The sequence below is a fragment of the Saccostrea echinata genome, unplaced genomic scaffold (assembly GCF_033153115.1).
Source record: "Saccostrea echinata isolate AGI-Se365-2 ecotype Australia unplaced genomic scaffold, CSIRO_AGI_Sech_v1 ptg000080l, whole genome shotgun sequence".
In the NCBI taxonomy this organism is placed as follows: domain Eukaryota; kingdom Metazoa; phylum Mollusca; class Bivalvia; order Ostreida; family Ostreidae; genus Saccostrea; species Saccostrea echinata.
The window spans coordinates 1-112,019 of record NW_026889829.1 but is presented as its reverse complement, the minus strand read 5'-3'; the positions used below and the strand labels follow the sequence as shown (position 1 = coordinate 112,019).

General features: G+C 33.7%; 4 protein-coding genes and 2 long non-coding RNA genes across 7 annotated transcripts; 1 reads left to right on the top strand and 5 right to left on the bottom strand.

The window, feature by feature from the left end:
- Positions 1-462: 462 nt before the first annotated feature.
- On the bottom strand, positions 463-3,988 carry LOC133176656 (interferon-induced protein 44-like; the record flags this gene model as incomplete). Its single annotated transcript, XM_061311754.1, has 7 exons — positions 3,981-3,988; positions 2,308-2,942; positions 2,072-2,151; positions 1,723-1,920; positions 1,359-1,505; positions 1,066-1,237; positions 463-839 (listed from the first exon to the last, which is right to left on the bottom strand). Coding segments are annotated over exons 1-7 (1,617 nt in total), but the record flags the coding sequence as incomplete, so codon positions are not given.
- A 2,024-nt stretch (positions 3,989-6,012) lies between these two features.
- LOC133176655 (uncharacterized) lies at positions 6,013-6,708 on the top strand. The gene has a single exon (XM_061311753.1). It carries the CDS (start codon positions 6,013-6,015, stop codon positions 6,706-6,708), a length of 696 nt encoding a protein of 231 aa, XP_061167737.1.
- A 21,159-nt stretch (positions 6,709-27,867) lies between these two features.
- On the bottom strand, positions 27,868-31,491 carry LOC133176654 (interferon-induced protein 44-like). Its single transcript, XM_061311751.1, has 5 exons — positions 31,459-31,491; positions 30,490-30,687; positions 30,096-30,242; positions 28,847-29,018; positions 27,868-28,576 (listed from the first exon to the last, which is right to left on the bottom strand). Exons 1-5 carry the CDS (start codon positions 31,489-31,491, stop codon positions 28,248-28,250), a joined length of 879 nt encoding a protein of 292 aa, XP_061167735.1. The 3' UTR covers positions 27,868-28,247.
- A 6,475-nt stretch (positions 31,492-37,966) lies between these two features.
- On the bottom strand, positions 37,967-100,777 carry LOC133176650 (interferon-induced protein 44-like). The gene is made up of 6 exons (XM_061311750.1): positions 100,235-100,777; positions 100,043-100,104; positions 70,748-70,945; positions 70,266-70,412; positions 67,606-67,777; positions 37,967-38,532 (listed from the first exon to the last, which is right to left on the bottom strand). Exons 1-6 carry the CDS (start codon positions 100,758-100,760, stop codon positions 38,225-38,227), a joined length of 1,413 nt encoding a protein of 470 aa, XP_061167734.1. The 5' UTR covers positions 100,761-100,777; the 3' UTR covers positions 37,967-38,224.
- LOC133176653 (uncharacterized) lies at positions 49,423-60,809 on the bottom strand. Of its 2 annotated transcripts, none has more exons than XR_009719509.1 (4): positions 60,672-60,809; positions 55,780-55,929; positions 52,312-52,477; positions 49,423-49,859 (listed from the first exon to the last, which is right to left on the bottom strand). It is a non-coding gene; the product is annotated as an uncharacterized LOC133176653 (long non-coding RNA). The 2 variants fall into 2 exon arrangements; XR_009719510.1 differs by lacking the exon at positions 60,672-60,809 and adding an exon at positions 56,919-56,991.
- On the bottom strand, positions 74,692-90,897 carry LOC133176651 (uncharacterized). Its single transcript, XR_009719508.1, has 8 exons — positions 90,830-90,897; positions 84,903-85,011; positions 83,362-83,427; positions 82,880-82,971; positions 81,881-81,934; positions 80,009-80,110; positions 78,654-78,826; positions 74,692-74,799 (listed from the first exon to the last, which is right to left on the bottom strand). It is a non-coding gene; the product is annotated as an uncharacterized LOC133176651 (long non-coding RNA).
- Positions 100,778-112,019: the final 11,242 nt, after the last annotated feature.

The following is a 112,019-nucleotide window of genomic DNA, read 5'->3' as shown; positions in this document are numbered from 1 at the left end:
TTTCGGCATCAATTAGACTGCACGAGACAAAAATTTCATGTTTGTATCGAATTAACGTCTTGTAAATTTTGTCGTATGATTTTCCTGAGAAGAAAAACTATAAATAAATTTACATATTGTTGTGGATAGATGGTTCACTGGATACACTTTTCCCCTTTTATACATTTATGATGAAAATTTCTTCCAAAGATATTAATAGTCCTACAAGTCAATTGAAATATGTTAAAACACTATATAACTGTTTCAAGATAGTAACTGTTTCTACTGATATTAGTGGGTCAAAAGTTTTCATACATTCCAGTGCTGTATGGTGGCTTCAGACTGTACACGTCATTCATAAATTGATTTTGTTGTAACACGTAGATACTGTCGTACGTATAAACACCAAGGCTACAGCCGGTAAATACATTGGAAAAAAATAATTTTTACAATATAAATTCTAAAGAGTTTTTGGTTTTGTTTTGTTTTCAAAGTAGGAAACGTAAGGTAATTCACCAGAAAATCATATACAGAGTCACTGTATTCTTTTTTCTTCAAATTTATCAGCTGGACTTGTTCTTCTGTTTGAGAGATTTCATACTGGTCCTCTAAGTAATCATCTGCATAAATAAGAGTCTGTCTTAGCGCTGTCAGAACTAGGATATTAATAGGAGTGTACAGTTGAGTCTCCTTTTCGTAATTCTTTACCGGAAACACGTGACCCCTTGGAAGGCCAATGAGTTCCGCAGTTTTCTCGAGTGCTTTTTTGCAGGCCTCGCTATAGAAGAGCATACGTACATCTTTATCAGCCAGAGGACAGATTTTGTCCAATTTGGTCAGATACACGACCTGTGGAATGCCTGGCCAATAAAAAAAAGGTTGTATTAGAGCTACTTGCAAATAATGGAACTAGTGTCTTAATATAAATCTTACCCTTTAATATTCTCATCGTTTATTCCATCATCTCTTTTATTCTTTCAACTCAATGCCATATCCCATATGCATTCTCAATAATGAAAAGGCGTGGAAAGCAAATATTTTAAATATTCAAATTAACTTAGTGATATAGAGCATCTCATTATTTACCCCTTTCTACCATCAGAGATTGAAATTCCAACAATTTTCGAGGGACGCTTCCTTGCAGAACATCAACAGAACTTCCGTCTATAATGAAAGCCGCGCAGTGAATTTTGTCCTTAAATGAAGGTCTGGAATTAAACCCTGGATCCCTTTGGCAGGCATTTGCCATAGGATTAAACTGCAAAAATTGACTATCAAACATTAATTTGCACTTCCTTAATTTGTTTTCATATGTACAAACTGAATACAGATTGTTTGGCGAAGTACAATTACAAAGTAGCTGCTGATAGAATGCCGACCTTGTACTGATCAGAAAGATACCCGTCTAGTAAAAGTCCCATGTCTTGGGTTTTGATGGACATTTCTTCTTCTATTCCACGGGTGTCACAAAGCCGGAAATTAAGATAGCCACCCGTCTCTTGGTTCCTGATTCTGTATTTACGTAGCTTTAAAGGGTATAGGCATTTATTTTACATGACCTTTTTAAATGATTATCAAATTTAAAACTTCCAATCTTAAGAGATGTGTGTATTTTTTTTTTTTTTTTTTTTTTTTTTTTTTGACGATAGATGGGCGTTAGGAGTGCATAATTATCAATAATTACTTTTTTATATTTAAACTATTTCCAGATGTAGTTATTAAATTAATTTCATTCTGACTTACATTCGTAGTCACACTGTGTGGAGAATTTCCAGCACAAGCACGTGCAGTAATTTCACCACGAAAAATGGAGTTGACTGTATTGAAGAAACTTGATTTCCCAGAGCCTATCTGTCCTACTAGTAAAATATTAACATCCGGAATGTTCATGTCTTTCAGTGGTTTGTAATTGGAGACAAAGTGCTTCAAAGTTTGGAAATTCTGAAGAAAAGAAACCATCATTGTAAGTGTACGAAATTGCAATAAACATAATTTACCATCAATCCATCATTGTCACGTATTTTAAATTCAATGTTTTTGCCTTTCAAAAAATGTACATTTCATAGAGAGAAAAAGAAAATTAAATCTCAACTTTTTCATCCCAGAGTGGTGGTTCCCTCCATGTCTTTGTCGGCAATTGTGGCTGTGGAGGAACAACGGCGGGTCTCCTAGCTTAATGAAAATGAAATAAATTCTACATTGACTGACTTAGCTCACACACTTAAATAACTTAAAATGAATAGGATTCGTTTATTGGTTTGAATTGGTTTTGTTAAAAACACTAACAAAAAAGGGGCCAAAGAAAAACTTGTTTTAAAAAATCCCTACCTTGCACTGAATAAACTTCTAAATCAAATACACACATGTGACCATTATTTATAGCATGCATATTCTCAGATGGTCTTTGGAATGCTGATCCAAATTCAGCCCGACCATTGAGCGTGAAGAATCGCGTCTGACTCCCACGTTCAATAGACATATTGACGTCATCATGAAATGTCATCATATCAGATGCCCTACTCCTGCTGATTGTGGTTGAAAATCCAGCTCGGTTTACTCCTTTCATTGCATATATTTGATTGTTTGGATTTATCACAGACATGTCCGCTTCACCAAAAGTTGGTCCTAACTTTTGATGTGCATAGGCAGCTTTATTTGTATTGGTAACGGCAAATTTCCTCGGTCTTTTGACACCGTTAAAGTATAATGTAAACAGAAACGCATGCTCATCTTTGATGTAACCACCAGAGGAGTTCCAATGTTTCAGGAGGAAGCCTCCATATGCACTGTTGTCAGTGTTATATAGAACTGTCACTGTTGGACCTTTATCATCACAGAGTTGATGAAATTTAGATGCTGAACACCCGTCACGACTGATTTTGTAAAGCAGCTCAAAATGGCACGCCTTACCAATCCACTGCGACAGCTGGTCCCTATCATCCGCCGTTAGTAGTTCTGTTGATCTAATAATGATATATATATTTTTTCAAATACCGTACTGCATAACGCACAATGAATTAATCATTGAATTAATCCCTTCTAATTACATACTTTGTAATAAATACAGTTTTTTTGTTTTTTTGTTTTTTTCGCATAAGCGATATGCCTGACGTCACAGGGCTGATACGGATCCTGCAGGACTGATACGGAATTATATCACACCCCTATATTAAATTAGATTTAACCTTAAAAGACAGTACTTTTGATAATACATCTGTTTTTCTTTCACATTCTCTTAATTTTCTCTTATCTTACTGTTCTTTGATATAATGAGCTATACATGTCAGTAATCGGAGCATGATTATTTTTTTGGTATTTTCTGAAGTTGATGTGTGCTGTCTTTTATTACTAAGTTTGTAATAAACATACTTTTTCCACATCACATCGGCCCTCTGGCTGCCATTTGTGTCCCGGGCTGATTCAGGATAAGATATGTAAAAAGGTACATATTATTTTCTATTTATAGGCTTAAAGACAAGAGGAAACATACCTACATCGATATCGTGCTCGTATTTCACAGGCAAAGTATTCATTGCCTTGGAGTTTCATAAAGACAGCCAGCTGATATCTAATGAACTACTTTGTAAAGCACATACATTTACCGTTGCATTGTTGATCCCATATTTCAATTTGATATTTCACTTTTCCACCAAAAGGAAAGAGGTTAAAACATGGAAATATACATATCATGTATATGAACGAACATTTGTTTTCATGGGGGAATGAACTAGATCTACATTATAAAAATCCTCATTGAAAGTTGGCCTCTAGTTATCACTGCTCCAATATTCTTTGTTACATCAATATCAGACATTTATACTTTGGAAAAATAGTAACATATAAATAAAAAGGGAAAGAATGTAAAAATGATTATTTGATTTAATTTGATTAACTCTCATTTTGTGTGCAAATTCTCAAACGCTTTCATCATATACGTAATTATTAATATACTTAATTTAATATAAGGAATATGTAAATCTAAATTTTTATAATTTTCTTACCTGTCCATCTTGTATGTTGTTTTGGTATTTCTTTTCTGGAACGGCCTAATTGTTTTAAAGCCACCTTATCATATGATATTTTCAGAAAATCAATGTTTACATGACTTTTTAAAAATCGTTTGATTTGATCGCGCTGTTGACAAAAGATTTAAATGGCATCTGATATGGCATCTCATATATGCCAGTAAACACTAACCTATTTTAGGGCAATAATATATATATATATATATATATATATATATATATATATATATATATATATATATATATATATATATATATATATATATATATATATATATATATATATATATATATATATATATAAAATATATAATATACAGTTATGGAATGGGTATGAGGGAAATAGCAAATTTATGGTTCCCCGAGGGAAATAGTTTCCTGCCGAGGGGAACCATAAATTTGATATTTCCCGAGTACCCATTCCATAACTGTTTTATTATACCGAAACAAACAAAGGAGATTTATTAACGTAGATATTTAGACATTTTTATAACAATATACCGGCATTTATATAAATAATCAAAAATGCATGTGATTCCAATTTTGTTAAATATATAATGCATCAATACGGAAAAAAATAAAATTATTTTAAAAAAAATAATTTCACTAACATTTCGAAGGATTACCGTTGTCCTCTGTTTGCTTAGAAATTCAAGTATGATTTTGACATCGCATGTTGAAATGTTTTGACGTCATAGTTACATTGCTTATAACATTACGTCACGGACTCGAGATTCCTTGAACGCTCCGCCCACTGTTCATTTTAATTGGTTAGAATTAATAATAAATATTCATGAGGGAGTAGTCCCAGGGAGTAGCTCTGATTTTTCAGGGAGTAGTCCTCAGATGGGGGGAATAGTATATTCTCGGGAAAATATACAGTTTTATGGTATTGATTTTATATAGAGTAATAAGAGTAGAGGTATAATAAATATATATATATATATATATATATATATATATATATATATATATATATATATATATATATATATATATATATATATAAAACGGGAACCAGTTATTGTACCTTTACATAGTTAGTGGGCTTGGTCTGTTCCTTTAGTATTACTTAGTAGAGTTTAAAGATAATTTTGCATACTTTGGGGCAGATTGAGTACACTTTGCGGCCATAGCCAAACTGGTTCCCGTTACATTTTTGGTGCCGTGACCAGGATTCCTAGATAAAAACCATGACTTCACCTTTATTTAGCTTCCATACATCAACCCCTAAAGAAAGTGGTGCTAGACCTAAGGTCTTGAGTCAGGGTGCTAGAAATAAAGATCTAGATGATAGCTTTGATAATGATTTTGTAGCCCTTGAGAAAGAGCATGAAAGTATGTGTCTGGAAGATGCAGAGAAAGAGTTTGAAGAGCTCAAAGCTCGTTTCAATAGGTGTAAGCAAGATCTGGAAGAGAGTAGAGCCTCGGGTGAGAGTGAAAAAGTAGAATCTACTGATAAAAAGCAAGATAAGAAGGTCTCTTTTGAATTACCTACACAGGATGCTCACTTTTTAGAGAGTAGGGAGATGCAGTTAGAAAGGGATGCTTTGCTAAAGAGAATACAGGAGTTAGAACAAGTAGAACTAGAATTATCTGCACAGTTAAACTGTCACAATAGAATGCACTTTGTTCCACCACAGACAGATAGGTTTGCATTTGTACCAGAGACACCACATGCAAATAGAGCTACATCTACACTGGGTACACCACATGTAGACAGGGTTAACTTTGTACCAGAAACACCACATGCCTACAGAGCTACATCTACACAGAGTACACCACAGACAGGCCTACACCTAGACACAATTTTTCACGATCTGATAGGTTTACACCTGTAGATAGATCTTTTGTCAGTAGTTCATTTCAAGGTCACCCTATTAGGAAAGAGAAAGAACCTGATAAGTTTGATGGGAGAACAGTTGAATGGAAAGATTTTATAGTACACTTTGAACAGGTTTCAGATTGGAATAAGTGGACTTATCATGAGAAGTCTCAACAGTTGGTTATGTGCTTTAGGGGTGAAGCTCAGAAACTATTGGGCGACCTCACAGTTGAATTAAGATCAGATTATAATAAGCTTAGGTCTATCTTGACAAAGCGGTTCAATCCACAAGAATTGGTCATAGCTCATAGGTGTGAATTCAGATCACGTAGACGAAAACAAGGTGAAAGTCCTTCAGATTATGGGTATGCTCTCAGAAGGTTAGGTTGTCTAGCATTTCCTGATATGACTTATGATGACAGGGAAATTAACATTCTAGAACAGTTCATCAATGGCATAGGCAATTCGGCAATTCATGATCATGTTATTTTTCACCATCCTAAAACCTTAGAGGCTGCCATTTCATTAGCTATTGAATTTGAGTCTGTTAAGGGTCCACAATTGTCTATTGTCAAACCAGTTCATTTTGGTGACATTGTGAATACAGTTCAGTCAAAGGGTGAAAGTGAATCTAAGAAACAAGAAACCCTTAAAGAAATGTCAGAGTTAATGAAGTTAATGCAGGCTTGTGTAGATAAACTTTCAAAACTCAGACCACCAAGAGGGGGTAAGAGACACTCAGGGAACATGACATATACAGAATGTTACAATTGTCATAATTTTGGGCACCTAGCCAGACACTGTCCAAACAAGAACAGTTCCACACCCACACAGAGAAACACTCAACAAACAGACAAACCTACAAAACAGGAAAACTAGTTGGGGTTGCTCTTGACGCCCATAGTGCAGCCCAGAGTTGTAATGAAAATAAGGGCAAAAGTATCAAAATCAATGTTTTAAGAAGGTCTTGTCTTATTGCACATTGTCTGTTAGGGAATGATGTACATAAGTTTTTAGTTGACACTGGCTCAATGGCAAGTATTTTATCAAAGGATGTATATTTACAGTTGGATAATAGACCTAGGTTAGAAACAACTGATGTTATTCTCACTGCAGCAGATGGAAGTAACTTGAGAATTCTAGGGAAAGTTGACCTTCAGTTTAGTCTTGGTGAAATAAGTTTTTGTCATGAATTCATTGTTGCTGAGATAGATGACCTTCAGGGTATCTTTGGAATGGATTTTCTAGAGCAAAATGATGCGTCAATTCAGATTGGCAAAGGCTTATTAAAAATAGCCGGTCAACAAATTTAGTTAGACAGAGAACAAATTTCAGTTTGCACTAGAGTCAAGTTATCTAAAAAGATAGTTGTACCTCCTGATAGTGAAATTGTTGTTTCAGGTTATGCTCTTGGTTTGAAGGACAAATCTGTACATAATTTAGTTGAGCCTTTTACATTTTTACAGCAAAAAGGTCTATTGGTTGCTAGGACTTTGGTAAATCCAGAAAACATTTTATTTTCAGTTGTAAATATTATATATAGGCCTGTTAGAATTGACAAGAATGCCACAGTTGCTTCATTACAGCCTGTAGATATTGTTGAGTCAAGTACTGAGTCAGTTGATGTGTCATCTGAGTTGCCAGAACATTTACAAGTTTTGTTTGAGAAATCATCTGTTGGTTTGACTGAAGAACAAAAATCAAAATTGTTCGAGTTGTTAGTTTCTTACAAAGACATATTTGTGGGACCTGATGGGAAATTTGGTAGGACAAAGTTAGTCAAACACAGTATTGATACTGGGGATAGCAAACCAATTAAAATTCCCCCTCGTAGGTTGCCATATGCACAAAAAGAAATTGTAGAAAAAGAAATCCAGAAAATGCTTGATAATAATATCATTGAACCAAGTGAAAGTTCCTGGTCTGCTCCTTTGTTATTGGTTGAAAAGAAAGATAAAACCTGGAGGTTTTGTGTAGATTAAGGCTACCAGAAAGGATGCATATCCTTTACCCCGAATTGACGAATCCCTTGATTCTTTAGCAGGTGCTTCATGGTTTAGTACCCTTGATCTTGTGTCAGGATATTGGCAGTGTGAAATGGAAGAAAAAGACTAGCCCAAAACTGCATTTTCTACACATATAGGTCTTTTTCAATTTCAAGTGTTACCCTTTGGAATATCAAATGCCCCAAGTTGTTACGAAAGACTTATGGAATTGGTTTTAAGAGGTCTTAGATGGGAAAAATGTCTTTGCTACCTGGACGACATTATTGTATTTGGTTCTAGTTTTGAACAAGCTGTTCAGAATCTGAAGTTGGTTTTTGATAGGCTCAGATCTGCCAATTTGACTTTAAAACCTTCGAAATGTGTGTTATGTCAGCAGAAAGTCAATTTTTTAGGTCATGTTGTGTCTAGCAAAGGGATACAATGTGATCCCGGCAAGATTGAAAATATTCAGACTTGGCCTGTACCTAGCAATGCTACTGAAGTTCGTAGTTTCTTGGGTCTTGCAGGTTATCATAGGAGGTTCATACCCAATTTTTCCACAATTGCAAGTCCCCTTACATATCTCACTAGAAAAAGGGCAAAATTTTGTTGGACCCCTGAACATCAAACTGCATTTAACAAACTTAAGGAATTACTAACTACAGATCCCATTTTGGCTTATCCAGATAACAATTCAGAATTCATTCTTGATACTAATGCCATTATGACTGGACTTGGCGCTGTATTGTCACAGGTTCAAAATGGTGAGGAAAAAGTGGTCGCATATGCTAGTCGCACATTGAACAAACACCAAGCCAAATACTGCACAACATACAAAGAATTGTTAGCTGTCATTACTTTCATAAGACAATTCAGACACTTCCTCTGGGGTAGACACTTCACTGTCAGAACAGATCATGCTTCATTAATCTGGTTAAAGAATTTCAAGAACCCAGAAGGGATGTTAGCCAGATGGCTCTCTATCCTGGAAACATATGACTTTAGCATCATACATAGACCTGGGAGGTTACACAACAATGCAGACAGTTTATCTCGTAGGCCAGCAAACTACTGTAAGCGTCTAGATTGTCCAGATTGCCATTCTGAGAATCACAGTTGTCTTAAGTCTCCAAAGGAGTTGCCTAGAACAAAAGATTTCTCAAAATCTGTCATAAGTAGAGTAGCTCCTTTAAGGACTATAGATAATGAGTCCGAATTAGGAGACCAATCCAGTACATCAACAGATTCTCTTAGTGGTAATCTTGAGGCAAACTGGTTACAAACTTGGTCACATGAAGAGTTATCTAACTTGCAACAGAATGAACATGCATTAAAACAAATTATTAGTCTGAAAGAAAAGTTCATTACAAAACCACCCCGTCATGTTGTATTAGATGCATCTCCAGAATTAAAAACACTTTGGGGATTATGGGAGTCATTAATAGTTGTTGACAATATCCTCTATTATAGATGAAAAAATTCAGATGATAGTGAAAAATTATTGTTAGTTGCTCCTAAGGAAATCAGATCTACAAAATTTTGCCAACTACATGAATCTAGAACTGCAGGACATTTAGGCAGAGAACGCACCATTAAGTCCATCAAACTTAGGGTTTATTGGCCAGGCATGTCTTCTGACATTAAACGTTGGTGTAAACAGTGTGATATGTGTGCAAGAGCTAAAAGTGGTCCAGGATTAGGTAGATCAGCACTTTGTCAGTCAGTTACTGGTGCACCTTTAGATAGGGTTGGTATAGACATTGTAGGGCCTCTTCCTATTACAGGTGATGGAAATGAATATCTTGTAGTTCTTTGCGATTATTTCACAAAATGGGTTGAAGCTTATGCAGTTCCCAATCATACTGCATTGACTGTAGGTGATAAAGTTGTCAATGAGTTTATTTGTAGATTTGGTGTTCCCAAGCAGATCCATTCTGATCAGGGTCGTGAGTTTGAGTCAGAATTATTCTCAGTTTTATGTGAAAAACTTGGTATAGAGAAAACAAGGACTACACCTTATAGGCCACAGTCCGATGGGTTAGTAGAAAGATATAATAGGACGCTGCAACAAATGTTAGCCAGTTATGCAAATAAGAATAGGAACAATTGGGATGAGAATTTGCCTTTTCTTCTTATGGCGTATAGGTCTACAGTTCAAGAGAGTACTGGTTGTTCACCTAACTTGCTCATGTTTGGTCATGAAATTTCTAGTCCTATTGATCTTATATTAGGTAACCCCCAAGATACCCCAAATCCCACTTGCCCAGTTGAATATGTGGAATGGTTGAGAAATGTTCTTTCTGAAACTCATGATTTTGTTAATGAAAATCTGAAGCGAGCCGCTGTAAAACAAAAGAAGTATTATGATCGAGGGCTTAAACCTAGACATTTTTCACAGGGTGATTATGTGTGGAGATGGTATCCTCCTACAGCAGGAGCTAAGTTAGCTTTAGGTTGGATAGGACCCTACAAAGTAATTAACAAACTTACAGAAGTGACCTACAAAATACAGAAAACACCTGAAATTTCTTGTATTATAGTCTATGTAGACCATCTAAAACCTTATGAAGGTATTTCTCCCCCACCTAGTTGGATACCAGTAGTTACTCCCCTTGAAGAATCAATTTCTCAAGAAATTACCCCTGACCCTGTAGATAATGAACTCTTGAGTGAAGAGGAGTCATTTTTAGCTGATTTTATTCCAGAACCCAGTCCTGAATATAAAAGGTCAAGAATTGGCCGTCAAATTAAACCAAGGGATATCTATTCTCCTTGAACCAATAAACCCCTTGTATATAGATATTTTTAAAATGACATAATGTCATTTTTGTATTGATAACACTTAATGAATATGTTTCCATTTTTTTTTTATTTTTAAATCTAAAACAACAGTATAAAAGTTTAAGTGTTTTCTAAGTCTCCATTCTGAAATTCTTCATATTATTGCTGTTTTGACTTTATTAGATACAGTCAATGAGAGATGTTTTATTTTGGAAATGAAACGCCGTACGTAGTTGATTCATTTTATTAGTTATCTAGAAGTCAGACGGTTCTTAACAGTTATTTTTCACATCATTTTAGACTTATCCAATATCAGTAAAATAGATAATGATTCATTGAGAGAAATTGTGATTATTTTATTACAATTCCGTAGATGAACATGTTTGAGTTATCTCCCTTTATTGTGTTGGAATTCAAAACCATTAAGTCAGACTTGTAATTGCCAGGAGTAATAGTAGTAGAGGCCTCTACATACAAACAAGTGCGTGTTTGAGAAGTGCATTGAGATTGCACGATAGTAATTATTGATATGTCTGACTTATTCCATATAACAGACTTTAGATATTACAATCTTTCATTAAGATGTAATTTTCAAAATTTGATTTCAGATTATGGAGTCACTGAGAAACTTAGAATATGAATTAACTTAGATAAAAATTAATATATAGTGATTTTATAATAACTTTAATGATATACTTAATATTTTAGTTATGGAAGATATTTTGGATATACATCCGAATGATGATGAAGTTATGGCATTTGAAGAAGAGGAGATGGGCGAGGAGTGGCCGGAGGGGGGCATGATGTGTCCAGTTGCTGGCTGCCCCTCAGGGAGCCATTTCTTCAGGAGATTGGGCTCCTATTGGTGCCATTTCCACCGCTTTCATAGGCGATATGTTACGCTCTATTATTGCCCTATGTGCCGCCTTAAGGACATTAAGATGTCCGAGGTTCGAAGGCACCTGCGGAAAGTGCATAACTCTACCTCACAAGATATAAGAAGAGAGACTGTCCTTAATGACAAGTTTATCAATCCAGGGGATTTCAGGAGACCGCGTCCGAGGGTGCGACACGAGGAACGGGAGAGGGCAAAGGAGGAGAGACGGAGGACCACATCCGCTCCACTGTTCTCCCTGACGGAGGACCACAACCCCCGAGACGAAAAGTGCCCCGTTTGAGGCATTAGAAAATGAACTTTCATATATTTGATAATTTTCTTATTATGTAACAAAAATTATAATTTTTGTTTTAAGGGGGGAAGAGTGTGGCGGTTTTGGTTTCTATTGAATATTTAATTTGTCTTTATTAGCATATTTAGTGCCTTAAATTACCTTTATACATTTTCCGATAGTTATCCCTGATGTTCAAAGTCCCGTATTTGTAACTTTGTAATTTTATTTGTTTTTACATGTGCTCAAGTTAAATTTACCTCCATATTGGCTGTCATTCCGAACTTATTTTGGTTCCTGACTTTTCATTGGTTGACTGATAGTACTTTGAACATATCAGAACTCATTTTAGATATTCACATTACTATTTCAAAGCTAGTTAGTTAGAATGATTTTCATTGGTCAGAGTTTATATATAAACGGTGACAGCGGCATTTTCAAGTCACTCTAGGCTAAAGAACCCAAAGGTTCAAGCTTTCTCTTCTTCTCTCTTAAGGTTTAATCCCGGACTGCTCGTGCAGTCATATTTTTTTTTGTTTAGGACACGATCTAAATTCTGTAAAAATGTAACTGAGTCCTTAGCTAGAGTCACATTGGTTCAAGGATGAATTAGATATCCCTAGGCCTTTATAGTGTTATTTATAATAAATAAATTGCCTTGTCCCTTGTGTAATAAATAGGGCTTTAGGAATTTTTTCAGTCTACTTGCATAGTGTCTCACTAGGCCTATTATTTTTAGGGTGTTGTATGGAATCATAAAATCTCTTAAGGTGTATGGAAGCTCACTCCTATCTATTTTGGTAGATTTTTCTTAGGGTACTATATATCACACTCATTTTTCTCAATTATATTTTTGTTATCAAATTATATTTACTTTGTTATTATTTATTCAGTTATTAATTTATTTTTCTACCTCATTTTTTTTTGTTTACATTTTGAGATTATTTTGGAAACTTATTTGTTATTTGTTGTCAACTACAAATTATTCAGAATTATCACCATAATAAATTAATTGTCAAAATTCAAACTTTCTTCTTATTTCAAGGTGTTGATCATAATCTAGGAATCTCAGAACCTGGGTTGAATAAAACAGGACCAGTTATTGTACCTTTACATAGTTAGTGGGCTTGGTCTGTTCCTTTAGTATAACTTAGTAGAGTTTAAAGATAATTTTGCATACTTTGGGGCAGATTGAGTACACTTTGCGGCCATAGACAAACTGGTTCCCGTTACACACACACACACACATACACACCCTCACACACACACACACACCCTCACACACTCACACACACACACACACACACACACACACACACACACACACACACACATATATATATATATATATATATATATATATATATATATATATATATATATATATATATATATATATATATATAGGATGTCCCATAATATATGATACCATTTCAAGATTCTGTAAAACCTAATGTAATGAATATTGAATTACATCAAATGCATTATAAACATTGCATATACTGTCCAATCTTGTTCACATAATTTGACAGTCATTAAAAAGAAAACAATAAAATGAGTTCACTTTGAAAAAATACTATACTTTTTGAATGATGCCCTCTAAATGACGTTCTATCTTGTAATGATAATGTCTAGACATTGCACAAAATTCTTTAACTTGAGTCAACAGTGCCTGTCTCGGTAGTTACCTTTGAATTTTCATCAGAGGTAAACCTTTTATATATGTTAAGGATTCTGGTTTGGGTTTAGCAGCAGTAACCTAAGACTAGGATTGATAATAACAGTTTCAAAATTAGGGTAGCTAGCTCATGATAATTCATTTTGATTGAAATTGCAGTATTTTGCAAAAGTTTGATGTAAATTTGTTACGTTGCAATTTTATGAGTGTGAGATTTTTTTTTTTTTTTTTTTTTTTTTTTTTTTTTTTGAATATTGTGTTGCTAGAAAATTGTACTTATTCGAATATTCTTAGAGACATATATCGAAGAAATTGGCCAAGGGATGAGTTTGTGGCAGGTATTTCAAATGGTATCCTATATTTTGGGACATATATGACCTATTTGCCCCCCCCCCCCCTTTCCTTCTAATCACTTAAGTTTTAATTTGAAACACTTGTCGTTCAATTCTTTTTTTTTATATAACAGAAACTAAATTTTTAACGCAAAACATGGAATCTTCTTTTTGCATCATCAAAACAAAATTGAATGGGAACTGTATATAAAACACCCGGCTTTGCATTACGTCGTTTTTGTATAAATGTTAAACAGTCTTTCACGTCAAATTAACTTTTAATGAAAAAGGGTAAAGATAACGAACAGTGATCGATCTCATAAAAACTTCAAACATTACAAATCTGTGAGCAAGGCATAAACACGGATCCCTGAAACTTCCAGAGGAGGGATCAGGTGCCTAGAAAAAATTTATCATTATATAAGATAATATATTTGATAATTCCATGCGACATCTCTATTTCGCAGACAAACACGAACTCTACGCAAATGCTCTATATGACTTGAATTGTTAGGTTTATAAGGATTTGGTTTATATAGAATCATTTTTAAATCATATATTTAGTTTACTAACCAAAAAGAATTCATGTTTGACATAATTGAATACTTAAATGTATTTGGTGAACAATTCAATGCTTACATGTAGTTAACATGGTTGTGATTTTTTAAATATAAAAATACATCAATTTTGAAGAAAAGGTCATTTTCAAAATACATAATGTAATATTTGTGATCTGCCAAAGTTCCAATAGGGATCAAATTTACCAGCATTAACTGTAAAAAAACAATTTTCATAAAATCTTCCTTAAAAGTAATTGTACATGTATTTATGTATTTGATTTATCATCGATACCATGTTTTTGTTATATATTATCAGCTGTTTCAACTTTGCACCGGTCACTATCCCTTCGTTCGTCGCGCTGCATCAAACCTATGACTAAACAAAAGTTATGACTGTTACTTACCAATCGCCCGACATTAGAGGTGAAAGTCAATGGTCTTTCGGATGAGACCTTACGAAATTAGTTCCCCTGTCACGGTAAGCGTTGGGACGATAAAGAACCCTCATTGCTAAATTGCTCTAAGTCCCGAGTATAGGTCTAAATTTGAAGCTCTTTACCTGTATATGTTGACGTCTCATTTAAGTGAAAAATTCACTCAAGGGACGTAAACCAGCAAACAATCAATCAATCAATACTTTGCATAGGATTTCTTTCGTACAAAATGTATACAGCACTTTATTTATATGGTTGAGAGTTTGAAGTTTTTGAGATGGGTTGGGACCCTCTTTTATTACTTCAAATCGTATTAGTTTATATCCTTTTTCAATACATGGATACATCTATAACAATGTGTGCAGTCCCGAATCCAACTGTATACAGAGCGTAAATCAAAATAAAGACACTGTCTAGCTCTTATGATATGTTTAATGTTCTCCATACATATGTGGGATGTATTTGTCCTTCTCTGGTTTAGTACTATATTTTCCCATGCAAAGTTTTTTTTAAAAAGGCGAACGACACTCTATCAATAAAACTCTCCTTAGGCCACTGCAAGTTTTCATTGGATTACATGAACTTTTGTTCCATGTTAATGCAAATTTGATTTACAATTGTTTTTATAAATGCCTTGGGAACAGTTTTATTATATATCGCACGTGGCCAAAATGTGACTTCATTGCAATATCACAAGGTAAATCATGTCGTACTACCACCCTTCGTTTGTAGATGTTCAAGACTGAGACAATTAACTAAGCACCTGTTATCAACCCCTAAAAAGAATGTTTGCAAAAATAAGATATTAACAAACTACATGCAGGAGAATATAAGTGTTATTAAATTGGCAGCTACATGCATGTTTCACAGTATTAACTTGTGCGAAACAAATATTTCTTTTTTAATTTAACTAAAATTATTGTTTTATTACAATTGACACTGTTGAAAATAATGTCGTATTATGTTTGACTTCGAATTATGTTTGCAGTTATTGGAAGTTATCTATTTAAACGTACATTACTTTTTATATATGAAATTCAATGCTTTCAGCTGATATATATTTACTTGTACCATCTACTTATCTTCTTTACTTGTTTAAGAAATTGTTCGTAACTATATAGAATTTGCCACATGTACTGAATCAACTGAGAGACATAATTCTGATGGTATCGTGGCCGGAGATCCCTACTGTTCTATAATCAAAATTTTGATTTTGTGAAATACATTATTTTGTATGTATACAGCTGCATAAATAAGATAGGTCGACAATAGAAAACCTGAAGTCATCACGTTTATCATAAAATTTAGTTGATAGTTTGCCTTAAATGTTTTTTTTTTCACCATCACGGTAGCTCAGTCGGTAGAACGCTCGCTCCGTGATCGGAAGGTCGTGTGTTCAAATCACGGCCGCGACTGACCTAAGTCGATAAAAAAGGTAGCAACTGTTCCTTCCCCAAGCGCTCGGCACTTTTAAGTGAGAGTTGAATTGAACATATTTTATTGTAATATACCATGGGATTGGGCATAAGTTCTTAAAACTTATTTTGCCCTCTCCCTACATGAGAAGTCTATTTCCCTAGATGAGAAGTCTATTAATAGTTGCGGGTTGAAATGAAAGTTGCGGGTCATTCGGATGAGACCTTAAACACCGAGGCCCCGTGTCGCGGTAGGCGTTGACACGATAAAGAACCATCTTGCTCAATGGCCATGAGTGCCGAGTAAAGGTCTAAATTTGAAGCCCTTCACCGGTGTATCGTGACGTCTCTATATGAGTAAAAAATTCTCGAACGAGACGTAAACCAACATACAATCAATCAATGTCTTTTCTACTGTAAGATATCAAAATATGAAACAGATGTTTCAGGCTCCGTGGTGTACTCTTACTAATTTGAGTTCAACTTGATATATAGAAGGAATCAACGTATAAATGAAATTCAGCTCATTTTATTCTAATAAGAAAGACAAATACACAGCTATATGTAATTCACAAATGAATGATCAGGGTAATCAGTTTGAAAAATACATTGATGAACGGAGCCAGCTCAGTTGAATTTTAGGACTAAATCCAGGACTGAAAACAGAAGTAGAAGACAAATCCAGTCCGCTTCAATATTTGGGTCTTTTTTCACATTGAAGACTGATCATGAATTTCTGGCACTTCAAAGTAATACGTATGCAGAGCAACATCTAGCAACTCGGAATCTGAAACCTTACAGTCGCTTTAATTTCTCAAATGGCATGCCACAAATCAAAATGAAATTACCATTGGACTGGTTCGTCAATTGGATGTGAAGGATTTCTGGTTAACTGATCCTCTTATTTCAACGCCCATTTTTGTCAGTGTTTTTTCCAATATCAAAAATGGTGATTTTTATCATAGGGTTCGACTCTGTATTCCAGCCACATTAGAACTTACGTATTGATGAGAGCATGGTCCCATGGAGAGGCAATTTGCATTTTAGAATTTATAGTCCAGGCAAACCAGATGAGAACAGTTTAAAGGCATACATTCTCTGTGATGCAGAGAATTGCTATTACCTTAAGCTGAGGCTATACACGGGTAAACCTCCTCCACCACCTAGTATCAGAGGAGCAACTTATGATTTAGTTATGTCCTTCCTTAGGAACCATTTTTAGGGTCATATCCTGTATTGAAAACAATTACTATGCCAGCCCCCAGATCTTCATGGATTTTTGGTGACTTCTAGTCGTGGCAACTGGCACAGTCAGGTCTTATCGCCAAGAAATACCACATACGATCAAAGAGGTTATTGAAAATACTAGTAAAATGTTATTTCATATTTGTCTAATTTAAAATACACAAAACAATGTATATGACTGGACTGGGAATCAAACCCAGGGTCCTCTGTTACTAGATGCTCTACCAACATATCCGTCAAAATTAATGGCTGTAGAATAAATCATGATTAGAGTGAAGTCTCAGGAATGAAAAAATTGATTCATTTTAAAGTTTGTTATATCCATTAAGTCCATAATATGTTTTAAACTACAGAGAATAAAAATTGTATCACTGTAAGCTTGGATTCATTATAAGCATGTTCGCAGTAACTGTACTTTACTATATCGACATCCCATATAAATACCAACTTTATATACATTTCCTCCTTGAATAATAATTGTAAAGCTAACACGTTTGATAAAATTTATAGATTCAACTTGAGAACAGAGGTGATGTTGCAGTTGTTTTGAATTTGTTTCTAATGGTCCTCTATCCATCAACAAGCACCAGGATACATGCCCATGTCCATAAGCTTGTTTATCAAGTACTTAAGGTGTCTTGGTAGCTTTAACACTCAACTATTGTTTTAATTTTGAAATACAGTCAAACCACGCTATCTCGAAACTCGAAGGGACCAAAAAGACTAAGAGATATCCAAGGGTTAGAGATATTGAGGGTAAAGTACATCAAGGAAAAGCGGTTGGTACTTCCGAATGACTTTGAAATATCCATGGTATTCGAGATATATTTGTTCGAGACACCGAACTACAACTGTAATTATAAAATGCTTAAGTTGAAACAAATTAGGGATTTGGTTGCATATTTTTTTTCTCCAGAGTTTCATGCACATGTATCAGGAAGGCCTAGGGGAAAGATTTTTGGAAAGGCTTTCTGGGAGCCATTCCATTAGTAAGATCTCCGCCAATGGAGGGCCAGTATGCAGACAGTGTGTGGTTTACTCAATGGCTGCCTCCAAATGAACAAGCCCATGGCCAAGGAAGGAAAAGGCCGGGGAGACAAAGCTCATATCATTGTGTTCAGTGCCAAGTGGCTTTATGTGTTGCGCCTTTTTGAGCTCTTCCATACAAAGTACGATTACATTCTAGCATTCAAAAGAATGTCCAAAATTTCAAGGACTGATTGTCAAACTTACAGCATTTTCTTTCTCTGGGACTCTTTCAGGGCTACATATCTTTAAAATGTAAGGTTATCATGACAGGAGGATTGCTCTTATTAATGAAAAACGGGAAAGAACTCGACCCACAATATGCCTTATTCGGCCTAGTAAATATGAAAAAAAAATAAGTGGGCTTTAGAATATATGTTTTTGATAATTCTCACCCTAGAACATTAACACATTTCACATGTGCAACATTTCCGTCAAAACCGGATGTTTGTTATGACAAACTAAATTCTAAACCTCACCGTGGTTCGAGGTTTTCCGGGAAAATGCCAAAATTTTGCCACTATAATGTAAATAACGTGTTAAATGTGTATATGTTAACTACTTGTGTATGAATTGTTTTTGTCACGTTTTCTTGACCAGCACCTCCCTTGTACAAATAATTGTACACTGATAAAAAAAAAATTAAGCACAATATACATATACCCGTAAACGAAAGAGAGGGGGCATTTCTACTAGAAAAGACTTTCATTCCAGTACGTGCCAGTTTCCGGCTTTCGTGATTGAACCACTCAAGAAAATTTAAAAAAAATATAAGAGTCAATGATGGATCCGTAAATACCAACGCCAATAAAATCTAACCTCACCTGTTTTATTGACAAGGAAAATAAACCAGTTCGAACACGAAAAACCTAATCGGTGGATTTTGGTTGGACACTTCTCATCGACAAGCAGTTTTCTTTCATATATATACGACTCTTCTTACCAACTCCAGTAAACTTCTGTATCCTTGGGGGTGGTGGTGGGGAAAAAGGGGGGTCTATTTCTTCCTTTACATTTAATATGATTCTGAATTTCGCTGGAACCGCTACTGAGATTAGTTGTTTCCTACTTCACGATGAGAAGGGTGTGAGGTTTGTTTTGACATAAATTATAAGAACATTACATGCAATTATATCAACATTAATTTGAAGTTTAGGAATTATCTAAAACTAGGATTCATGACTATAAAATCTACTGGAAACAGGGAGAAAGGGTGTTTGTCAATAGTACTATATGCTTAAATGTCAATGTCCTATAGAATATGTATAAAACAACCTTGGAAATATTTTCTGGAACGCATGTCAAACTATTTTTGCCACACTGAAATAGAATTTGTATGTGCCCCCCCCCCCCCCCCATTTCTGCCACTGCTTACTACTGTCACAGCAATATTCTCTATTTCAAAAATAATAGAGAGCATTTTACCCTTTCCTCTTATTTTGTCTGTCGTAGGGCCTTATTAGCAAGTACTTGTTCGTATAATATCAATCTTACTCTGAGTATATGCAAAATATTAATGCCTGTGTCTATGTAACTCGCTTACTATCTTGACGTGTATTTACGAGTATTACATACGCAATACTGCTCTATTTATTCACATGAAAATCATAATGTGAATATGAAATTGATCGTAGTGAATGTTAAGCAATACATCAGTAAAAACATACTAAATTTATTACATTTATAGGTCAATAGATAATGATAAGTTTTGAGAAGAAAAAACAGAAACATTATTCATTTATCTCCACTTTACAACACGACAGGAATCTCTGTCTTGCATACACTTATTATTTTCTGGAATAAAATATGGCCTAGCGATTGGCTGGTCCGCGAAGATAAATATCCACGAGCTTGGGTTGCATGCAATTCTCGCGAATATATTTCTCGTATGCGTATTCATGAAAGTCGTTGAACAGTATGGATGTAAGATTTTATCTTGATGTTACATGTACTCTCTTTGTTAATATACATTCAAATTTATCATCAAGTATATACACAAATTTCTACTTTTATTTATTTCTTGCATTAAATATATACATGTATTTTGAACAACAAATCAGCTAATACCTATATTTATATTTCAGTTGATATATACTCTGTTTATTCTTTGAATGTGGGGAATTCTCGTGAATTCAACTACGTCAATAGCATAGATCTTCAATTTTTAAGCAGATTTAATATATTTGTTTTTAGGTGAGTTTCTTTTAAATATAATTCAATTTTTTCCACAAAATTTTGCATTAGAAATAACAAGTTTTGAATGAGTTCCGTATTTTACAAAACTCCTTTCAGTTTCTCTTTTACATGAACGAAAACGATGAGACGTTCAACACACTGCTCAACGCGTTATCGGCAATTCGGTTGTTATCGGGCATTCGGTGCAAGAAAAGCAATGTTTACAAAACGTAGGTGATTTTAAATTTCTTAATTCAACGATAATTGCGTACTCCAGCAAAAAAAGTTCGTGATCTTTGGCAGATATATGATTATACTTTCAGCAGCAAAAAATACAAACCAAATCACTCTCTTTCAAAAGACCTACAACTCTTTCAAATGATATTTTATAAAAATTTCGGAATATTTCATCACATTTTAGCTTTTGTAGAAGTCATTTTCATTTTTTTTTTTTTGTATTAAACAAAATAGTTTATATATTCAATAGACAATCATATACCTGTAGATAAGCAGACTGAGATCAAAAATCCAAATTAAGGGTTAGTTAACAGGCATCTAAAATGTCTCGGTAGGTCAAAACATGTTATCGTCAACAAGGTTGATGTTGCCGGATAATTCGGTTTTTACGGGTGTAAGTTATCGGAAACTCAGGTTAAAAAGTTTCCTTCAGCTTTATTAGAAATAGATTGGAAAAAAGTCCATTATAATCTGTCAATCCTTGAAAATTACAAACGTAATGCTTTTTAAGTGATTTTTGAAAATTTTCTAGCTGTCCATTGTTAGTTTTTTGATATACATGTAAATAATTATAATTATGATTTTATAATAGAACTACTTATCTGTTCAATCATTTTTTCTGTTTTCCTTTAAAGATAGCCACTATTGGCTTCCATCGGTTTCAGACGTAAATGTGCATGTATACAACAAATCTATAGTTTCTTTAGTTAGGCAGGTCTTACGATCTATTATGTCATTTTTGCAAAAACTTCGTCACTTCAAGTGCCCCAATGAGCTAAAAGTTTGTTTTGTCCAATACAGACCGATAGCATTGTTTGTATCAAATCATCATCAACAAAGGAATTGACGCGGTTAATATAAGTAATATTCTTAATCACAAAAGGGTCCAGTCTTGTATTCCACCATATTTCAAGTTAAAGTCTTCACCTTGTATTTCCTACAAATATACATCGACTATTGCTTCCAAACTTTTTAATTACAAGAAAACTTTACAGGGCCTGGATATCGAATATCTGAAACATAATCCTCCATTGTGTTCATGTTCTTCGCCCTATAACTATAGTCCTGCTGGACACGTTATTACTGGTGACGTTAATATAGTTAATGATGAGGACCTTAGATCACTAATTTATTTTAAAAGGTCCTAAATTTAGGGAACCCCGATCCTTCAACTGGCGTCGGAATTTCATAAATATTATGGATTCTGTAGAGGACTACGCCAGGCGATGGGCCAGACATGAAAAAGAAGACCTTGACACTTTGTCAGAATGGATTAAATGTATCAGATGTATGTTAAAATCACGCATTAAAAGCTTGAGGGGCAATGTGAGAACCATCTATCCTTCTGTATTCAATAATCCAGAAGTGAAAAAAGAATTAGATAGATTACATGATCAGTACGTACTGGTCCCTGCTGACAAAGCAGGTAACAACATTGTCTTTGTTTGTAAGGCTCATTATATTAAATGTATTTTAGAGGAACTTGGATTTAATTCTACAAGTGGTAATCCAACTTATACTCGTAGTTCCCTTTCTAAGGAAGAAATTCTTCAAAATCATATGTCAGTTTTGAATATTTTTAATATTCCAAACAACCAAAATGAATTTGAATTACCATATTTATATTGGATTCCGAAACTTCATAAAATTCCTTACAAACAGAGATACATAGCGGGTTCCAGTAAATGTTCAACCAAGCCTCTTTCTTTACTCCTCACTAAGATATTAACAGTGGTGAAGGAGAAACTTCAAGAGTACTGTGCAACAATATATTTGAGAAGTGGTGTAAATCAGATGTGGATACTTAAAAATTCCAAGGAACTTTTGGAAAATTTGAAATCGCAAGATTTTACGAAAATCAACAGCTTAAAAACTTACGACTTTTCTACTTTCTACACAACATTCCCCACGATAAGTTAAAGTCCAGGCTTTTTGATATAATTGACAGCTGCTTTTTCAATAAAAATAGAATCGCAAATATACTTACCTTGTCATTGGTCATTTGCAAAATTATTTTGTTAAAAAACATTCTGATTGTACACACAAGTAATCTGAAGTTGACATTAAAAAGATGCTTGAGTTTCTGATTGACAATATCTATGTGGTTTTTGGAGACCAGGTCTTCCAGCAATCTATTGGAATTTCTATGGGTACCAATTGCGCCCCGTTATTAGCAGACCTTTTTTTGTATTCATATGAAGCAGAATTTGTCCAAAATCTTGTACGTGAAAAGAAGAAAACACTTGCTGTGGCCTTCAACTCGACATTTAGATATATCGACGATGTATTGTCAATTAACAATGGCTATTTTCATTCTTATGTCGATACGATATATCCTGGTGAGCTTGAGATAAAAGATACCACAGAGTCCGACACATCTGTTTCATATTTGGATATTTTACTTGAAAAAGACGTTAATGGTAATCTAACAACCAAGCTTTATGATAAACGTGATGACTTTAACTTTTCAATCGTCAACTTCCCTTACTTATGCAGCAATATACCTTCATCACCTGCATACGGGGTATATATCTCTCAGTTGATTCGATACGCAAGAGCATGCTCTACGTATGAACAATTTCTTCAACGAGGTAAATTATTGACAAACAAGTTGATGAAACAAGAATATCAGCTGTCTCGTTTAAAGTCATCATTTCGAAAGTTCTATGGTCGATACAATGACCTTGTCAGCAAATACAATTTATCATTGAGTCAAATGCTGAATGACGTTTTTCATACTAATTGTTAGGCCATTATTTACACACTGAATTGTCGACGGATTTTTCCGTTATTTCCCGATCATGACAAGGAGCACACGGCGGGTGTGACCGGTCGACAGGGGATGCTTACTCCTCCATGGCACCTGATCCCACCTCTGATGTTTAGAGGTCCGTGTTTGCTCTGCTCCTATTTTGTATTGTTTAATGGACTTTTGAGCTTGAATACTGTTCGTTATCTCCATATATTTCATTTAAGGTTTGAAATAGAGGAAATCGAATTAGGTGCAAATATACCGCAAAGAAATATTTCTTTCTTGTTATAATTGGGTATGTATTAGATTAAGGAGACTATCCTTGTACAAAAACATTGTTCAGTAAAAATAAATAAAATTGATTTAAAAAAAACGTTGAACTCATTTCCCAAATGTTAAAAATACCTATTGGGGGGGGGGGGGTTGCTGGTCAATTCACTTCAATTCTTCACATGTTTAACCTTTTCTACAATCATTGATCCGCATTTTCAATGGGGAAGGGGGTATGCCAAGATTTTTTTTCTTTTTTATTTGCTTCACTATAAATATTCAATATAACTGTAAATTCCAGGTGAGGTCCGAACCTCCCCGACACCCCTATCGTAAATCCGAATATGAGCTCCACCTACACATTGAATTGTCTACGGTTTTTCTATTCGGACGATAATGACAAAGAGCACACCGCGGGTGTGATCGGTCGACAGGGGATGCTTATCCCTTCTTTGCCCCTGAAACAACATCTGATGTTGTTAGAGTTCCGTTATTACTCTGCTCCAAATGTATACTGTTTCAATAATTTTTGAACTTGAATAAGTTATCTTTATATTTCATTAAAAATAGTTTCTTTCCGTCAGTAACGCTTTTTTGTAAACTAGTAAAGTCATTTTATTTTCTCTAAAGTTGAAATTCTTGGTCATATTTTGTCTAACCCCCTTTTGGAAAATTCATTTAACCACCCTTGAGTTTATATTCTTGAATTGCTTTATACCAAACTAATACATGTATGTACTTAGTTCTAACAAAAGGAACAGCGACAGTTAAGAGGAGATCAAAAATGCAAAGTCAAGGAATAAAAACGAAGCAAGTAAAAGAGACACAAGCGAAGAACAGTGCGTAACTGGAAGGCAACACACAAACAACTAAGAGTGAATGACTGTGAATATTCAGCAATTATTGCGATGCTATTATATTGCGCATAATGCAACGTAAGGATCTCAATAAATAAATTTGGCATTAAATTTTGTACTTTGGTTACAACAGAGATTTATAATTCAGAGAGTTAACTAATACGATATTTTCGAACAGGTCAAGATCATACACATTTCAGTGATTATGAGAAATGCTAAAACATTCATGATCAAAAAACACTCCTTTTCTTAAAGTTACATATTCTAAAAAGAGACAAATGATATCCAAAAATTAGAATTGTGTTTTTACCACTTTAAATATTTAGATTTAATTAAGATTTCTGTTGTTTCTTTAGATTTTTCCTAACCTATGACAACCTTTGTTTCCGATAACTAAAACCGAAATTTCCGATAACAAAGTGAACCATTCAACCGCATTTCCAATAATATCCTGAAAATTAAAAAAAATGGCTATTTTTACCCTTTAATCACATCTTTGCGAGATTCTGACAATGTCATATTGTGGACAATAATTAATGTGAGGTAAATATAAGGATTTTGAAGAAAGGGGCTATATGCAGCAATGCCAATCGGCCAAAAACTTGCAAAATATAACAAATTTAACTTTTAAAGTCTTCTCAAGACTTACAAATACTATAATAGGATATATTGGGGCTTTATTTTGTATCTGTATTCATCCTTGTTCACAAAAAGCACAATCAACAGTCTCTGTTTCTATTTTTATAGTGTTTATTTGCAACAATTTGATAACCTGTCAAAAGTTGTTAGCCACCGAATGCCCGATCATCTCAGATGATTTATTTAGATAGAGATTTTTAAAAGTTTCAAATTTTTACTATTTCATGGATCTAAAAATACATTTTCATAAGTCATTTTCCACAGATTTTTTATTTAATTCTATCCAGTCAGAATTGACCGGTATATTAAATGAGCACCTTCATCTGCTATTTTTAATTATGATTGTAAATTAAATGATGTTGATTAAATAAATAACTATCGCCAATTATTCAATTTCAAGTCTTATATTCGTATATGGGTACATTGTAATCACAAACTTTTAGTCATTTCTATCGCTCTTTGACGCGACGTTACATTACAAAAACGTTCCTATTACATTTTTCAATCAAAACACTGTCATATTGCAATATCTATTTTTCAAAATGTATAATAGATATTGAAAAAAGGAAAACGATTATGAAAAGCTAAACATCTACATTATCTATAATAAACATTACATTAATTTTTGAGAAGAGGCCATTTTTTATGGTTCGTGGACTTAGCTCTTTGTATTGTTTAATTTTACAAATGTTGAGATTAAATAATTTAATTCTGCTTGTGACATGCTATTTCACTGGAAAGAAAAAAATATCATATGAACTGTGTTGCCAACACCACATTGATACAAAAAAAATAATATCATTGTTTATAAAGGGTATACTGTCCAAACACACCAGGATATACCGTATAAATTTGGTAGCTATAATTCATATCATAAACCAGAAATTTCTGATAAGGCTGAAGCACTACTGGTGTGTACTTGGTAAATTGCACTACAGTGTACTGTACGTATGTACCAAGTCTTACTGAAAACTGGACCAAAACTGAAGGAGTAATTAGCATTTTGAAAGAATTTCACAGAATTTTTTATAATCAGTTACCATGGCAACACCGTTTGTCGAAATCAAAAACCAGTAAATAAAAACGTGTATCTAAGTACAGTGTACCTACATGTATTTTTGAAATTGTAGGAGAAGTGGCATTTTGAAAAAAAAATGTTTATAGATAAGTGGACAGTCAGGAAGGCAGACATATGGATGGAACACGGACAACTGACTGTTTCACAAGTTTTTCAGGTCTCTGACCAGTATCGCTAAAAGTTCATTCAGATCTAATGCAGTATTTTTAACAACAATTCACCATATATAGGTTGATTGATTGTTTGCCGTTTAACGTCCCATTCGAGAATTTTTTACTCATATAGAGACGTCACCATATATCGGTGAACGGCTTCAAATTTAAATTTATTTCTTTATCGTACCGTGACACGAGACCTCGAATTTTTAAGGTCTTATCCAGTAATCGAAAGACCCGTGACTTTCACTTCTGATGCCGTGCGCTTGGCGAAGAAACAGTCACTACCTCAGTTAAGTCTAAGGTTTGACGCAGAGCCAGGAACGCGAATCGAACCCATCACCTCTAGGCTATCGTGACCACACCATATATAAAACTTCCATAGTTTTACACAGTTTAACATCGGAAATGTGCTGTTTTTATGCAAATTTGTGTTGCTATGAAAACAAAAAGGGGTCTATTTTTAAAAAAAATACTCAAGTAAAGTATTTGTAAGTTCTGTTTCAAATTTAAACTTAATTGGGCAACAGTAAGTAGAAAGATTTATGATTAACCTAACTGAACTGGTTTAGCCTGAATTTTCCCAATCAACTCAGTACTGTGAGTACTTGTCTGCAATAAGCAAGTCAGCACACAATGTTAAGATGCACTCCATCTGAAGACAGAAATTGCCCCCTTTTTTAAAACCAAATCTGGGTGTTTTAGGTATGCAACCACCGTTCCCATTTTTATAAACTTAAAGAGAAGCACTTCATTTTTTTAAAAGATATCTTGTAATTATGGCTGTGCGTCACAAATTCATGTTTATGAATATTCAATACTTTTATTACAGTTTTTGGACTATAGAAAAATACCACTGGAAGTTTATTTATTGATATGTGTAAGCACATGAGGAAATACTGACAAGTATATGTACATATGGTGTGTAAAACCTATTCAGTGGTAAGCATTAATTTTCTTTCATCTCAAAGGAATTCAATGTTACAAAACCCATTCTGAACAAGGCATTGTTTGTGAGGTATGATGTTTAATATTCGAATAAAGAGCTTCCATTTAATCTTGAGTAAAATTTTCAATCAATTTTGTATTAGACAACGATGGCATTCAAACATGATAAATGTTCGACCCTTTAGAATATCAGAGTTTGTTAATGCGTGAGAGTGACCGGGTTCAGGCTGGATTTAACAAAATCTATTATGGCTACAGAACCAGAATATATATGAACACTAAAATGCGTTTATAAGTGTAATCATTATAAACACACATTGTTCTCGCATCGAATCTTCATGCTACACAATGGTTTCCCTAAAAAAAAACAAGATGACATTCCCAAATATTTGCCTAAGCAGCCATTTTATGAATATTGTTAGGGTTACTTTGTTGGCAACATTTTTTCCTATTGTTAAAAAAGACCAGTAATCATTTATAAGAACACAGTTCAGGTGGTTGTGATTTGAACATAAAGCACTGTCAATTTCCTCTCAATAGCATTCAAATGCTGATTATAAAAAAAATCTGAATGATTCCGTGAGCCATCTTCTCATGAGGTTAATACGACCTCCTCCAAAATAGAATTTGTGTACTACAGACCAGGTCTATATAAGTAGTAGTTTTTATGACAAATTTAAACCTAAGACAAAGTACACATGTATCCAATCTTTTCTCTTGTCTTTTTTCCCTCGGAATCCATCTTGTCAAGCTGTCCATCCATGAAATCATCTGCGAAGTCCAGACACTGTTGTAGAGCGTCCATCAGGAGAAAGCCCACACCTAGAGTCAGCTTCGTCTCCTTTTCGAAGTTTTTTATCGGAAAAACATGACCACGTGGAAGACCCATCATTTCTCCCACTTTCTTTACAGCGTTAGCAATGGCTGTACTCGAGAACGTGTTTGAGATATCTTCCTCCACATCGGGACATATTTTGTCTAGTTTGGTCATTAGTACTACTTGTGGCAGGTCTAATATGATAACAAAAAATAAAATGTCATTTGGAATATTCACAATAATTGGTAATGTTTAAGGGTTTTAAATAAAGTTTTACCCTTTGATATAAATAATTAGAGAACATGTAAAATAAATGTTTCGATTTTTTTTTTTGAATTTTTTTTTTAATGTAAGCAACAGCTATTCATAAAAGTTCAGAATGATATACTATTTCGCCGTGCAAATTTATTGTTTTCATATAATCATGAAATTATGTGTATCTACATGTTTTAAATATTTCGTACTTCTCTGGTTTAATATGACTTGTAGATCTTTTATCTGCTTACGAACTTTGTCAGGCATGACGTCAATAGTGCTACCATCCACAACGAAAGCCACGCAGTGAATTTTATCAGTTAGATCCGGGCCTCTAATAAACCTAGGGCTATCTGGTGTAATTGGTACCATTGGATTGAACTACAAATGCGATGATTAAAGTAATTTTGAAATCTGCAAACAACGTCCGAGTTTTCAACACTTTGCACAATCATTCCCCACAATATATTAAAGACTAGGCTTTTTTGACACTACAGACACCTGCAGTTTTTTTTTAATTCAAATAATATGAAACACTCGTAAATAATTAAACTTGGTCATCTTTAAACTCATTTTGTTAAAGAAAACAGTTTTAATTCTACCTACAATTCTCCGTCGTTGATCTCAAAATAGATATTTGAGTTTCTTATAATAATAAAGAATATAAATTTTACTATTGGGTGTTGCATTTTTTTTTTTTTTTTTTTTTTTTTTGTAAAGAAACTTATTAAAGTATCAATACTTCAATGAAAACTTCTTGGGAACATTATATTACAATATGTAATATTTTCATGGAAGGTGTCACTTGACCATTTAATCAAAATTACATGAATGTTTTAATCTTGCAATTTTGCATTGATCATTTAAGATATAAAATAATAAGTAATTTTCTTAAATATGCATTCTAACATTTACATCTTATAACTTGACATATGATCATGACAATAAAATTTAGGATTTTATCTTTAAAACAAACTAGCTTATATCAAACCTTTTACAGAAAGCTTACACACAGCAGCAGGTCTTACAATCATTGTATGTTGCGAACAGTATCCATGTGAGTCTTTACATAAGATGAGTATAGAATTTAGAAAATTGTGAATTTTTGACATTCCTTTTTAATAAATCCTGCTTAAAATAAAAAAAAAAGAATATGAATACAGAAGATTCCTGCATTTCTCGACTAACTTGAAGTGCATGTCATCAATTGCGCACATATTTTTGGAACTAATAATTAACTACTCTTAAAATACAAAGAACAGAAGAAAAACTATAATATCAAATATATATATATATATATATATATATATATATATATATATATATATATATATATATATATATATATATATATATATATATATATATATATATATATATATATATATATTTATATATATATAAACGTTTGAATTTAACTTTTTTGAAATTTTGAAAGAAGCCTATATCAAAGCAAACCTGGTACTGATCCGGGACATTCCCATCCAAGATATAAGTTATTTCTTGTATATCCATTGCAAGTTCGTCCTCAAAGCCTCTTGTATCACACAAGCGAAGGTTAAGGAATTTTCCTGACGTGAAATCTTTGATTTTGTATTTTCTGAACTAAAATAACAGGATGATGATTATTATTGATTAAGTTTAAAAAAAAAATGAAGTAAAGATAAGTATTCAATTGCCTTTCTATCCTTTACATGTATTGCTTGTTTATCTCTATAGAGAATCTTTATTTTATAAATTTACATTTGCATTTAAGTGTTGTTTTTAAAAAAAGTAAAAGTTTTCCGTTTAACCATTTTGATTAAGTAATATTCTAATTTCAAGGTGAGTAAAAGCTGTGTTGGAAACATACTGCTGTTGTCACACTGTGCTCAAAGCTCCCACTGGAGGCTTTACTGGTGATTTTCCCCCGAAAAACCGAGTTGACAGAGTTGAAAAAGCTGGACTTTCCCGCGCCAATTTGTCCAACAAGAAGAATGTTTGCTGCAGATACATTTGTTTCTCTCACTGGTTTGTAATCGACGAGCAATTTCTTCAGATTCAAAAAGGTCTTAAACAAGATGTTCATAAATGCATAAACACTGCTGATATTATTTATTCATATTGTATATATTTACACAGTTCATGTATTTTTCTTATAAACTGTTTGGAAAGCTAATATGGACAGGGAAGTTAAAAAGTTTAAATATGATTTTTACATTGTTATGTCTGATACGATAAAGGCCATGCAAGTGCAATGTCAAAAGAGAAAATCATAATTAACGCTCACATTGAAGAGCTTTATGGTATCAGCTATTGGAATGGCTCTTCCATTAATTGTAACTTACCCAAAGGATAAAACAGAGATTTTAAAACATGTTTGCAGAAAGGTAAGTTAAAAATGTAAATGTAAGCAAATTGAATTTTTATTTTTTTAAAGATGTAATTCTGCAACGATGTGTGCAAGCAAATTTTAATAACGCGCTAAGGCGCCTTACTCAATCATTTAAACAGTTTGCCAAATACATGTCTATCAGTAAACATAAATATTTTTGATTTGAATATATTTCGATTCTCAAAATATGTAAAAGGAGCCTTGATACAGTTACACTGCCGTTTGTTGGCAACTTAAATTTCTCCCTTCATTCCAAAAAATTTCTTCAGTTTAATGACTAGAATCTACATAAAAAATTTTAAAATTCAATGACTTCAATTATCTTCATAGCATCACATCAAACACCTCCGTTTGTAAACATGGGCACGAGCACTTCATTGTTAAAGTTTACGCTTTACCTGGTGTGTTCAATTTGCTAGCTGCACGCATCACTGAACATGAACTTACAAATACTGGTTCACTGATATTGCTTTCTCCCATTTCTATTCTAAGTTTCTATTTCTAAGCTTAAATAATATATCGGTCTGAAATGCTCTAGAAACATGCTTTTTTTCCCCCTCCTTTTTTTAATACTAAGGATAATGTTTTACATCGTGGATATTCAAGGATGTTTGTCAATCAAACGCGTCCACAAACTCGCAGTTTAATATTTATTTTCAGATTAAAGAAGTTTCTAAGCAAGCTTAAATAATATATAGGTCTGAAATACTCTAGAAACATGTGCGTCATGATATTATACCAAAACTTTTAGAAAATATTAAATTCAAAACAGTGCCCAAGCCTCTCTAATGTTAGAAGGGGAATGAATCCATCATTAAGATGTCCATTCAACAAGTTTTACCTCATTACTCCCTTCAGGTGGTTCTCTCCAAAATTTGTCAGAATGCATTCGTCTTGTTTCCTCTAAAATAAACATTTAAGATGTAAGATTCCTATCAACTTATTTTTTTTTTACATATTCGGGTTGTATTTTGTTCTTTTTTTTATTTGCTTGCAAGATTCTAAACAAGCACAAAGTAAAAACTTGTTTTGAAACTTGAAACTTTTATTTTCACTAAAGCCCACACATGGGGTATGTTAGTACAATAAGATTTTAACAATGCGTTCTATTTCCACTATGGAATAGTTATACTTCTTAGTGCGCTCTTTTGTGAAAAAGTCGGAAAATGTACAAATCTCGCGGGATTTCTGGGACAAACGTAACATAAACATGTAAACAATATGTTGAATGTCAATGAACAGTTCCTAAGAAAATGCAAATGAAATATTTTATTGTTGTGGACTTTATAAACACCAAGAGTAGGTATGACAACGATATCAATTTATATCTATTGTTGATCGTATGTTTCTATTTATCGTATGGTACATCTAAATACAATACACATGCCTCGGAAATGTCGTATTTTTTATTAATGGATTATCAATTTAGGGTTCTCGCTCTCTTACATATGTCTTTTAGTTCTTCTATTCTTTAATTGGAATGACAAATACATTAACTTTTAAAATTGGATTGAGATTGGCATGTTTGTATTATCCGCCACGCCATGCTGTCCCAGTCAGACGACTAAACGCGCCTCTAATTTTGAAGAGTTCACTAACGGAAATAGAACGTATTAACGTTTACGATACATAGGACAAGGTTGACCGGTAACTCTCAGATTACTGTTTGTCGTTCTACATTGTTAGGTATAACAGTACTGAGAGGCCAGCGGTTGACACCCTGTTTGAACGATATTAAAACGGGAATAATCTTATGTAAAGATATCTAAATTGTCTGAATTATTTCCTGATCAAATTAAGGAAACTATTATTAACTTATAAAACATAAAAGTCTCCCTTGTTAAGTTCGTACATGTATCTGGGGATAATATATATTAAGCTTACCTGACATGTTTTCATTTCTTGATTCTTGGAAAATGACTTCTCTAAAAATGTTGAATTTTTTTTTTTTAAATATCACCTTCTTTCGATTTTGCGTTGCATTCTATGGCCTACCATTGTGATCATAATTCTGTATTTTTACCTATTTTAAGTTTAGTTTGCATTTATTGATAAATTTTCATCTATTTAAAGATACTTCAGTGTAATTAGAATCTTTGAAAGTCTTATTTTGCAACAAATAAATTATTTTGTCTGCGGGCTGAAAAGGGGGGGGGGGGGTTACGTAATTAACATCATAAATATTACTGAATTAATTCTTTTTAATCACTATTTTATGAAGAGTTTTGGGATATATAACAATTTAAGGTCTATTTCATAACTAACATAAGTCATTAATTTGGCACAGATGCACTTAAATATATAGTTAAATAATTTTGAAAAAAATAGAATAAGAATCACTGCATGGTGTCTCCGTCGTGTTTTATAGCTTAAACCTAAATATCCAACCATTTAATTTGTCAAGTCATCATTTATAAAATCTACATATATTTGTTAATACGGTATGTGTGGAAGTAACAGAAGTCTTCTAATTTATTAAATATTTTCTTATTTCTTTTTGTATATACACTCTGTAGTATATTTATATATTTGAAATAATCCTATCATTTTTTATAAAAAATATATTTAAAAAAGATCTTCTTAAAACTTATAAACTTATTGTGGCCCAGTCCTCGCCCTGCAAAATATGTTTTGATTTTCACTTCCTAGAGATTTTTCTAAGTTAGTAAGGCTAATTGTAGCCAATAGCTATGTACTCAAGGAGAATGTTTTCCCTAAATAAGGACAAATGTATTCAAATGTCAAAATTTATCCCCCTCTCTTGCCCGATCCCGACCATAATTTTAACATCGTTGGTTCTTCAATTCATTAAAATATTCTTATATCAATAATATCTTTAAATAAAAATTTTGGATTTAAAAATGATTTCCTCTAACAGTTTACAACAGGAGGCTAAATGCTTCGAAGTTTGACAATACCTTAGATGAAAATAAAATAAATCTGGATGTTGTTATTTCCGAAATCTTATCTATTACGATAAAAAAAATTTAGTGAATTTATAAGAATTCAGTTGCTATTTACTCCGAAGTGTTGTACATATAATCCGACCAATTTATTTAGACCGGTGGTATTCGGATTAGACAAATGAATTTTTACTGTACCATTCCATAATCAGAATAATTAAACTTAATAGAATACCTTGATAAATACAGTTTAGGAGTAACTTCATACTGGTAATTTTCAACGTGTAAAATTTCATCTTTATAGAGAAAATACACTCAGAACAGAAAGAAGAGATAATAAACAAGATAATCTCACCTTCCTCTCTGACATCAGTTGACGAAATTAGTGAATTCATGTCTTATAGCTTAACAAAAATGAAGCAAAATCAACGTTCGCTTTGATTCATTCAAATATTTTCTGGTTAACACAATTTCAGAATCAAAATAAAAATAATGCATTTGAATTTGTGCAAATTTTTAGACACTTTACCTGGTGCTCTTTGAATTCTAGGGTTGAATTTATATAAGATTTTGAGCATTTTGTTCTTTGTGTAAAATTAGGCAGTAACGTAAATCCCAGTTATCTATTTACACAATAGCGAGTTATATATTTTTCTAAAAGCATCTAACAAAATAGATTATACAGTTGTAAAACTCTTTATATTTTTATGTTATTGAAAATAGCTACAATGTACCTGAAAGTTCTTTCAAATGACGAATAGCACTATAAATGTGATCAGAAATGCAATTTGATCAACTTCCCTTATTTGTGTATTAATATCCAAACATCACATACATATTGTATGTACGAGTTCTTACTGATTCGATACGCAATAGCAAGGTCTAAGTACAATCAATTTTTAAACCGAGGTAAGCTCTTGACAAATGCGTTGATGTTATAAGGATTTCAACAACCCTGTTTAAAGTCAGCTTTACGCAAATTTTACGGACGTTAAAATGAACTTTGTTTGTAAATACAATTTATAGGTCGTCTGAAATTTTGTCTGAAATGTTTCCGATTAATTGTTAGGTCATTGCTTTTGTACCCAGTTTGACCGCGGTTTACTACGTATATCTGATCAATACATAGTGCTCACGATCGACAGGGTATGCTTACTCCTAGACACCTGATCCAACTTCTGGTGTTTTCAGTGGTCCTTGTTTTTGCCCTTTTCACGATTAGTTTTATTTACTGGATTGATGAAATTCATCATTGTTCCTTTTTTCACCTTTAATTTGTTCACGAACAGTAATCAAGCTCGAAAATCCATTGGAACAATACAACTTGGAAGGAGAGCAAATATGGACCTCTAAACCTTGATAGCTAGGATCAGGAGTTATGCAGTAGTACGCATCTCCTGTCGACCGGTCACACCCGCCCTGTGCTTTTTTGATGATCGGGTATACCGAAAACCAATGGAGTATTCATTGTGAAATAAATGACCTCACTCGACTTAACGATAGCTTGTACTTGCTAATAAGGTCATTACATCGACCATAGAATTTCAAAGATTGAATTTAAGCAAGATTTTGGATATCTTTGTATTATCAACTTATTTATTATAGCATGCCTCGTTCTAGAAATTGTTCGTATGTAGACCATGATCTTCCGTTTCGATAAACTCCACATGTACGTGATAATGGTATATTGCTACATAAATAAAGGAAGTTGGCGAAAGAATTTTGAAAACACCACTTTCATTCTGACGATTAATTGTTAGTATGCTATTTGTGGGTTTCGTAAGCAAAATATCCAAATATGAAACAGATGCGTTACACTGTGTGGTGTTTGTTTGTTTGTTGTTTTTTTTTTTTTGAATTTCAAGTTGAATGAGATAAATAAATATTATTTATAAGATACAGGCAATATATGAGCAAATAGGACTAGCTTTTGGGTTCACTAGTTTAAAAACCTTTTTATTCCATCGCGATATGTAGTAAACACTTCTCAAAAACTTAAAAAATAGAGAAAAAAAGCATTCACTTTCCTTGTGTTTTGTGGTGTTGCTTTTGATATTATTTATTGAAAAAACTAAATTTCGAATGGATTTAAAAAAAATAAAGAACGATTGCCACATGACTCCTCACATAACCTTAAAAAAATCATGATAGCGAGATAAAAAAAATAAATTATAATAAATTTCTTCAACGTTTTCACAGAAATAAATGCATATGTATATGAATTATATTCGTCTAACCTTCATTCTGCTAGAATGACCAATGCTGCATATCAATCACTGGACCGACTTAAATAGCACTTTTACTTATAATATAAGCTCATTTAAATTTGCTTATCCCCCCCCCCCCTCTTATTTACACACTATGGTGCTTGTGTTGTCCAGTTTTGCTGTTATATTGGAGCACCAAATGTTGAAGATGCAAATCTTTGAACAGTTCTAGTGAATGATCAAAACATAAAAACTTTAATCACGAAACTATGTAAACCCTAATAAGGAATGTATAAATATGACATCAGGGGCGTCGGATAGGGGGCGGCAGGGGTGGCGGTCTCCGCCCCAATAATTTTGAAAAAAAAAAAATAGAAAAATTAATTTTTAATGAAAAATACAGAATAACAAAATTAGTAATGGCGATATTTGTGGTCAATGGAGCGGCAAGAATAACGGCAATCTGTGGTCAATGGAGGGGCAAAGTGAGAAAGCTATTGTTTGTTTACAAAGACGCAAATTGGGATGTACGTATATATATACCTAAAATAGATACCTGGCATGTGTAAACAATAAGCATGGTATCCATCGCTACTTGCAAGTTTCCCACAAATTCTTCTTCAGGCCCATAACTAGCAACGTTTTTTGGAAGTTCTATGTTTTGGGGGAGGGGTGCGGGTTCTCTATTTTTTTTTTCTTTTCAAATGCTGGAATTTGTCCGAGATCGACCTAACAGCAAGAAAAAGTGTGTATGAAAGGGGGGGGGGGGCAAGCGGCGTCTAAATGAATGAATTATTACATAATCAAAACTTAAGCAAAAAGACTATTCTCAAAAAACAAGTGGTGAAAGTGGGAAAAAAATTGGAGCCCCCCCCCCCCCCCCCCCCCACTTCCTGACACCTTCACCCGCGTATAACAGGCCTGTTCATTGTCTAACCAATCGGTAGATCAGTGTTAGGAAATCTTTGATGAGTGAAAGTTGTAAGCTATTAAATTAATGCAAAATACTGGGTAAAATTACTATTTAAACAACTTCAGTTGATGTTTATAATGTCATACGTATTTCTGCATTTCAAAAATGGAGGTATTATGAGGAACTATCCCCCTGTTCATCTTAAATTTCATAATTATACATTCTTTCGGCAGGTAACAATAAATATTATACAATAATAGAAAATTATATGTATTTAATCTTTACCTTGTCATAAACCCTTCCAAGTTCTTTCTATGCCGTTTCGGAAAAAAATTAAAACAAACTCTCTCCTTGCTATTTAAAATTGACCCAGTTTTGTTTTATTATATGTAACTTAAAACACATTTTTTTTTGGTTGTTGTTGCATATTTAATTGTTCTTTTTTTAATCAGCATAATTATACCTGTCCTCCATAAGCTATTGACTTAAAGGGAAAATTATCAAGATTTTGGCAGAAATTTTAATACTTTAGTTTTTGTCACAGAAAGTTAGTTAGGACCCCCCTCCCCCACCTTTTCGATCCTGTTCGCCTCCCCAATGTGAAATATTTGCCGACGCCCCTGGACATATGATTCATTGCATTTGACATTTTACCGTCCGACTTCGCTTTGGAATTAGGAATATATTCTACATAATTTGTATTTCCAGCTTATTGATCAATAAATTGTCTTTTTTTACAAGTAGTTCGTTTTCCAACTTGACATTGTAATGATTAAAATTTAAGGCTAAATCATTTCATATTATTTTTCTTTAATTGTTTTCTACATAAAATCCATGGTACATGTATTTAATGGCATGTCTTAATCTTTTTCAGAAAGGACCATAATGATAACGAAGGCATCAGAAGACAAAATATATTTATTATTACTTTCTAAAAATGTACATTTGATTCTTATAAAAGCTGACGCATTTTCAACAGTCATGCTCTTACTAGTATCTAAAATACATTCAAAAATACCTTTATAAGAGTTTTACAATACAGCTTTAGGAACATCTTGCATCTTCCCATTGTTCCAAAACTGTTCACTGTAAAATATTTTGCTTCAAATAAAATATGCACAGTACATTAAAGTAAATTGTAGCTTTAATAAAAAATGAATAAATGCAATTCACAAAGATTGTACGGGATTTCAATCTTTTTCTCTCGTCTTCTTTCCCTCAGAGGCTATTTTGTCTAATTGTTCATCCATGAAATCATCTGCAAAATCCAGACACTGTTGGAGAGCATCCATCACTAAAATATCCACCCCTGTTTTCAGCTTGGTCTCACTTTCGTAGTTTTTCACGGGAAGGACGTGACCACGGGGAAGACCCATCATTTCCGCCACTCTCTCCACGGCGTCAGAAATGGCAGAACTCGAAAATGTGTTTTTGATATCTTCATCCACATCTGGACATATTTTGTCTAGTTTGGTCAAGAGAACAACTTGTGGCAAGTCTGCATTGAAGAAAATACTTAAAAACTTCATCACAGATGTCATTAATTACCTTTTTATTAAGTTTGTATATTATGTTTGGAAAAAAATATTAGATCTATCAACTATAATATAAGCTTTCGAGTTTTATTCTGGCTGAGGATTGACAAATATTAAATTAAAACTTGATTCGTTCACATGATGATTAATTAATTTATTGTAAAATAGCTCTAAGCAAGCACCAATGTATTGATATGTATAATTATACATGTATAGGATATCAGAAAAAATTAGAGAAGGATCTTACTTTGTGCACACACACACACACACACACACACCCTCACATGCATCACCGACCATTCGAGGACTATGACACCCCACATTCCTCCGAGGACTATACTTTCTAATTGAGATATTTTTTCAAGATTTGGTATATTTATAAGGTTTGGCACTAGATACACGATGGGGGGTTGCATTATGTTGTATTTTGAAAATTAAAGCATGATTTATTCACTATGCTTTAGAGGACGTTGTGTTAACGTGAGAGGACGTTGTGTTAACGTGAGAGGACGGTGTGTTAACCTTGCGAGGACGATGTGTTAGCCGTGAGAGGACGGTGTGTTAACCTTGCGAGGACGGTGTGTTGGCCGTGAGAGGACGGTGTGTTAACCTTGCGAGGACGGTGTGTTAACCGTGAGAGGACGGTGTGTTAAGCTTGAGAGGACGCTGTGTTAACCTTGCGAGGACGATGTGTTATCCGACAGAGGACGTTTTGCTTATGCCCCACAAAAGAGATGTAAACAAAGTTAGGAAACACATCTTCTGTTTTCAATCATTTTTACGGTGCGCTGTAAGAACGTGCGCTATGTGTGTTGACAATAAGGGTCATCATTCGTCATACACAGGCGGGGGGGGGGGGGGGGGGGGCTTGGTGATAGCGTCGTGAATCTTAATTTACATAGTTTTAATCAAAACCTTCTTCGACCCTTCAAACACATAAAATATTCATGTAGACCTCAACATTGTTCCAACCAGCAAAAGTACCGACTTTGTACTGTAGACCCCCAGACCCCCCCCCCCCCTCAAGTATTTCCCGGGAAAATGGTTTTAGAGGGGGAGTCCCCAGGAAAAACTGGATCTAGAGAAGGATTTCTACTAAAGAAAGCCAATATTTTCGAGAGATCATACAGAGCTTAAAAGCTATAAAGTGTGACTACCCCTCAAGCCAATTTGCTCTCCACCTAAAATTTAGTTTTCGGCTTGTTTTATATTTTTCGTAATTTTTGCCGATTAAGGAAAATAATAAAAGAACTTCAACACCCTTTTTTATCAATGCCGTTCCTTGATAGTACTACTTTAATAATAAGTGAACTTACAAAGGCTGATGATTTTAATGGCATTTGGCCAAACAAAAAGCATTATAGAACAGATATAAAGAGCTAGGTTTCCATAGTGTTCTTTTTCTTCCTTTATTTACATTCATGAAAATAGATATTATTAGATATTATAATTCATTACATGCATTTTATAATACAAAAGCAAATCTTTGAAAAGAAAATATAAATCTTTTATGGACATGCACTGCCATGTTTATCCTCGCAACAAAAGTCCATACACAACCCCCCATGGCAGTACATTTTGTCATTACAAAAAGTACTGTATAACAATAACATAGGTTTCCATAGTTGAATGTATTTACAATGTAGAATTGTCATATAATTTAATGCGTTATATTTTCTCCTTTTCTATATAGATTACAAACCTCTCTACGCATAATTACGAGAAATCATGTAAAACTGATTCATTATTTACTGGTTATCAAGTGAAATGGATTGATTTTTTACTCAAACTACAAGTATACTTTGGCCCCATGTTTTTTGAGAATTTTTGTTCCATCTTTTAAGTTAGGATGAACTTTCCCTCAAAATGAATAAATTATAGTTAAATGAATTAAAAAAAACACCAAGGAAAGAAATAAATAAAAATTAACCCCCACCCCACCCCAAAAAAGTCTTTCTTAATATTACATTATAGAAATTGATAATGTGAAATATTGATGATACGAAGCGATGCGTAATAAACTTGTAATAGGCGTCGGAACCGGAGGGAGGGCTAGAGAGGGCAGCCTCCCAAACTTATTTTTTCAAAGATAGACATAATATAGACTTTGAAAATTGGGGCATAGTCCCCAAACGTTTTTTGGGGGTGGGGGTTGGTTTAGTCCCCCTTTCAAATTAGCCCCCCTTTTCAATTTTTCAGTAAATATACTATTATTCTAATCTTAGTTTATTTTTCAAAAGAACGTTCTTCATTGAAAAAAAAGAACAAGGTTTCAGTAAATATATTCTGAAATTAATATATGTATATATAATTTAGTAGACAAATGAATATAGAAAGCTGTATATCACAGTACAGAACTATACATGTACATAAATATGGGGGTAATGTGGGCGTCAATATCCAAAATTACGTTCATTCATGCAGTTGCTACATGTAAGAGATATTTCCATGCGGGTGCTAGATGCTAATTCCATTCAGGTGCTATGTGCTATTCTGAGTGCATATGCTACACTAACTTTTAAAAAATTCCAAAGATAAACAAATAAACCATGTGAATAAGTGCAAGCAAGGATGCATATTTATAAAATATGCCAAAGAAGGTGAAAAAAAAATAGATACATACTTTTGGAAGAAAGCCCTACATGTAGGTGTGAAATCATGTACCCCATAAAATTAGACAGACCGCCTCTTTCAAGGAAACTGAAATTTTAGCTTAAACTCAAAAAAATTCATGTGACTGTATATTGAGTGTATATATGAAGAAAGAATAAGGAAAAATGACAAATGGTTAACAGAAATTAAGAATGCATTTGATCAACCTTGTTTAATTTTTTTTTTCAAAACTCCTATAGATTATGCTATAATCAAGCAAAGATTTTTTTTTAATGTGTACAGTCTAAACTCTTTAATAGTATCAAGCAAAAATGTTTCTGGCAGATTGAATTCTAAGAGAAATGTTATCCACCGGTCGTCACATACATGTACAGTATTCCTGGCTCGAAACTAAAACAAACAGAATCTGATGAAAGAGGAGGGAGGAAGAGTAAAGAAGTAGCCAAAGGCGGATCCAGCACATACTGGCGCGCGTCGGGCATCCCCCCCCCCCAACTTTGAGTTGTTTTTTTTTTCTTTTTGGCTTTCGTAAATTGTGTTTGCTTAACTTGTATACACTTTTAATTTATCCACACGTAACGACCAGGCACATAGTTTCAGGACTAATGATGAGCTAGTATCCCTAACCCAGGAAATACGATTTTAGAGTTTGGACAATTTTTTCTTTTCTTTATTTTGTCAAAGAAAACCATCCGTGAACTGCTCTCCTCCTCCTTCCTTTCTAAAATTTTGGATCCGCCGCTGTTCACTTCTATCCTAAATTCATCTAAAATTTTGAGTAAATACGTAACAGCGCTGTCATGTAATTTGAGTGATTCATACAGCTTTCCATCATCGCTAAAATTAAACACTTCTGTATTGTTAATATTTTGTAGTTATTGTACAGTTTCTGCTCATTTACAAATTGAAACGACCACGAAGTGTTTGTATCGCAGTTATTGTATGTGACTAATTCCCTGGAAATCGTTATGAATGGACTAATCCCCGTGCGTTAGTCAAATGAGCTAATCCCTCCTTCGAAAGCTAATTCCCGGTTATCCGAAATGATTTTACTTTTACATTGGTATGATATGTGAATGGACTTATCTCCGTGTGTTAGTTCAGTGAGCTAATCCCTGCTTTGAAATCACGCCATCCGAATCCTCTAAATTTTACGTTTGTTTCGGTATAATAAAACAGTTAAAAGTATATCATTGAGGGAGTTAGCAAGATCCAGTTCCCCTCGACCAGGACTATTTCCCTCGGCTTCGCCTCGGGAAATAGTCCTGGCCTTGGGGAACTGGAATCTTGCTAACTCCCTCAATGATGTACTTTAACAGGAATTTAACAACCGTGACAGCATACTAATACTTATAGATTCAGTACTCACTAGGAAAAGGTGATTGGTGCATGCGGTGCATGTTACATTGCATTGGTTAGCAAAAATTACAAGATGTTGCGCTTAACAACCCAAATCTTAATATAAATCAAACTATTCTTAAATACATTGATTTGATATAAACTGGGATAAGGACTGAGATATGAGCGCACCAATTTGAAAAATCTCCAAATTTAGTATTTAGAATTTCCTTATTTACTACGAAATATTAATTGCCGGCAGAACTTTAACATTTTTATTAATGTTCTGAACTAGATGTTTTTTTTTTCCAATATCAAGCGGTGCATGCAGTGCACATGTAATAAAAAAGGAAACATCATACAAGACTTTGTAAGGGACTAGAGGATATTATACATGCATCTAAAAAGAATTGGGCATAAATCAAATGAATGATACAAAATTAACTAGAAAGGGGTTACACTGACAGACCCCTTTCCTTCTTGTAAATGCATGTACATTTTATGAATTCCGAAAGCTCTGCGTTTCCTCTCCGTAGGGGGTTGGGGGGAAGGTTATTTGACTCTATAAAGTTTAAGACTGAAAATCCCAGGGGTAGGTGTACGGATTCCCTCATCAGCTCTAAATCCTAACTGACTATTGATCAACTAACTGATAACTAATTACAATGTAATTCTGAAACCAAAAGTAGATATAGTTGAACAGGAAGAAAAGAATTAATTTAGGTACGTGAAGATGAGTCAAAAATGAGATACTTAGCCCCCTCCATTTCCCGGATTTCATACAGGTATAAACTTTCATGTAATTTAATTTAGTCATTGAATATTTTTCAAGAATTAGATGAATTGTATGCTGTTAAGGGGTTGAGATGATGGAAACCTCAGTGCATGTATGACGTAATGAACATTCGAAATTTGCAACTCACATAATTATATTGAGTGCAAAAATTAAAATTTTAGATTCTCTTTCGCATTCCCCAAAATCATTTAACAACCACTATTATAATGACGTATATTATTATCACATTTTATTCCATGCCTTTATATAATAAATACAGCATAGTTAATAAATCAAAACTGCACTATGTGAATACTTGGCTTATATAGTTCCAGACTCACATCCCTAATCTCCTCCCTTCCTCCAAACATTTTGAATCTGTCATAAAGCAGAGAGAGATCTAGAAGGAGAGAGATGTTGGTCAATTGGTGACAAATGATGGAGAAAAAAAAAAACTCCTAAAAAATTTTAAAAATGCCACCTACAAATGATTTCGCTTTAGAAGTTCAATATTTTTTTCTAATTTTGTTTTTGATCAATCAGAGAGTTTAATTATTTTAGTCACTATATCTTCGAAGTTCTAATAGCTATCAAATGAATTTATCACACTTCATTTATGAAATCAATGTTATTGTAACATGATATCGACATATATACAATAATGTTGATAACAATAATTGATTTATTGTCTTTCCTAGAGTTTTTTTTTTATTTTAAATAAGTAAATGGGTTCCTATTACATGTAACTGAATGCCTGTAGGAACCTTCCTCTATTTGCAATTAACAATAGAATTTTAAAATAGATATATATTCATATTTTTTTCCTTGCACTTGGCGTCATAAATTTCTCTCTCTCTCTATCTCTCTTTGTCAAAGAATGGTATGTTTTTCTAGAGTTGCAGGCATGCTTTTGAAGCTTTCCTGGGACGAGCTTACGGCATATCATAGGGAGGAGAGAGGGGGGGGGGGGCAACGAAGCTATCCTATCTTAGGAGACTTCCTTTATCTTTGCCCTAACTTCAAGACGACGATGTGCTTATCCTAAGACATATCTAAATGATATCAGAAGCGCTGGTGCCAGGAAAACAACTAGAATATATTGAATTTACAGAGCTTATATAATTTAATCCAATAGTTTTTGTAAAAATATTAATTTCTTTTATGAATTAAATCAATTAAGTAGACACTGTGCCGTGTCACTGTATATGTATGCATTTAACCGTACAAATAGAAAAGAGAAAGTGATAAATGAATACATTTATTAATTGATGAATGAAACATGTAGCAGGTTAAAACGTTCATAAGCGTGACTACGGCGCGGATGCAGACGGGCACTACCTCCAACCTTTCTACAGGGGGGGGGGGGGCTGTTACATCTGGGGACGAACAACCATAAGAAGTGGCATTTTGAAAATAAATCTTATTACTTATCTCAATTGTTCCTTATATGTGAATTATAAATATATCACAATGTTATAATGTTAATTTTTATTGTTATTCAAAAAGGGAATGCTTCAATTTTTTTTTTCAAATTGACTTATCCATTAACATAAATATGTTTCAAAAAATTGCATATAGATTTTCTTTTCTGTTTTTTTTTTTTTTTATTTCTCTATTATATCTATTACAGCTCAATGCATGAAAACGGGATAAGAATGGACAAACCTGATTAAAAATTTGAAATGAAAATCGAGGAATAGCGATTATTTATAAAATTTCTGAGACATTTTATTATTACCAATACATATCAAGCGCGGATACAGGCATTTTCCGGAGGGGGAAGGAGGGTACAGAGCCGCGCACTCAAAAAAAAAAAAAAAAAGAAGACTCAGACATTATTGTCAAGCAAGGATAAAAAACCATAAACTTATCCATACCTTATATAGCTATTTCGTTTTGGAGGGAGAGGGGGTGTTAAATCGCTTTGCCTTTATAGATATACAGAAGATGTATAAATGTATGTGACTTTCTATGCCATTGTAACAGGGGTCCGTGTTTTCTAGAGGGATTGGGTTTACTATTAATATCATTTCAACAACTCTAAAAATCCCAAGGGGACCGGATCCCATGACCACGCCCCCCTCCCCAATTACGACATCTTAACTAAAGATATTCCTAAGATGCTTTTGTTTTACATCCAAAGACGTATCTTAAGATAGTCCTAAAATATGTACAAAGTATGCTGCTGGTTCTGAGTTGGTTGGGGAAAAGCCGCATATGATTTGGTGATAGAAAGCGAATTCGTGTCGGACGTCTGAGAAAAATTGATTGAAATTCTAGCTTGAAGTTAATTTTCAATCCAAATTTGCTTTTCTCATACGCTTGATGCAGAAGACAAATAATAATTTCAATTTCCGAATAGTTTGAATTTAATTCAGATTAGAAACTTCCATCCAATCTATTCTTTTAAAGAAATCATCAATATCTTTTAGGGCACGAGAATTTTCATTCTATTGGGGGGGGGGGGGGTAATTAAGAGGGGGACGCTGGCAGATTTTGGAAATAAAGAATCTGTTCTTGAAAATACATGTATAAAAAATCTCTCCTCCAGTGACCGAAATCAGTGGTATTAAGCCGATATCCGTGCCAGTAGGTACGCATACATGTATCCTCAGATGTCGAAAAGCTCCACAGCTTCGAGAGTTTACATCTATAGATATACTTATATATCCCTTCAATCTGTTGGTGAATTAAAATGATTTGAAGATATATACATATAGTCTTTAAACCTATAAAGCAGAGAGAAATTTGCAACATATACCTTTATACAATACATTAAATCAAAGGAAATGATTCAAGCGCTCAAAATCTGAATAATCACCAAAGAAAACCCAACATTTCAAGAAAAAAAAATATGGGTCACAATGTAATTAAATATTGGGACTTTATCAAAGATTTAAGCATACATTCGATATTGTGGTAGGCGAAATAATGTACGGTCGAATCTCCAAATATGTTACGGCTCCTCGAATATATCTGTTTTTGCATCTCTTCGTAGCATACAAAAATGTATATAATTATTATTTTTGCCTCATTTCGAAACTGTTTTTACAATGTATGGATTATTTCCGTACTGTATAAGGTGGAGACCGGTCCTTAGGATAAAACCGTATAAACCGAAGTCCCTTGTCGCAGTAGATGCTGGCACGAAAAAGATCTCTCTCTGCTCAAAAGCCGCAGGTGTCGAGTACAGGTCTAAATTTGCAGCCCCCCGCCAGCAAGTGTTGGCGTCTCAATATGATTGAAACATTCTCGAAGGGACGTTAAACAACTAAGCAAACAAACAAACAAACATTTTTATACATTGTATTTACCGGTACATGTAAAAGTATGTGTATTCTTTCTCTACATAAGATTTGGATTTGGATTCATCTGTCTTTTGCAGATACACCTGTATGCATGGTATTATTTAATCTGACACCCCCCCCCCCCCAAACACACACTTTCCACACTTTTCTGTGGTAGCGTTGAACCGCTTCATCGTATTGTACAGAATATATTTCGTGCAGAAAAGAAAATGAGAGTATTACACCACCCCCTCCCCCTCCTTTCTCAGTTTTAAGAATTTAAGTTTTGTAAAATAGTCAACAGCCTATTTCCCTTTATTGCTTGTAAACATTTTGCTTTTTTAACATTTAAAAAAATCCTGAATGTTTTCCTGTGGCTCAACCCCTCTCCACCTTAAAAAACATTGTTACAGACTTGAAACTACAAACTTTATTTTTCACGATTGAAAAGATTCATTGTCGACGGATTTTTCCGTATTTCACGATCATGACAAGGAGCACACGGCGGGTATGACCGGTCGGCAGGGGATGCTCGCTCCTCCATGGCATCTGATCCCACCTCTGACATTTTAGAGGTCCGTGTTTGCTCTGCTCCAGATTTGTATTGTTTAATGGACATTTGAGCTTGAATACCGTTCGTTATCTACATATATTTCATTCACTGAAAGGGCAGCTCCCCCTTTTTTGTTTCAGTATAGTCAATTCGGGGTAATGTATTAATAAAATTTGGTACTGAAAGATGGAACACCTACTCTCCCCCCTTACACCTCCCACGAAATAGGATTTTCGAGTATGTTGAATTTTTTTCTCTCGCTGCCCCAACCCCCCCCCCCTTTTTTTTTTTAAAAAACGATGCTACGTTCCTGTGAAATATTTGACAGATACATTTATGCGCAAATTGTTAAAATGCAAAGAATTAGAAAAAATAAAACTAGCAGGTACCGATATCATTTACACATGGTTTTTATGTCCAAAACATCAAGGTACGCTTATCACCTTCATACGAGATATATAATTTATTTGTCACTTCACATATTTTATGAGATATTTATATTATGCATTCATTAAAATCAAATTTTTAACTATAAAGCATCTTATTTGCAAATAAAACATTTTTTTTTCATTTTCTATGAAAAATTGGAGAAAATTCTTATAAAATAATTAAGAGCTAGGCCTTTCAATGCTGAATCCATGACTTAAGGAAGCTCTAAACACTGCACACTAAAGAGTTCTATTTGTAGGGCAGTTTTATTGGGTGATTTGCCCTTAGAAGAAAAATAGTATAAATGGGAATCTACAGTTAATGACACAATTTCTTATGAATTAAAGTATTCTTAATGTTATGTTAGACCCAGATTAAGTAATTGAATACATTATTTCCATTAATTTTCCTGATGCAAGTAAAAAACAGTGATTTCTGTTCACAAATAGTTCATTGTCTTTGAACATTTTTTCTGCAGAAATAAGGCAGGTACCCTATGTTGAAAATGAACTTGATACACTGAATATGTGCACCTTTATATGATATATTTTTCTCAAAGCCCAAAAAGCATTTTTCATTAGTGTTTAGAGCTTCCTTAACATGGATGTCTTAAGACCAATGGAATTAAATTTTGGTGTGGCATTCCTCCTTAAGGAAGTAATTATGGGTCCAGTTCCTAATGAATAGAAAGCCTCATTTGCGGTTTGTATAAACAAGAGCATAAATTATTGATATAAAATTTTATTCAGAAGAGAAATCACAAATAAATACCTCACCTTTAATATCATCAATGTTCATTTTTGCATACTTAAACATGCATCAATAACAAGATGTGTTTGTGAAACACTGATGCCCCCGTATGGCAGCTTATGGCGTAGGTTAAAGTTTCTCAAATGCAAGTCAAAATCCAGGCCAAAAGATAAAAAATGTTAAATTTGAAAGCCCTAGCTGCAACTGTTCAAAAGTTATGGCGAAGGTTAAAGTTTTTTAATAGTCAGTAAAACATTAAGGTCAAGGTCAAAGTTGTTGTTATCCAAAGGAAGGTCTTGTCACAAGGATTACATATGTGAAGTATGAAAGCCCTAGCTGCAACCATTCAAAAGTTATGGCCAAGGTTAAAATTTTTCGAAAGTTGGTCAAACTCCTATGTCAAGGTCAAAGGGTCAAAGTGGTTGGTATCCAAAGGAAGGTCTTGTCACAAGGATTACATATGTGAAGTATGAAAGCCCTAGCACCAACCATTCAAAAATTATGGCCAAGGTTAAAGTTTTTCAAAAGTAGGTCAAACTCCTATGTCAAGGTCAAAGGGTCAAAGTGGTTGGTATTCAAAGGAAGGTGATGTCACAAGGATTACATATGTGAAGTATGAAAGCCCTAGCATTAACCATTCAAAAGTTATGGCCAAGGTTAAAGTTTTTTGAAAGTAGGTCAAACTCCTAGGGCAGGGTCAAAGTGGTTGGTATCCAAAGGAAGGTATTGTCACAAGGATTATATATGTAAAGTATGAAAGCCCTAGCTCTAACCGTTCAAAAGTTATAGCCAAGGTTAAAGTTTTTCAAAAGTAAATCAAACTCCAAGGTCAAGGTCAAAGTTGTTGGTATCCAAAGGAAGGCCTTGTCACAAAGAATACACATGTGAAGTTTGAAACCCCAAGCACCAACTGTTCAGAAGTTATGGCCAAGGTTAAAGTCTCATAAAATTTTGCAAAATTGGGGCAAACTCCAAGGTCAAGGTCAAAAGGTCAAATATGATGGTACCCAAAGAAAGGTCTTGTCACAAGAAATACACATGTGAAATATGAAAGTCATAGCTCCAACCAATCAAAAATTATGGGCAAGGTTAAAGTTGACAACAGACAGACAGACAAACAGACAAACAGATAAACAGACAAACAGACAGACAGGACAAAAACAATATACCCCTGGGATCTTTTGATCCGGGGGCATAAAAAGAATTATTATTACTTTAAAAATATGTAACTATAAAAATCAATACTAAAAAAGTCTAACATTTCCAATGTTTTACTGAGCGTTCATAAAAAAAATGATGTTTGACTGCAGAGTGAGATATTGGACATTGGACCGCTTATGTCACAATGTTGGCAGGATCAGCTTAATCTTATTTTCATCTGTTGGTGTTCGACAGTAACAGAATTGACCAAGTTTAACGCAGTGCAGGTAAAGGAAATTAACATCATAGAAGCCAGCACGAGTACAGTCATAACTGACGTACAATATGTAGTAGGCCTCTTGGAGTAAATAGAGAACAAGTATCAGCTGTCAACATGCAGTAGACCTGAAACAAAGTGAGAAAAATTATTACATCACTTATGTCAGCTAAAGGTGCTGTGAGCGAGCTAACAAAATAATAAGGTTATAACCCTGCTGCAATTCTTTTATTCAGAATGTGTAAATGTGACCTTGAACTTACCAAAATGACTTTGGTAAAAAAAGGACAGATCTTTGGACATGATTAATCTAAGAGTGAAATATGGACATCCAATTTTTCTCCATTAATACAAAATAATAGACTTACATTTTTTCTGCCAGAGACCTTGAACTTGTAACAATGACCCTCAGGTCAGAAAAAAATTTTTGTAGCAAATTAAAGCTCAGTTACAAAGTTATTGACTGGACAAGAATGTTATCTCTTATCTGCCAGTGACCTTGAACTTGCCAGAATGACCTTGGTCAAGGTCAAGACAAACTTCCAGGTCATAAACAATCTTTGTAGCAAGTAAGAGCTTCCAATGATTCTCCATTACAAAGTTACAGCCTACACAAGTGTTTTATACCTTTTAAGCCAGTGACCTTGAACTTGCCAGAATTGCCATGGGCCAAGGTCATGACACACTCTCAGGTCTTCAATAATCTTTGTACCAAGAATGAGCTTCAATGATTCTCCATTGCAAACTGATATCCTGGACAAGAAGTTTATATCATTTCTGTCAGTGACCTTGAATTTTGACAGACTGTTTGATGGGATCCCGCCAATCAAGTCGGGTTCATCAGGACATTTGAGCAATATAAGCCTTAAAGATTCAACAAACTTTCATAAAATAATTATCGTTAATATTAATAAATTAGTTTAAAACTATACTAAACATAACTATTTACATCATATTGAAACATTGTACTGAACAAAAGTAGTTTTGCCCTCGACTTGTTAATAACAGCTGTGGCTTAAAATAGTGATTGGGTCATGTGGGGATTTTTTCTTTACAGAGCAATGACCATTTACAATGTAACATATAAGAAAGGATAAGATAGGCTAAGATCCCTTTTTGGCCCCTGGTTTGGAGTGTCTTTTAGAATGTTGCAACAGTTTTTCAGTTAAAAACCTGCTGTCACCCCTGCCATAAATTGAGTATTGTTTCTAAGTTATGGGATACACAGAGGCCACAGGAAGGTCAGGAAAAAATGTCAGTTTCCAAATTTTCTCATTTTATGCAAATTTTCATTGGTTTTACAGCACATTTTGGTTCAGAAAACATAGAGCACAAGCTTGCCTATCAACCAAATTTATATATTTCATACAATAATATCAGATGCATCTTATGTATAAAAATCTCAGATAGGCAGCCTTGTGCTCTATATTTCCCAAAGTGAAAAGTATCTCAAATCAGGGGTTTAAATTTTCCTGGAAAACCCACTAGCCCAGGGGCTATTGACCTGTAAAAAATTACTAGCCCAAACCTCAAACTAACTAGCCCAACAACTTTTTCATGCGAAATGAAAACATAACAAGTACATGTAAAAGTTTTAAAGGCTGTGGTGAGAGAAACAAATTAAACTACAATGTACATCTCAGTCTAATGAAACCACTCGACATAGAAAAGTGAAAGTGAACTGTTGAGATTTTTTCCCCATTCTGCTAGTCCGATGGACTATCATTACATCTGAATTAGCTAGCCCGAGTCTTAAATTGACTAGCCCCGGGCATCGGGCTACCATATATTTAAACCCCTGCAAATTTGATGAAATTCAACCAGAATTGAGGAAATTCTGGAAAATAACCTACTTCTACACCCTCTTGTGGCCTCCATGTAAGCTTTGAATCAAAATTAGTGCTGGTTTTAAAACAAGCATTATTTTTAATTCTTACCTACAAACTATCACAGTTTTAACTGTGTTCTGATTTTTACATCAAACAAGGGACCAGATTCGGGCATTACCATACCTTGTCCTTTCTTTAAAAGTTTTTAGATTATTTATTTGAAGGACTGAAATGGAGGTTCAACAGTTATTTTATCAATACGACCAATTGGTCTTTTACACGACTGGACCACTCATTTACTAGACTGGGTCAAACATGCCTTAGTGTCAAACCCTGTTGAACTAGCCGGAATGACCTTGGGTCAAAATCTTGACACACCAACAGGTCATAAACATTCTTTGTACCAAGTTTGAGCTTCCAATGACCAACAAGTTGGCACCGATAGACTGACAAGTTGATTCTTATATATTCCCCCAACCTTTATTGTGGGGGTAGAAGACCAGCATGATGAATATAAGACAGAACATTCAGGATCTAAATGAAAAATGGGGACTCCTGATACACGTATCAGAGTGGAAGGAGATGCTCAATACAAAAATGCCACCTTCAGTGCCATTGGGAAAACCCAATTCTAAGCTGCTACCCAAGTGACATATACTGTGTTCTTAGAGGAAGAAAATTGTAGCAGTGTTCTATGGAAATAAATTTTGTAAGAAAGGTGAAAGCTGAGAAATAAAGGAAAGGAAGTTACCTGCCCAGCCATGAGGACTGCACTGCAACCATTCCTCCAAAGACAATGATTGTGAATGAGAAGAGATGGGCTGCAGAAAGTGAAAGTGAGCTGCAAAGTGATGACCATCCACTAGTCATCTTCTATTTCACCAGTGGTGGTTAAGGTGCCACTCTATACAGATTATCTGAAAAACAAGGAAATTTCATTGAAAACCTAAAAGACTTCCTGCAATTCTTTGATTCTCAAAGAAAACAGACAGCTATGGCTCAATTAGCAGCCACACATTTCTGAGAAGAATAAAAGAATCCACACAAAGAAAATTTGCCTTTGACCTGTTACTAAGATATTGCGGGTTCTAAGATCAATTGCGGTGGGTTTTTTAATTGACACTTGCTAGCTGGATGTATACTGTCTCCATGGTCACGGTATACCTGAGAATATACATGTACTCCCCCTACATTCGATGCACCTTAAGTTACATGTACCTGGTCTGGGCACGTTATCAATAAGAAATTTAATTATCTTTTTTTTAATTGAATTTGGAAACGTCACAGTTCTTTGGTACGTTGCATGAAGAGTACATGTTCATGTAATTTGCTGTCACCTGAATGCTAAAAGTCAGTAAAATAGCTTTACGAGAGAGAGAGAGAGAGAACACTGTATATTATTTGAAATTAAAATCGCTACAACCGGCCCATAGAAAACAATTCGAGTACGGAGAGGGGTGGGAGGATCATCGAAATAAAACAATAATAATAAAAAAAAAACAAACATCGGGCGTTATTATCTTAATTTCATCTACTTAATCATGCGAGTTTACAGTTATTGAATTCTTGTTTTGTTTGTTTTCTTTCTTGTTTTTATTTATTTATAAACATTTAGAATTTTGTTTGTTAACATGCCGCTTCAGTATGTACATGTATGTAGTGGGGCGCGGGGGGGGGGGGGGGGGGGGGGGGGGGAGGGTATGGGGTCATAAACCAGTAAAGAACTCAAACTATTCAAATGATCATTTACATGTATTTGAAAACAACTTAAAAAAATAATTTATTCTTATCAGTAGACCAAATATTAGTTTTTGTTTGATTGTCTGTTTTGGTTTTTTGATTGTTGTTGTATTTTTAAGTCTTCCGTTAAACTCGCCTTATAAAACAATGATTTATAGCATGGAAGTAAATTATAAATAATCTGTAAAACGAAACTCAGGTTACACTGTATGAGAATTTTTAGTGACTATCACGACCTACATATACATGTAATGGACGACAACCTAGCTTAAATGTAAACTGCTAAATATGAAGACTGAGCATTTTACGTGTACAGTATGTCTCAGGTATTTCATAGATAAGATCATAATTCAGTTGTTTGTCTTTCAAACATTTAAATTACGATTTAGCAATTGCAATTACAATTGGAAGTTCCAACTTATTTTAAAACGCATGAATAATGTAAACAAATGAATTTGAAAGCTTTTTTTTATTAAGATACTCTTATCAATTTCACTCCATCCGATACATCGAAAATACATTTAACACCCTTTTTCTTCTTTTTCTTTCGAGAGATACTTAGCTTGTAAGTTAAGAAAAATAAAAGTGATAATTCTACGTCGAATGTACGGTGAAATTCTCGAGAATTTATCAACGTTCCCCATATTGTCACTTACATGTACATGTTTCGATCGCCATAAAAACAGTAATGATCGATTTCACTACTATATTTGGAATATACAAGGGGCGGGGCTTACTGGCGGCAAGATTAAAGCGGGGTCCGCTTCACGCATGAGTGCGTAAAGCGAACCCGGAAAGCGAACGCCGGGTTCGCTCTAGCGGACCCAGAGCTGACCCCGAGCGAACGCAGAGCGAACCCGAAGCGTACCCAGAGCGGTCCCAAATTTTCTGAAAGCGAACCCGCAGCGGACCCCGAGCGAACCCAGGAAGCGAACCCGGGGTGCACTTTGGGTTCGCTCTGGTGTTAGGTTGTGTCCGGTCGGTACTGTATATAAAGTCTAGCATGTGTTAATTTTTCACAGGTGATTTGATGTTGGTGGACCTGTACAAATTTAATTATGTGTTGTATAAATAAAACAATAATCATTGAGCATTTCTCACCGGAACATATTAGTCGCCATTTTTATTTTCTAACTACTGCATTAAGACCGACATGGATAAAATACGCAGGGGTGTCATGTGTACATTGGTGTGTGGAGAATAGGGCTGTGTATTGACCAAAATATTTCGATAAGATATTTTATAAAGCAATATGCAATATATTGGATTCTTAAATAAGTCTAGCAAAAAGGTCTTGTAAATCATTTAATGCATAAATTTGATAAAAACTGGGTGTTTTAATACCAAATTGGAAGTTCATATGTCTCACTGTCTTTACAAAGAACACTTCAAATTCAAACTTTTAATGACTGAAAAACTAATATGTTAAAATATAGTTGTATATGAATTTTGCAATAGTTAATTAAGATGTGCTATCTCCTTAATGTTTATTTTATTATTGACCAGTTTAAAATTAAAAACAGTTAAAAATTATCTTTGGTGACTGAAATTCCCAACTTTTTCACAGAATTATAAGAAAAACTGTCTGCCCAATACGTATTGGAAGTTAGTTTGTCGATACGATAAATTCCTGAATATCGATATGTATTGATTAATCAATATATTGACACAGCCCTAGTGGAGAAAGTGCCGGAGTAAATAAATCCACTGTAATTAAGTAAATGGAAAATAAACTTCTTGAATTGAAGTATATGAAGCATATGTTTTCAATGCTGATGAGACAGGGCTGTTCTATAGATTCGAACCTGACAAATCATTGCATCTATGCGGCAATGTTCAGGACGAACTTTTTTCGTGTATAAATAGTCTTGATAGTTTTCTAACACAGATAAAAAAAAAAAATATATAACAGTAAAAAAAAATTAGGACTTTTTTGAAAAATAGAAATAAGTACATTTCTGAAACACTGCATGTAATATTACGTAAAAAATATGAATTCTCACATGCATATTTTTTTTACTGTACAGTCAAGCCTCGTTACCTCTAACTTGAAGGGACCGAGAAAAAACTTCGAGATATCTGAGGATTCGAGATATCGAGGGTAAAATACTTAAAGAATAAGTGGTTGGGACAGCAAATCACTTTGACATATCCATGGTATTCAAGATATCAGTGTTCCAGATAATGAAGTTCAACTGTATCTACATTTTTTATGTAATTCATTGCACATAGATATAATGAAATTCGGTTAATTTGAAATAAATCTCAAGGTCCCTTAAATTTCAATGTAAACGAGTTTGACTGCATATGGTATTTTACAAAAGCCAAAGTGCCAAGCAATGCAAGTGCAAAGTATCAAATCCATTCCTCTTACAGTTCTCAGGATCTAGGGTGTGACAGACAGACAGACACCATGTAAAGTGATCTCTAAGCGTCGCTTTTACCAAATTTTTTTTTCATAATTATTTTGTTTTCTTACCTCTCTGAAGAGCATGACAAAGGTTACATAGGTGATAGGTAGAAATACATGTCATGGGATGTACATGTATTGGTGTAATCTTTTTAGTGAGCAGATTGCATCATGCATTGTTTATCTGCCGTTGCTGATCTTTAACAAGGAAGACTTCTCCTGAAATAAGAAAAATTATTTTCTAAAGTGAAGTTACCTGTTACTCTTAAAGGGACATAGACACTGATTCGACATTTTGAAATATTTTCTCAAATTGTCTGTATTATATCATGACATATATGTGGCTATAGCATTTCACACAGAAATATAATAAAAAACTTATTTTATCTGTAAATTATTGAAACTATGAATTTCGGGATGCGTTTGATTGACACATCCTTGCACTTTCACAAGTAAACTTCATCCTTAATACTTAAGAAAAGTAGGTTTTTTGATACATATTAATGAAAAAATATAAAAAAAAAATATAATCCAGAAAATTAAGAGTAGAAATGAGAGAAAGCAAAACCAACTAATCAGTATTGTCAGTCCGTGCTCAGTGATGTGTGAAGAGTTTAACAAATTGAACACAAAACAGTTTACGTTCCATTGGGTGTGTTCAATTTGTTAAACTCTGCACACATCACTGAGCACGGACTGACAATACTGAAGAGTTGGTTTTGCTTTCTCACATTTCAACTGTGAATTTTCTGGATTTTATCTTTAATTTTTTTCACTAAAACACAACAAAATTTCTACTTTTTTTAAGTATCAAGGATGAAGTTTTACTTTGTGAAAGTGCAAGGATGTGTCAATCAAATGCGTCTCTAAATTCGTAGTTTCAATAATTTCCAGGTAAAATAAGTTTTTTTTATGATATTTCTGCGTGAAATACTATAGCCACACATATGTCATGATCTAGTCGAAAATTTTAGAAAATATTAACTTCAAATCTGAGTCTATGCCCCTTTAAAAGTCATACACAAGAAAATAATTCACTATATTTTACTATAAAACCTTGATTAAATTAATCAATTAATATGACCCTCACTAGATAAAAGATGAAGAAAAAATGAATGATGCTTGGACAAAAATTTGAGACCAGAAATAAAATAATTCCTTATGCAGCTTTTAATAGAGAAAATTGATATTATTGATAGGTAAGATACCTTCAATCATGTGGATTTCACATGCTGATAAACAGTTTACACACCATCCAGGAAGTTGCATCATGAGCACTTAAAAAAAGAGTATTCCTTAAATTCATTGATTGCCCACAAGTATAATATTCCTAATATTTGAGTAAAAAATAAATACTGTAGGCCTAAAATGAGAAACCGAAAAAGAAAACCTGAAAAGAAATTGTCTCTTACTACAAAGAACAATAACTGACTAAGTTCATTTTGATTTGCTATTCCTGGCTCTAAGCTAAGCATGGCATAACAAGGGTCTACTGGAAAGAAAGGGGTAAATTATTCATATGGTAAAAAATTAACAAATCAAACTTTGTAAATAAATACCCAAGCATTTGGTTTTGTCTTTGATTTCGACAAAATGTTATTGATCTCCAAAAATTTTTGTTTATGTGTGCTGAGCCACAGTAAAATTTTAAATGTTGTAGAACTGTATATCCATATCTAGATTCAGTAAGAAATTTCTAGTCATTTGACAAGTTAATTTCACAGTTTCACCAAAGTTTGATTAACAATGTTATGGTTAATAAAATATTATCCAATTTAAGCTTATAATTATATTATTAAAGTGCAATTTGTCAAAGTAAAAAATGCCTGTAAAAAGAACAAGTGGATATGGGCAACAATGCTCACCCGAGTCACTATGGCCTTGCTGTTCTACTTTTTTTTTTACTACACATGATGATGTATATTTATTCATATGTAAAAATTTGATTGTCCATTGTGGCCCCACCCTACAATGGGGGGGGGGGGGGGTCATGATTTAAACAAACCTGAATGTACACTAAGTAATGAAGCTTTCAGAGAATTTTCATATTCTGGTCCACTGATTCTTGAGAAGAAATGTTTTTAAAGATGCCATTAAATTTACAACAATTCTTAATTATTTCCCCTTGAAAGAGGGTGTAGCCCTTCATATGAACAAACTTGAATTTCCTTTACCCAAGGATGCTCTGTGGCAAGTTTGGTTAATATTGGCAAAGTGGTTCTGGAGAAAAAGATGAAAATGTGAAAAGTTTATGTTGCCGCCTCCAACAACAACAGTGACAGACAACAGACAAATTTTGATCAGAAAACCTCTCTTAAGCCTTTGGCTCAGGTGCGCTAAAATAAAAAATGGAGAAATAAAATTTATTGTTAATGACAGTTTTACTTATGTTTTTTAAAACTCTTTCTCAAATACCATGGATATGTCTAAGTGCTCAAGTTCAGTGAGTTTATGAACTTTACCCTCTATTCTTGAAATCTCAATTATCTGTTTCTCAAAGGGTTTTTTTTTTCAGTCCCATCTACTGCCATAATAGGCTTATCTCCAGGGGGTCCTCATGACTAGCAATTACATAAGCAATAATGTTTTTGGATATATTAAAATAAATAAAACTGAATAATTAAATGACAAGATATGCATTCGACATTGGGTGACACAATTGGGGAAAATATTCTGGCATGTTACCCTCGAAGTAAGTGATTGTGAAATTTACTTGTCTGAACATAACTTTTACTTGTATAAAAATATTTCATAAAAGACCTATTTAACAATTTGAAAAAATATTGTACATTACAATAGTCTATAATACATTCATTGAGTCTGTTTTTGAGATTTTGAGTGGACACATTTATTGCAAATTACTAAAATGTATCATCCTATCCTAAAGTAGATGTAAATCATGTTATATAATTACATGTATGAAAGAAAAATAGTAACAACAAGAAACAGCTGACTATATGACTTCAAATTTTTCTTTGCTTTCTTTTGCTTACTCTTTGTAGCCTAAATTGTCTTTTGCTAAAGCTCTCTTGCCAGATAATAAAAACCCAAATTTCCTTCAGTGAAAGTACATGTTTCAAAGTTACTGTAGTTCTAAGTAGTCAACTTCCTGGTACTTTAAATATTAAAATTAAAATTGTGACAAATGCCTGAAAAACATCAGATATTTCAGACAAGTTTCATAGTAACATTGTTCCTGATCAAGTTTGACAACCAGGGCCATCATTATTACGAGCAGGATCATTCAACATTTAACTATTTACAAACCGCATGCATGGCATGTTTTCATTTTGAACCTCCGATAAAAAGTTGACAACAAATTTTAATTCTTTAAGTTTTCATGCTCAGCTAAAAAAAATTCTTCCTAGAAAAATATCCCTTGTCAAATCGGACAAGTGGTCAGTCATTATCACTTGTTCATGAAAAATTTTACTGGTACATGTACTGGACAAGTGGATGAGCATACAATGTCGAGCCCAGGAACTCTGTCCCATTTTTTGTTTATATTTGCCTTAGCAACCAACAGCATTAAATCTCAAACCCAAGCTATTATAATATGTAGCATAAAAGCACACGAGGATGATCAAGAGGGTGTTACAACTGTTTCTGTTTTGTTGTATTTGATTCTAGCATTTGTTATTAACTGTTTCTGATGTGATGTGAATTCTTCATGGTATATATAGTGAAACTATATTTGTGATAAAATCATGATAAAAAAAATTATTAAAAAATGTTTTTCAAAAATGTAAATGATACTAGTAGTATAAAAACTCATTTTTAAGCATTTTAGAGTAGAATATAAACATCGAACCTAATGGGTCCTAGAAAAAACTTTGTGATATCCTACGATTCAAGATACTGAAGTTAAAATATGTACTTGTAGCATAGCATAAATTTTCCATCTTTAACGCTCAGTTATACCTCGATAAATATTGCTAATGAGAGGAGGAGCGCAATTAATATTTCTATCTTCATGATAACACAAATCTAAATAAGTCAGTTATTTTTATAGCTAATTTAGCCTTCATTAAGTTCAACAAATTTCTTTAAATCTGTTCAGAATCAGACAAGTTAAAAATATTTATGCATTCGGACACAGGGTTTAACATTTATAAGGCATGTCTGATCGACACTGACTAGTAAAAGTTTGGTCCTGTCTAAAAATTGAGTGTACATCTGACATGTAAAATTAATATAACAAGTGTGCAGCATGTGTATTTTATTCATCTGCTCTCATGTACACACAGGATTCGAAATACCCCAAACTGTAGGGGTCTACAAATACAGTCATGACTTTAATGATTTTAGGTTAAAATTAAAAACAAATAATTGTAATTGGAAGTATTCTATCAATACTAATATGTCAAGTTTCATCCACCAGTATAATGCTATGACATTGACGAGAAAAAACCATGCGTTTTCTACATGGGCATTTCTTCAATCAATTTGTTTATGTACCAGTATAAATTTATAAGAATCCTCTTGGGTTTTAATGTGATGGAGGAGGGTGCATTTAGTCATCAGGATGTTGTAACGCGGTCTTAAAACTCTTTAATAGCTTTGGGGCACGAACTACTTTTAAATTAGTTAAATAATCTAACTGCGTCTCCAGACGAGCCCTCATCACACCTCTCTTAAACCGGGTCTGAAGCACATTAATCATTTTAATGATTAGAAAATTCTATCTACGACTACTTCCTCTTCCAGATGACTCCAGTCTATTGCAGTGCAAACAAAAAATGAGTTTTATATTTTTTTGGTTTTGGTGTTTGGTATCTCCACTGCCTTACTGTTGTTACAAGGATTACAGCAAGTTAAACTATGAATTAAATTATTTTTTAACCCCACTAGTGATTGTACCAGCTAAATGATTGTGTATCAGTGTATCGTCCAAGTGTAGAATTGTAGATATCTTTTTATTAAAACTTTGAATTTGATAGATTTGAACTTAGGCGACTAACCGTATGTTTCTTACACATTCTTCTAATACTTCCACAACAAAACACTCGCCGCAACCATTCTTATTAGTCATCCTAAGCTTCCTCAGTCCTCGGTCGGAGCCTGTACTGCCATTTTGGTTGGCTAAATAACCCGACCCACTATTGTTTCGTAAATTGCCAACCCGTTTTTTTTTAAAATACAGAACATTTAATTCTAATAAATCAGATCTTATTTCCTCTGGTAATCCATCACATTTTTTCAGACCAGCTGTACAGCATTTGAAGACGGAATAAAAAAGATAAATATTTATTTATAATTGCCATGTCGAACCTCGTATCAGTCGATGCTGAAGAAAGATGGTGTTGAGGACGGAAATGCACAATTCATTTATTTTATTGATTAATCCTATTGCAAGTAATTGATGATAGTATCGTCACGATTTTTTCATAAGTATGCAATACAGAATTAAAAAGTTTTGAAATTATTGGTAAATAAACATGATAAATGGCAATATTGATAATGTATTTTTTATCACCCTGTACACATACTGACACTGACTGAGTGTAGGGCACTGTATTACAGTATATCTGGTAAAGTTTGAAATGACATTTGTTTAATCATAAAATATGCTCTTAAAGTGAAGAAATTGCATGCGTCTAATTAAATAAAAGAGAAAACTACATGCATGGGTCCCAACTTGCATTTCATTCTATGTTAGGGGTACTCTCTTAGCAATATACCCAGAGACCTATATAGTAATATACTAACAAAATATCACATAATTTATTCGATATATACACACCATCTTGTAAAATATTGTATCGTGTCATAGGAGATGTTCTATTGCACACCTTAAACATACACATAGCCCAGTCACCCTGTTGTATGTGTTAAATGTCTATGCATATTTATGTGTTATGTGATTTACATTTGTTGTGCAATACTTATACATTGTTTAAAAGAATTTTTAATTATTTTAAAGATAAAGTCTTGGGTCCCTGTATTTATTTTTGGGGAGACAATAGTCACTTAATTTAATTTAGGGTACGTGTACATCAGAAATAAAATTTGTGTCTATGATTTAGTTGCTTTCAAATTGGCTTTTAGATCAGTCTCTACTCCAGTGGAGAGGATGATTCCTCTTGATTCTGGAGTCAAAAGGTCATGATTGCTGGGTATGGATATGAGTGAAAAAGAGAAGATAATGAACAGTGATCTATTTCATAAAAATTACAAACAATACAAATCTTTGAACACTGCATAAACACAGACCCCCTGAAATTCCAGAGATGGGATCATGTGCCAAGGAGGATTAAGCATCCCCTGTTGACCGGCCACACCCACTGTGAGCCCTATGTATTGATTAAGTAGATGGAATATTCGATAGTCAAATTTAGCATATAAACAAAGGCCTAACAATTGGTATGAAGCAAGTCAGCCAAAATACGACCCAGTGATAGGTTTTATTTGCTAACAGGTAAATCTTTGTACACCCTTGATTACACCTGGATAACAAATCTTTATTTCCTATATAACATAATATTTTCTCTGTAAACCCAATTCCACTAATATTTTAAACTATTGATTTACTACATGCTTCAATACATCATGACATCATGTTGCATGGTGTTTATTTGATATAGAAACTATTCATTGTGATGTCACATTATTTAACCCCACCCACCCCACCCCAGCTTTAGCTTGGTGTAAGGAAATTTACACCCCACTTGCTAACCAATCAGATCTCATGTTTTAAGACACATAAGAAATAATTAAGGACTTTTATTGAAGGTTATATAAAGATTTTTCAATCCAAAGAAACATGAATTATATCAATTGAGGCAATGAAATTATAATTATTTTACCAAACTTTTTCATTATTTCATAAATATCTCTAAAGCTTTTGAATATGGTCCATGTATACTGCCCTACTCATCTGCAAAAATGGGTACAAAACTGGTTGTTACAAAGAAACTTGGAAGTACTTGCACATGGACTACTTGGGAGCTACTTCATAGTTAGATTACTTTTTCTGTTTAACACGACAAAATGCTATAATGGTTACAACCAATAGATTTACTTGAAATGCTTCACTTATATAGTAGCATTTATTATCTTGATACATCAGCTTTGTATATTTATTAGTATGATTGCTAATAGATGAACAGACAGGCACATATGCTAAAGTGTTCCTTCACTTTGATTTTTTAATTATTTTAATAGATACTACCTATTTTTGAAACATATTTTCTGATCTGTTCCTAGAGCGAATCATAAAATTGATAAATGAATGAACTTCTTTTCTACAATTTCAGTACTGTCCAGTAAATGAAGCCAGGTTTCTCAAACTTTCCATTTTGACATTTCTGATCAATTTAAATTTATTTAAATTATGTATATAATATCTTGTAGTTGAATACATAAAAAGAGTTGGTAAAATGTATATAATTATGAACTTTTAACTAATTGTTAATTTATTTTATTTAAATTATATGTAGTAATTGATTAATGAGTGGTTGGTTGTTTAGAACTATAAAAGTTTGCATCAAAATGTGAAAACTTGTTGGTGATTCATATGAAATTCATCAAATGCTAAATAAGAAACATGCACAGTCAAACCTCATTATTTTAAAATAATTTAATTCTGGTTGTAACGCTGTATTTGATTGGATAAAAAATTTACTTTATATCGTATAAAATAGGTTGCTTACGTCACAATGTCTTGCGTCAAAAACGTATCGATCCGCCTGACGTTACATTCAAATTTTGAACAAATTGAAGTCATTTTTAAGGACAATCATCTTTATTTTCTAACACCAAATGAATGAAAATTAAATTATAAGGAATGAATTTAATAGCTACCCAATTTATACGGTATAAACTGGGTTGGAACTGAAAAAACTTAGAGATATAGGAGTATTCAAGATATCGAGTGTTAATTTCTTAAAAAATAAGTGGTTCGGGCTTCCAGTTAACTTTGACATATCCATGGTATTCAAGTTATCAGTGCTTGAGATACCAAAGTTCAACTGTATTTAAATTTTCAGTGACTGAACACTTTTGGAATGCATCTGATACACCTGCACAAACAAAAGTTTCTAGAAAATAAACACTTATTTAAAATTGCAGTGCTTTCTCCTGAGGATTCAAGGAGACTCATTTATAACTATGAATGACTAAAAAGGGTCAATAGTTCATGCTGTAGTTTCTTATTCTAGCTTGACATTTGATTTTGTTGTTGTTGTTGTTGTTGTTAAACGTCCCTCTCGAGAATTTTTCACTCATATGGAAATGCTACCACTTGCCAGTGGAGAGCTGCAAATTTTGACTTGTACTCCGTACTCAGGGCCATTGAGCAGTGAGGGATCTTTTTCGTGCCAGCACCTACTGCGACACTGGACCTCGATATATATGGTCTCATCCGAAGGACCGGTCTCCATGTCCTACAGTGGGATTCGAACCCACGACGTAAGGATCAACTCCTTACTCCGCGACTCTAGAGCAAATGCTCTAACCACTGCGCCACACAGGTGACGCTTGACATTTGAAATTCAAAGTAAAAACATTAATGTTTTATACACAATTTATAATACTCTAATGCTTCATATATGGGCAAAATGTAACATGAAAAAGTATAATATTTTATCATCTATGGGACTATAGTCATATGTTGTTACCTACCATAAAGCCCTTTGGATTCCATGGGATTTGATCACATGACCAACCTGTATCTATAGCCCCATAGTAATTTTAAAGGGGATAGAATAAATGTGTCAGAAATACTTAAGCTTGTCACTTAATAACCAGTCCTTTAGCTATGATATCTAAGTTTTCTTAGCTTTAAACCAAGAGAAATTTAACTTAAAAATCCAGCTGTTTTACAAAAATTATACAGTCATGTATCTTTATAACCAAGTTGATTTGTAAAGGCAAAAAAATCAAAAATGTGCAGATAGTGAAAATAATTACAGGGTATGCGATATATGGTATAGGTCTAATTGGCGACTAATTAAGTCGCCATAGCACCTAAAAATTATGATTGGTGCCTAAAATTTTTCTAAAATTCGCCAAATTGGCGACCATTTTAAATTGGCTTTTTTTTTTTTAGAAAGAGCCGAAAAGAAGCATTTGACATGTCTCTAATATTGACTAATATCAGTTTTTAGATTGGTGCCTAAGAAAAATTTACCTGGCAGCTAAAAATTTGCATTGGTGACTAAATTTTTTTTTTCATAAGGAGCCAGTTGGTGCCTAAATTTTAGAGGTCACATAGAGGCCTGTGGTAGAGTCAACATATTTAGTGCATGTTTATCAATTTACCAGTCGCCACGTGGCATAGAGTATAGAGCTTTTGCTCCAGAGTTGCAAAGTAAGGAGTTAATCCTTACTTCAAGGGTTTTAATCCCATTGTGGGACCTGAAAACCGGTCCTTTGGATGAAACCATATAAAGCAGGTTCTTTATTGCAGTAGGTGTTTGCACAAAATATCCCTTACTGCTAATATAAATGGCCATAAGTGCTGAGTTCAGGTCTAATTTTGCAGCCCTCCACAGGGAAGTGGTGGCTTCTTAGCATGAGTAAAAAATTCTCGTTAAATAAACAGTAAAAAATCATTTTACCAAGGAGAGAAATCAATTGTTAATAATAATTAGAACATCATGTTTGACATAAACAGAATAAAATATGAAATCTAATTCAATTTGAGCAAATATTTTTCAAATCTAAGAATTGTCGAAACTTCCTGAGGTATTGATTATTTTTAACTCTTTGAATGAATGGGATGTTTGAAACTCTTTGGAATCTTGACTTATTTTAAGTGCATTATATAAGACTTATAAACTATGTCTCAAAGAGCAGCAGTATTTGGTTTATGTGACTACATAGGTATTGTATATAGTCAGTGACAATTACTCCTATAAGAGGCTATCAAGTCATTTCCTCTGAGGCATGGAGATCAAAGTCACCTGCATGGTGCAATGGTTAGAGCATTTGCTTTAGAGTCGAGGAGTTTGTTTGTTTGTTTTTATGTTGTTTAACGTCCCTCTCGAGAATTTTTCACTCATATGGAGACGCCACCACTTGCCTGTGGAGAGCTGCAAATTTTGTCCTATACACGGCACTTACGGCCATTGAGCAGTGAGGGATCTTTTTCCTGCCAGCACCTACTGTGACATTGGACCTCGGTTTATACGGTCTCATCCGAAAGGACCGGTCTCCATATCCCACAGTGGGATTCGAACCCGCGACATAAGGATCAACTCCTTACTCCGCGACTCTAGAGCAGACACTCTAACCACTGCGCCATGCGGGCGACGAGTCGAAGAGTAAGATTATCCTTACATTGTGGATTCAAATCCCATAGCAGAACGTGGAGACCGGTCATTGGAGGAGACCTTATAAACTGAGGTCCTGTGTCGCAGTAAGTGCTGGCATGAAAAAGATCCCTCACTGCTCAAAAGCCATGAGTACTGAGTACAGTTTTAAATTTGCAGCCCTCCACCGGCAAGTGGTGGCTTTTTAATATGAGTGAAAAATTCTCAAAGGAACGTGAAACAAACATGGAGATCAGTTTTGTGTTTTGAAGATGAAAGGTAAGGAACATTAAATGAATTGAAGTGTGCAAAAGTATTCATACTAATCTCGAGTTTTACAACAACAAATATAAACAAAATCCATTACCTTAATATTCCATTTATAAGTTTCTGAAAGTTTCTTAAGATATAAATACTGAGTACGGTTGGTCTTGTTTTCTTGATCACCACTGCTTTTCAGACCCATAAAACTTAATCATGTTTTTCCAAAAGAATAGAATATTTCTTTTAAATTTTGCTTTTCCATAAATTAAAGATTTGCATGCATGCTACTTTTTTAACAATTTAATCTACTGCTCCATTTCTGAAAACTATGTCAAAGGAACTATGTATTGTTTTCGATTCCAAATAAAAAGTCTCTACAATGAAAAAGTGAGGAATCTAAGATTGTCATGTGAAGATAAATGATCGAAATTTTAGTTTCCCTTTTCAGTAATTTTGGCTTTTCCCTCTGTAAATTCTAAATTTACAAACTGCCATTTTTAATAAACCTACCTTAATTCGTGTGAATTAAGTTAACCAGTGCCACGTATCATTGCTTGTACAAGTGTTTTGTCATTTAAAAAAATCTTTAGGGGGGGGGGGGGTTATTATAAGCAAGCGTTTTGTCAACAAGTTAATGTCACCTAAAAACCTGAAAGGCTCATAGAAATGAACATGGTATAAACATATGTTTTCCGTACTTATCATTTCCCCTTCTTCATTGACAGTTTTTCCTCAATTACACGTTTTTAAGTAGTCAAATGAGATCTATCATTTATCTGTTTATGTCTTTTCCTATTAATGTTCGTGTATGTCCTATCTGTTTACATCTACATGTAAGTACAGATACTAGCATTAAAATTCTGTGTTAAATGTCTTTTTATCTAAGATTATTTATTTTTCATTAATGAAAACAACGTTTAGTAAATATACTGTGAATACTTACATATTTAGACGTAAAAGTCAAGACTTTTCATCATTTCCGCCATTCCTATACGCATGCATCAGTGCGCATCGGAAATATCCTGTTTGGATGCGCGCGCATCAGCGCGCGTCTAAAATATCAAATGTGTGTTATGGCAGACGATAAAAGTGTGTGATGGTGTAACACAATTTCACATCTTACTATTCTTCTGAGGACTTTCACCAAATTTCACCACGTGATGTAGTTCGATATTTTGTGACGAAACAAGCAATTTTTTTCCGAGGACGTGGAAAAAGTCCTCGGAAGAAATTTACGTCCTCGGAATAAAGGTGTTTTTTCACACCATAGTCCTCGGGAGATCGGTGAAACCAACACACACACACACACACACACACATTATCTTCAAATAAGTATCAAGCATTTTTGTCAATCTTCTCTGTTCTGAATATATCTTACTTCTTTGATTTAATTTGACTTGTAGATCTTTCATCTGTTTACGAACTTTGTCAGGCAGAACGTCGACAGTACTCCCATCTATCACAAAAGCCACGCAGTGAATTTCATCCTGTAGATCAGGGTCTTTAATAAAATCAGGTGTATCCGAGGTGAAAGGAACCATTGGATTGAACTACAAAGGAAAGAGTCATTATTTTTAGAAATTCCTAGGCAACAACCAATAAAGATTCTTTTGAAATCTTTTATTCAATTCTTAAAGTCACAGAGAAAAAAACCGCGCAAATCATTGAAGGATTAGAAAATAATTCAGTAAGAATCCATCTTAAAAAAACTTTTTTAAACATTTAAAATGTTAGAAAAAAAAATTATCAATCAATTTGAGTTGCTGAGCTATATTCAATATATATCTTTGAACCAAATTCAATCCAGATCATCATTATTAGGATGACTTTACTTTCATTATCTTATATAAAGCAGCGAAATTTAATGAGGCGCCGGTTTTTTTTGTTTTTGTTTTTGTTTTTGTTTTTTTTGTTTTTTTTTTAATTTACTGCCGTAAAGTGATATCGAATTGAGTATGTGATATCACCTATTCGTTTTAAATTCAAATGAGTAATATCACGTATTTGCATTTCTTACTATATTAAATAATGAATAGTCCCTTCTTCAAGACAATCTAGCATCAATGAAAAGAAAAGGAATCTGTTTGTATGTTACATGTACACAAAAAAGGTCAATAAAAAAAAAACAATTTAGATTTCGATTGACCCTACATGTAAGTAAATTAGCACTGTTACAACGCACTTTGAAAAATTACGCACTTTGAAAACAATATTCAAAGTGCGTTAATTTTGGGACCACGTTAACGCACTTTGAAAAAAAAATGTTTCTTTTCAAAGTGCGTTAATATCGACCATATAAACGCACTTTGAAAAAAATGTGCACGGCTTGGTCAATATTCTTGCAAATTTTAGGTATGATAATTGATTGTTTGAACCTGGTTGGACAACTTTCGGTGATGACGTCAGGATCTGAGATATAGACGTTTTAAAGATTTGTAGGAGTTGTCTTGTTTCCAAAGGTTCTTGTAACTGTTATAAAAGGGAGATAGGTCTTTCAGAAATAATGGAGGAATGATTGTTTATTAGCAGTTTCATTACTTTTATTCTTTTCTTTTTTAAATTTTATCTAGTCTCTAATAAGCTCAGTAGATGTCGATAAGTGACTTAAAGCATCGCATTTTTCTTAGGGAAAAGGGAGCAATTATGATTTTTCCATACCATGAAAATTCTCTCTCTCTCTCTCTCTCTCTCTCTCTCTCTCTCTCTCTCTCATATTCATCTATCTATCTATTGTGAACATATATGAAACAATGGTTGACTCATTTATTTGATAGTAAGAAAATAAATCTTAGCCACATTACTCACTCGACTGAAATTTTTACCTCGTTCACTAAAAACTTTTTTCTCAAAAAAGTTATGCAGTCAGATTACTTCTAAATTTGTAGTTTGATATCATAAAAACGCTAAACATGTCAAATAGCATGTTTTAATTGCCATGTAAATGCCTTTTTTCTGAGGAATCATTGTGGATACATTTTGAATAAAGGTTATGCAGCTCTCTTCTTTAAAATAATAGGGCGTGTATTTTATTTTTTTTTTCAGGAAAGCTTATCTCAATTTTTTCATCTATTTTACGTTAACTCAAATTTATTGAGAGAAATGATATCAATGTCATACCTGTTATGTAAATACATGTATTTGTGTAGGAAAGATAGAGAGTTGGGCTGAGGGACTTTCTACCTGTCTTCTCTTCGTTCTCGATGAGGGTAGACCAATTCATCAGTTTTTTGGAAGAAATATAACAAATTAATGTTGTCTTTTACTAAAATCTAAGTCCAGAATTTTTGTTTATACGTATTTTTCAAAGTGTGTTAAGTGTCTCCGTGGTAAAAAAATGTTGATGTACACTCTTAACGCACTTTGAAAAAAATTTCAAAGTGCGTTGAGTTTGTCTCAAATTTAACGCACTTGGAAAAAAATTTTCAAAGTGTGTAATTATTTCAAAGTGCGTTGCCATATAGCGCTGATCTTTTAAGCTGTGTTATAGTTAGAGACAACATAAAATAACATTTTTATCGATCCCTTTGAAGTCATTATGATCATTTCACCATCAGTCAGTTACGCTATATTTATTGATACTTTTTCCTTTCATTATTATTCATGTACAAAGACACCGAACTTTTACTTCCTTATCATTTGTACAGGATAAATGTATATAGTGCACGTATATTCCTGGGAGCAGTTGTTATTTCATATATAGCTTGTATAGGTGATATAAATAACCTATTCAAATAAGTGATATCATATCACCAATTCATATAAAATACATGTAAGTGATATCACCTATTTGAATGAGGGATACATGTATCACCAATTCAAAAGCTGAATAGGTGATATCTTTTATAAGTGATACCACTCAATGACAGACTATACTTACCAAAACGGTCCATCACAGAATTTCAAAAAGAATGAACTTTCAAGTACACTATCTACACACTTCTAGCTTTTCGGAATAGGGATTTTCCTGTAGGCTGCACAAAATCATCATGCAGAGGTTTAAGCGAACCTCATGTTTCAAAACAAAAATGAAAAACAAACCTGGTACCGATCTGGGACATTTCCGTCCAAAATGAAGGAGATTTCTTGAACATCCATCGCAAATTCTTCCTCTAAGCCTCTTGTGTCACATAGACGAAAATTGAGGAACTTTCCAGATTTGAAATCTTTGATTTTGTATTGTCTGTACTGAAATAAAAGGTATAATGATTTTAATAAAATGAAGCTATTGGAAAATGAATAATGATTTGTATACGCTTGATTAATATATATATATATATATATATATATATATATATATATATATATATATATATATATATATATATATATATATATATATATATATATATATATAAAATACTAATTCATACTCGGAATTATTACAAGTACATTGTATATATGTTAGTAAAATAAGATGTTTGCTTTAGGTAAAAAAAAAAAAAAATTATTGTCATTTTATGGAAATTTTCCGTTGTCAAAGTTAAGTACATGTGCGTAATATAATTGTTAAGTTAACATACTGCTGTTGTCACACTGTGCTCAAAACTTCCACTTGAAGCTTTACTGGTAATTTTCCCCCGGAAAATGGAGTTGACAGAGTTGAAAAAACTGGACTTTCCCGCGCCAATTTGACCAATCAGAAGAATGTTTGCTGCAGATACGTTTGCCTCTCCCACTGGATTGTAGTCGATGAGAGACTGTTTTTGTTTCTGAATTGTCTTTAAAAAGATTTTGTCTGCTATTTTTTGTTTTGTTCATTTTTTCTATGACAGAAGACAAAATGTGTCCAAATTTGCGAGTCTAAATCAGATATACTTATAGCTATAATCGTACTGAATATATATATATATATATATATATATATATATATATATATATATATATATATATATATATATATATATATATATATATATATATATATATATATATATATATATATACCAGAAATATATAATATAAATCCACACACGTAGTCGTATATCAAAAAAAACAAAAAAAAAAAAAAAACACCGTATTAAACTCTACCGGTTTTATTTTCAATCTTCAGGAGTTTGACAACATATTGCTTAGTTACACATAAACACAAAATCAACATTCTTACTGTGATATGAAAAAAAACATTAGATACTTCACAGATTATCAAAAGCAACCGACAAAGCCCTTCTCTTAAATCTACCCTTACCAGAGCATCTTTTTCCAGTAACAACCAGGAACCACCCATCATCAATAAATGCAACAATTCCAGATGCAGTACATGTCCATACCTGACAGAAGGATCTACATTACACTTGAAAACCGGAAGTAAATTTAATATTAAAACCTCCATGACGTGCACTAGTTCCAATATTTTTATGTGATAACCTGCCTGTTGCGGTGAAAATTATATCCGTCAGACAGGAGACACCTTAAGACACAGAATGACCGTACACCGACAGCAATTAAGGGAAACAAAATACCAGTGTACCCCCGTTAGGGACCATATTAGAAACTCTGCCAAGAGTAAAAGTCCCAATTTTACCGTTTTTCCCTTGTACAAATTTCGAAGGAATGCCAAAGAAAAGAACGTGAAACCAAAGAAAAAAATTTTACTCACAGATATAAACCTGTTTTAAATGCTACGTGATTATATTTTGTATCAAATATATACTTTTTCCCGCAATATATAACTGTATAATTTGTATGGAAAATTTTAATTTCCCGTACTAAATTTCTACGTTATGTCATGACGTCATAATTAACTTTGGCAATGCGTAAATTAATATTAGCGCTTTTTGACGTCACAGTAAGAATGTTGATTTTGTATTTATGTGTAACTAAGCAATTATATGTTGTCAAACTCCTGAAGATTGAAAATGAAACCGGTTGAGTTTATTTCGGTGTTGTGTTTATATATATATATATATATATATATATATATATATATATATATATATATATATATATATATATATATATATATATATATATATATACATTATGATAGATAGATAGATAGATAGATAGATAGATAGATAGATAGATAGATAGATAGATAGATAGATAGATAAATCCAAGAAAAATCACAGTGGTCGGTGATAAATATGAAAAATATTCAAACATATAAAAACACAGAGAACGAGTAAAACATAAGCGCTTTCATTTCTTCTTCATGATGTTTTACAATATACTCATGGTAACGTTTATTGTTACGTCATAATAACTTAACGTTAACAAGTCTCTGATTGACGTCATATTTTCCCCGTACTTTTGGCAAAATAATACTCTACATGTATCAAATACAATTCTTTTACGCAGCACAGTTAAGGCTGCAGTAAGGAGGCGGGGCCTAATTTATACGGGAAATGCTTACTATGACATCACACAAAATCTAAGTTCTTCAAATTACCATAAAATGAAATTATTTGCTATTTCAAACTTATGAATACCTTTAAACTACATCAATACTAACTAGTGCATGCATTATTGTCGTTGGTTAAATCCCACACATCAATATATAAACAATTCACTGATCGCAATGCACTTGTCAATGTGACGTCATATCGGAAAATTTGACGCAGTTTGTATGCAGTGAGAGGCGGATCAAGTTATATTTATACAATGAAAAATGTATTTTGTAATCAAATAAAATATAAATTGTAGATATATAAGAGGCCATTAACTTGGATGCGATGTCGGTTTTATGATTTTATTCATATACTTCCCGTACATTCCCTATACAAGCGATACTGTCGTATATTTGTATGCAGATTCATTGAAGGGTAAAAGAAGGGTCGTAATAAATCGATATATTGCAAGGACATACCCTCAATGAATTATGGCAAGCTTTTACACATAAACTCAAGAAGTGTGAAGATATTTGAAAAGTGCTGCGAACCTGTTGAAATCTTGCAAATGAATTAATTATATCTAAGTATATTAAATGTACTTGACCAGCAAAATATTCAACATACTGTCTAACAAATGTAATTTTAGCAATTAGATAGTAGAATCTATATAGGTTCGCAGCACTTTTCACAAACTACAAACAGTGTTGAAAATAATTATATGTTAAACTTAGATTTTTAACTTTGTTATGCCCTTGCAATATTAGAATTTATAGATGACCTCAATACTTCAGGTATTTTTGCTAGAATCACGTGACTGCCACATCACGTGACAAGTCTTACTAAGAAATCTAATCGTCCTCAACATTCGCAGTATAGTTAAGGCAACATAAGGCTTGTTAACACAGCGAGAAACAGGGGGGCACGCACAGAAGAATTTTTGACCCCATACTTTGATGCCATTTGACATATTTTATTACATACACATTCTACAAGGATTCATCTTACTCATGCATATAACTAGGTCAAACACCTGACTTCCACTGGTCAAGGTGACCAATTCTTACCTGAAAAACATAGGTTCAATTTCAAATGAAAAGTGCAAGGGCAAGCCCAGTATTCTAGTTACCGATTTTTTTATTATCTTTTACGAAATGTCTCGAAATTAAAGAAAATCAATGCTCATACAGTGTAAATGCTGCATATTTTTATAAATCAAGTGAAAAGACGAGCAGTGCCCCCCAAAATTCAATAATTTCCACCTTTACCTTTTGATTATAAATTAAATACGAAATTCTCAACAAATGAGCATCACTTTTCCGAGAAACTGTTTGAAAATAAAGCAATACCTGTTAAGTTTAACTCAATTCACCATCGTTTTGCCCTTGCACTTTTCAGTTTTTTGCGCTCCCCACTCTCTCCTCAAAGGACAACTCTAATTTCAAACGCTCAGAGGACTCTTACAAGGGAAATAACTCTGCAGTCACATAAGGGGCACAATTTGCGGGAAGACAACTCTTGATACTTGTATATACCGATGAAAATATAACCTTTTTTCATTTTTTTTAAACCTTTAACGGAAATACAGCGTTTTTTATATAGAATACATGATTATTAAATTCTGAACCTGTTTTAATGTTGATTACTTTTTTTCTATTCCAGATTCAAGAATTTGCAAAGAAGTCTACCGCGTTTCCTCTGTACACCGCGACATCTCCATTACACTGAATAAATTTCTTTAAAAAACTATTTTAGTCTGAGATTTTTGTATCCTGTGCTCTTAAACAATGATCATCATCATTGAAGAATCTACACTTTTTTTACATATCATTGCTGCTTCTTTGAAATAACTTCACCTTGTCCAAGGGGGGGGGGGGGGGGGTATGTCTGTGTTGATAAAACAAATAGTGAAATAAGCACAAACAGCACTGATAGAACAATATTTATTTAAATCCAATTTTCTACACTTTAAATTTTCAATTAATGCATGTGTTTGCATGTACATATACAAGAGGATAGATCTATATACACTTCGTTATTGGTAACAGAATGTTATTTAAAAAAATTGTGGGAAAATGTATAAAAAAAAAAAAAAAAAAAAAAAAACATTAAAAAATTGAAAAAAAAAATGTGGATTTTTTTTTTTTAATTTTAAGTTAAATTTTCATACGTGTACAATGTAGATATATTTGCTGCTGCACTATCATAGGCAGGGAAAACATCCTGTGGGGCAATTTCAAGGTGAGCTGCAAAGAAATTATGAAACATTCACAAACATTCCAAAATAGACATTTTTAAGTCTCTCCTGTCATAAATAGAAATCAAAGCCAAAAAAGTAATGAGGATTCCATAAAATTGAGAATGAATTACTGCAATTTCGCAAAAGTTTTCCAAGCCAGAACATCCAAGGACAAAAATGTTTTAGACTGGTTTAAAAATGATGGTAAAACAGATTGCCCTACAACCCCAAAATATGTAACCAACTTGTCTGACCAGCAGAGATTTGATAATTATATATCATTAATTTCAAAATTTCCAAAGCTCCATATGCCATACAGCACTTTTAGATTGAATTTACGCAGAGTACAGGACTTGGTAACTAACAAGAAATTCTTCAGAAATCAAAATAAAAACAAAGAACGTGAAACCTTCAACAAGCACTTTTCTTTTGCAACATGGCAAAATCTTTCTGAAAATGAGAAGAAGTCTCATGAGCTGAATAACTGTCACCCCTGTGCTACTGTTCATTCAGGCTTTTCTGCCCTCCATTCCTCGGCAACTAAACAGCAGAGAGAGATAACTGAGGCATGTGAAAATTTAGCTACAACAATTATATCTGCACAATTTCAAAAATCAAAAAGTCCAAATTCACAAAGCAAAGGCATCAAAGTCATTAAAAATGTGGTTGATTTTGTACAGCCCATCATTGAAAACAAAATGGGTATTACATTCAATTCCAACTTAAGTGACAACCTATCCAAAGGAATTGTCTCCCCTACTCAAATCAGAAAATCAACAGAAAAAACAGTGAAGAAATCTAACAAAACAATTGAGAACCTCATGATAGATAATGACAGTGATGTCATGAATTTCCTCGCTTCTGGGCTATCATACAGCATGTATGATAGAGAAAGAATGAATAAGACACACATCACAAAAGAAGCTGCAGAGAAAAGTTTGAGTACTAAACTTGAAAAAGAGAAATCCAAGACAATAAAACCTAAAGACCACCATGGGAAATTTGATAGTTATGAATTTGACAGGGATGCTTTTTTATCAGAAATTAAGCAATACCCTGCAGGAAAGCCCATCAATTGGACCAGACTGGCTCGTAAGTACAACGTGACATATCATGGCACAGAGCCCCAAAATTCGGGTCAAATATTAATAAGCTTTGCCAAACTTCATGGTATTAATACCAACAAGTTCAATCTATCCCTTAGAGTCAGCGAACGAGATTACACCAGAAGAGTCAGAAGATCCAAAATGAAATTAGGAAAGAGTCGAATATCTGTTCCATCAATAAGATCTGCTAAGAAAATTAAAAACATAGTTAAAAGCAAGCTTCAACAAAAGCAGTTGTATCTTGGAGAAAGCATTGCTCCCAAGCTACACACTACAAACAAAATTGATAAAGATGGCAAACTCACTACATCTAAATGCCTAATTTATGGAAGAAAGATTCCCATGAAAATGATCATCAATGAAGAAATGGAACGGTTCAGTAATGCTGGTGTTTTAAGGGATAATCCTACTAGTGAGGAAGAAGCCAGAATTACATTAACTAAAATCCAGGAGGATTGTTATAACCCTGAGCCTCTAGAACAACTGAAAAAAATTCAAAACACTTACAACATGAAATTATGGCATGACCATTCTGACATTTTAAACTCATCGTACGTAAACTTTATGATGTCGTTCCTGTACGACACAGCAAATTTCCTCTCAGACGAAGAATACAAGATAAAGTTTCCAGAAAAAACTCCCCTGGATGTTCAAAGTTTTGTGGAGAAACCAAAACTGTATATATTTGGAAAATCAGGTATGAGGAAATTAAACTCACATGTGGGAAAAAAAATCTCATTTCTAAATATTGCTATAATATACCATATTTAAAATTTTGGTAACATTTCAAAGGGAGAAAACTCACTTTCCCTTCAATGTTTGCTTAAATTTACAAGGAACAATGGTAATTTTGATAAATTAAAATCTTTTTTTACTAAATCTTGGAGAAAAAGTTTGTGAAATAAATTAAAAGCAAACAATACAAAATTCATTTCAATATAAAGAAGCGTGACTTACACATTAATGGATATGATCTGAGAAAATCCTTCTGGACTTATTCTTAATTTTTTGACCTGTCGTGAGAAACTGAAAATAAATTTGTTTTGCCTTACTTTGAGGAAAACTTTTCAAACTTAATTTCAAAGATGTTTAAAGCAATATGAGCTGCAACTTTGATGACTGGAATATTTATGGCAAAATTGTAATTAACAATTTCAATGACAGAAAAAAAGAACATTTATAAACTTCTGTTGTTCATATTTGCGATGGATGAACTACATGTATTTAGTAGCTTTGATCAAAGCAAAATTACATTATTGTCATCCTGTACAATATTGATTTCTTAATTAACAAAATACATTACATTGATCAAAAACCTTTCTTCTGAGGAAATGTAATACTTTATTTTAGTCTAATTGATAATAATGGTTTAAATTGCACACAGATTTATCATAACAGCACATTTTAACAGGAAAATAAAATTCTCAAAAATGCAGCTCATATTGCTTTAAGCAAATCAATTTCAAATGCAAAGGAATATATCAAGAACTATTTTTGATAATCTGTCGAAAAGACACTATAAAAGATGTACAAACAACTCATCATTTATCAAGTCATTATCTTCATTCTTCAGGAAGTTCAGACAAGGAACAACTTGTATACACAGATACAAGACTCCAAGACTTGCAGTCTATTCAAATATCCAACACCCCCCGAGTGCATTTAAGAGTTTTTACAGGAGACAATCCAGCAAGACAGTTTGAGGCAGGGCAGCAAAGGGGTGGACATTATAGCTGCATATGTGGAGTTAAAGTGGAAGAACATCAAAACCTGGTTCACTGTTACAGAAATGAGTCTCTGTCGCTTGAAGAAAGAAGGGAGTTAATCACCAGGGGGGAGCTCTGGAAAAAAATAGAACAAGGAGAAACTAATCCATTCCAGAAATTAAGAAAAGAGGAGCTTGCCTTAGAGCTTGAGCATCATAACATTTGGACAGACACAGAAAATAAATCAGTACTGTCTGACCTATTAACAACAAAATTACATGGTATCTGTCGTCCAGCAGCACTTATGTGTAGAGATCCTTTAAAAAGTGCTGAAGAACACAACATAGGAACATACGAGGTACTACACTGTGAACCATTGCATGATATTACAAATGTGGTGCAAAACATCATAACAGAACTGCCCTTTCAGGTCCCCAAGGACATGCAAAAAGAATTTGAATTATTTTCAAATACGACAATTGGAGATAAGAATCAGATCAAAGGATCTGATGCAAGGTTATACGCAGTGAAGCTGGCAAAGTTCATAAGTACAAAATATGAAGATAACAAAATAGAGGAAAAGTTTTTGTCCCTTGTCAACAGCCTTGTAGAAATAATTCAAATATGCTATTCAAACTTCAACACCAGAAACCCAAGACAGATCCTAAGGCTATATAACCAGTGCTTTACATTTGCCATTCTATCTCGAGACATCTTTGCAAAACCATCAAAAGTTACATCAAGGAAATTTTTTGGGAGTCACTTCCATAGTTTATCTGTTCATCTTCCAGAGACGTACAGACTATTTTGTTTGAAGTCAATCATCCCAGAACAAGAAGAGAGAAGCTTTGGTGATCTACGGCGCATCTCTTTACAGACAACAAACAGGCAAGCTAAATACGTAGTGGATAATGGAGTACTTCGATTCACAGTTCAACAGAAACTTAACTCAAAGCCAGACACCATCAAGAAACAAGACTCTATAATCAGTAAACAAGCGAAACTTTTGGACAAACAAAGTAACTCCTCATTTACAGACAAATTCATACAGAAGAATCCACTGCTATTTCAGGCCCACTTGGAAAGGATAGCAGACTTTATGCTGGTTGGAGAAGATGTTTGGTGGACAAGAACAGATGAAGGCGTTGAATTCTTTGATGGCCTTGATGAACCCCAAACAAGACAGGAAGGTCCGGAAATTCACCACTTTCGGTCTTCTGACCTGAAAAAAGAGAGAGCATACATCATATCTGCATGGAAAACATGTACAAGTAGCTTTGCAGCAGGTTGTCTTAAACTTCCAATCAGCAGAATCAAATTATACAACAAGGAAATGTCAAAGTTCATCTATCCACCAAAGGGTATGGATTCAATGCTGCACATAATTTTTTTTTTTGTTAATATTAATTCATTTTTTAAAAATGAACAATCTTCATTTTTAATTATTTTAATAATTGCAGACCCCAACAAATCAGCCACTGACGATATGAGTCAACAAAAAATCAATAACAAGTCACAGCCTGCCAAACAGGTACCATAAGATTAAATTTTAATACAATGAACTTGAAATGAGATTGAAGTAAGTATCTCTTTACTTAAGCATTCTTTTTTTGAATAATTACCCTAAGATGGTTGCTTTTTAGACAACTTACATTTTTTCCTCTGAAATTATTCCCATCAAAAATTTTCATCCCATATTGTAGCCCCAACCTTAAGAGTTATGATTCAATCATATCTGAATCCACACAACACTGAGGTGCTTCAATATCAATATGACTAGGCCCTGCTATTCTAAAGAAAATTCTGACTTATTCCTTTGTTAGCATTCTGATCAACTATTGTAGCAATACCCCCCCCCCCCCCCCAAGTTTTCGCTAACTCTTAATTATCTCCTCCTCATTTTCCCTTAAACCAAGGATGTTTTTGAAACTGACCCAGTGGTTCTGGACAAGTCAAAATAAGTTTGACAGTCAGACAGATGCCCGACAAAATGTGACCAACAAGAAGTATGCGAGCCAATGCTCACTAGTAATACCCCCCACTCTGATTTGAATGTACACTATTATGTGAATATACACAAGTTCAGTTACAGACACACACACAGATAAATAGGAAGTTGACATCAGATTCACACAAAAATGAATCCCACCATATGGCATGCTTCAATAAAGAGTGTGCTATAAATTTCAAGCATCTGCAATGAGTAGTTGTTGAGAAAACTGCAACCAAAAATTTGTTATGGACAGACAGACACACACAGGTTAAATAGTTTACCCCCCTCTCCTTGGGAGCAGGGGTATAAAAAGGCACTTGAGCTCTTATGAGCTTTCAGCTCAGTTGAGATAAAACATCATCACCATTTACATTATCAAAAATATACATGTATAAATATATAAATGTTTACTATTTTTGATGACAGCAGGTTCTTGTAGTTCAGAACAAGAGTAGCAGAGGACACAATTCATCTCCTGGTACAATGGCTTTTGACAATGGAAGTCAGGTATATCTACAATAAAATTCTACTTGCTAAGAAAAGATAAACATTTGTAATAGACAGAGGAAAATATACTGCTGGACCGGGAATCAAACCTGGGACCCCTGCATCACTTGTCAGGTGCTCTGCCAACTGAGCTATCCAGGCTGCTATCCTCGGCCCAAATAATTATACAAAAGTGCCTCATACATGTTGGACTTTCAATTCTTCATGCTCAATATTAGAAGTAATAAATGAATGTTTGTTTACGGCTACATGCTGAAATAAAATTGGGTCAGTAGGTAGGATTTCTTTTTTTATTTTATTGAATTTTTTTTTATACACGAATTCACATGAGTTTTACCATTGCTTGGTGCTTTACTTTTGTTTGGGCTTGTCATATGGGCGATAGACACGGACATGTTAATATAAACACACCAATTTGTTTCTATTACTTTGGATTTTGATTTCAAATGCTTGACCGATTAAGATGCATGTAAAAGTTAAACTGGCCGGCGAGTGATTTCTGGATTTTTACGACAAAAAAAAATTTGGGTCGGCGATTAAATATTGGGTCAGTTGGGTAACCGTAAACAAACATATTTTTTTATTTCGCCTTATTTTTTTCATTTTAAATAATTATTTCATTTAAGAGATGCATCTCACTTTTCCATATTTCATTATCACAAGTCTAAAAGTGAGACACACATAATTTTTTATTATTTTATCAAAATCCTTTGATGTGACAGCAACTCTACTGGTTTGTTCTTGAAAGAAAGGGAAAAGTAACACTTACATAAAGGAGTTTGTGGGAAGATTTGATATTTATGCAAGCCAATGTGTATCCTTATATGACTATACTAAGGAGATTGATATTCAATATTTGATGACATGAAGGTCATGTGATCAGATTCTATCATATACCTAGTAGTGAATCATCCTTGATATAGGCATATTGAACTAGGTTAGGCAGCATTTGAAAACTACACAGAAATTTTTATAATAAATTTGTCAAAGCACAACATGGGACTAAAATATGGAAGTTATAGACTGTGACATTGTATATTAGGTGCATTTCCATAGCAGTGTATTAATAAAGAGGTTTTTTTCAGCATTTTATTTTTTTATTCCTTCTAAATTGATTTATTTTAACTCATATTGTTTTAGATGTTGTTTTCAATTATCAACCTGATAACAATTTAAAATTCTAACAAATTGCATATATATCTATATTTCTGTCTGATTGTTACTGAGATAACTTAATTTTCGTGACATCTTATTTTTCCGAGATAGTAGTTAACTCTTTATTAGTGATACAAAATTTTCACGAATTGTGGTTTTTGCCCTATAAAATAATAGGAATACTAATATACATGAGAATCAAATTATCTCACGTAATTACACGAAAATAAAGTTCTTGTGAATAAAAAGTGATTTACAGTATTAAAGTCAATTAAAGATAAACTTTAATTATATATGAACACAAATCTAAAACGAAATAAAGAAATAAGGTATCATTTTTAAAGTTTCATTTGGATATGACATGCAGTTGGTATAAGATCAAATCTGCTATAATGCCATTTAATTATCTTAGTAAAGTGTATATGTGGAGCAAGTTTAATTAATATCAGGCAAAAACTGTAGAAAGTGTAGCATCTAGGAAAATTGTTTACGCTAGACAGACAGATAACAGGTGAGAAGACAGGATACAGACACCTAACCAATGCACAATTCTGTTCTCTAATAAGTTGAGCTAAAAATTATCAAGAAAAGAATGCCGATTTAATTGCAATGTACTAGTACCATTGGTCCTTGATGAAGTTGGAAACTAGGAAGGAACATATCAGCACGCAGAAGCTGTCAAAACAAAAATATCCTCAATAACACAGTAACATTAATTACATGGATTACAACATAGATTTATACAGCTTTATAAATATAAAGTATCTACTAAATATATACATATATACAGACAAGAGACCCATGGGTCACAATGCTCTCCTGAAAAACCTTGGCTGTGCAGAATTTTTCAATTCCCCTACCCCCTTTCTCCCTATTTCCATAAAAAGTTTTGATTTTATAATTTTGAGTCCTATACTTTAAGGGGTTCATGAATTTACCAAATCCGAATCCACAAAACATTGAGTGCTACAATATAAATATGACCAACATGATGTTGCTGTATTATTTCCTGTATGCATGCAATTGAAATTTGATCAATGATTTCAGCCCAATCCTTACCCAGGGCCCATAATTAAAAAAATGAAAGTACAAAACTTGCAAATACTTGTAAAATATTGATTTTTGGTAGTTCATTGGATTTTTAAAAATTATTTTCCCCTCTTTATTTTCCAACATAAAATGTTATGTCCTATTGTTGCCCCCACCCTATACCCCTGGGCATTTATTTATTTATTCTAAAAAAAAATGAATTTGCCTTTTTCATGATTGGACTAAAACCAAATTTTGATATAAGTTTAAGGCCATAAAACAAATGACATAAAATATGTGTCATTTGCAAAGTTTATTTGCATCTGCTGCTCACTGTCACATTATGAATCGGGTAAAAATCCCATAACAGACAGACAGACATAGGGATACTTAGAAAACTGGAGTAATAATAGGTATGCTCTAGAAAATACAACTAAATTTCAAACATAACATTTCAGAATATTGTTGAAATCTTGAAATCAAGGATTTAACAATTATCATGATAATAATAAAAACAATGATAATAAAACTTTGTTTTCAAATATGCTTTCTCTCAAAATTAAAGCTTCAACTTTCAAAGAATCAGGAAACCTGCACAAGAAGTGAATCAGCTGAAGTCAGACAAGATGAGGAGAACATGGATGTTGCCAACAATCCAAATCTTGCAATACCAAATCTGTCACCTGCAAAATCAATGGTAAAATTATGTACTGCTGCTTTGAGCCATATATTTCTAAAAAAAAAAAATATAGCCATATTGGTTACAATTTTCAATATATAATTGAGTGTACAAAAGGTAAAGGTAGGGTTTATTCTCACATCTGGGGTTTACAATCAGAGCTGCCTACATATATGGCACTAATGCTTTTACATCCACATATAGCCAGCTTGTCTTATGTGTCATGTACCCATTTAACCACATATAGCCAGCTTGTCTTATGTGTCATGTACCCATTTAACCCCTTGGATGGAGGATGAACCAAATAACTTGCCCAAGAATACAATTCTGCAGAGTTTCAGCGACCAACCAGAATCAGACCCTGCGTTAGCAGGTCCTAATCTTATATGCTTACCTACAGTTACTAAATCATCCCATTATTGAATCTTGAGTATGACTGCATGAAGTTTAAAGTTTCTCTCTGAAAAAGCCAAGGTTTAAAAATTAGGGGTGAGCGATATCAACAATATATCAGTATATTGCAAAATTAATCCCTACGATAATATATTGCAATATTTTTTTTCAATACTGGTATTGACAATTATGCTAACCGGAAGTATTATATAAATCCTAAATATTTCATTATCCAATTAAAAATATTATGTCCACTCATTTTTTTTTTAACATCAGTCATGAAATTATAGGAATAAACTTTAAAAATTTTTTGTGCAATTTCTTATCATCCAATAATTTTTTAGTGTCTTTATAATCTGTTTATAGTTGTTCGCTCTATTGTAATACAGACACTTTTTGCCCCTTTCATTTTTATTTATTCGGGAAAAAACGAAATTGATCCTTTTTAAAATTTTCCTAATTTGAACTTATTTTGTGTCAATTTTCCCAATTCTACGGACCCGGACCCAGTTTACAAATGGTAAGAAAACCCGTCAAGGCAATGGAGATAATTTTCTGGTGATTGAATTTGCATATGAATCAACATTTTTTTTAGATTTTCAATCTTAAAAAATGGACAAAACAAACAAAAGAAAATTGCAATAAATGAAACACTTTAATTCTTTATAGCAAGTATTAAAAAGTGTTAAGTGTTTTTTCATGATTTACTACTCAAAAATAATATGGCCTGATAGAAGAATGTCAGTTTACTGTTTAAGGTTGTTGCTCAAGAAGGCAAGCTTTTGAAAAAAGCTAAACTTGTACAGACCTTTAACCTTTACCATTACAGAATGTACCCAAATTTACATCAGAGGTGGGAAGTTTTCAAAGGAAAAGATTACAAATAAATAACCCAGGTAATATAAATACTGTATACAATGTTATTTTCACCCCGTGTTATTTTTGCCCTTTCACACTTGCAAACAATTTTGTCCCATTTTAATTTTGCCAAGGCAGTCACAGTTTTGTTTAAGAAATTATGTTTTTTTTCTTGGAATTCATCCAATCTTAAATTTACCTACTTATGACTAGGGCAAAAGGGGCAAAAATAAAATGGGGGCAAAAATATCCCTGCATACAATAATCAATATAACTTTGCGGAGTAAAAAAGGGCAACAATAAACAAGTTACAAAATTAGAATCAATTGTGTAACTTTCCTTTTTTCAGAAGTGTATCCTAAAGGCTGCAAAAAAAGATTGTTTGCTGAAATCAAAAGTGAAAATTTATCAAGTCAGTTACAATACACATGCATCACAAAAATTTTCTCTCTAAAAAATAGATTTTTTTAAAATATGATTTTTATATATAATTAAAACAGTATGTATAACTTTTTAATATGCATACAGCACAAGTTTTGTCACTAAATGAAAGATTTAAAAAAATGATTTTCATGCAACAATTTATTCTTTTTAAATTTAGATCAAAAGAGATCAACCACAGACATTTTGAGAGCCCTGCTTGGTAATAGTGAACTAGTCACAGAATATCAAAAATATAGAAACCTGCATAAAGGCAATCCCCATGATAAAGACTTTAGAGGAAGCTATGAAACTTCACTAGCTCGGGTTCAGATTGCCATCGGCAAATTGCAGAGGGAAATGAAGGAGAATCCTGAAATGAATGAGAGAAAAAAATTAGTGGAGAATCTTCTAGATCACTGGGGAATATATTATTTTTGACAGTTCTTAAACAAGAGGCCCATGGGCCATATCGCTCACCTGAGCACTATGGCTGGGGGGGGGGGGGGGGGTTAATTTGAACGAACTTGAATCTACACCACCTAAGGATGCTTTTGAATTAATATGACTTACATTGGCTCTGCTGTTCTTAAGAAGAAATTTTTATTCACATATCCTTTATATCCATTCCTTTATATAACTATCATCCCCTTTTATGGCCCCTCTGTACTCCTGGGGGGGGGGGAGGGGTCATGATTTGAACAAATTTGATTCTACATTACCCAGTGTCTAATTTTGGTGTGCGTCCTGCATAAATTACGCATGAATTTTCCTCAGGACGCATTATTTCAATAAATGTGCATCCCAATGGACGCATTTAATTTATAAAATGAAAGTTATTATTTTATATTATTTCAGTATAATCTGCTTCAAAACTTGGTCGATTGCATCATATGCTTCTGTGCATTTTATGACAGATACAAATTATGTGTGAAATCGAATGTACGATCTAAAAATAGAACCAAAGTGCAAAGTTGACAATATATATGATTTACATGCCACAAAATCATTTATTCTTACTTCCAATTGTTAGTAATTATAGTATACATAAAGAATATTTAATGTTTTGTAGTTGGATATGTAATCTATTTCACGAGTGGGACAGGATTTCTTGATATTTTCACGAGTGCGAAGCACTAGTGAAAATATAAAAAATCCTGTCTCATGAGTGAAATAAATTACATATCCAACTACGCAACATTGAATTTTCTGTTTATTAGATTTTCTATGATTTTCCCTGTTCCTCTGTCTTTTGTTAACACAGTGTCACAGTGTCATAGGCTTTGACATCATAGTTGAGCGGTTGAGACGTCATAGCTTAGTGAGATTGAAAACATTGTACAACGGATATTAGCAATATATTTGGGGAGAAATTGGCAGTTGTAGTCAAGACGGTTTAGTTGATATCTCTATCTTATGACAGGCCAGAAATTATTTTTTACTTACTTTGATATCCTTTCACACTGTGACAGAATATCACTTTGGTATCCATTCACAGTGTGAGAGAATATAACTTTTATTCAGTAAATAAATCACAGTATTTCACTGTTGAAAATGTAATAATCCACTCACAGCTTCAATAAAACAACTGCACTTTCAGACAAAACCCTTTTCTATTTCAGCAGAATTTCCACTGTAATATCTAATATACTGTACTATTGAGTACCCTTGGATTTGGAGGCATTGGTTTTGGCATGGGACTCACTTTGTCATTAAGTGGGGTCATTTGGACCCATGATAAGGCTAAATAAAAAAATATGTGTGGTTCCGGTTACACCTCCAAACAAATTAGGGTAGGTAGGTAGGTTTTTTTTTGTTTTTTTTTGGTTTTTTTGTTTTTTTTTTTGTTTTTTTTTTGATATAATAAACATCAAAAATATCATTGAATGTTCTTGAATTAACTATTGGTGATATTGGTGAGATAATGCTATTGCTTCCTTTCAAGTGGTGACATTTGTAACTGACAAAACACTTGTACTACGTGTTGAAACGATGTTGTCAAAGAAGGCCACCATTGCTGAAACTAAAACTAATACTGGAGCCACTGAGGGAAATCGGGGAAAATTCCGGAAATTTGAAAATTGTCCAGAAAAAAGTTTAGGGTCGGGGGTATAAAATAGGGACGGTCGGGTAACCGGAACCACACATATTTTTTTATTAGGCCTAACCATTTTCAAAATGAATCACTGATTACCTGAGGATGCTGTTCTTGAGAGTAAGATTTCTAAAGATATTTCCTATGCTTTCCTATACAAGACTTTGATCACCCATTATGGCCCCACCCTACCCCCAGGGTTCATGATTTGAACAAACTTAAATCTTCACTACCTGAGGATGCTTCCACATAAATATGACCAATCATGGCTTTGCTATTCTTGAGAAGTTGATTTTTAAAGATTTTCCCTATGTATTCCTATGTTAAACTTTGATCGCCCATTGTGGCCCCAACTTACCCAGGGCTCGACATTAACTTTTTTCCCTACTTGTTTATTCGGACAAGTGACCAAGACATTTACTTGTCCGAACTTCAGCTTTAATTGTCCGAAAATTTTTCAATAAAGATCTAATACTGTCAACTTGAAAACCAGTGTTTGAAACTCACTGTAAAATTAGACAGACATGCAGGACTGACTGCTAGTAAAAGTTGTCAGCTCTGCCAAAGATCTACTTGCCCGAGAAAAAAATTGTCTTTTATAAATTTGTTTTTTAACGATAATGTGACTGGAACCAGGTCACCATAACTTCAAACCAGAATCTATAGACTGATGAATTCTTCCTATTGGCTTGTTAAACTTTGCTACCGATACTATTACTTGATTTGAAAAAGATTTATCAAATATATGAATTTTAATTATCGAAAATTTTAACATGTCCATCCGGGCTTCAGTACATGCAAATTTGTTCGCCCACTGCAAAATTTGTGCGTCTCGGGCAGTCGGGTGCACAGTTATTTCAAACACTGTTGAAAACTAAAATAAAGTCCATTACACATTACATGTGCTTGATTTATTCGTGATGTTATTGATAAATACAACAAACACATAAAACAAAATTTTATCTAACAACAACAAGTTAACCTGTCAACATCAAACAGAATCCAAACTTTGTTAAGTTCGTAAGTTCCATGCCTTTTCAGTAGTATGCAATTAGTGAACTTCAATCCCGATCAAATGTGAATCGAAGTACGGTTTTTATGTAGGGCTTCCGTCTTGAAACTACCTATTAACTTTCAACAGTCATTCTTTTTATTATTTAGAGACTTCTTTACATTAAAATGCACTTGTCCAATCAGACAAGTGCCCAGCAATATTCACTTGTCCGTAATTTTTTTTTCACTGGTACCGGACATGCGGACAAGCGTTAATGTCGAGCCCTGTTACCCCTGGGGGTCATGATTTGAACAAACTTGAATCTACACTGCCTGATGATGATTCTACTTAAGTTTCATATTTTCTAGCACTGTGGTTCTTGAGAAGAAGATTTTTAAATGATGTCATTAATTTTTCATTAATTCATAATTATCTCACTGAGGAAGAAGGTTTGGCCCTTCATTTGAACAAACTTGAATCCCCTTTACCCAAGGATACTTTGTGGCAAGTTTGGTTGAAATTGGCCCAGTGGTTCTTGAAAAGAAGATGAAAATGTGAAAAGTTTACGACGACGATAACGACAGACAACGGACAAATTTCAATCAGAAGAGCTGACTTGAGCCTTTTGGCTGAGGTGAGCTAAAAATTGTAGAACATAATAAATTTGTTAAACTAGAGACTTGATGTTTAGGTAGTTATGGGTATAACAGCTACTTTTATTGTGTATTATAGTGAACTTTAATTTTAGAGTATAGATACGATGACCGCAAACATTTTGTGCATACATTGAATTCATGCTTACGGCAAAGTGAATTTCCTTACCTGTAGTTTTGAAACATAGCATGATCATACCTGATATGCAGGTTTTACTGTAAAGTGCACATTTTTGTTTGTTTTTGCACTGTTTCACTTTTTTAAGCGAAACATATACCACATGTACAGGAATTTTCTAATACATGTATCAAGCTTTACAATGATATAATTAATTTTGATGATATCTATTTGTTTGTTTCACATGTATAATGTTTATGCTGACTAATGTACACAATCTAAAGGTAATCGATAAAACCCTTGACAAGGTATGGCACTGGAAAAATAAATAATCTGGATTGTTTGCTATTTTATTAATTTATTTATAACAAAATTTTGTGATAATGAAATATAAAAGACCTATGATTGATTGCATCACAATCTTAAAAACCTGCAGCTTTCACCCCTTTCTGTATATTTGAGTATCTTTCAAGCCAAGATAAGGAAAAATGTTCAGGTGAAAAAAATATTTTCCATGTTGATATCAAACATTAAAAAATTGTCTATACATGCACAAGTCTTGTCCTTCAGTACATTGATTAACTGTTGCACAAAGGCTTTGCCTGGTACATAAATGCAAATTGACATCAGAAGTGTGTTCTGCTCCTAAAGCCCCAGTCACACTGTCTCTATTTGCAGTCTCATGCAAATTTGAAAAAAAAATATCTAAGTAATAAATAACTGTGCTATGAATGTTTTGGACTGTTGTGAAATGAAAGTTGATCATTACTAGTCATGATGCAACCCCAACATTATTTAACATGTTCAAAATTGATGGGAAGACATGGCAGATAATATTTCAATAAAAGCTTCAGTACTTAATATTTACATTTGCAAATATTTTCCTATTGGAGAGCAAATATGTTTAATTCTGTGTAAACTTCTTAGGGACACAGAGGTCTGTCATAGCATGACCGAACCACATCAGGGTTTTACACTAAGGCAAGTCCGACCGACCCAGTCTAGTGAATGAGTGGTCCGGTTGTGTTAAATGTCTATAAACATGACCGACTGGTCGTATGGATGAAATAAATGTTAAACCTCATTTCAGTCTTTCAAATAAATGCTCTAAAAACTTTTTAAAGAAATTTTCTTAATTTTCCAACTGCAAAAAAGTCGCATGGCGCTACTTATAGCACAGGAGCATGTGAAAAGCAAAAAAGCAACATTATTTTCATACAATTAATAAAAGTTGTCAGCAGACTTTAGATTAGATGATATTATAGTTACAGAAAATGGTAAATATACAAGAACTCTTTAATAAACAGTGATAAAGAATAAATTGCACACCATGCGTGTTTTTGAGCAATTTTGACAATATCAACCTGTACGCGTCAAGAACAAAAATTTGGATGTTATATGAACAGTGGAAATCTGTTAAATTTTAAGACAAAATACAAGTCTCTAATATTCAAATCTTTCTCCTGAACTGGAAATCGGCCTATGTTATTCCGAATACGCTTAATCAAAATTCACATTATTAGTCAACATTCAATCTGTCGTACACAGTACTTTCATAGTGTAATGCTTATTTATGATTTCTAATGCATAATTGTACGCCCTGTTTTAATTTTTAATGCGTATTTTGAAAAATTCAATGCATATTTCTGCAAATACACACCTTATCTGGAGCTCTGGTAAATTACCAGTGAATTCAGGTTAGATCAATGCCTTTGGTAAACTCATGAGAAGTTTTTCTGTTTCCTCGTTTTAATAACAGTAAAGTAAAAGGCATATAAACATTTTGCCACATAGCCTGAGAGTAAAAAAGGGGTCAGTTTTCATGTAAAGTTTTGAAATTGAAGTACATCATTCTGTTGATACCCAAAGAAGGTACATACTGTACTGCCTTTAAAAGGTTTTAATATATATTTAATTCTCATAATAAAAACCCTTACTATTTGTTTTAAAATAGTTCTTGACTATTAGGCAGGGTTTGATCATAACCATGATAACTGGGCCTCCAAGATAGAGGTAGTCTATTGCGCAGTTCATTAGCAGTCCAATTATAACTTATCATAAACATTTATTTAACAATCTGTGACAAAAAAAAATTTAACTTATAATACCTAGCCTTAATAAACCACAATTATTTATAATCAAGGATTTCAAAGTCACTGCACAATTCATATTTTAAAACCGTTGACACATTGCTTTTTAATGGGGTCACCACGTGGTTCATCGTGACAAATTCAGCAAGGATATTTTTCCATAGAGTGCATTGATTCTTTCAAATAATTATACACAAGAACAGTGTAGTATTCTCTTCGCATTACTGTACCTACAACTTACCTATTTTCTCTTCTTCTTGGCTCTAACCAGACCTGTTTATGAGCAAACGTTGTTTCCATCCGCCTCGGCCATCACTCCGTGATAATGAATGAAAACGTGCGCAGCGCAAGCGCTTCACTGACACAGATGTCGCACCAAACGTCAAATAAAATAGCTTGCCATCGAATAAAACAATCATAAATTTTATATTCAATGGAGAAAAATATGAAAATAAACAAATCAAAATAAACAAAATGATAATTAAAAAACTCTTCTTTATTTTGTTTTGCTGTTTTTAGCAACTATTCCATATATGGAAATTAGGGCGGAGCAAATATCCTATACGTCATATCTCATTATCCCCTTATTAGCATATTTTCACTTTGTGTTGCCTTAACCGTACTGCGTTTAGTTTTCAACCAAATTACATTTGTCCGATAATAGTAAAGTCCTAAAAAGAAATGCCCATCCTTGTAGAGAATGTATTTTCTATCTAAAAAATTCGCCGGTATTTCCATTTGGCACCTAACTGTCCTGCGTACATTAAACTATTTAATTTAGGTTTGAAAGTCCTTATAAAATGTTTTTCTTTATCTCTTCTTTCAATTGTATTCGAGTTATACAATTTATAAAATGGAAAGACAGTGAAAGTTTTATTTCCGCATAAGTCTAGGTGTTCACTGACTTTAAGTTTACGGTATTCCGGCACATTAATTTGTTGTTTATGGACTCGGATCCTTTCCCGCAAGGTACTTCCCCTCTCTCCGATATATAATTCACCGCAACCAGAACATGTTATAACGTATATGACGTTTCTAGTTAGGCATGACATGTTATTATTAACTGTGAACTGTTTTCCGCTAAAATTAAAATGTTGTCCTTGTTGTATGTATGGACAGGTATCACAACGCGGATCCTGGCATTTGGTCACATGACATTCTGTCGTTTCTTTAAAAGGGGACTTAGTGAGAATTCGTCTAAGATTCTTCGGCTGCCTCCTACTGTTTATGAACTTTCGATTTTTAAATATTTTAGACATAGTTTCATCGGTCTTCAAAACGTCGTTTAGGTGATAAACAACTGGTGCAACGTTTTTATTTTGGGGATTATGTGTCGTTATTAATGGTAGGATCTTGGAATTTGTCCTGTTTTGTTGCACAGGGTTGAGGAGGTCCTTTCTGTCTAATTCTGTGGCTTTTTTAATAGCATCATCAATAATTTTGTCTGGATAGCTTTGTTTCCGTAGATATTCTTTAAGTTCTTGTAGTCTTTGTATTCTGATTGATTCGTCATGAACGATGGTGCATATTCTCCTCGCTAAGTTATCAGGTATAGTTCTTTTCGTATATCGTGGATGGCACGAATTAAAATGAAGATACTGATGCGTATCTGTAGGTTTGTAATAGATATCTGTCAAAATGGCGTCGTTTTCCTTAATTAACAAAATATCCAGAAATGGAATTCTATCCGTACTTTCTTCCGCTGTAAATCTTATATCAGGATTAAGTTCGTTCAGCGATGTTTTAAAGGTAGATAATTCGTTGTCGCTGAATTTCCATACAATAAAGCAATCGTCCAGGTAAATAATGCAAATCACGCAGATCAATTTGAAAAATGGCTTAATCAACAGGAGCCGACATTACCGAGAAAATTCAGAATTAAACCAATCCACGGAGAGCCTGATGACCAAACAGCCACCCGGATTGAGGTAGCTAAGAACGTGTGAAAGGAGAAATTCTTTTACTACGTATGAGATCAAGCAACAGTCAGAAAAAAGAAACTGATTTTGATTTACAAATGGAAAAGGAAATGAGGAATAAAGCATCGGGTAAAGTTCTCGAAATTCTTCTTAAAATTTGGGAATCAGATTGTTAAAGAGAAGAACAGAAAACGTTCAACAAATGGCGATACAAGGAAGCTTGGCTGTTAGACTACGAGAATAAGTATGGAAATGAAGCTATAAAGGACAACAGAGCTAACAAACAACAAATCAGAAAAACTAACGTAATTCCGCCTAGAAAATAAGCAGAAACGTCCCACCAAGGAATGATACATATAACACTTTACCACCGGCGACGAATGTGAAGAAAGACAACTACATACGGAAAAATCAAATATGTAATAAACCAAAGATCCAGAACCAACGTATTCCATTCAAACCAATTCAGAATCCTAGATCGTATGGAAAATCATCATCAAGTGACAGAAAATATAACCATCAATCTAGAGGTCATTCACACAACATGTACATAACTAACCGTGTGACATACATAGGAAAAAATGCCAGAAACTATTTTTAGGGGGAGGCAAACCAAACCAAGGGGCAAACAACTTAGTTCCGAACCGGCGCATCAAGTACGGGGATCAAGGACGCCACACAGCGAACAAGCACCGGTATGTGTAGAACAAGACTTGAAATCTATACTCACAACAAAAATATTGACCCTAAAGTAATTAACCTTTCCAACAGACTTTTAAGTGACTCGGAGGTGCGTCTGTTATGCAAAGGTTTAAAATTTACCCCTACACCTCATAGTAACAATCAAGAACTAAGGGCAGATATTAAAGAGTATACGAGAAAATTGAGGTTAGCAGAACATTTTTATAAAGAAAATGAGTGACTCAGATTCAGATGAGGAAGAGGATCTTGTACGCAACAAATCTAACTTTAATCCTATTAAAGGACAAAACGAAATTTTAGATGTTGTTTGTGAGACATTAAATAATTTGCCTCTGAATAATAACGAAAACCGCAAAATAAAATGCAATCTTACAATAGAAGAGAAGAATGCACTTAAATCATTGTCGAATGATGAATCCATTGTAATGAAAGAAGCGGACAAGGGTGGCGCTGTTGTAATCATGGATTCTAAGTTTTATAAAACTCATATAATGAATATGCTATCGAACGTCGAGTACTACGAAGAAATACCAAACAACAGCGATAGAAAAACAATGCAGAAAATTAAGAATCTTTTAAAACGTCATAAAACATCATCGAGTTTAACAGAAAAAGAAGAAGACTTCTTAATTGATTATGAATATAGTGAAAGCAATTTTTATGGACTGCCAAAGATTCATAAATCTAGAAAAATAAAAGAGGCCATCAAATCCCAATGCTCGGAATACATAACTTGTCCTTATCCAGACGATCTCACTTTCCGACCAATAGTAGGAGGACCATCAGCACCAACGCAAAGACTTAGCAATCTACTAGACATTCTTCTAAGGCCATTATGTTCTGGAGTCAAAAGTTATGTACAAGATGACTTCGATTTTCTCCGCCATTTACCAGAGAAAGTTGATATAAACAGCAAGCTCGTTACGTTGGATGTCATAAACTTGTACAGTAATATATCAAGTTCCCTGGGACTTGAAGCCGTAGAATACTGGATCAGTAAGGATCCTGAAAAAATTAACGGCAGATTTTCAAGCGACTTTATTTTGGAAGCAACAGAAATAGTGCTGACAAATAATACTTTCACATTTAATGGAAAACATTTGAAACAAATAAAAGGAACGGCTATGGGCACAAAAATGGCTCCGACATATGCCACCTTAACATTAGGATACTTAGAAGAGAAAATGTATCAAAAAGTGGGAGAACAATTCAACGAAGAGGTAAAAAATTATATTATTAATTACTGGAAAAGATATCTGGACGATTGCTTTATTGTATGGAAATTCAGCGACAACGAATTATCTACCTTTAAAACATTGCTGAACGAACTTAATCCTGATATAAGATTTACAGCGGAAGAAAGTACGGATAGAATTCCATTTCTGGATATTTTGTTAATTAAGGAAAACGACGTCATTTTGGCAGATATCTATTACAAACCTACAGATACGCATCAGTATCTTCATTTTAATTCGTGCCATCCACGACATACGAAAAGAGCTATACCTGATAACTTAGCGAGGAGAATATGCACCGTCGTTCATGACGAATCAATCAGAATACAAAGACTACAAGAACTTAAACCTCCTCAACCCTGTGCAACAAAACAGGACAAATTCCAAGATCCTACCATTAATAACGACACATAATCCCCAAAATAAAAACGTTGCACCAGTTGTTTATCACCTAAACGACGTTTTGAAGACCGATGAAACTATGTCTAAAATATTTAAAAATCGAAAGTTCATAAACAGTAGGAGGCAGCCGAAGAATCTTAGACGAATTCTCACTAAGTCCTCTTTTAAAGAAACGACAGAATGTCATGTGACCAAATGCCAGGATCCGCGTTGTGGTACCTGTCCATACATACAACAAGGACAACATTTTAATTTTAGCGGAAAACAGTTCACAGTTAATAATAACATGTCATGCCTAACTAGAAACGTCATATACGTTATAACATGTTCTGGTTGCGGTGAATTATATATCGGAGAGAGGGGAAGTACCTTGCGGGAAAGGATCCGAGTCCATAAACAACAAATTAATGTGCCGGAATACCGTAAACTTAAAGTCAGTGAACACCTAGACTTATGTGGAAATAAAACTTTCACTGTCTTTCCATTTTATAAATTGTATAACTCGAATACAATCGAAAGAAGAGATAAAGAAAAACATTTTATAAGGACTTTCAAACCTAGTTTAAATAGTTTATTGTAAAAGAATTGTACTTTATACATGTAGAGAATTTTACTGAGTCGCATTTATTTCTTTTTTATTGTATTATTTTGCCAAAAGTACGGAAAAATATGACGTCAATCAGAGACTTGTTAACGTTAAGTTATTATGACGTCACAATAAACGTTACCATGAGTATATTGTATAACATCATGAAGAAGAAATGAAAGCGCTTATGTTTTACTCGTTCTCTGTGTTTTTATATGTTTGAATATTTTTCATTTATATATATATATATATATATATATATATATATATATATATATATATATATATATGTTATATAATACAGGATTTTTGCATCCCTGATATGAACACAGGCACGCGCCCTGTATTACACAACCTGTATCAGCAACCTTTATTTCACCCTTTACTACACCCTTTATTACACCTTTTTGTTAATGAAGTTTATTTAAATTGTAATTTTACTTCATCAGATATCTTATGCTATTCAAAATAATTATTTGTTTAATTTATAATTATTTCATTTCTTATCGCTGATTGCATTGCCTTTGGGAAAAAAAATGAGAAACGGAAATTCAACAAAAACAGAACACATTCGATTATTTAAAAAATTGTAATTAATTTACAAGTTTATAAATGATTTTTAGACACTATTTTCAAATATATTATTAAAAACAACAATACATGACAAAATCTGTATCACTCCGTATCAACCCTCGACCAATATCAGCCCTCTGGCCTTCGGCCCTCGGACTGATATTGGAGTCTCGGGTTGATATGGGGTGTGATACAGATTTTGCCATGTATTATTCTCTATATATCATATACTTAGTAGTAAATACACCGATTCTGCACTGTGCGATACGGGTGACGTCACAATACCCCATATCAAGGACCGCTCCGAAAATCCATATCACGTATCGGACCGGCGGGCAAAAATCCATATCAAACCGGAAGTAACGCTTGTTTAAAGTTTAAAAATCAATTAACTTGATTTTATTTAAATATACATGTACATGTAAAAGAATTCTTTACTAACATCTGTGGACTTAATTTGTATTCAAAGACCTAAAATTTGCTTTATTAGATTTAATAGAAAAAAGGTCATAAACATGCACGAAACATTCTTCAATGATTTTATGTGAACTCGCATATTAAGCCTTCGGCCCTCGGGCTGATATGGGGCCACTCGGGCTGATATGACATATGATATGGATTTTAGTATGTAATATTCTCTCTCTCTCTCTCTCTCTCTCTCTCTCTCTCTCTCTCTCTATATATATATATATATATATATATAGGTTAAACTTGATAGATCTCTTTATGCTTGATTTATTTCCGAATAGGGCGTTAAAAACATACAATCATACAATAAACTTCAGACAAGGTGGAGAACTTCGGTTTACATTGATTAGTTGAGGTTTAGAAAAACTATGATTCACGTAAAAGAAAAATGACAGTTATGAAAATTCAATTTATCATCAAAATGTTTTTCATTTTTCAGTTCTGAATTTTTATCGTTTCAGATAGCAAAGCATATTTTTTTTAAAGATCTTGTATTACCCTTACATATACATGTATATAATTATAGGTATTCAGTATTTAAAACAAGATGTGTTTGTGAAACACTGATGCCCCCGTATGTCAGCTTATGGTGAAAGTTAAAGCTTCTTAAATGCATGTCAAACTCCAAGGTCAAGAGATCAAAAATATTGGTACCCAAGAAAGGGCTTCTGTCAATGGATATATATACATGTACCTGGTAAATAGGAAAGCCCAAGCACCAATCATTCAAAAGTAATGGTCAAGGTTAGTGTTTTCTAAAAATGGGTCAAACTCGAAGATCAAGGTCAAAGGGTAAATATCAATGGTACGCAGGGGAAGACCTTGTCATAAGAAATACACATGCAAAATATAAAAGCCCTAGCACCAACTGCTTAAAAGTCATGGCCAAGGTTAAAGTTTTTCAAAAGTAGGTCAAATTCTAAGGTCACGGTCAAAAGGTCCAATATGTTGGTACTCGAAGGAAGGCCTTGTCACAAGGAATACACATGTGAAATATGAAAGCCATAACTCCAACCAATCAAAAGTTATGGGAAAGGTTAATGTTTTTGCGGACAAACACACAGACACCCAAACAGACAGACGGATAGACAGGGCAAAAACTATATTTACCCGTATCTTCGATTACGGGGGCATAAAAAATAGCATTTTCAATATACATGTGTATATATATATATATATATATATATATATATATATATATATATATATATATATATATATATATATATAAAGCACTAAAAACCAACAACACTGTATATCCTAAGTGTCGGATCTACTAAGCAGATACAAGGTCACGGATGAAAATTTATACAAAGCACTAAAAATGATCAACGACACGAACAATAATAATTGTCAAATTTTCGGGACGACCTGCCCCTTCCTCAGGACAAAGAAAAAGTTAAGAAGTCATAAAAACAAAGGAAATAGAGAAACAAAAACAAATAGCACTACTACTAAACTACCAAACACTAAATATTTGCAGTGTTACATGTTTAATTTCAAGTAAATAAACAGTCGTGAACAAGGAAATCCGGAGCGATATGAATTGCGTCCGGTCTATCGGGTGAACTCTGGTGAAGTGCGATTTACATAATTGAACGAATTAATTATCGCTAATTAACTACGACAAGCAGTAAATCGTACATTGTCTTATTCTCTCAAAATAGCGTAACTATACATGATAAAAAGAAATTAAAGAAAGATAATATGGAAGGGCAATTTTAAAAATATGAATTTGGATATATTATAAATTTGGAAATAGGATAAAAGAAATACACAAAAATGTAAGCTGTAAATATCTGGGTAGGTTGTTCCAGAATTGCTAATGCGAATTAACGGTAAAGTTTACACTATATAGAGAGAATGAACTTGTTTGTTACAATCCGGGATTGGGTCTTGTTCACGTTCATCCTGGTGAAGTCATTAAGTTTGTTAATACCATCAGGGCGGAATGACTTCAGCCTATGCATCCAGAACTTTTCCTTGCCTTTTCTCTGAGCGTCTGTCCATCTTGGATTATGGTCAATAACCACTACTGTCATGTCCTCCCATTTGTGACCTTCAAGGTTGAAATGTTCCCCAACGGGTTCATTGAGTTTTTTTGGTCCTAATGGTAGAACGGTGATTATTGACTCTCCTGCGGAGATCTCCTGTTTCATCAACATACTATTTGGAGCAAACTTTGCAACTGATGAGATAAATGCAGTTGTCTGTTTGACAGGACAAATTCCCTAGTATTTTGTAGCTGCGGCCTGTAACAGGGCTGTTAAAGCTGTCTGTGTCAGAGCGGTGCTTACATAGAAGACATCTTCTGTCAGAACAAGTTTTAAAGCCCCCGTTAGGTAATGGATTGTCCAATCTGGTTCTTACTACCATGTCCTTTAGATTCCTCGGGCGTCTGTGTGCAGCCAATGGGGGCTCCTTAAAGACCTCTGCCATTCGTTTATTTGAGTGGAGAATTGGCAGATTCTTTTGAAGGATACCGCTGAGGTTCTTAAGGACGGGATGGTATGTGGTTACCAGAGGGACCCTGCCGCTATTGTCTTTTTCCTTGTAGCGTAATAGGTTTTGCCTGTCATGTCCCGCCATCTCATCAATAGCTGTTTGTACGGTGCGGGCATTGTAGCCTCTTTTGCATAAGTGGGACTTGAGGAGACCGCTTTGTTCCTGATATAAGGCAGGGGATGAACAGATGTGCCGAATTCTGGTGGCTAGACCCTTAGGCACATCCTTAAATGTGTGTGGGGGATGACAGCTAGTTGGCATAAGATACGAATGGGAATCTGTGGGTTTCGTGTGGAGACTGAACTCGATTTCACCATCAATCAGGGTAGATGTAGTATCTAGGAATATGTTTTTCGAATTAGATACGTCTACTGTAAATTTGATAGACTGATGAAAGGTGCTGGCAAATGAAATGAATGCCTCGAGGCTCTCGCGACATTCCACCCACTTCATCTCTATATCGTCAATGAAACGCAACCAGCTAAGGGGCCTAAATGGTGCTTGAAGTAGCAAGTTGCGTTCAAGTCTGCCCAAATAGTTACGCTATTTTGAGAGAATAAGACAATGTACGAATTACTGCTTGTCGTAGTTAATTAGTGATAATTAATTCGTTCAATTATGTAAATCGCACTTCACCAGAGTTCACCCGATAGACCGGACGCAATTCATAGCGCTCCGGATTTCTTTGTTCACGACTGTTTATTTACTTGAAATTAAACATGTAACACTATAAATATTTAGTGTTTGGTAGTTTAGTAGTAGTGCTAGTTGTTTTTGTTTCTCTATTTCCTTTGTTTTTATGACTTCTTAACTTTTTCTTTGTCCTGAGGAAGGGGCAAGTCGTCCCGAAAATTTGACAATTATTATTGTTCGTGTCGTTGGTCATTTTTAGTGCTTTGTATATATAGATATATAGATATATATATATATATATATATATATATATATATATATATATATATATATATATATATATATATATGCATAACCGCTACACTATATTAAATTCAATCTGATTGATAAGAAAATTATATACATTATAATACTATAATTACATTTAATACCTCATTGTTCCATTCAGGTGGTTCTCTCCATGGTTTGTCAAAAATCTTTGGTCCTGTTCCATCTACAATACATTACTTTATTTTTCTCATTTATATACCTATTGACAGTACATTGTGTGGAAATTTTTTTGCAGGATTTTCATACAATTACAAAACAATTACAAGTAAAAGTTTAATACACGGCGATTATACCTACGACAAGGTAGACCTCGAGGTCGGTAACCGACAGATTATTGTTTGTCATAGAGTTGGTATCCTGTCCATTGTAAGTATAGTATTGCACCTGCACATAACCACTTAGCGCAAACGTATTGCCAGATTTTGAAACGTTCCCTTGAAATGTGCGTAAGTCAGTATTCCCTCCAAAAGATGGACCATAATTACCATCCCCATAGCCTGCATAATTATAATAGGAACCATTGACAGGAGCTTTATGTGGATAAGAAGAACCGTTATACTGCAGTCGGAAAAGAAATGCATTTGTGTCTGCGATATGTGCGCCATTGGAATTCCAGCTCTGTGATAGGTACCCTCCAAATATCGTGTTATTTGTGTTATACAGAACTGTTACTGTTGGTCCCTGACCGTCACACTTTTGATGAAACGTTGTGGCTGAACATCCATCTCTGCTGATCTTGTACAATAACCGGAAGTGACAGGTCTTCCCAATCCAGGTGGCTAGCTGTTCACGGTAATTTTGCTTCAAAAGTTCAGGCATTGTTTATAATCTCTGATTCTGCACTGGTAGAAAAGAATCAAAGCAATGATACTTTGTTAAAACAATTCCGTCAACTTCAATTTCAAATAAAGAATGAAGGCGTGCAAGGCGCGGACGATCCCCCTCCCTGAGAGCAGACATTTTTCAATTCTAAAAGTTCATGAAAAGTTATATTTTTCAAAAATTATATTGTCAATATAATCTTTTACATATTCTGTTTCATAAATTATTGACAATTTATTTTTCACTAATGTTTTTAAGGTTTGTGAAAAAGAAAAAAAAAGTTTCACGCATGATTTGAACTCTCTCCAAAGCTCATGGTTAGGCGTGAGACTGAACGCGTTAACCACTACGCTACGAAGTCTGCTTGTCTTGTTTGATGTCAGTGTGATTTAAATAAACGAGTTTGATGAAGCGTAATTTTTTTCCCAGAAAAGTTCGATTTTCATATAGAATGGGTTCAGACTCCATTTTTTTAAAACATGAAATAGATTTTACATTTACCTTTCCGTCATATTAACGTTAATGAAGAATGGAGACGAAACCCATTCATATTCAAAAATCTTTTTTTATGGCTCTAAGAAACCAATTTCCCACTAAATATGCTTTACTGTCAACTTTAAAAAACAAATTATCAAGCAAAAAGTCATTCAATAAAATAACTGAATCATATGTGTTAAAGAAGACATTACGGAAAACATTATTTTAGAAAATTATAAAATTGAACTTTGAAAATTGAGAAAAATATTGTCACAGAGACACGGGGGATTATCCTCGCCTTGTACGCCCCCTTTCTTTTAAAGAAACCATTCAAATCCTCAAGAACTAGAAAATACTTGTAGATAAAATCACTTACTATGTCACTACCTATACAGTTTCAGTTAAGAGTAAATAAATAAAAGTATACCTGGCATGTGCATTCCTCAATTTCTTAATTCTCTAAAAATGACGTTTTCTGAAAATGCATACAATTCTACTTTCGTTTTAACTTACTAGACTTTGACCCGTGCGTACACGGGTTGACATTGTTATGAATGCATCCATGTACATATCGGACATTTACCAAGGGTATCCTAAGTAGGAAAGTAGGAACTTGAAAGTACTTCTTGCTGCAATAATGAAGCCTTTTCATGAGGTTGGGGTGGGGGGGTGGGGGGGGGGGGTTACAACTCTTTTTGGATCATACAATATCATTTCCATTTTTCAATTGAAATCATACAATGTAATCAGAAACATTTTAAAATAAATGTTTTTGATGTAATTATTCAAAGCATATTTTTTTTTCAAAATATTTAGTAAAGTCTGAGTTTACCAAACTTTAAAGTTTACTGACCTTGATCGATTTTATTTTGGGACAGCCAATGAGAATTTGGGAGCGGATCTTGAACTGAATATGGGAATTTTTCTTACTTCATACGTAAATAATGCAGCAAAAATAAAATACATACCTCATAAACATTTATATATCTGTTTAGTGATAACAAAAGTTAATCTACTGCAGTATTAAACGTTTTCAATCAAAAGTCATTACATCACATGGGAACTGTCATGGCTGCTGAAGAAGACAACTTGTTTTCACGCTGGTGTATTTTTTTCTTTTGGCGATTTAATTAAACGTTAGTTTGTTTGCTACGATTAAATATAATTCATTTCATCAATGAATAAATATTCTTTATGATCTTAATTTTGTCCCACCTCATAATTTTGAGATTTACTATGCATGGATTATATACTGAAACGCAAAAGAAACGCAACATCATATTTTAGGGGGAAAATATAACATTTAGGATATAATTTTGTATCTGAAATGTAAGGACATCTTCAACTTTGTAAATATCGGTAATTTAACGGTTGAATGATTTTGATACCATTACCGGAAGTTAAGTTTGAGTCTGTTTAACAGAAATCAAAAATTGCATGTTTAACAAAACATTTGGCAATAATATGGGGTTTTCAGGATGTGTATCTGTTCATCATAAGCAATGCAGCAATGTTCCGAAAAATAAATTCCCCTTACTTTTCCGTAAGCGATGCCAAACCTTCCTGAAAATGACATAAGTACGCATTTCCATTGCTCTAGCTGGGAAATTTCAAAATAAAGGTGATGGGGAGTTGCAGAAGCAAATATGATCCACATCACGCCTCAACAGGTTCTTACGTATCATTAGCATAAATGACAGTCCTTGGACCGGAAGTCCAAGGGTTACTACACTGCGCTTGGATAGAGAAAATTCGACCTCATCATCTGAAAAACAGGCATTTAAAAATCGCAAAGAAAACTTCTGTTGCTCAGATCTCGAGATTGATGAACTTATTGCATCGTAGAAATCAAGCTGCAACTGTTGTGCATGGCAGAATTGCACGCTGTAATTGAATGGCCGGGTTGGGGATGTTTTAAACAGTCATGTGTTACTTTCTAAAGTTTAAAGATAATCATTTAACATTTTTATCAAATCTCTGATGTTTTCAAATCAAGTTTAACCGTAATGTATTCATTTTTTAAAATCTTTAGATAAAAAATTCAAATATTTGTAGATTACTGCTTGTTGCGTTTCTTTTGCGTTTCAGTATATTTTACAAATCATAGGCGTCGGAACCGTGGAACGTGCTAGGGGGGCTTAGCCCCCCCCCCCCAACACACACACTTTTTTCGCAAAGATAGACATAGTATAGGTATTGAAAATTGGGGCTTACCTTTTTTCGTTGGTTTAGCCCCTCCACTTTCATTTAGCAACCCCACTTTCAATTTGCTTCCGACGCCTATGCAAATGATCGATATTTCAGCAGCATTGATAGAATGAACTGTACGGGCCGCAAGGGCTGACTTCAGACTACCTATTAAGCGTAGTTACCACGACAACCTTTACATATTTAGAAGAACAGGCTGTCCCTTCTATATAAAGTCAGGGTCAGAGGTCATGTATTTACATAACAAAGCTATATAACCCTACAATAATACTATTAATTTCACTACACTCTCGTAAGAAATATAATGTGAATTTTTTTGCATGGAATCAAATATTTCTTTGCCCTTAGTTTATGTTTCATATTTACCGCGTTATAAATCTCAGCAGTGAAGGTAATAGTAAACATGGCGAACAAATTCAAGTTACAATCATTTAGACATATTTCAAATTGAAAATATCGGTTATATTGACGTTAATTGATTATTTCGATTTATTTCAAAGTTAAGAAATGAAAATAATGTTATTGTAATTTTTGGCGGAAAAAGAATGCCTACTTCACTAAAATGTGATTCTAGCTGGAGTTGTAACACCCCCCCCCCTTTCCCCTCAAAAAAGCATAAAAGAAAGGAAGGATAAAATAAAATCGGGTAGTTACATTAATATTGCTCCTACGATCATGAGGTTTTTGCCTCCGTTGAGATGACCAGAGACGTAAATAACATATAATAAATGTGTCTCCGAGATGGCGAATGATTACCCACGTGGCCACAATATCACATTTGCATTGATAAACTCAGAAACGATAATACAAATACGTGTAAATTTTCATTGGAAATTTGCTATGTATTCTGTTCAAATAATTTTATGATTTCTTATTAGAGAAATTATAAAATAACAAATATATATCTACTTAGTACTTTTGTCTTCTCAGATTCGAACACCGTGATTTAGCGTGAATGTAATGCGCACGCGCAAGATTGTAAAATCAAAAAAATCCAGATGATTTCCGGAATTTTTTGAGGAATTTTCGTTGATTATTAATTCGCGAAGCTTAATTGAGAAAAAATAAAAACAAATTGGTAATCCTCAAGTACCAATGATGTTTAAAACATATAAAACAATAGACAGTACTCTTCCGATTTGTCGGTATTAAAGGCCAAAAATTCGAGTCTATTATTTTAATATAGTAGTATAGAAGTTTGTATTGTATGGCGTGCCATTGTTTTCAATTCCATTTACGTATACAAGTACCACTTTTTAGTACGGTATACTACAAGTTGTACATGTTTACCTATTTGAAGGTATCCATAGACAGAAATGAATACTTATTTCTAACCCAGGGTCCACAACAGACAAATATGATGTGATTACCATATTTTGTGACAAGAAAAAACACGCAAATGGCTGGTTAAAATATCACTTAAGTAACTATATAGAATGTACAATTTTGACAACGATCTTATGCCAATACCTTACCTGTACACATTTTACCATATGTAAAAAAAAAAACTATATGATAACTATTATTTTGATAAAGTGTTTGAAGAAATATACCGACAAAGTAAAGAGTAACTCTGTCTTTCGAAGTGAGTCTAGCCAAAACAAAGGATGACTGCACTCAGGGACAATCGAAATTTGCGACAAAATAAACTTTCAAAAGAAGCACTTTTCTTTTAATTGCAGGAATGTTCAACGTCTAATCTACAATTTCACTTAATTACATTAAATACGAGACGTGTTTGTAAAACACTGATGCCCACGTATGGCAACTTATAGCGAGGGATTGATTGATTGATTGTATATTGTTTTACATCTTATTCGAGAATTTTTCACTCATATAGAGACGTCACCATATACCGGTTCAGGGCTTCAAAATTTGACCTTTACTCGGCGCTCAGGGCCATTGAGCAGTGAGGGATCTTTATTGTGAAAATCGCCTGTCGTGACTTGGGGCCTCGGTTTTTAAGGTCTCATCCGAAGGACCTGCAACTTTCGCTTCAAAGTGATGAGCGCATGGCCAAGGAACAGTTGCTACCCATATTTTTTATCGACTTAGGTATGTCGCGGCCGCGATTCGAACTCACGACCTCCCGATCACGGGGCGAGCGCTTATAGCGAGGGATAAACTTTCTCAAATGCAAATCAAATATGTTGGTACCCAAAGAAAGGACTTGTCTAGAGGAATATACATGTGAAATATGAAAGCCCCAGCAGATTTCGAGAAGGTTGAAATTTTCAAAAGTAAGTCAAACACCAAGGTCAAGGTCAATTGGTCAAAATTAATGGTGTCCAGGCCTTCTCACAAGAAATAAACATGTGAAATATGAAAGCCCTACCACCAACAATTCAAAAGTTATGGCCAAGTTTAAAGTTTTTTTTCAAAATAGGTCAAACTCCAAAGTCAAGGTGAAAAGGTCAAAGTTGTTGGTATCCATAGAAAGTTCTTTCCAGTACGTTTTCCAAAAGTAGATCAAACTGCAAGGTCAAGGTCAAAGGGTCAAATTTGTCCCTGTCAAATTTTGGCATGCATAGTAAGGCCTTGTCACAAGGAATACATATGTGAAGTATGAAAGCTCTAGCTTCAACCGTTCAAAAGTTATGGCCAAGGTTAATTTTTTTCAAAAGTAGGTCAAACTCCTAGGTCAATGTCAAAGGGCCAAAGTTGTTCTTATCCAAAGGAAGGTCTTGTCACAAGGATTACACATATGAAGTATGAAAGCCCTAGCTTCAACTGTTTAGAAGTTATGATCAAGGTTGAAGTTTTCCAAAAGTAGGTCAAACGCCAAGGTCAAGGTATCAAAGTTGTTGGTATCCAAAGGAAGGTTTTGTCACAAGGATTATACATTTGAAGTATGAAAGCGCTGGCTCCAACTTTTCAGAAGTTATGATTGATTGATTGATTGATTGTATGTTGTTTTACGTCCCATTCGAGAATTTTTCACTCATATAGAGACGTCACCATATACCGGTGAAGGGCTTCAAATTTTGACCTTTACTCGGCACTCAGGGCCATTGAGCAGTGAGGGGTCTTTTTCGTGCCAACGCCTGCCGTGACACGGGGCTCGGTTTTTAAGGTCTCATCCGAAGGACCCGCAACTTTCACTTCAAAGTGCCGAGCGCATGGCGAAGGAACAGTTGCTACCCATTTTTTATCGACTTAGGTCTGTTGCGGCCGAGATTCGAACTCACGACCTCCCGATCACGGAGCGAGCACTCTACCGACTGAGCTACCGTGAACGGTTTCAGAAGTTATGATCAACGTTTAAGTGTTCCAAAAGTTGGTAAAACTCTAAAGTCAAGGTAGCAAAGTTGTTGGTATATCCAAAGTAAGGTCTTGTCACAAGGATTACACATTTGAAGTATGAAAGCCCTAGCATCAATGGTTGAAAAGTTATGGCCAAGGTTAAAGTTAGTTAACATTTTGCAAAACTAGGTCAAACTCCAAGGTCAAGGTCAAAAGGTCAAATATGATGGTACCCAAAGAAATGTCTTGTCACAAGGAATACACATGTGAAACATGAAAGCCATAGCTCCAACCAATCAAAATTTATGGTCAATGTTAAAGTTTTTGCGGACAAACAGACAACCAGAAAGACAGCTATAGACAGACAGGGCCAAAAAAAAAACCACTATATACCCCTGAATCTTCGACTAAGGGGGCATAAAAAAGTATGTCTTTTCGAAGTACGAATCTGTAATCAAAGGCAGAGGTCATCACAATTTCTTGAATCTCCTTACGATAATGAGGTCGTCCACTTTTTTACTCACTTTTTACATAGTCAGGGCATGTTTGTCTATTGTTCTCCTTCTAACAGTAGCTGTATATTTGCATTTCTAATGTTGTTTCAAGCGGAGATTAATAGACAAACATGCACTCATGGTTTAAACGAGAAAAACTGCTTCTTCCTACATTCGCTCTCTCTATTGTAACCAAGGGCTGTGACATGTTGAATATTATAATTCACCACGTGATTTCTTACCTCAGATACATGTAACTTTGTGAATACTAAATTCCGTCAGGTGACTTGTAAAGTAGCATGTTTTGTGCTAACTAAGACACTCTGCTCGAACACGTTAAGGTCAAGATCTAGTAAGTGACTTTAGAGTAACTTTTTGGTGCTAGATCAATTATGACGCCATAATCAATTTTAACTTTCTTTTTCCCGTACTTTATGGTTCTAATAGAATTATGAAAAAAATAGAGTATTTTCATGGAATTCAATTTTAAATCATGTGAAAAATAAGCCCGATACCTATATTCAATTTAATATTATTTTAAAGAAGAGGCAAAGAACATACAAATAATCGTTTTCTGAGAGACTGTAAGCAACCTGGATACATTTCCTTTGTCTGATATGAAAAAAAACTCCCTATTCATGGCTGGTTTTCTAATTTTTTTCATTGAAAATGACAGTTTAAAATATGATTTTTCATCTTGTTTATCTACAAATTATGCCCCGAAACATCTTATTTGACCAAACTTAAGTTATAAAGCATCATTAAAGGAATTTATTTCTCAAATTTGAGAAATCTGTAGGCACCTTTCATTTACTAGATCTTGACCTTAAATTGTTAAGCATTGTTTTAAAAGATTTTTTACTTACATGGACGTGCTCATATTGTTAATTTCGTTTTGAAACCTTTGTAAATAGTGAACTTGTGCCATACAGAATAAAGAGGAAATGGGAAAGAGTGATCACGTATTTTTTAATACATGTCTTTGTTATTTATCAAGTTTAATTTCAGAACCATTCTTGCAATTTTAGCTCCACCTCTCATGCATACCTAATGTTCAATCAAGGGCAGATAAGCGTAAATTCTCTATATTTGGAAAGAAGAAAGGACAAGAAACATGGAATTATCTTAATTTATCACATCTTAAATCATTTTAACATTTAAATCTGGTTCCATATTGACAGGATTCTTTCATGAATATAAATGAATGAAATAAGATTTAGATATAAAAGCAACAGAAGCGATCGAAAAAGACCCAAAACCCGGCGTTAAGTACAGTCATCCTTTGTTCATCGCCTAAAGCTGAAAAATTAATGTTCGTTTTAATTGAGTTAAAAAGGGTTTTTTTTTCGTTGAATATCATATTTTTCACATATTATCAAAAAATATATATAAAAAATTATTTTACATCCCAAAGTACTTATGAGTTTGATGTATTTTGTTTTCTAGGGATGTTGGTAAACCAGCTCTGTTCCATTCGTACAGCTGAAATATTCTTTTCTGTCAATTTCAGCTCAACAAAGCTGAAAGCTCAAGTAAACGTTTCTGATTATCCGTTGTTCGACGTCCATCCATCCATCTGTAAACTTTTCACATTTTCGACTTCTCAAGATCCACTTGACCAATTTTAATCAAAGTTGGAACAAAGCATTCTTGGGTAAAGGGGATGATACTAAATTGTTCAAATGAAGGGACAAGTCCCCTTACAAGGGTAATCAAGAATAATCAAGAAAGGCAGAAATAAGGTGGGGTCATTAAAAAATCTTCTCAAGAACCACTAGGCCAGAATAAATTGAAACTTATGTGGAAGCTTTCTAAAGAAGTGTAGATTCTAAATTGCACAAATCATGGCCCCAGGGTTAGGGTTGAACCATAAAAGTTATAGGGAATCAAAGTTTGACATTGAAATAGGAAAAGTATTTATAATCTTTAAAACCACTTCACCAGGAAAGCTGAAACTTATGTTGAAGCTTCCTGGGGTAGTATAAATTCTAAATTGTACAGACCATGGCCCCCGGGGTATAGATGGACCACAAAAAGGAATCAAAGGCTTTCATTAATATACCGTATAACGGGTATTTTTTGCGGTTGGAAATTTTTGCGATTTAACCCCTTAAAGAAAGCAAATTAATTTCTGCGTTTTCAATTTCTGCGGTTGCATTATACCGCAAAAAATTATTCACTGGGTATGATCACAAAACTCTAAGAATTATCAGATAGCTGCCATGTTTACGATTTATAAATTCATTGAGACATATTGATCAAAGGTGCACGAGAACTGGTATTAAGCTATTAAGCTTAATTAAACTACTATCTTTTAGTTAGTCTTTGTAAAATTATGTCGAGTCTCAGTTGAAATGAATTATTGCAGTATCAGTCCACCCAAACAACAATAAAAAATCTTTATTCTACATTGTAACAAACGTTTTATGCGATCTATTAAAATATTTAAATATATAGATAATTAAAGCATCCAAACCATATTCTAAAAATACACTTATAGTTAATTGCCACCAAAATTAACCTGGTGTTTATATTTTAAGCTCAAACAAACAGTTGCATAATCAAGGCACCTAAAGTTGACCGTATACAATCACAGGTGCCATATGCATTGAGGCGTAACTAATCCTGTCAGTCGTCTGCATTGGGTGAAATTCACGAGAGAATCAAGCCACATTGTGTATACAAGCAGTAATTATGGTCTCAAGATAAAACACAAGATTGAAAAAAGTGTTAAGGAAAGAAAGAAAAGCTACTATGTGTTGTTTGCAGCTATCGGAGTTTGGACTAATAATTTCGAAATCTCTTTTAGTCATTGAAATGTACGTGTATATCCGTATCAAATAAAGAAATAGGTACAAGAAAAGACGTTTTTGTATAAACTTAATATTAAATTGATATTAATTACAGGAACGTTTTAATTCAATATGTTTTGGACAAATCCTGACATCTAGTTTCTTCGAATTTCGATGACACCCGAATTTTCACGCTTACGAGGACGTGTCCACTCATGAGTCTGCGAACGCGTCGTTTTCAAGAACCTTGCGTCCCAAATAATTTTGCTTCGTCCAGTACGCAGGTTCTTGCGTTAATGAGAATCCTGTGATATACGCACAACTTATCATACTTGCATGCATAAAATATATATCTGAAGAAATATTGAAAAATATTTTGCGATTGTAATTTTTGCCGATTTGTCCTATCCTCAAAATTCCGCAAAAATTGGACAAGCGCAGAAAATACCCGTTATACGGTATATTGGAAAGATGTTCTAAAATATTCTTTTCAAGAATCTCTGGACCAAAAAAATTGAATCTTATGTGGAAGCTTCCTGAGGTAGTGTAGATTCTAAATCGTCCGAATCATTGCCTCCAGGGGGTAGGGTGGGGCCACAATATGGAATCAAAGTTTTACATTGAAATATACATAGGAAAAATATTTAAAAATCTACTTCTCAAGAATCTCTGGACCAGAAAAGCTGAAACTTATGTGGAATCTTCCTGAGGGAGTTTAGTTTGATTTCTAAATTGTACATATTATGGCCTCCAGGGATAGGGTGGGGCCACAATATAGAATCAAAGTTTTGCATTGAAATATATAAGATTTTTTTTTTTAAAGTCTTCCTCTCAAAAATCACTGGACCAGAAAAGCTGAAACTTACATGGAAGTTTTCTGAGGTAGTGTAGATTTTATAAACCATGGCCCTCGGTGGTAGAGTGAGGCCACAATAGAGAGTCAAAGTTTTACATTTGAATATATCGGGAAAATATTTTGAAGTTTTCCTCTCAGGAACCACTTGACCAGAAAAGCTGAAACTTATATGAAAGTTTTCTAAGGAAGTGTAGATTTTAAATTGTTTAAAGCACTTATTTCACTCGTGATCGAGACGGGATTTTTTGTATTTTCACTTGTGCTTCGCACTCGTAAAAATATATTTTAAAAAAATCCTGTCCCACTCGTGTAAAAAATTTCATATCCAACAACAAAACTTCAAATATCCTCTATTTATTTATTGAATAAATATTCTCTCACAGTGTGAACGGATACCAAATTGATATTCTTGATATCAAATTTAAATAATTTCTGGCTTGCCATAAGATAGAGATAGTAACCGTCTTTATAGAGACTCAGACTGCTAATTTCTTCCCAAATATGTTGCTAAAATCCATGTTAAAATTGTTTTCAATCTCACATGACGTCTCAATCGCTCAACTATGACGTCACAGTCTATGACATTGTGTTAAGAAAAGACAGAGGTAGAGGGAAATCAAAGAAAATGTAATAAACAGAAAATTCAATATTTTGTAGTTGGATAGGGAATTTATTTCACTCGTGACAGGTTTTTTTTTTTTAAATCTTCGCACTCGTGAAAATATTTAAAAAAAAAAAAATCCTGTCCCACTTGTGAAATAGATTCCATATCCAGCTACTAAACATTGAATATCCTCTATGTATTTTGTCATTGTTATAAGCATTCATTTGTATTTTCTTAGAATTTATATTCAAGCCTTCCATTTGTGGTGTGTTTATTAGTTAGTATTTGTGCGTATGTATGTACAGTGTATGTGGCTAAAATCAGCAAAAATTAAAAAAAAAAAGAAAAGAAAGAAAACTACAAAAAAATAATAATAAAAACAAAGAAAAATATTTCTTGTGTAAATGCACATACCAACAAATATTGCCCAAGATCCTACGAAAAGTTTGACCACCACACCCGATCCTCCAAATGTTTTCTGACGTTATAAAGACCTTTAATCTCTCCCCAATCAAAAAAGCTGTTGAATTATTTGCTTGCAAGGAAATGTGAGAATAAGATATCTTGTATTTAAGGGGAAAT

Bases quoted from the DNA above. Each gene is read 5' to 3' on its own strand.
- LOC133176655 (XM_061311753.1), top strand. From the start codon at position 6,013: ATGTGCTTTAGGGGTGAAGCTCAGAAACTATTGGGCGACCTCACAGTT.
- LOC133176654 (XM_061311751.1), bottom strand. From the start codon at position 31,491: ATGGGAGAAAGCAATATCAGTGAACCAGTATTT. The intron at 30,243-30,489 runs GTATGTTTCCAA...CTGTTATTTTAG, and splicing joins AGCACAGTGTGACAACAGCA to TTCAGAAAATACAAAATCAA. The intron at 29,019-30,095 runs GTTTGCTTTGAT...TCGCATTTGTAG, and splicing joins ATGTCCCGGATCAGTACCAG to TTCAATCCAATGGTACCAAT.
- LOC133176650 (XM_061311750.1), bottom strand. From the start codon at position 100,760: ATGCCTGAACTTTTGAAGCAAAATTACCGTGAACAGCTAGCCACCTGG. The intron at 100,105-100,234 runs GTATAATCGCCG...AATGTATTGTAG, and splicing joins CGAGGTCTACCTTGTCGTAG to ATGGAACAGGACCAAAGATT. The intron at 38,533-67,605 runs GTAAGATATATT...TCTTCAATGCAG, and splicing joins AGTCAAATTAAATCAAAGAA to ACTTGCCACAAGTTGTTCTC.